General features: G+C 45.9%; 1 protein-coding gene across 5 annotated transcripts; it reads left to right on the top strand.

The window, feature by feature from the left end:
* The first annotated feature begins 53,898 nt into the window (after positions 1-53,898).
* Positions 53,899-138,183, top strand: dab2 (DAB adaptor protein 2). Of its 5 annotated transcripts, none has more exons than XM_073047977.1 (16): positions 53,899-54,073; positions 57,901-58,004; positions 92,133-92,297; positions 101,467-101,606; positions 103,479-103,577; positions 108,602-108,733; positions 115,273-115,359; positions 115,935-115,955; positions 116,559-116,609; positions 118,206-118,268; positions 124,941-125,498; positions 126,608-126,725; positions 127,823-128,446; positions 129,833-129,918; positions 131,719-131,802; positions 136,869-138,183. In XM_073047977.1, exons 3-15 carry the CDS (start codon positions 92,219-92,221, stop codon positions 131,794-131,796), a joined length of 2,136 nt encoding a protein of 711 aa, XP_072904078.1. In that variant the 5' UTR covers positions 53,899-54,073; positions 57,901-58,004; positions 92,133-92,218; the 3' UTR covers positions 131,797-131,802; positions 136,869-138,183. The 5 variants fall into 5 exon arrangements, with proteins under 5 accessions (XP_072904078.1, XP_072904076.1, XP_072904077.1 ...); XM_073047975.1 differs by having other exon boundaries at positions 57,901-58,113; XM_073047976.1 differs by lacking the exon at positions 57,901-58,004.
* The last annotated feature ends 5,996 nt before the right edge of the window (positions 138,184-144,179 follow it).

The following is a 144,179-nucleotide window of genomic DNA, read 5'->3' as shown; positions in this document are numbered from 1 at the left end:
ACTGTGCTGTACTGGAGATCAGTACTGATCTGTGCTGTACTGGAGATCTGTACTGAACTGTGTTGTACTGGAGATCTGTACTGATATGTGCTGTACTGGAGATCTGTACTGAACTGTGTTGCACTGGAGATCTGTACTGTACTGTGCTGTACTGGAGATCTGTACTGAACTGTGTTGTACTGGAGATCTGTACTGAACTGTGTTGTACTGGAGATCTGTACTGATCTGTGCTGTACTGGAGATCTGTACTGAACTGTGTTGCACTGGAGATCTGTACTGAACTGTGCTGTACTGGAGAGCTGTACTGAACTGTGTTGTACTGGAGATCTGTACTGATCTGTGCTGTACTGGAGATCTGTACTGAGCTGTGTTGCACTGGAGATCTGTACTGTACTGTGCTGTACTGGAGATCTGTACTGAACTGTGCTGTACTGGAGATCTGTACTGAACTGTGTTGCACTGGAGATCTGTACTGTACTGTGTTGTACTGGAGATCTGTACTGATCTGTGCTGTACTGGAGATCTGTACTGTACTGTGCTGTACTGTAGATCTGTACTGAACTGTGTTGTACTGGAGATCTGTACTGTACTGTGCTGTACTGTAGATCTGTACTGTACTGTGTTGTACAGGAGATCTGTACTGTACTGTGCTGTACTGGAGATCTGTACTGAACTGTGTTGCACTGGAGATCTGTACTGTGCTGTACTGGAGATCTGTACTGAACTGTGTTGTACTGGAGATCTGTACTGTACTGTGCTGTACTGTAGATCTGTACTGAACTGTGTTGTACTGGAGATCAGTACTGAACTGTGTTGCACTGGAGATCTGTACTGAACTGTGCTGTACTGGAGATCTGTACTGAACTGTGTTGTACTGGAGATCTGTACTGCACTGTGATGTACTGGAGATCTGTACTGAACTGTGTTGTACTGGAGATCTGTACTGTACTGTGCTGTACTGTAGATCTGTACTGTACTGTGTTGTACTGGAGATCTGTACTGTACTGTGTTGTACTGGAGATCTGTACTGTACTGTGTTGTACTGGAGATCAGTACTGAACTGTGTTGCACTGGAGATCTGTACTGAACTGTGCTGTACTGGAGATCTGTACTGAACTGTGTTGTACTGGAGATCTGTATTGTGTTGTAATGGAGATCTGTACTGTGTTGTACTGGAGATATGTACTGGACTGTGTTGTACTGGAGATCTGTATTCTGTTGTACTGGTTATCTGTACAGTACTGTGTTGTACTGGAGATCTGTACTGAACTGTGTTGTACTGGAGATCTGTATTGTGTTGTACTGGAGATATGTATTGTGTTGTACTATAGATCTGTACTGTATTGTACTGGAGATCTGTACTGTGCTGTACTTTAGATCTGTACTGTACTGTGTTGTACTGGAGATCTGTACTGATATGTGCTGTACTGGAGATCTGTACTGAACTGTGTTGCACTGGAGATCTGTACTGTACTGTGCTGTACTGGAGATCTGTACTGAACTGTGTTGTACTGGAGATCTGTACTGATCTGTGCTGTACTGGAGATCTGTACTGAACTGTGTTGCACTGGAGATCTGTACTGTACTGTGCTGTACTGGAGATCTGTACTGATCTATGCTGTACTGGAGATCTGTACTGAACTGTGTTGCACTGGAGATCTGTACTGAACTGTGTTGTACTGGAGATCTGTACTGATCTGTGCTGTACTGGAGATCTGTACTGAACTGTGTTGCACTGGAGATCTGTACTGTACTGTGCTGTACTGGAGATCTGTACTGATCTATGCTGTACTGGAGATCTGTACTGAACTGTGTTGCACTGGAGATCTGTACTGAACTGTGTTGTACTGGAGATCTGTACTGATCTGTGCTGTACTGGAGATCTGTACTGAACTGTGTTGCACTGCAGATCTGTTCTGTACTGTGTTGTACTGGAGATCTGTACTGTGTTGTACTGGAGATCTGTACTGTGTTGTACTGGAGATCTGTACTGAACTGTGTTGCACTGGAGATCTGTACTGTACTGTGTTGTACTGGAGATCTGTACTGATCTGTGCTGTACTGGAGATCTGTACTGAACTGTGTTGCACTGGAGATCTGTACTGAACTGTGTTGTACTGGAGATCTGTACTGATCTGTGCTGTACTGGAGATCTGTACTGAACTGTGTTGCACTGGAGATCTGTACTGTACTGTGTTGTACTGGAGATCTGTATTCTGTTGTACTGGTTATCTGTACTGTACTGTGTTGTACTGGAGATCTGTACTGAACTGTGTTGTACTGGAGATCTGTATTGTGTTGTACTGGAGATATGTATTGTGTTGTACTATAGATCTGTACTGTATTGTACTGGAGATCTGTACTGTGCTGTACTTTAGATCTGTACTGTACTGTGTTGTACTGGAGATCTGTACTGTACTGCATTGTACTGGAGATCTGTACTGAACTGTGCTGTACTGGAGATCAGTACTGATCTGTGCTGTACTGGAGATCTGTACTGAACTGTGTTGTACTGGAGATCTGTACTGATATGTGCTGTACTGGAGATCTGTACTGAACTGTGTTGCACTGGAGATCTGTACTGTACTGTGCTGTACTGGAGATCTGTACTGAACTGTGTTGTACTGGAGATCTGTACTGAACTGTGTTGTACTGGAGATCTGTACTGATCTGTGCTGTACTGGAGATCTGTACTGAACTGTGTTGCACTGGAGATCTGTACTGAACTGTGCTGTACTGGAGAGCTGTACTGAACTGTGTTGTACTGGAGATCTGTACTGATCTGTGCTGTACTGGAGATCTGTACTGAGCTGTGTTGCACTGGAGATCTGTACTGTACTGTGCTGTACTGGAGATCTGTACTGAACTGTGCTGTACTGGAGATCTGTACTGAACTGTGTTGCACTGGAGATCTGTACTGTACTGTGTTGTACTGGAGATCTGTACTGATCTGTGCTGTACTGGAGATCTGTACTGTACTGTGCTGTACTGTAGATCTGTACTGAACTGTGTTGTACTGGAGATCTGTACTGTACTGTGCTGTACTGTAGATCTGTACTGTACTGTGTTGTACAGGAGATCTGTACTGTACTGTGCTGTACTGGAGATCTGTACTGAACTGTGTTGCACTGGAGATCTGTACTGTGCTGTACTGGAGATCTGTACTGAACTGTGTTGTACTGGAGATCTGTACTGTACTGTGCTGTACTGTAGATCTGTACTGAACTGTGTTGTACTGGAGATCAGTACTGAACTGTGTTGCACTGGAGATCTGTACTGAACTGTGCTGTACTGGAGATCTGTACTGAACTGTGTTGTACTGGAGATCTGTACTGCACTGTGATGTACTGGAGATCTGTACTGAACTGTGTTGTACTGGAGATCTGTACTGTACTGTGCTGTACTGTAGATCTGTACTGTACTGTGTTGTACTGGAGATCTGTACTGTACTGTGTTGTACTGGAGATCTGTACTGTACTGTGTTGTACTGGAGATCAGTACTGAACTGTGTTGCACTGGAGATCTGTACTGAACTGTGCTGTACTGGAGATCTGTACTGAACTGTGTTGTACTGGAGATCTGTATTGTGTTGTAATGGAGATCTGTACTGTGTTGTACTGGAGATATGTACTGGACTGTGTTGTACTGGAGATCTGTATTCTGTTGTACTGGTTATCTGTACAGTACTGTGTTGTACTGGAGATCTGTACTGAACTGTGTTGTACTGGAGATCTGTATTGTGTTGTACTGGAGATATGTATTGTGTTGTACTATAGATCTGTACTGTATTGTACTGGAGATCTGTACTGTGCTGTACTTTAGATCTGTACTGTACTGTGTTGTACTGGAGATCTGTACTGTACTGCATTGTACTGGAGATCTGTACTGAACTGTGCTGTACTGGAGATCAGTGCTGATCTGTGCTGTACTGGAGATCTGTACTGAACTGTGTTGTACTGGAGATCTGTACTGATCTGTGCTGTACTGGAGATCTGTACTGAACTGTGTTGCACTGGAGATCTGTACTGTACTGTGCTGTACTGGAGATCTGTACTGAACTGTGTTGTACTGGAGATCTGTACTGAACTGTGTTGTACTGGAGATCTGTACTGATCTGTGCTGTACTGGAGATCTGTACTGAACTGTGTTGCACTGGAGATCTGTACTGAACTGTGTTGTACTGGAGATCTGTACTGATCTGTGCTGTACTGGAGATCTGTACTGAACTGTGTTGCACTGGAGATCTGTACTGTACTGTGCTGTACTGGAGATCTGTACTGAACTGTGCTGTACTGGAGATCTGTACTGAACTGTGTTGCACTGGAGATCTGTACTGTACTGTGTTGTACTGGAGATCTGTACTGATCTGTGCTGTACTGGAGATCTGTACTGACCTGTGTTGTCCTGTAGATCTGTACTGAACTGTGTTGTACTGGAGATCTGTACTGAACTGTGTTGTACTGGAGATCAGTACTGAACTGTGTTGTACTGGAGATCTGTACTGAACTGTGTTGCACTGGAGATCTGTACTGTACTGTGTTGTACTGGAGATCTGTACTGAACTGTGCTGTACTGGTGATCTGTACTGTACTGTGTTGTACTGGAGATCTGTACTGTACTGTGCTGTACTGGAGATCTGTACTGAACTGTGTTGCACTGGAGATCTGTACTGTGCTGTACTGGAGATCTGTACTGAACTGTGCTGTACTGGAGATCAGTACTGATCTGTGCTGTACTGGAGATCTGTACTGAACTGTGTTGTACTGGAGATCTGTACTGTTCTGTGCTGTACTGGAGATCTGTACTGAACTGTGTTGCACTGGAGATCTGTACTGTGCTGTACTGGAGATCTGTACTGAACTGTGCTGTACTGGAGATCAGTACTGATCTGTGCTGTACTGGAGATCTGTACTGAACTGTGTTGTACTGGAGATCTGTACTAATCTGTGCTGTTCTGGAGATCTGTACTGAACTGTGTTGTACTGGAGATCTGTACTGAACTGTGTTGTACTGGAGATCTGTACTGATCTGTGCTGTACTGGAGATCTGTACTGAACTGTGTTGCACTGGAGATCTGTACTGAACTGTGCTGTACTGGAGATCTGTACTGAACTGTGTTGTACTGGAGATCTGTACTGATCTGTGCTGTACTGGAGATCTGTACTGAGCTGTGTTGCACTGGAGATCTGTACTGTACTGTGCTGTACTGGAGATCTGTACTGAACTGTGCTGTACTGGAGATCTGTACTGAACTGTGTTGCACTGGAGATCTGTACTGTCCTGTGTTGTACTGGAGATCTGTACTGATCTGTGCTGTACTGGAGATCTGTACTGTACTGTGCTGTACTGTAGATCTGTACTGAACTGTGTTGTACTGGAGATCTGTACTGATCTGTGCTGTACTGGAGATCTGTACTGAACTGTGTTGCACTGGAGATCTGTACTGAACTGTGCTGTACTGGAGATCTGTACTGAACTGTGTTGTACTGGAGATCTGTACTGATCTGTGCTGTACTGGAGATCTGTACTGAGCTGTGTTGCACTGGAGATCTGTACTGTACTGTGCTGTACTGGAGATCTGTACTGAACTGTGCTGTACTGGAGATCTGTACTGAACTGTGTTGCACTGGAGATCTGTACTGTCCTGTGTTGTACTGGAGATCTGTACTGATCTGTGCTGTACTGGAGATCTGTACTGTACTGTGCTGTACTGTAGATCTGTACTGAACTGTGTTGTACTGGAGATCTGTACTGTACTGTGCTGTACTGTAGATCTGTACTGTACTGTGTTGTACTGGAGATCTGTACTGTACTGTGCTGTACTGGAGATCTGTACTGAACTGTGTTGCACTGGAGATCTGTACTGTGCTGTACTGGAGATCTGTACTGAACTGTGCTGTACTGGAGATCAGTACTGATCTGTGCTGTACTGGAGATCTGTACTGAACTGTGTTGTACTGGAGATCTGTACTGTACTGTGCTGTACTGGAGATCTGTACTGAACTGTGTTGCACTGGAGATCTGTGCTGTGCTGTACTGGAGATCTGTACTGAACTGTGCTGTACTGGAGATCAGTACTGATCTGTGCTGTACTGGAGATCTGTACTGTACTGTGTTGTACTGGAGTTCTGTACTGAACTGTTTTGTACTGGAGATCTGTACTGAACTGTGTTGTACTGGAGATCTGTCCTGTACTGTGCTGTACTGGAGATCTGTACTGAACTGTGTTGTACTGGAGATCTGTACTGTACTGTGCTGTACTGGAGATCTGTACTGAAATGTGTTATACTGGAGATCTGTACTGTACTGTGTTGTACTGGAGATCTGTACTGACCTGTGTTGTACTGGAGATCTGTTTTGTACTGTGTTGTACTGGAGATCTGTACTGACCTGTGTTGTACTGTAGATCTGTACTGAACTGTGTTGTACTGGAGATCTGTACTGAACTGTGCTGTACTGGAGATCTGTACTGTACTGTGTTGTACTGGAGATCAGTACTGAACTGTGTTGTACTGGAGATCTGTACTGAACTGTGTTGCACTGGAGATCTGTACTGAACTGTGCTGTACTGGAGATCTGTACTGTACTGTGTTGTACTGGAGATCTGTACTGTACTGTGCTGTACTGGAGATCTGTACTGAACTGTGTTGCACTGGAGATCTGTACTGTGCTGTACTGGAGATCTGTACTGAACTGTGCTGTACTGGAGATCAGTACTGAACTGTGCTGTACTGGAGATCAGTACTGATCTGTGCTGTACTGGAGATCTGCACTGAACTGTGTTGTACTGGAGATCTGTACTGTACTGTGCTGTACTGGAGATCAGTACTGAACTGTGTTGCACTGGAGATCTGTAGTGTACTGTGCTGTACTGGAGATCTGTACTGAACTGTGTTGTACTGGAGATCTGTACTGAACTGTGTTGTACTGGAGATCTGTACTGATCTGTGCTGTACTGGAGATCTTTACTGAACTGTGTTGCACTGGAGATCTGTACTGAACTGTGCTGTACTGGAGATCTGTACTGAACTGTGTTGTACTGGAGATCTGTACTGTACTGTGTTGTACTGGAGATCTGTACTGAACTGTGTTGCACTGGAGATCTGTACTGTACTGTGCTGTACTGGAGATCTGTACTGATCTATGCTGTACTGGAGATCTGTACTGGACTGTGTTGCACTGGAGATCTGTACTGAACTGTGTTGTACTGGAGATCTGTACTGATCTGTGCTGTACTGGAGATCTGTACTGAACTGTGTTGCACTGCAGATCTGTTCTGTACTGTGTTGTACTGGAGATCTGTACTGTGTTGTACTGGAGATCTGTACTGTGTTGTACTGGAGATCTGTACTGAACTGTGTTGCACTGGAGATCTGTACTGTACTGTGTTGTACTGGAGATCTGTACTGATCTGTGCTGTACTGGAGATCTGTACTGAACTGTGTTGCACTGGAGATCTGTACTGAACTGTGTTGTACTGGAGATCTGTACTGATCTGTGCTGTACTGGAGATCTGTACTGAACTGTGTTGCACTGGAGATCTGTACTGTACTGTGTTGTACTGGAGATCTGTACTGTGTTGTACTGGAGATCTGTACTGAATTGTGTTGTACTGGAGATCTGTACTGTACTGTGCTGTACTGTAGATCTGTACTGAACTGTGTTGTACTGGAGATCTGTACTGTACTGTGCTGTACTGTAGATCTGTACTGAACTGTGTTGTACTGGAGATCTGTACTGTACTGTGCTGTACTGTAGATCTGTACTGTACTGTGTTGTACTGGAGATCTGTACTGTACTGTGTTGTACTGGAGATCTGTACTGAACTGTGTTGTACTGGAGATCTGTACTGTACTGTGTTGTACTGGAGATCTGTATTGTGTTGTACTGGAGATCTGTACTGTACTGTGTTGTACTGGAGATCTGTACTGATCTGTGCTGTACTGGAGATCTGTACTGAACTGTGTTGCACTGGAGATCTGTACTGTACTGTGTTGTACTGGAGATCTGTACTGTGTTGTACTGGAGATCTGTACTGAACTGTGTTGTACTGGAGATCTGTACTGTACTGTGTTGTACTGGAGATCTGTACTGAACTGTGCTGTACTGGAGATCTGTACTGTACTGTGCTGTACTGGAGATCTGTACTGAACTGTGTTGCACTGGAGATCTGTACTGTACTGTGTTGTACTGGAGATCTGTACTGATCTGTGCTGTACTGGAGATCTGTACTGAACTGTGTTGCACTGGAGATCTGTACTGTACTGTGCTGTACTGGAGATCTGTACTGAACTGTGCTGTACTGGAGATCTGTACTGAACTGTGTTGCACTGGAGATCTGTACTGTACTGTGTTGTACTGGAGATCTGTACTGATCTGTGCTGTACTGGAGATCTGTACTGAACTGTGTTGCACTGGAGATCTGTACTGATCTGTGCTGTACTGGAGATCTGTACTGAACTGTGTTGTACTGGAGATCTGTACTGTACTGTGCTATACTGTAGATCTGTACTGAACTGTGTTGTACTGGAGATCTGTACTGTACTGTGCTGTACTGTAGATCTGTACTGTACTGTGTTGTACTGGAGATCTGTACTGTACTGTGCTGTACTGGAGATCTGTACTGAACTGTGTTGCACTGGAGATCTGTACTGTGCTGTACTGGAGATCTGTACTGAACTGTGCTGTACTGGAGATCAGTACTGATCTGTGCTGTACTGGAGATCTGTACTGAACTGTGTTGTACTGGAGATCTGTACTGTACTGTGCTGTACTGGAGATCTGTACTGAACTGTGTTGCACTGGAGATCTGTACTGAACTGTGCTGTACTGGAGATCTTTACTGTACTGTGTTGTACTCAAGATCTGTACTAGACTGTGCTGTACTGGAGATCTGTACTATACTGTGTTGTACAGGAGATCTGTACTGTACTGCATTGTACTGGAGATCTGTACTGTACTGTGTTGTACTGGAGATCTGTACAGTACTGTGTTGTACTGGAGATCTGTACTGTGCTGTACTGCAGATCTGTACTGAACTGTGCTGTACTGGATATCTGTATTGTGTTGTACTGGAGATCTGTACTGTGTTGTACTGGAGATCTGTACTGAACTGTGTTGCACTGGAGATCTGTACTGTACTGTGCTGTACTGGAGATCTGTACTGAACTGTGCTGTACTGGAGATCTGTACTGAACTGTGTTGCACTGGAGATCTGTACTGTACTGTGTTGTACTGGAGATCTGTACTGAAGTGTGCTGTACTGGAGATCAGTACTGATCTGTGCTGTACTGGAGATCTGTACTGAACTGTGTTGTACTGGAGATCTATACTGATCTGTGCTGTTCTGGAGATCTGTACTGAACTGTGTTGTACTGGAGATCTGTACTGAACTGTGTTGCACTGGAGATCTGTACTGAACTGTGCTGTACTGGAGATCTGTACGGAACTGTGTTGTACTGGAGATCTGTACTGATCTGTGCTGTACTGGAGATCTGTACGGAGCTGTGTTGCACTGGAGATCTGTACTGTACTGTGCTGTACTGGAGATCTGTACTGAACTGTGCTGTACTGGAGATCTGTACTGAACTGTGTTGCACTGGAGATCTGTACTGTACTGTGTTGTACTGGAGATCTGTACTGATCTGTGCTGTACTGGAGATCTGTACTGAACTGTGTTGCACTGGAGATCTGTACTGAACTGTGTTGTACTGGAGATCTGTACTGATCTGTGCTGTACTGGAGATCTGTACTGAACTGTGTTGCACTGGAGATCTGTACTGTACTGTGTTGTACTGGAGATCTGTACTGTGTTGTACTGGAGATCTGTACTGAACTGTGTTGTACTGGAGATCTGTACTGTGTTGTACTGGAGATCTGTACTGAACTGTGTTGTACTGGAGATCTGTACTGTACTGTGCTGTACTGTAGATCTGTACTGAACTGTGTTGTACTGGAGATCTGTACCGTACTGTGCTGTACTGTAGATCTGTACTGAACTGTGTTGTACTGGAGATCTGTACTGTACTGTGCTGTACTGTAGATCTGTACTGTACTGTGTTGTACTGGAGATCTGTACTGTACTGTGTTGTACTGGAGATCTGTATTGTGTTGTACTGGAGATCTGTACTGTACTGTGTTGTACTGGAGATCTGTATTGTGTTGTACTGGAGATCTGTACTGTACTGTGTTGTACTGGAGATCTGTACTGATCTGTGCTGTACTGGAGATCTGTACTGAACTGTGTTGCACTGGAGATCTGTACTGTACTGTGTTGTACTGGAGATCTGTACTGTGTTGTACTGGAGATCTGTACTGAACTGTGTTGTACTGGAGATCTGTACTGTACTGTGCTGTACTGGAGATCTGTACTGAACTGTGTTGTACTGGAGATCTGTACTGACCTGTGTTGTACTGTAGATCTGTACTGAACTGAGTTGTACTGGAGATCTGTACTGAACTGTGCTGTACTGGAGATCTGTACTGTACTGTGTTGTACTGGAGATCTGTACTGAACTTTGTTGCACTGGTGATCTGTACTGAACTGTGCTGTACTGGAGATCTGTACTGTACTGTGTTGTACTGGAGATCTGTACTGTACTGTGCTGTACTAGAGATCTGTACTGAACTGTGTTGCACTGGAGATCTGTACTGATCTGTGCTGTTCTGGAGATCTGTACTGAACTGTGTTGCACTGGAGATCTGTACTGTACTGTGCTGTACTGGAGATCTGTACTGAACTGTGTTGTACTGGAGATCTGTACTGTACTGTGCTGTACTGTAGATCTGTACTGTACTGTGTTGTACTGGAGATCTGTACTGTACCGTGTTGTACTGGAGATCTGTACTGAACTGTGCTGTACTGGAGATCTGTACTGTACTGTGCTGTACTGGAGATCTGTACTGAACTGTGTTGCACTGGAGATCTGTACTGAACTGTGTTGTACTGGAGATCTGTACTGATCTGTGCTGTACTGGAGATCTGTACTGATCTGTGCTGTACTGTAGATCTGTACTGAACTGTTTTGTACTGGAGATCTGTACTGAACTGTGCTGTACTGGAGATCTGTACTGAACTGTGTTGCACTGGAGATCTGTACTGTACTGTGTTGTACTGGAGATCTGTACTGATCTGTGCTGTACTGGAGATCTGTACTGAACTGTGTTGTACTGGAGATCTGTACTGAACTGTGTTGCACTGGAGATCTGTACTGTACTGTGCTGTACTGGAGATCTGTACTGATCTATGCTGTACTGGAGATCTGTACTGAACTGTGTTGCACTGGAGATCTGTACTGAACTGTGTTGTACTGGAGATCTGTACTGATCTGTGCTGTACTGGAGATCTGTACTGAACTGTGTTGCACTGCAGATCTGTTCTGTACTGTGTTGTACTGGAGATCTGTACTGTGTTGTACTGGAGATCTGTACTGTGTTGTACTGGAGATCTGTACTGAACTGTGTTGCACTGGAGATCTGTACTGTACTGTGTTGTACTGGAGATCTGTACTGATCTGTGCTGTACTGGAGATCTGTACTGAACTGTGTTGCACTGGAGATCTGTACTGAACTGTGTTGTACTGGAGATCTGTACTGATCTGTGCTGTACTGGAGATCTGTACTGAACTGTGTTGCACTGGAGATCTGTACTGTACTGTGTTGTACTGGAGATCTGTACTGTGTTGTACTGGAGATCTGTACTGAATTGTGTTGTACTGGAGATCTGTACTGTACTGTGCTGTACTGTAGATCTGTACTGAACTGTGTTGTACTGGAGATCTGTACTGTACTGTGCTGTACTGTAGATCTGTACTGAACTGTGTTGTACTGGAGATCTGTACTGTACTGTGCTGTACTGTAGATCTGTACTGTACTGTGTTGTACTGGAGATCTGTACTGAACTGTGTTGTACTGGAGATCTGTACTGTACTGTGTTGTACTGGAGATCTGTATTGTGTTGTACTGGAGATCTGTACTGTACTGTGTTGTACTGGAGATCTGTACTGATCTGTGCTGTACTGGAGATCTGTACTGAACTGTGTTGCACTGGAGATCTGTACTGTACTGTGTTGTACTGGAGATCTGTACTGTGTTGTACTGGAGATCTGTACTGAACTGTGTTGTACTGGAGATCTGTACTGTACTGTGTTGTACTGGAGATCTGTACTGAACTGTGCTGTACTGGAGATCTGTACTGTACTGTGCTGTACTGGAGATCTGTACTGAACTGTGTTGCACTGGAGATCTGTACTGTACTGTGTTGTACTGGAGATCTGTACTGATCTGTGCTGTACTGGAGATCTGTACTGAACTGTGTTGCACTGGAGATCTGTACTGTACTGTGCTGTACTGGAGATCTGTACTGAACTGTGCTGTACTGGAGATCTGTACTGAACTGTGTTGCACTGGAGATCTGTACTGTACTGTGTTGTACTGGAGATCTGTACTGATCTGTGCTGTACTGGAGATCTGTACTGAACTGTGTTGCACTGGAGATCTGTACTGATCTGTGCTGTACTGGAGATCTGTACTGAACTGTGTTGTACTGGAGATCTGTACTGTACTGTGCTATACTGTAGATCTGTACTGAACTGTGTTGTACTGGAGATCTGTACTGTACTGTGCTGTACTGTAGATCTGTACTGTACTGTGTTGTACTGGAGATCTGTACTGTACTGTGCTGTACTGGAGATCTGTACTGAACTGTGTTGCACTGGAGATCTGTACTGTGCTGTACTGGAGATCTGTACTGAACTGTGCTGTACTGGAGATCAGTACTGATCTGTGCTGTACTGGAGATCTGTACTGAACTGTGTTGTACTGGAGATCTGTACTGTACTGTGCTGTACTGGAGATCTGTACTGAACTGTGTTGCACTGGAGATCTGTACTGAACTGTGCTGTACTGGAGATCTTTACTGTACTGTGTTGTACTCAAGATCTGTACTAGACTGTGCTGTACTGGAGATCTGTACTATACTGTGTTGTACAGGAGATCTGTACTGTACTGCATTGTACTGGAGATCTGTACTGTACTGTGTTGTACTGGAGATCTGTACAGTACTGTGTTGTACTGGAGATCTGTACTGTGCTGTACTGCAGATCTGTACTGAACTGTGCTGTACTGGAGATCTGTACTGTGTTGTACTGGAGATCTGTACTGTGTTGTACTGGAGATCTGTACTGAACTGTGTTGCACTGGAGATCTGTACTGTACTGTGCTGTACTGGAGATCTGTACTGAACTGTGCTGTACTGGAGATCTGTACTGAACTGTGTTGCACTGGAGATCTGTACTGTACTGTGTTGTACTGGAGATCTGTACTGAAGTGTGCTGTACTGGAGATCAGTACTGATCTGTGCTGTACTGGAGATCTGTACTGAACTGTGTTGTACTGGAGATCTATACTGATCTGTGCTGTTCTGGAGATCTGTACTGAACTGTGTTGTACTGGAGATCTGTACTGAACTGTGTTGCACTGGAGATCTGTACTGAACTGTGCTGTACTGGAGATCTGTACGGAACTGTGTTGTACTGGAGATCTGTACTGATCTGTGCTGTACTGGAGATCTGTACGGAGCTGTGTTGCACTGGAGATCTGTACTGTACTGTGCTGTACTGGAGATCTGTACTGAACTGTGCTGTACTGGAGATCTGTACTGAACTGTGTTGCACTGGAGATCTGTACTGTACTGTGTTGTACTGGAGATCTGTACTGATCTGTGCTGTACTGGAGATCTGTACTGAACTGTGTTGCACTGGAGATCTGTACTGAACTGTGTTGTACTGGAGATCTGTACTGATCTGTGCTGTACTGGAGATCTGTACTGAACTGTGTTGCACTGGAGATCTGTACTGTACTGTGTTGTACTGGAGATCTGTACTGTGTTGTACTGGAGATCTGTACTGAACTGTGTTGTACTGGAGATCTGTACTGTGTTGTACTGGAGATCTGTACTGAACTGTGTTGTACTGGAGATCTGTACTGTACTGTGCTGTACTGTAGATCTGTACTGAACTGTGTTGTACTGGAGATCTGTACCGTACTGTGCTGTACTGTAGATCTGTACTGAACTGTGTTGTACTGGAGATCTGTACTGTACTGTGCTGTACTGTAGATCTGTACTGTACTGTGTTGTACTGGAGATCTGTACTGTACTGTGTTGTACTGGAGATCTGTACTGAACTGTGTTGTACTGGAGATCTGTACTGTACTGTGTTGTACTGGAGATCTGTATTGTGTTGTACTGGAGATCTGTACTGTACTGTGTTGTACTGGAGATCTGTACTGATCTGTGCTGTACTGGAGATCTGTACTGAACTGTGTTGCACTGGAGATCTGTACTGTACTGTGTTGTACTGGAGATCTGTACTGTGTTGTACTGGAGATCTGTACTGAACTGTGTTGTACTGGAGATCTGTACTGTACTGTGCTGTACTGGAGATCTGTACTGAACTGTGTTGTACTGGAGATCTGTACTGACCTGTGTTGTACTGTAGATCTGTACTGAACTGAGTTGTACTGGAGATCTGTACTGAACTGTGCTGTACTGGAGATCTGTACTGTACTGTGTTGTACTGGAGATCTGTACTGAACTTTGTTGCACTGGTGATCTGTACTGAACTGTGCTGTACTGGAGATCTGTACTGTACTGTGTTGTACTGGAGATCTGTACTGTACTGTGCTGTACTAGAGATCTGTACTGAACTGTGTTGCACTGGAGATCTGTACTGATCTGTGCTGTTCTGGAGATCTGTACTGAACTGTGTTGCACTGGAGATCTGTACTGTACTGTGCTGTACTGGAGATCTGTACTGAACTGTGTTGTACTGGAGATCTGTACTGTACTGTGCTGTACTGTAGATCTGTACTGTACTGTGTTGTACTGGAGATCTGTACTGTACCGTGTTGTACTGGAGATCTGTACTGAACTGTGCTGTACTGGAGATCTGTACTGTACTGTGCTGTACTGGAGATCTGTACTGAACTGTGTTGCACTGGAGATCTGTACTGAACTGTGTTGTACTGGAGATCTGTACTGATCTGTGCTGTACTGGAGATCTGTACTGATCTGTGCTGTACTGTAGATCTGTACTGAACTGTTTTGTACTGGAGATCTGTACTGAACTGTGCCGTACTGAAGATCTTTACTGTACTGTGTTGTACTGGAGATCTGTACTGTACTGTGCTGTACTGGAGATCTGTACTGAACTGTATTGTACTGGAGATCTGTACTGTACTGTGCTGTACTGTAGATCTGTACTGTACTGTGTTGTACTGGAGATCTGTACTGTACTGTGTTGTACTGGAGATCTGCACTGAACTGTGCTGTACTGGAGATCTGTACTGTACTGTGTTGTACTGGAGATCTGTACTGTACTGTGTTGTACTGTAGATCTGTACTGAACTGTGCTGTACTGGAGATCTGTACTGTACTGTGTTGTACTGGAGATCTGTACTGTACTGTGTTGTACTGGAGATCTGTACTGTACTGTGTTGTACTGGAGACACAAGTTCCGGATCAGGTTTGTCACCTGCCCCCAGCAGCTTACAGAGTGATGCATCGATTTACATCAAATCAATTCAGCGGAGTTTGTGCTGGGGGCAGCCCGAAAGTGTTTGCTCACTTACATATTGTTGCAGCCCTAACCCATTCGTCTTTGGACTTTGGAAGGAAACCGGAGCAACTGGAGGAAACACATGTGGTTCTGGGGAGAGCGTACAAACTCCTTAGACAGCGGCAGGAACTGAATCCCAAGCACTGTAAACCAATGCTCCCTCTAGTGTTTTTACAGCTGCACGGACCCACCTCTACCCTGAGCAGGAAATTTTTACAAGGCCCATTGTATTAACATTACAGAAAAGAACATTCGAGATGTACGACAGCAAAGATTAGTGCGCAGGAGGATTTTAGATCCTGCGCGGGAGCGCACCCGTGCAGCAGGGGACAGTGGGTAGTAACTGCAGGCACTGGGATCTGGAACATCACGACAAACAAAACGCTGGAACAACTCAACGTGTCAGGCAGCATCTGTGGAAGGACACGGAGAGTTAACGGTTTGGGTCAAGACCAGTTGAAGGGTGTCAGTCTGAAACATCCACTGTCCATGTGTGTCTGTCTTTCTGTGTGTCTGAGTGTGTGTGTCTGTGTGTCAGTGTCTGTGTGTGTGTGTGTATGTGATTGTGTGTGTGTGTGTGTGTGTGTGTGTGTGTGTGTCTGTCTGTCTGCCTGTATATCTGTCTGTGTCTGTATATGTGTGTGTATGTGTGTGTGTCTGAGTGTGTGTGTGTTTGTGTGTGTGTGTGTGTGATAGACTGTGTGATAGACTGTGTGTTTGTGTATTTGTGTGATGGTCTGTGTGTATGTAATTATGTGCGTGTGTGTAACTGTGTGTGTGTGTGTGACTGTGCATGTGTTTGTGTGTGTGAATGTGTGTGTGTTTGTTGGTATTTTTTTTAAATCACAGCAAGAGGCGGAGAGGGAAGAGGTAAAAGAGGCTCGGAGAGAAGCTGTTTTTTTAACTGATCACGGCAAAAGGCTAGATTACGCAGGCACGTGACGTAGCACGCCAAAGGTTTAAAAAGAAAGACTGCCATATACAGTGGCCATCGTCGGAGTGGATTGAGGCAGAGTGGGTCGGCTTTGGCTCAATCAGGCTTCGGTGAGAACAGGCAGAGGCAAAGTTTGAACAGGGCACGACTGCGCAATCGCGTGAAAGTCGGCCTGTGAGATCAGCAGGGGAGTTTAAAAAGCAAGCAGAGGCTGAGTACGAGCTTCACTCCAGGTGAGGTAAGGCCGGGTAAGTTCCTTTAATTAATCTAATTAGATTAGGAGTAGGTAATGGAGGCTGCAGTTAGGGCAGTTGAGCGCTCCGTTTGCAGTATGTGGGAAGTCAGGGTGAGCACTGTTGTCCCTGATGACTACACCTGCAAAAGGTGCATCCAGCTGCAGCTCCTGACAAACCGTGTTAGGGGACTGGAGCTGGAGCTGGATGAACTTTGGATCATTCGGGAGGCAGAGGCAGAAATAGACAGGAGTTTCAGGGAGATAGTCACCCCTAGGAGTCAGGAGACAGGTAGTTGGGTGACTGTCAGGAGAGGGAAGGGGAATAGACAGGAAGAGCAGAGCACCCCTTGGCCGTTCCCACATACCGTTTTGGATACTGTTGGTGGGGACGACCTACCAGGGACAAGTTGCAGTGGTTGCGTCTCTGGCACCGAGACTGGACCCTCAGCTCTGAAGGGAAAGAGGGAAAAGAGGAGAGCTGTAGTGATAGGGGATTCAATAGTTAGGGGGACAGATAGGACGTTCTGTGGAAGAGATCGAGAATCCCGGATGGTCTGTTGCCTCCCTGGTGCCAGGGTTCGCGATATCTCGGATCGAGTTCTCCGTATTCTCAAGAGGGAGGGTGAGCAGCCAGATGTCGTGGTCCATGTAGGGACCAAAGACGTGGGTAGGAAGAGTGAGGAGGTCCTGAAAGGTGAGTTTAGGGAGTTAGGTGCCAAGTTAAAGGACAGGACCTCCAGGATAGCAAACTCAGGATTGCTACCAGTGCCACGTGCAGGTGGGTTTAGAAATAGTAAGATAGTGCAGATCAACACGTGGCTGAAGACATGGTGCAGGAGGGAGGGCTTCAGATTTATAGATAATTGGGCAGTTTTCCAGGGAAGGTGGGGCCTGTTCCGATGGAACAGTTTACATCTGAACTGGAGGGGGGCAAATATTCTTTCAGGTAGGTTTGCTAGAGAGGCTCCAGTGGATTTAAACTAGATACGAGGGGGGAGGGAAACCAGAGTGTAGGAACAGATGTATGGGAGAAGGAAGAAAAAGAAGATAGTAAAATTCTTTGTACAGTTAGAGATAAACAGAGAGGAAGAGGTGGAGAATTTCTTAAATGCATTTATTTTAATGCTAGGAGCATTATAAGAAAGGTAGATGAGCTTAGAGCATGAATTAGTACCTGGAAATATATTGTAGATATTAGTGAAACATGGTTGCAGGAGGGGTGTGATTGGCAACTAAATATTCCTGGATTTCGTTGCTTCAGGTGTGATAGAATTGGAGGGGCAAAAGGGGGAGGGGTTGCGTTGCTTGTCAGAGAAAATATTACAGCGGTGCTTTGGCAGGATGGATTAGAGGGCTCGTCTAGGGAGACTATTTGGGTGGAATTGAGGAATGGGAAAGGTGTAGTAACACTTATAGGAGTGTATTATAGACCACCTAATGGGAGCGAGAATTGGAGGAGCAAATTTGCAAAGAGATAGCAGATATCTCAGATGTGAGTGTAAGCATTGGCACAGACTAGAAGGGCCGAGATGGCCTGTTTCCGTGCTGTAATTGTTATATGGTTATATTTGTAGTAAGCACAGAGTTGTGATTATGGGAGATTTTAATTTCCCACACATAGACTAGGAAGCCCATTCTGTAAAAGGGATGGATGGTTTGGAGTTTGTAAAATGTGTGCAGGATATTTTTTTGCAGCAATACATTCATAGCAAGAGGATTCGAGTACAGGAGCAGGGAGGTTCTACTGCAGTTGTACAAGGCCTTGGTGAGACCACAGCTGGAGTATTGTGTGCAGTTTTGGTCCCTAATCTGAGGAAAGACATTCTTGCCATAGCGGGAGTACACAGAAGGTTAACCAGATTGATTCCTGGGATGGCAGGACTTTCATATGAAGAAAGACTGGATCGACTAGGCTTATACTCGCTGGAATTTAGAAGATTGAGGGCGGATCTTATTGAAACATATAAAATTCTAAAGGGATTGGACAGGCTAGATGCAGGAAGATTGTTTCCGATGTTGGGGAAGTCCATAACGAGGGGGTCACAGTTTAAGGATAAGGGGGAAGCCTTTTAGGACCGAGATGAGGAAAAACTTCTTCACACAGAGAGTGGTGAATCTGTGGAATTCTCTGCCACAGGAAACAGTTGAGGCCAGTTCATTGGCAATATTTAAGAGGAAGTTAGATATGGCCCTTGTGGCTAAAGGGATCAGAAGGTATGGAGATAAAGCAGGTACAAGGTTCTGAGTTGGATGATCAGCCATGATCATACTGAATGGCAGTGCAGGCTTGAAGGGCCAAATGGCCTACTCCTGCACCTATTTTCTATGTTTCTATGTTTCTACATTGAGGTACTAACTAGAGAAGGGGCAGTGTTGGATCTCCTGTCAGGGAATGAAATAGGTCAGGTGACGGAGGTATGTGTTGGGGAGCACTTCGGGTCCAGTGATCACAATGCCATTAGTTTCAATATAATTATGGAGAAGGATAGGACTGGACCCAGGGTTGAGATTTTTGATTGGAGAAAGGCTGACTTTGAAGAGATGCGAAAGGATTTAGAAGGAGTGGATTGGGACAATTTGTTTTATGGGAAGGATGTAGTAGAGAAATGGAGGTCATTTAAAGGTGAAATTTTGAGGGTACAGAATCTTTATGTCCCTGTTAGGTTTAAAGGAAAGGTTAAAAGTTTGAGAGAGCCATGATTTTCAAGGGATATTGGAAAATTGGTTAAGAAAAAGAGAGATATCTGCAATAAATATAGGCAGCATGGAGTAAATGAGATGCTCGAGGAATATAAAGAATGTAAGAAGAATCTTAAGAAAGAAATTAGAAAAGCTGGAAGAAGATACGAGGTTGCTTTGGCAAGTAAGGTGAAAATAAATCCAAAGGGTTTCTACAGTTATATTAATAGCAAAAGGATAGTGAGGGATAAAATTGGTCCCTTAGAGAATCAGAGTGGACAGCTATGTGTGGAGCTGAAAGAGATGGGGGAGATTTTGAACAATTTCTTTTCATTGGTATTCACTAAGGAGAAGGATATTGAATTGTGTAAGGTAAGGGAAACACGTAGGGAAGTTATGGAAACTATGATGATTAAAGAGGAGGAAGTACTAGCGCTTTTAAGGAATATAAAACTGGATAAATCTCCAGATCCTGACAGGATATTCCCTAGGACCTTGAGGGAGGTTAGTGTAGAAATAGCAGGGGCTCTGACAGAAATATTTCAAATGTCATTAGAAACCAGGATGGTGTCGGAGGATTGGTGTATTGCTCATGTGGTTCCATTGTTTAAAAAGGGTTCTAAGAGTAAACCTAGCAATTATCGTCCTGTAAGTTTGACGTCAGTGGTGGGTAAATTAATGGAAAGTATTCTTAGAGATGGTATATATAATTATCTGGATAGACAGGGTCTGATTAGGAGCAGTCAACAAGGATTTGTGCATGGGAGATCATGTTTGACAAATCTTATTGAATTTTTTGAAGAGGTTACAAGGAAAGTTGATGAGGGTAAAGCAGTGGATGTTGTCTATATGGACTTCAGTAAGGCCTTTGACAAGGTTCCACACGGAAGGTTAGTTAGGAAGGTTCAGTCGTTAGGTATTAATATTGAAGTAGTGAAATGGATTCAACAGTGGCTGGATGGGAGATGCCAGAAAGTAGTGGTGGATAACTGTTTGTCAGGTTGGAGGCCGGTGACTAGTGGTGTGCCTCAGGGATCTGTACTGGGTCCAATGTTGTTTGTCATATACATTAATGATCTGGATGATGGGGTGGTAAATTGGATTAGTAAGTATGCAGATGATACTATGGTAGGTGGCGTTGTGGATAATGAAGTAGGTTTTCAAAGCTTGCAGAGAGATTTAGGCCAGTTAGAAGAGTGGGCTGAAAGATGCCAGATGGAGTTTAATGCTGATAAGTGTGACGTGCTACATTTTGGTAGGAATAATCCAAATAGGACATACATGGTAAATAGTAGGGCATTGAAGAATGCAGTAGAACAGAGTGATCTAGGAATAATGGTGCATAGTTCCCTGAAGGTGGAATCTCATGTGGATAGGGTAGTGAAGAAAGCTTTTGGTATGCTGGCCTTTATAAATCAGAGCATTGAGTATAGGAGTTGGGATGTAATGTTAAAATTGTACAAGGTATTGGTGAGGCCAAATTTGGAGTATGAACACTCACACACACACACTCACACATATACTCACACACACACTCACACACACAGATACTCTCACACTCACACACACACACTCACACACTCTCACATATACTCAGACACTCACACACACTCTCTCACACTCACACACACACTCTCACACACACACACTCACACACACACTCTCTCTCACACACACACTCACACATATACTCAGACACTCACACACACGCACTCACACACACAGATACTCACACACTCACACAGATACTCATACACACTCACAAACACACTCTCACATACACACACATATACTCACACACTCACACACGCACACTCACACACACACTCTGTCACACACACTCTCTCACACACACACATACACCCAGTGGAACTCAGACATCTAGCTAAACTGGATTGGATGTTATGTAATGAACCGGAGGTAATTAGGGAGCCTAGGGTAAAAGAACCCTTAGGAGACAGTGATCACAATATGACTGAGTTCAACTTGAAATTTGATAGGGAGAGTGTAAAGTCTGATGTAGCAATGTTTCAGTGGAGTAAGGGAAATTACAGTGGTATGAGAACAGAGTTGACTAAAGTAAATTGGAAGGAGCTGCTGACAGGAATGACAGCAGAGCAGCAATGGCGTGTGTTTCTGTGAAAAATGAGGAAGGTGCAGGATTCCAAAAACGGAGAAATACTCAAATGACAAAATAGTACAACCGTGGCTGACAAGGGAAGTCAAAGCTAATGTAAAAGCAAAAGAGAGGACATACAACAAAGCAAAAATTAGTGAGAAGACAGAGTATTGGGAAGCTTTTAAAAAAAATACAGAGAGCAACTAAAAGAATCGTTAGAAAGGAAAGATTAAATATGAAAGCAAGCTAGTAAACAATATCAAAGTGGATAATAAAACTTTTTCGAGTATGTAAAAAATAAAAGTGAGATGACAGTGGATATAGGACCGCTAGAAAATGAAGCCTGAGAAATAATAATGGGGGAAAATGAGTTCTGGGTGACACAGGACAAGATAGTACATAGTCAGCATGGTTTCCTTAAGGGGAAAACTTGCCTGACAAACCTGCTGGAATTCTCTGAGGAGATTAAAGGGGATGCGGTGGATGTTGTATATTTGGACTTTCAGACGGCCTTTGACAAGGTGTCACACATGAGGCTGCTTACCGAGTTTAGAGCCTATGGTATTACAGGAAAGTTACTGGCATGGTTAGAGCATTGGCTGATTGGTAGGAGGCAGCGAGTGGGAATAAAAGGATCCTTTTCTGTTTGGCTGCCAGTGACTAGTGGTGTTCCTCAGGGGTTGGTGTTGGGACCACTTCTTTTTATGCTGAATATAAATTATTTAGATGATGGAATAGATGGCTTTTTTGCCAAGTTTGCAAATGATACAAAGATTGGTGGAGGGGCAGGTAGTGTTGAGGAAACAGGGAGGATGCAGAAGGACTTAGACAGATTAGGAGAATGGGCAAGAAAGTGGCAAATGAAATACAAAGTTGGAAAATGCACAGTCTTGCACTTTGGTAGTAGAAATAAATGTGCGGACTATTCCCTAAACGGGGAGAAAATCCAAAAATCTGAGGTGCAGAGGGACTTGAGAGTCCTTGCACAGAGCTCCCTAAAGATTAATTTCAAGGCAGAGTCAGTGCTGAGGAAGACAAATGCAATGTTAGCATTCATTTCAAGACGTCTGGAATACAAGAGCAGGGATGTGATGCTGAGGCTTTATAAGGCACTGATGAGACCTCACCTGGAGTATTGTGAACAGTTCTGGTCTCCTCATCTAAGAAAGATGTGCTGGCAGAGGAGGTTCACAAGAATGATTCCGGAACGAAAGGGTTATCATTTGATGACTCTGGGTCTGTACTCACTGGAATTTAGAAGGATTGGGGGAGCTTACTGAAATCTTTTGAATGTTGAAAACCCTAGGCAGAGTAAATGTGGAACGGATGTTTCTTTAGCCGAGGGTGGTGAATTTGTGGAATTTATTACCACAGGCAGCTGTGGTGATCAGGTCGTTGGGTGTATTTAAGCAGAGCTTGATAGATTCCTGACTGGAGACGGCATCAAAGGTTACGGGGAGAAGGCTGGGGAGTGGGGCTGAGGAGGGGAAGAAAGGATCAGCCATGATTGAGTGGCAGATACTAGAGGGAGAGTGCAGAGGAGATTTACGAGGATGTTGCCTGGATTGGAGAGGTTGCTTTATGAAAATAGTTTCAAAATGGCCTTTTCGCGTCAGAGCAACGGAGGATGCGAGGTAACCTGATAGAGGTGACAGTGGTGGAGGTGGATACAATAGGGTCTTTTAAGAGACTCTTAGACAGGTACATGGAGCTTAGAAAAATAGAGGGCTATGCTGTAGAGAAATTCTAGGCAGTTTCTAGAGCAGGTTACATGGTCAGCACAACATTATGGGCTGAAGGGCCTGTAATGTGCTGTAGATTTTTGTACGATTCTATGTTTGAAGACTTTATGGACCAAATGGCCTAATTCTGCTCCCTAGACTTATGGTCAATGGTCTTAGTACGGAGGGAAATGGACAGTGGACATTTCAGACTGGGACACTCACACACACACACACACACACACACACAGACATACACATATAGACACAAAGACACACACGCAGACACACACGCACATATACACACACAGTCACAGATGCAAACACACACACACACACACACACCAACACACATGTATAGAAATACATACACAGGCATACAGTCAAAGACAGACAGACACACACACACACAGACAGACACAGACACTCACATATATACACACACATGCACACACACAGACACACATTCTCTCACACACACACTGACACATACACTCACAATAACATATCCACAGACACACATACACAAGCTCACACACACACATTGCTACATACACTCATACACACTCTCTCTCACACACCCTCACTCACTAACAATCACACTAACAAGCACACAGACACACAAACATGCACGTTCACACACAGATACACACCAATATACACACATACACACACTCTCAAACACACTCACACTCACTGAGACACACACAAGGACACTCTAACACACTGTCTCTCTCACACACACAAACACACACACACACACACACACACACACACACACACACACACACACACACACACACACACACACACACACACACACACACTAGAACTCAGCAATTCAGACACCAACTGTGGAGGGAAAAGGACAGTTGATACGTAGGACTGGGACACTTCAGTTGGTCGGAACACACACATGTACACACGCTCTCTCACAAACACACACACACATACACTCACACATATGTGCAAACACACACAAGCACACACACACATAAAGAACGCACACATACAAACACTCTTTCTCACACAGACGGAGTACACATACACACACACTTCACTCTCATACACACAGAATACACATACATACAGACACTCACACACTTATATACAGACACAGACACACAAAAGCACAGATGATTACACTCACACACAGATACTCACACACACAGAAATACACACAAACATACACAGACACAGAGTGGAACTCAACCATTCAGACACTATCTGTGGAGGGAAATGGACTGTGGACATTTCAGACTGGAACACTTCAAGTGGCCTTTACACGCTCACACACACACACACTTACTTAGTGGAGCTCAACAATTCATATGCCATCTACAGACGGAAAGGGACAGTGTTTTGTATAGCGAGTCTTTGCAGTTACCCCCCACCCCCACTACACACTCACACACACAGACACACACACACACACTCACACACACAGACACACACACACACACACACAGACACACACACACACACTCACACACACACTCACACACACAGACACACACACACACACACACACACACTCACTCACTCACACACACAGACACACACACAGACACACACACACACACACACACACACACACACACACACACACACTTAGTGGAACTCAACAATTCATATGCCATCTACAGATGGAAAGGGACAGTGGTTGTTTTGTACTTGGACATTTCAACTGGTCTTGGCACACGCGCACATATGCACACACAGACACATAAGTGTACAGACACACACACAACAAGCGCATAGACAGACACACACATATGCACACACTCACATACGCACACACACGCACACACACTCACACATACTCCAACACACATGACCACACATAATCACACACACTCACACATACACACAGCCACACACAGACCCTCTCTCACAAACACTCAGAGTCACACGCACATGCGCTCACATCAGCAGCGAAGAAATGCTTTGAGAGGTTGGACATGACTAGACCGAACTCCTGCCTCAGCAAGGACCTGGACCCATTGCAATTTGCCTATCGCCACAATAGGTCAACGACAGACGCAATCTCAATGGCTCTCCACACAGCTTTAGACCACCTGGACAACACAAACACCTACGTCAGGATGCTGTTCATCGACTATAGCTCAGCATTCAATACCATCATTCCCACAATCCTGATTGAGAAGTTACAGAACCTGGGCCTCTGTACCTCACTCTGCAATTGGATCCTCGACCTCCTAACCAGAAGACCACAATCCGTGCGGATTGGTGATAACATTTCCTCCTCACTGACGATCAACACTGGTGCACCTCAGGGGTGTGTGCTTAGCCCACTGCTCTACTCTCTCTACATCCATGACTGTGTAGCTAGGCATAGCTCAGATACCATTTATAAACTTGCTGATAATACAACCATTGTTGGTAGAATCTCAGGTGGTGATGAGAGGGCGTACAGGAGTGAGATATGCCAACTAGTGGAGTGGTGTCACAGCAACAACCTGGCACTCAACGTCAGTAAGACGAAAGAGCTGATTGTGGACTTCAGGAAGGGTAAGATGAAGGAACACACACCAATCTTCACAGAGGGATCAGAAGTGGAGAGAGTGAACAGTTTCAGGCTCCTGGGTGTCAAGATCTCTGAGGATCTAACCTGGTCCCAACATATTGATGCAGTTATAAAGAAGGCAAGACAGTGACTATACTTTATTAGGAGTTTGAAGAGATTTGGTATGTCAACAAATACACTCAAAAACCTCTATAGTTGTACCATGGAGAGCATTCTGACAGGCTGCATCACTGTCTGGTATGGAGGGGCTACTGCACAGGACTGAAAGAAGCTGCAGAGGGTTGTAAATCTAGTCAGCTCCATCTTGGGTACTAGCCTACAAAGTACCCTGGACATCTTTAGGGAGCGGTGTCTCAGAAAGGCAGCTTCCATTATTAAGGACCCCCAGCACCCAGGACATGCACTTTTCTCACTGTTACCATCAGGTAGAAGACACACACTCAGCAATTCAGGAACAGCTTCTTCCCCTCTGCCATCCGATTCCTAAATGGTCATTGAAGACACTACCTCACTCTTTTTTAAAATATACAGTATTCCTGCTTTTGCACTTTAAAAAAATCTATGCAATATACATAATTGATTTACTTGTTCATTTTAAAATTTTTATTGATTATTATTATTTTCTCTGCTAGATTATGTATTGCATTGAACTGCTGCTGCTAAGTTAACAAATTTCACGTTACATGCCGGTGATAATAAACCTGATTCTGATTCTGTCTCATTCTTGTAAACCCCAGTGAGTACAGGCCCTGCACCATCAAATACTCCTCAAAAATCAAACCTTTCGTTCGCAGAATCATTCTCGTGAACCTCCTCTGGACCCTGTCCAAAACCAGCATATCCTTTCTTAGAAAAGGGACCCGAAACGGCTCAAAATACTCCAAGTGCGGTCTGACCAGAGCCTTATAAACCTTGCGCTGCACTTTCTCAGAAACTGTAACACTTCATACTGTTAATACTCGATTATTTTAATAATCAATTCAATATATGTAATTGATTTATGTAATTCAATATGTAATTGAATTCAATATGAAAATTGATTTACTTGTTTATTATTATGTTTTATTTATTTATTTATTTTCCTTTTTTTTTTTTTTCCCCCCCCCCCCCCCTCTCTCTCTCTCTCTCTCTGCTAGATTATGTATTGCATTGAACTGCTGCTGCTAAGTTAACAAATTTCACATCACATGCTGGTGATAATAATTTTGATTCTGATTCAGATACAGTTGCACAAACACACACAGACACACACTAACACTCACATACACACTCTGTCACACACAGACATGCATACACACTCAGACACACACTCACATATGTACATATACAGACACAAACACATACACACACATGCTCACACTCACACTCTCACAGTCATACACACTCACACACATATTCTGACACACACATACACACTCACGCACATGCACTCACTCACAATCACACTCACACAGACCTGCCAACAGACACACACATACACGCCAACACACACAAAGGCATACACACACCAATAAACAAACATGCACAGACACCAACACACATGAAAGCACAGAGACACTCATGCTCACCCACAGACACAAACACCCAAGCATGCACACACTCACACACACACACACACACATATACACACAAAAATACACCAACACATACGAAAGCACACACACATTCATGCAGACGGACACACACAAGCACATACATACTCACACACACACACACACACACACTTACAAACAGACACACGGACACACAGACCCACGATCAGACACAGATACACTCACAAACACTCGCATACACAGACGCAAACCCACACTCACACTCAAACACAGACTCACACTCACACACATGCAGACATATACACACGCACTCATACACACACAGGGTCAAACACACACACACAAACACATATACTCACACACACTCACAGTCACATACACAAACGCACTCACACATACACTCAGACACACACACATTCACACATACACACACAGATGCAAATCCATGCACACACTCAAACACAGGTGCATACTTACACACACTCACACACACGCACTTGCAAACTTACACTCATACTCATACACAGACACGCACCCACACATGCAGACAGACACACACACACCCAGACAAAAACTCACACTCAGACATACACAATCATATTAATTCAAACTGGCTCATAGCTTACAAGTAACACTGGAAACTCAAAAGTGACAGCTCTCACCCTCTTATAAGACTAAGACATTGGAGCAGAATCAGGCCATTCAGCCCATCAAGTCTGCTCTGTCATTCCATCATGGCCGAGCCCTCTCACCCCCATTCTCCTGCCTTCTCCCCATAACCTTTGACAGCCTGACAAATCAAGAACCTATCAACCTCTGCCTTAAATATAGCCAATGACTTGGCCTCTGGTGGCAGTGAATTCCACAGAGAATCTAACCACCTCCCACTGAAGGCACACCAAAGGCTGTACTTTGCTCTGAGTTTGAGGAGGACGTGTCACCAAAGACTCTTGCAGGTTTCTACATTGAGAGAATTGCGACTGGTTGCCTGAAATGGACAGGAATGGGAAAAGCAGCAGAGGGTTGCACTAACCTCCACACTCCTCCTTCAAAAGGTGATGCCTCAAGAAGACAGCATCCATTATGAAGGCCCCTCACCATCTGGGACATGCCCCCTACTCATTGCTTCCATCGGGGGGGGGGGGGGGGAGTACAGCAGCCTGAAGACACACACTCAGTGTTTCAGGAACAGTTTCTTCCCCTCCGCCATCAGATTTCTGAATGGACACTGAACCCACGAACATCACCTCACTATCTTGCTCTCTTTTCACATCATTTATTTATTTATTTATTTAGAGTCATAGAACCCTACAGCACAGAAACAGGCCCTTCAGCCCATCTAGTCCATGCCAAACCGTCAATCTGCCTCATCCCATCAAACTGCATCTGGACCATAGCCCTCCATACCTTTCCCATCCAAGTTTCTCTTAATGCTGATTATATTTTTATTGTATTTTTATATTTATTATGGTAACCTATAGTGATATTATTCAGTATTGCAGAACAAGAGATTTCACAACATATGGCAGTGACATTAAAGCTGACTGTGATTCTGATTCACCTGAGCCCAAGCAGATACCTTTCCAGCCTATCCCACCTTGTGTCCCTTAGTTCCAGCTGATTCTGACACTCAATCCCCCAGCATCAGGGTCCGGGGCAGAGTCGCCACTGAGCAGTATCCCAGTTGGACTAGCCCCATTAAACTGTGCCCGGCTCAATCGCTGGGAATGACGAGGAAGTCACTCCCCTCCAGACACCCCAGGGTACTTCCCTCTTCTATAAGGCACATGTCAGGAGTGGGATTGGGACATGCTGAACTTGTCCAGGTGAGTGCAGTTCCTTGGTTGTTGCACGGACCAGGCCCTCAGGCCTCAGGCTTGTCTGTTCCGGCCTCCGGGGAACGAGATGCCGGAGCCGGCTGTATTCCCCGTGTCAGAGGCTGACCCCTCCTCTCAGTGCTGCTCTCCAGTGTTCGCTCCTGGGAAGAGAGGCTGATTTGCCTTTGCTTGCAGCTCCCCCTAGTGGAGATGAGGAACTGCTGCGTACTCAGTCTTGCAGAAATGCGTTCCTTGCACGGTCAAACAACAGGCTGTGACAATCAATTACTTGGGTTGTGTTTGTTTTTGTGACTGTATGCATTTCTGCTGGCGTGATTATATGTGCTGTGTGTGGTGTGTGACTGTTGCTTCTGTATTTTGCACCTCGGACCCAAAGGAACGTTGTATTCATGCATACGTGTGAATAACAGTTAAACTTGGACTTCAACTTGAATTCTCAAGAAACTCTGGGACAGAGGAGCCTGCTCGATCTGCTCACTATCCACCTCCACCCCCTCCCTCCCTCCATCACCGGCACACAGTGGCTGCATCGTGCACTGTCTACAAGACATGTTGCGGTTAAGGACAACACACACAAAATGCTGCAGAAACTCAGTCCTGCCGAAGGGTTTCAGCCCGAAACGTTGACTGTACTTTTTCTTATAGATACCCGCTGGCCTGCTGAGTTCCTCCAGCACTTTGTGTGTGTTACTCGGATTTCCAGCATCTGCAGGTTTTCTCCCTTTTGCAGATAAAAGAAAATGAAAGATTAAAGATTATTAAAGACCAAGGATGTACGGAGAGCAGCCCACAAGTGTCACCACGCTTCCAGCACCAACATAGCACGGCCACAGCTCGCTAACCCTCACCTGTACGTTTTGGACTGTGGGAGGAAACCAGGGCAACTGGAGGAAACTCATGAGGTCACGGGGAGAACATATAAACTCCTTATAGACAGTGGTGGGAATTAAATCTGTGTCACTGGTGCTTTTTAGTGCTACTCCGAATGCCCCTCTTGTGCCTGTGACCCTGACAATTGGTGTTGGCCCTGGAGTTTCTACTTTGATAATGCTGGAGATTTTAAAGAGAAAATTCATGTCGGGCTAGAGGAAGTTGTGAGCCTGAACAATTAGACCCAGGGAATGAGAAGGCGACGTGGCGTCCTGGTGCCGCGAGGATAAGATTGGACTGGCAGTGTAGATAACACCGGAGGGTCCTACTGTGCAGGATGTGCCTCATTGGCCAACAGGATGTGCTACTTGCTGACATTGGAGTCATGTGACCCTCACAGGAAGTGGAGTTGATTGGTCACCTGACAAGCTAGGGTCAGCAGGCCATTTAGTGGCTGTATTGGAAAGGGTAGGTGAATGGTGGAGAGGGTCTGTATTCTTGTTCTGGTAAGATGAGGGTTACTTGTGGTGGATGGGTGGGTTGAAGTTTGAAATGTTATTGACATGGTTTATATTTAATGTTTTTGTTGATATTTTCCCTTTATCTAATCCATTAATTTGGAAACTTTGTGATAAAGTGGGCTTAGTTTAATTTGATGAGTTCTGATTAGATTGTTGCCTGGAATGTTCATCTGCTGGGATAAAATTCAGTCTGTTCTCCTCCTGAAATCTGTCTTCAGTGTAATCATTCCTTAATGGATATATTTGCAGGGCTAAATAACTGTTTCACAGTGAAGAATTTAGTTTTGATTTCTTCTTTCCTTTAGCTCTGACAAGTTTAAACCTAAAACAAGCTTTTCTTGATGAGTTAAGAAGGGTGTGATTGTGTTGGTGAAAAGTGCAGAGGAGATTTATGAGGATTGGTAATTTTATTGAGGCTAATTAAATAAAACTTACAAAGTGTGGTGCAGGTGGTCAGAATCTTGGATTCTCTACAGTTGGGATGTAAAATAAAGAACATAGGCTTAATGTGAGAGGGGTGCTGTCTTAAAAGGGGCTTGGGTGTGTGTTGGGAGGGGGATAATGAATGAGGTTTCATAACAGCTGAAAAATCCAATGGCTGTACCCAGAGATAACTGGGTGTGGAGCTTGGCTGTTTGGAGTTGAAGCCACCATGGATCTGTCATGATTATATCAGCTTGTGAGACAGTTTTGATGGGCCGAATGGCCTAGCCCTCTGTTACCTTGCACCATCCAGCTGATGGTTTTGGATGTAATTGCAATGTTTAAGAGACTGAGAAGAAACTGGGCTAAACAAAGGCATGAGAGAGAGAGAAGTGCTGGGACAGGAATGAACACTTTCCAATTTCCTGTGAAGGTGTCACCTCACCCGCTGAGATCCTCCGCCAGCTTGTTTCTTGCCCTCAGTCAGCATGGGTGAGTCGGGCTGAAGGACCCTTTTCTGTGCTGTAGGGACTCCTGAATTCCTGACCTTGTACACCAGGTCTAATTGACAATTCAATCTCCTGTTGTCTAACCTGAGATGTTCCAAAGATCAGGAATTGATTGAAAGTTAACTGACCACTTCATATCTTTATTGAGATGTTTGCCTGGTACTGCAAGGGTTAACTGACCATCTTGGCACTTGGCCTGAAGGTAGTTTAGCTGTGAATTCTGTAACAAGCGGCTGATTAGCAACTTGTACAATGTTTGGTCTGCTGGGTGAGATGTTTCTGTTACTGAAACAGATGGGACAAGGCCTGAAAATATGGCAGCTTCTAATGAGCCTGCTGTTTTGCCGTCTTCCTATCTAAACTATAATCTGTCCCTGTACTCTTTGGTGAATCTTTTCCTTCTGCGTCTTCTCTTTAATCAGCTCTTATCTCACTGAACAGTGATGTGAGATTAGTCTGTTTAGACCAGCTTTAGGAAAAATTCAAGGGCAATGTCTGAACAGGGGCTGGGGGGTGCATTAACCCTTGCTTTTCCAGAGCCAGTATTGTATAAGTATTTTTTTGCCTTGAATGTTCCAGTCCTTTCTGGGCAACTTTCCTCATTAATGGGAGGTCTAGTAAGTACCCCGTCTCGAACTCCACTTCTCATTCATGTCTGGTCTGTGAACACTCTGCCCTGTATTCCAGGAAACAGGCAGTCTAGCAGATAGCCTTTTATTCTTGGTTTGGTCAGCTCGTGTCCAAGCTAATGTCCCTTCCAGAAACGGGGATAATTGGGAGAAGGGCTTGAACTGGAATGTTACTGTGTCGTTATCACTCCTCAATGGACTCCAACAGAGAATATTACAGTACAGTACTGGCCCTTCAGCCCACAATATTCTGCTGACCTTTTAACCCACTCCAAGATCAACCTAGCTCTTCCCTCTGACGTAACCCTCCAAATTTCCTTCAGTAACATGCCTACCTAAGTCTCTTAAATGTCCCTGATGGGGCATTGCACATGCCCACAACTTTTTTATAAACACTTACCCCTTACCCCCCCCCCCCCATACTTTGCTCCAAGCTCCTTAATATCACACCCCCTCATACTATCCTTTTCCAGCCAGGGAAAAAGTTTCTAACTGTCCACTCAATCTCTGCCTCTTATCTTATGTACCTCCATCAAATCACCTCTTATCCTCCTTTGCTCCAGGGAGAAAAGAGTTACTGGAGCTTGGTCAGCCTCTCCTCATAAGACATGCTCTCTAATCCAGGCAGCATCCTGGTGAAACTCCTCCGTACCCTCCCTAAAGCTTCCACATCCTTTCTATAATGAGGCAACCAGAGCTGAACGCTGGATTCCAAGTGTGGTCTAACAGGAGTTTTGTAGACCTGCAACATTGCCTCACAGTTCTTGAACTCAAGAAGCACTTGGGATTCATAGAAACATAGAAAATAGGTGCAGGAGTAGGCCATTTGGCCCTTCAAGCCTGCACCGCTATTCAGAATGATCATGGCTGATCATCCAACTCAAAACCCTGTACCTGCTTTCTCTCCATACCCCCTGAACCCTTTAGCCACGAGGGCCATATCTAACTCCCTCTTAAAGATAGCCAATGAACTGGCCTCAACTGTTTCCTGTGGCAGAAAGAAGAGATTCTTGTAAGGTTAACTTGCAGGGTGAGTTGGCAATAAAGGAGGCAAATGCAATGGTCTAGAATACAAGAGCAAGGATGTTTTGCTGAGGCTTTAAGGTGTTGGCCGGACTGTATTTGGAATATTTTAAGCAATTTTGGGCCCTGTATCTAAGGAAAGGTGTGCTGGCCATGGACCACATCCAGAAGATCACAAGAATGATCCCAGGAATGAAAGGCTTCACATATGAGGGGTGTTTCTCTCTGGGCCTGTGTTTGATGGAGTACAAAAGAATGGGGGGAAGAGGTAAAATCTCATGGAAATGTCCCAGAAACTGAAAGGCTTGGATAAAGTGGATATGGAGAGAATGTTTCTGCCAGTATATGAGCCTCGGAGCTAAAGGCACAGCCCTGGACATCTCTTTGAAACTGAGATGAGGAATTTTCTCTTTGGAAGGTGGTGAGTCAGTGGATTCATTACAGACAGCCAAGTGTTTGAAACAGCCATTGATCAGCTCTTAGTTGGTAAAGAGGTTAAGGTAGGAGAAAGGGGTTGAAATAAAAATTGGTCATGATTAAATGGAGAGTGGATTTAAGGAGCCAAATAGCCCAATTCTACTCCATACCTTGTGGTGTAGATCTGAGACATGGAGACGGGCCCTGTGATACCAAGGGAAGTGTGGTGTACATGGAGACGGGCCCTGTGATACCAAGGGAAGTGTGGTGTACATGGAGACGGGCCCTGTGATACCAAGGGAAGTGTGGTGTACATGGAGACGGGCCCTGTGATACCAAGGGAAGTGTGGTGTACATGGAGACGGGCCCTGTGATACCAAGGGAAGTGTGGTGTACATGGAGACGGGCCCTGTGATACCAAGGGAAGTGTGGTGTACATGGAGACGGGCCCTGTGATACCAAGGGAAGTGTGGTGTACATGGAGACGGGCCCTGTGATACCAAGAGAAGTGTGGTGTACATGGAGACGGGCCCTGTGATACCAAGGGAAGTGTGGTGTACATGGAGACAGGCCTGTCAAGTCAAGTCGCTTTTTATTGTCATTTTGACCATAATTGCTGATACAGTACACAGTAAAAGCAAGATGTTTTTCAGAACCACGGTGCTACATGAAACAGTACAAAAACTACACTGAACTACATAAAAACAACACAGACAAAAAGTGCACAAAACAGTGCAGGCATTACAATAGATAATAAACAAGACAATAGGCAGAGTAGAGGGCAGTAAATTGGTGTCAGTCCAGACTCTGGGTATTGAGGAGTCTGATGGCCTGGGGGAAGAAACTGTTACATAGTCTGGTCGTGAGAGCCCGAATGCTTCGATGCCTTTTCCAAGATGACAGGAGGGAGAAGAGTTTGTATGAGGGGTGCGTGGGGTCCTTCATAAAGCTGTTTGCTTTGCGGATGCAGCGTGTGGTGTAAATGTCTGTAATGGCAGGAAGAGAGACCCCGATGAAGTTCTCAGCTGACCTCACTATCCGCTGCAGGGTCTTGCAGGACGGTAATCATTGAGGCAGGACACTGAAGACTTCTTCGGCACGGGGACGATGGTGGTGGCCCTGAAGCACGTTGGAACGGTGGTGCTGCTCAGGGAGATGTTGAAGATGTCAGTGAGAACATCTGCTAGCTGATCTGCACATCCTCTGAGCACTCTACCAGGAATGTTGTCTGGTCCAGCAGCTTTCCGTGGGTTGACCCTGCACAGGGTTCTTCTCACGTCGGCCACAGAGAGACACAGCACCTAGTCATTTGGAGGAGGGGTGGACTTCCTTGCCGCCATGTCATTTTCCGCCTCAAAATGAGCGTAGGAGTTGTTCAGCGCATCTAGGAGGGAGGCATCACCCGCACAGTCAGGTGATGTCCTGAATGCCCTTCCACACGGGCCACACGTCGCCACTGACCTGGAAGTGGCTGTGGATTTGTTGGGTGTTGGGTGCAGGCTTTGCCTCTCTGATGCCATGTACTCACAAGATCACAAGACAAAGGAGCAGAAGTAGGCCATTCGGCCCAAAGAGTCTGCTCCGCCACTCCCCCATGAGCTAAACTATTCTCCTGTCTAGTTCCAATTTCTGGCTTTTAACCCATATCCCTTGATACCCTGACTAATTAGATACCTATCAATCTCCTTAAACACCCTCAATGATCGAGCCTCCACAGCTGTATGTGGCAACGAATTCCATAAATCCACCACCCTCTGGCTAAAAAAAAACTCTACCAACTCCTCTAAGTTGGTAGAGTCGCCATCGGTTGCAGCCTCCCTGAACACGTGCCAGTCAGTGTTCTCAAAGCAGTCTTGAAGAGCAGAGATGGCTCCTGCTGGCCAGGTTTTCACCTGCTTCTGAACTGGTCTGGAGCGCCTGATGAGCGGTCTGTATGCTGGGATTAGCATAACAGAGATGTGGTCTGAGTATCTGAGGCGGGGGCGGGGCTCTGCCGGTACGCGTCGGGGATGTTTGTGTAAACAAGGTCCAATGCCCCCTCGTTGCAAAGTCCACATACTGATGGAATTTGGGGAGCACTGACTTGAGATTCGTGTGGTTAAAATCTCCGGCGACAATAAACAGTCCATCAGGGTGTGCGTTCTGCAGTTCGCTAATGGCCCCGTACAGTTCACAGAGCGCCTCCTTAGCATTAGCGCTGGGGAGAACGTAGACACCAGAGGGAGTGTGGTGTAGATCTGAGTCATGGAGACAGGCTGTCTGATCGATGCCACCTTGGATACCTCCTACACGAACCTCACTTGCTTGCAATAGTCCGAATCTTGCACCTTATCTGGCCAAATGCCACTTTGATGGTTCATTGTGTCCAACAATGACAGGGGACCTGTCTGGGGGAGTTTTCAAAGTGGAAAAGCTGCTGCACTGGGGCATTTCCACTCTGTACCTTGGAATTCCAGGTCCAGTGAGCACGCCTTTGAAGGTGTGTGCACACACACCTCATTGGCTACTAGCTCACAAAAGGTTGTCACCCTCTACCCCACTGGCATGTTAAGTGTATTCCACTATCGTACACAATCACAGTGATGCGGACGGTGTTGACAACGTGGGGTTTGCGATGATTTGTCTGCAGGTTCTAGAACTGGCTTATTTATACTGTTTTTATTGAAGAAATTGTCCAGTGTGTGCATGTTGTTGTCACTGGGCAAAGCATTGCACAGCACAGGATTTTAGTGCACACTGGTCATTACAAATGTGAGGCTGGTCATTTTGAATTGTCCCGTGATCGGGCTAGGGTTAGATTGGCGCTCGCTGGGCGGCACGGCTCAGAGGGCCAGTCAGGTGTATTCCGCGCACTAGCTCAATGAATAAAATCCAAAACCTGTCTCAAAAAACCTTGAAGTCCCATCTCTTCCCCTCCCCCACCCCCACGCATCTACTCTACCTATGGCTCTCGTAATTTTAAAAACTTCTGTTTACCTCTCTCCAGAGAGGACAACCCCAAAAGTTTGACTCCTCATTATAGGTAGTACTCTCTAATCCAGGCAGCATCCCAGTGAACCTCTTCTGCAGCCTCTCCAAGCTGCCACCCCTTCCTGTAATGGACTGACATTACAATGCTCGGTGTCGGGGTGGGGGGCAGATCTTTGGTGATACCGCGTAGATGGGATGTTTGTTATCTGCAGAATCTTGTGGCTGTTACAGAATCTCATTTCTAATGTCTAACCCGCTGTATTCCTTTAGCGTTGCAATGTGGAACAGTGCCCATTGGTAGTTCTAGTCAGTGTTACTATTCCTGTTTAAATTTCAATTCCACAATCTCATGATCAATCAGTTCATTACTAAAACGCTTTTGTCTGTTTGCATACTATCTGTACAAATCCTGAGTGTGCCTGGTATTACGAAAGGAAAACAGTACAGAGTACTGCTACTTAGAAAATGCAGTGCGGGTGGACAGTACAAGGGTCCCAGTGGAGTTTATCTTTAGGGCACGAGAAATGTGTAACAGTGGGATAGAATCTCGCCTTAAGCCTGGTGGTATGAGCTTACAGGCTTCTGTCTCTCCTGACTGACTGGGGGGGGGGGGGTAGACTGTGACCAGTGTGGGAGGGGGCCCTTGGTTATGTTGGCTGTTTCCCTGAGACAGTGGGAAGTGTGGTGGGTGGAGGCGAGGCTGGTTGGTGTGCGTTCACAACTCTCTGCCATTACTCGCAGTTGCCCTCTGAAGCTGTGAAGCATCTGGGTAGGACGGTTTAGTAGAGACCAGGACCTCCGGCCTGCTGCGTCCTTTTAACCTACTCTCAGATCAATCTAACTCTGGTTTAGGAAATTCCTCCTCATCTCTGTTCTGAAGGGACGTCCTTGTATTCTGAATCTCTGCCCTCCCACTATCACTGTATCTGAGCCCTCTGGTCCTAGACTCCCCCACGACTGGAAACATCCTCTCTGTCTGGGGAAGTCAGTATTTGATAGGTTTCAATGTGATACACCTTCATTCTTAACTCCAGCGCATACAGAACCAGAGCCATCAAATGCTCACCATAAGTTAACCCTTTCATTCCTGAGATAATTCTTGTGAACCTCCTCTGGACCCTCTCCAATGCCAGAACACCCTTTCTTGGATTGGGGCCCAAAGCTGCTCATAATCCTCCAAATGAAATCTGACCAATGCCTTATAAACCCTCAGTGTTACATCCTTGCTTTTATATTCTAGTCCTCTCAAAATGAATGCTAACATTGCATTTCCTTCCTCACCTACTCAGCCTACAAGTTAACCTTTGTGGATTCCTGCACGAAGATCCCAAGTCCCTTTTCACGTCATTTCTAAATTTACTCCCTGTTAAGAAAATAATCTGTCTTCTTTCCTTCTACCAAAGTAAATGATCATACACTTCCCTACACTTGCCACTTCTTTGCCTGTTCTAATCCATCTAAGCTCTTCTGCAGACTCGTTGCTTCCTCAACACTCCCTGGCCCTCCACCTATCTTCGTTGTATTCACAAACTTGGCCATGAAGCCATCAATTCCGTCCTCAAACCACGACATACGTGGCGGCTGGAGAAACGGTATCCTGCGCAGACTTTCAACGTTGAAGTGCCGCCCTCGATCAGACTGCTACAATTGCAGGAACCATTAGTTTGTATTTGATCCATTTCTGCTTTTCCTACAGCATTGAATGATACTTGCTCAGCAAGTAGGCTTGTGGGTGAAAAGTTCTTGTAAACGCTTCAAAAAAAAAATCCTGCACTGACAGGAAACCCTCTCTCAGGAATGCCACAGCTAAGAGAGAAAGCTGGAGAATTTCCTGTTCTTATTGACAGATAGTCAAACCCTTCAGTCTCCAACAGGGAGCTGAGTGACTCGGCCGATGCTGAGTAGCTTAGCCCTTTTGTGCTTGCACTGGCCCCTTGTCCTTAATATACCCTCTCCCCGATGAAACCGGGAGGCCCCCACGTCAAGTGGAGTTTATTATCATTTACCCATGTATGGTGAGGTACAGGTATACTGGAAAAACTTGCAGCATTACTAGAGAAATGCAGAACATACACTCAGTGGCCACTTTATTAGGTACAGGAGGTGGTTCATAGTGGTCTCTGTAAGTCGTACATTATATCAAACAGTGGAAAAACGATGGCAAAAGCAACACCTTTATTCAGAAAAAGGCAGAGTAGAAGAGGTGGCCTGCAGTGTTCTTTTACTGAGGAAGTGATTAGGGTTGTTCAACAACCAAATGGTTGAAAGCTGTTCCTGAACCTGGTGTGCGGGACTTCAGGCTTCTGTACCTCAAAGTACATGAAAACATAGTGAAATGTTGAGTTGGCAATCTGCACAATCTGTGGAAGTGCTAGGGCAGCTCCCGAGTTTCGCTGCACATTCTGACACCACAACGCTTGTCAGAACAACAGAATGCAACAAAACCACAGCAAAACAAGCCCCAGTCCCCCCACTGATGCACCTGGCCTCCATTTTCCATGTGATGGCCCATTGGGTTTCAACTTCTGATTGGCCTTTCAGCTTCATTGCTTGCTTCATCCCTTCTGCCCAATTTCGGCAACCAGAAGGCAGCATGGCTTGGCTGGCGGGATTCCTGGACTGATGCTGCCAACTGTAGATGCCATCGAAGCCGAGCTTTGGGTAACGATTACATGGGCAGACTTCAGCTGAGTCCTGAGAGTCTCTAGGCTTTGTTATATTTATTTTGGAGACACAGCACACTAACAGGTCACTCCAGCCCGAAGAGCTCACACTGCCCAATCACGCCCATGACCAATCAACCTATCAACCAGTGGGTCTTTGGACTGCGAGAGGAACCCGGGGGAAACGCACAGGCATGGAGAGAGACTCCTTAGCGGTGGGAATTATGCTCGTGCTGCTGGCACTGTAACAGCGTTACACCGACCGCTACCCTTCCATGCGGCCACTTTGTGGAATCTTGCTGTGCAGATTAGCCTCATATCCTACAACGATGGCCGTGTTTGGCTGGGGCAGTACATCGCGACAGGGTATCTTGGACCCAGTGCCATTTGTACAGTGATTCTGACTACAAATGGTGACACAGTATCATAGAGATCGTGTTACACTACCATGCCAGCGGTAAGGGTTCGATTCCCGCTGCTCTCTGTAAGGCGTTTGTACGTTCTTCCCGTGACCACGTGAATTTCCTCTGGGTGCTCCAGTCTCCTCCCGCAGTCCAAAGACGTATGAGTTAGGGTTATTGAGTTGTGGGCACGCTACGTTTGCAACAGAGGCATGGTGGGACTTGTGCGCTGCCCCCAGTACATCCGCGGACTGTGTTAGACATTGAGCAGTACAGTACAGTTTGGCCCATCTAGTTCATGCCGAGCTATTAACCTGCCTAGACCCCTCAGCCTGCATTGCACTGGGACCGTACGCTCCCATCCATACACCTTCCCATATTAAACTTCCCTTAAATGTTGCGATCAAACCCGGATCCGCCACTTCCACTGGCAGCTCATTCCAGGCTCTCACCACCCTCTGAGTGAAGACGTTCCGTGTCAGGTTCCCCTCAAACTTTTCACCTTTCACCCTTAACCCCTGACCTCTAGTTCTAGTCGTTCAAATAACGTCGTTGAACTGCTTCAGCAGTACACGTGATATTTTTGTCTGTGTGTTCCTGGCACGTGTAGAGTTAATACGCCTGGCAGCAATTAATGTTCCATTGCAACTGACCCCATGTCAAGGAATTTGGGGTGGTGGGGACGGGGAAGGTAGCAAATCAGAAACGCGTCACTGATTCTTGAGCAAGGGCTATTTATCCTGCAGTAGACCTGCTAACCCCACCTAATTAGATAATAAATTCCATCTGTGCACTGGAGTCCTTGTGTTCTGGTCATGCCGCCTGTGGTGGGGAGGGCTCTACAAGGCTGCACTGTGTGCCTGTGGCAGCCCTCCAAGCACCTACCTATTCTCCACTCTCACCACAAAACCTGCTTTGTGCTCGGCATTCAGCTGAACCTGCCTGTTGCTGACGTAACACCAGGTCGGGCAGCGTCTGTGGAGGGAAATGGACAGTTGATGTTTCAGGCAGAGACCCTTCATTCGGATGGGAAAGGAAGCCGGAATAAGCATGTGGAGAGAGGGGGAGGAGTACAAGCAGGCAGGAGAGGAGGGATGAAGTACAGAGCTGCAAGGTGATTGCTGGAAGAAGGAATCTGACGGAGGAGAGTGGACCATGGGAGTGATGGGGGGGGAGGGGCACCACAGGCAGGTGAGGAGAAGGGGTGAAAGGGTAGAAATTACCTGGATGAGACCAATGTCGGAACTGCAGGAGGTGAGGGGTCTGATTGGCTTTTAACTGGCTGGAGCATGTCAGTAATTCCAACAGATGCTAGAAATCTTGAGCAATGCAAAATGCTGGAGGAACTCAACAGCTCAGGCAGCACCTATGGGAGGGAATAACTAGTCGCCATTTTGGCCTGAGACCCTTCATCAGTACTGGAAAGAAAGGGGGCAGAAGCCAGTATAACTCGAGGGGAGTGGAGGCATATAAGCTGGCAATTGATATGTGCTGGGAGGGCACATGGTCAAAGAGTCAGAGAGCAGTGGGATGTGGCTGTGGACTGCTTCCACACGATGGACACTGGTGAAGAGGGGTGAGACACAAAATGCTGGAGGAACTGAGCAGGTCTTTGCTCAATAAATCCGTGAGGATGTGAGGAAACAATTAGTGTGTCTGGAATCATCTTTGGGATACAGAGTAAAAACGTCTTTTTCCTTTGTACCAGATGGGTTTTTATGATGACTTGGATGTGTCATAGCTGCCATTACTAAGACGAGCTCTGTTGGTAAGAGATAGAATTGCATCTTTAGAAAGAGGTGGCATAGGGTCAGAGAATGTTGAATCTTTGTGGGTGGAGTTAAGAAACTGCAGGGGTAAAAAAAATATTATTGGAATCATATATAGGCCTCCAAATAGTAGCCAAGATGTGGGGTTGAGATTGCAAAGAGAGCTGGAAAAAGGATGTAATAAAGGTAATGACACAGTTGTAATGGGGGACTTCAACATGCAAGGAGACTGGGGAAAATCAGGTTGGTGTCTGATCATGAGGGAATTTGAACGTCTAGGAGATGACTTTTTGGAGCAGTTTGTGCTTGAGCCTACTTGGGGAAAGACTATCTTAGACTGTGTGTTGTGTAATAATCCAGATTTTATTAGGGAACTTAATGTAAATGAACTCTTAGGAGACAGTGATCATAGTATGATTGGAATTTGAGAGGGAGGAGCATAAATCACTTGTATCAGTATCGCAGTGGATTAGAGGGAATTACAGAGGCAGGAGAGAGGAGCTTGTCCAGGCGGATTGGAGGAGGATACTGGCTGGGATGATGGGAGAGCAGAGATGGCTGAAGTTTGTAGGAATAGTTCACAAGGCGCAGGGTAGATGTTGTTCTCAAATGGCAGGGGTAGGCAACTGTGACTGACAAAGGAAGTCAAGGACTGCATAAAAACCAAAGAAAATTTATGTATGGTAGCAAAAGTGAGTGGATGGAGGAATGGCTAAGAGGCAGGAGGTAGTGCGTGGGGATAAAAGGGGCTTTTCTTGTTGGCTGCCAGTGACTAGTGGTGGTCCTCAGGAGTCAGTATTGGGACCGCTATTTTTCAGATAATGGAATTATCTAAATCTTGTCAGTGATTTAGATAATGTTAGTGATTTAGATAATGGAATTGATGGCTTTATGGCAAAGTTTGTGGATGATATGAAGGTAGGTGGAGGAGTAGGAATGCTGAGGAAACATTGTGATTGTAGAAAGACTTGGACAAATTGGAAAAATGGGTTTTAAAAAAAGGTGTCAGATGGAATACAGTGTTGGGAAACATATGATAATGCATTTTGGTAAAAGGAACAATAGTGCACACTATTATCTAAATGGGGGGAAGGTTCAAACATCAGAGGTGCAGAGGGACTTGGGAGCCCTTGTGCAAGGCTCCCAGAAGGTTAATTTACAGGTTGAGTCTGTGCTAAAGAAGGCAAATACAATGTTTGCATTTATTTCAAGAAGAATAGAATATAAAAGCAAGGAGATAATGCTGAGGCTTTATAAGCCACTAGTCAGGCTGCACTTGGAGTATTGTCAACAGTTTTAGGACCCATATCTCAGAAAGGATGTATTGTCATTGGAGAGAGTCCAGGTGAAGTTCATTAAGATGATTCCAGGAAAGATGGGGTTAACATACGAGGAGTGTTTGGCAGCTTTGGGCCTGTACTCACTGGAATTTAGAAGAATGTGAGGGGATCTCATTGAAACCTACAGAATGTAGAAAGGACTAGACAGGGTGGATGTGGAGAGAATTATGGTGGGGGTATCCAGAGCTAGAGGGCACAACCTCAAAATTGAGGGGAAACCCTTTAGAACAGAGGCAAGGAGGAATATTTTTAGCCAGAAAGTAGTGATTCAGTGGAATGCTTTGCCACAGACCACTGTGGAGGCCAAGTCTGTAGGTACATTTAAAGCAAAAATTGATAGTTTCCTGATTGGTCAGGGCACCAGAAGTTATGGCAAGAAGCTGTATGGGGTTGAGTGGGGTCTGGGATCAGCCATGATGAAATGGCAGAGCAGACTTGATGGGCTGAATGGCCTAATTCTGCTCCTTTGTCTTGTGGTCTAAGCTTGTATTTAAGCCACGGGTACAAAAAGCTGGAGGAACTCAGCATGTCAGGCAGCGTCCGTGGAGGGGAATAAACAGATCCTGTTTCAGTCTGAAATCAAGACAGGCCATGGATAGGCTTGGAAGGAGAGCCCTGATGCAGGCTCTCTGCCTGCAACGTTGGCAGTTCATTCCTCCTCATGGAGGCAAGCTGATCTGCTGAGTTCCTCTGGATTTGCAGCATCCATTGAATCTCTCTTGTTTAAGAAAAGTGAGACAAATCTCGGGTGTGCTTGCTTTAGTTTGGGATAATCCTGATTCCGTTAACATGAGATTCAATACAACACTTTTTTTTATCCAGGACCTCCAGAAGGTGACTAGAGGAGAACTGACTACGCCAGAACTGCTCTGTAGTGGGGCCAGAGTATCACTAGTGACACTCCAAGAACCTTTGTGGCCTGTTCATAGTCATAGAACACCACAGCACAGAAACAGGCCATTCGGTCCATCTCATCCATGCTGAACTGTCATTCTGCCTTGTCCCACTGACCCACACCTGGACCATAGCTCACCACACTCCCCCCCCCCCCCCCCACAACAACCAGGTACTTATCCAAACTCAAATGTTAACGTTGAACCTGCACCTGCCGCTTCACTGACAGCTCCTTTCTCACTCCCAGTGCCCTCTGTGTGAAGAAATTCCCCCTCAGGTTACCCTTAAACATTTCACCTTTCACTTTTAACCCATGACCTCTAGATCTGATCTCGCCCAACCCCTGGAAAAAGCCTGCTTGTATTTACCCTGTCTGTGTGAGGCGAGGGTGAGGGCCTCTGTCAGTCAGCGTTTGCCATGGATATTGTGTCCTTGCTGTCTAGCCTGGACAGTAGAATATGGAGGGCAGACTCCCCCTCCCAACACATCTGATGAACCCAAAGGAACGTCAGAGACCCATACAGTTGGGCACCAGCAGCATCGCCAAAGCTGCCATTCAGCATCGAACTCAATGTAGGACTGCCTTAGGGACTCCATCTCCAGATTTTTCCCTTGGGGGTTTACTCCCGAAGCCTTTCCCATGAGTGGGTATAGCCACAAGGCAACGGAGATTTGAGCTCAGAGTTTTCCTTCTCCAAGGTGAGCCGCCAACCACGGTTGATGAGCCCCTTCTGCCCGAAGTGACTCGTTTTGAGGCACCAGTAACCAGCCTTTGCCCCTTCTGTCAGTAGAAACGGTTCCACCGGGCTTCATATCTAAGCCACACGTGAAGGCCAGGAGCTGGACTTGGTTGTCAGTAGCTCTTTGAGGCGCGTGCCATTGGGAGCATTTAATAGGTAGTGGGAGCTCGTCCTCATTACCAACCCCGGCTGTGACAATCTTAAGGAACTACCCTATCTATTCCCTCATAATTCTGTTCCCTTTCACTGAATAACTACAGTGTTCTATCTGTATACTGACCCTGTTGCCTTTTGTAGGGCTTTGAGTGGGATTTGCACATTGGGCAGGTTGCTTGGTGGGAGGCAAGGAGTTAATAAGGACTCCTGTTACCATGGAGATCTCCAGCTGGGAATCTGCAGGAAGTGCAGTTTACAGCTCTACACACTGCATCAGGCCAGGAGCTGGACAGGCCGGGCTCCCACAGCACACATTCAGATGTTGGCGTAGAGAAAACTCAACTCAAAAGTATCCATGGCGACTGTACGGGCAGTCTGAAAGGCTTCTAGGCCTTCTGTTGGTTTCTTTAATTCTTGGAGCCTAACTTCCATTCTGTGTTCTGGGCACCTTCCAAACAGTGTGCTCTGTTCCTGAGCAACTTCCTGTGGGTCCCTCCCCTGTTTCGTCAATAGTTTAAGCATAAATATTCTGGGGTCTGGTTTTATTGTGGTGGAGCCCCCCCCCCACCCCCCCGAGATTCAGGAACAGTTAGAACCCTGCAAACATCAGGCTCCTGAACCAGTGTGGGTAACTTCACGCACCACTACTCTGGACGGATCCCACAACCCGTGCACGCGCTTTCAAAAACTCCTTATAGCACATGTTCTCAGTATTATTATTTTTTTTAATTGTCTTTCTTTCTTCACACCGACCTCTGCATAACTGTCCCTAGAGTTTACAGAGAGTGGTGCAAAAAAACATCCAGAGAGCGGCAGTTCTGTGGGCGAAAACACATTATTGAGAGAGGTCAGAGGAGAACGGCCAGATGGGTACAAGCTGACATGAGTTACAGTGGTGGTGTGCAGAAGAGCATCTCTGAACACACAACACGTTGAACCTTGACGTGGATGGGCTACAGCAGCTGAAGACGACAGGAGGTACCTAATTGCAAAGTGGCCACAGAGTGTATATGCACTTTGATAATAGATTTTCTTTGACGGAGTTCCAGCCAATGCCCTGCACATGAAGTTCCGTAATGCTGTTGGGAGAGTCGATGTAAAGGCACCATAATTAGGCTATTCTGGCCATCAAGGGAAATCTTGTCTGACAAATCTGCTGGGATTTGAGGAAGTAAGAGGCAAGATAAACAAAGGGGAATCGGTGGATGTTTATTTGGATTTTCAGAAGGCCTTTGACAAGGTGCCACACACTTAACAAGATAAAGGCCCATGGTATTTTAGGAAAGATTCTGGCATAGATAGAAGATTGGCTAACTGGCAGAGGCAAAGTGGGGATAAAGGGGCCATTTCTGATTGGTTGCTGGTGATTAGTGGTGTTCTACAGGGGTTGCTATTGGGTCCACTACTTTCCACGTTGTATGTTAATGATCTGGATGATGGAATGGATGGCTTTGTGGCCAGGTTTACTGATGTTACTGAGAAAGCTGGAAGAGCAGGTAGTGTTGGGAAAGCAGGGAGTCTACAGAAGGACTTGGACAAAAATGGCAGATCGAAAACCGTGTAGGGTGATGAACTTTGTAAGAAGGAATAAAGGCTTAGATTATTTTCTAAATGGGAAGAAAATTCAGAAATCCTTACTACCAACTCAACCTGCAAGTTAACCTTTAGGATTAGGACTCCCAGGTCCCTTTGCACCTCTAGCAGCTGAATTCACTCCCCGTTAGTGAATAATGTATCACTGTATTCTTCCTGTCAGGGTGCATGATCATACACTTCCCTGCACTGAATCCCAGCTTTGCCCATTCTCCTAACCTTCTGCAGGTACTCTACTCCCTCAACACTACCTGCCCCCTCCACCCGTCTTTTTCATGGGTTTGTCCAGATGGAACTAACACTCAAACTAGGGCCCAGTGACTTTAAACCACCATTTGGAGGAATTTGCAAACTTGGCTCATAAGTGTACAGAGAGACTGGATAGAGTAATAAACACTTTGTGTACAGTTCCAACCATGCCCACACCCCCTCCCCAAGTTATGAATGCTCAACTTATGGACACCCACATGAAGAAGCGTTTAAGATTGTTTACCGTCAATTACTGATACTGAATTTATTTTCTTATTTATTGAGATGCAGCATAAAATCAGCCCTTGGAGTCGCCTGCCCAGAAACTCCATGATTTAACCCTAGCCTACTCATGACACAACTTACAATGACCTGCTGACCTACTAACAGGTACATCTTTGTACCGTGGGAGGGAGCCAGAGGATGCATTCCACTGGGAGGACATACAAACTTCTTGGAGAATGCTGGCATTGAACTCCAAACTTTGCCCTCGGCTGTAATAGTGTTGTGCTAACGCTGCAGTGACAAGCTTATCTTCCACACTGGATCATTGCACGTTGCATTGGGGTTGAACAGGGTAACACAATAATAGTGACAAGCTTGTCTTCCACACTGTTCATACAGACCAGGTCGTTACACAGTGCATTGAGGTAGAACAAGGTAAAACAATAACAATGCAGAATGAAGTGTAACAGCGACGGGGAAAGAACAGTGCACAATGTGCAAGGTTATAATGAGGTGGATTGAGCTCAAAAGTTCATTAGATCATACAATCCCTTCTTAAGATTATCTGTTCAAGGGTCTTAAACATGTATTAGTAGGGTAGAAACTGTCCTTGAACCTGGTGGATTTTGTAACTTCTGCCCAGTGGGAGAGGGGAGAAGACAGAATGCATTAGCTCTTTGAATGTGCAGGCTTCTCCACTGGGGCAGTGGGAGGTGTAGACAGTCCATGGAGGGGAAACTGGTTCCTCTGCAGATCTGTGGCTGGGGACAAGAAACCCTCTGCCCCTAGTCTCCATCCCTCTCCCCAAGTCCAATATTCAGGGGCTGGATCCATCAGAACTGGGGCAGAATCGGGCCATTTGACCCATCGAGTGTTCTCCGCCCTTCTATCATGGTTGATTTATTACCCCTCGCAACCACATTCTCCTGCCTTCTCCCTGTAACCTTTGGTTCTTGACTAATCAAGAACCTACTAACCTCCGCTTTAACTATACTCAGCAGCTGGTCTACACAGCCATCTGTGGCAATGAACTCCACAGGTACACCACCCTCTAGATGAAGAAATTCTTCCTCATCTCTGTTGTAAGGGAGAGGCCCTTGTATTCTGAGGCTGTGCCTTCTGGTCCTAGACTTCCCCTTCCCCCCTGCCACTACTACAGGAAACATGCTCTCCACATCCACTCTTTCTAGGCCTTTCAATATTCAATAGATTTCAGTGAGACCCCTCCCTCCCTCCTTTCCCCTCCCCCACCTTGTTCCACTAAATTACAAGTACAGACCCTAAGCAATCAAATGTTCCTCCTAAGCTAACCCTTTCATTCTTGTACAACTGAGCTGGGGCAATACTGTGGGTTCTGAAGATCTTTGTCCTAGTTGGGGGGGGGGGGGGTTTAATCTAGAGAAAGAGTGTATTGTAGAATCAGCATGGACTGGATGGGCCGAATTGCCTGTTTCTGTACTGTAATGCTCTGTTCACTGAATTCATGTTCAAGTGGAGATTTTTGACAGGTAGGTCGGGTAATTAGGGTGGAAAGTGTTGTATCATTGTGGGATCCAGCTCAAACTGTCCTCGCATTGGAATCCTGGCCCCTGTGCAAATGAGCCAAGTATCACTAAACTTGCATCTTTTTAAGCCTTCAATTCAGATCTAATCCTTCAACCTGTAATCTCCCCACAATAATAAGAGTCATGGATGTGTCCCAAGTTTAATTCGGCCTGAACTATTTGTGTTTGTCTCAGTTGTTGGTCATTAGTTCACAATACCCTCCCTCTGTTCAATTGAGCTTCAGCACTTAAGCTCACGTTTGGCAGGAATTTATCTGCCTGCATTATATCGAGCTGCTCTAAACTTCCAGCTTCAGGTGTACTAGAGGCCCTTCGCTGGTCGGGGTCAGCCATGGGTATCGTGTCCTAGCTGCCTACGTTGTCGCCGACAGGTCAGTATGGTATGGAGAGCTGGCTGTTGCCCGTGTAGCAGGCTCCCACAGCAGATAAATCTAAAGGATTGGCAGGGACCCATACAGTTTGGCCCCAGTGACATCACAGGAGTTGTCAGGGTTGAACTCAACCCAGGACTGCCTTAGGGACTCCAGCTCCAGAATTTTCCTCAGGGGGGGGGGGGGTGGGGGTGGTTTACTCTCAAAGCCTTCCCCATGAGTGGGTATAGCCACACAGCTTTGAGATCTGAGTTTTCCTTCTCTTAAATGAGCTGCCGACTATAGCTGATGAGCCCCTTCTGCCCAAAGCAACTGGTTTTAAGGCACCAGTAACCCACCTTTTCTATTTCTCAGTAGAAACACCGGGCTTAGTAGCTAAGCCACATGTGAAGGCCAGGAGCTGGTCTTGATTCTCAGAGGCTATTTGAGATGCACGTTGTTGGGAGCACTTAATAGGTAGTGGAAATGTATCTCCACTAACCCCTATCCCAGCTGTGACCACCTTAAGAATACATCGGGTATATTGTCACTGACATATTATGAAATTTGTTTTCCGGCAGGAGTACAGTGCAAAGACACAATAATTCCATTTAATTTGCAATAAATAATGCAAAAGAGAGTTTAGTAGTGTTCACTGGTTCATGAACCATTCTCAAATCTGATGGCGGAGGGGAAGGAGCTGTTTCTGAGTGTGGGTCTTCAGGCTCCTGTACCTTCTCCCTGATGATAGTAATGAGAAGAGGCATGCCTCAGTTGGTGAAGGTCCTCAGTGATGGATGCCGTTCCTTCGAGGCACTGCCTCGATAGCCTCCCCACCATTGAGGGTAGTGTCCATGATGGAGCTATCTGTAGCCTCCTGCGATCCTGTGCATTGGTGTCTCTATACTTGGCTGTAATGCGACCGGTCAGAAAGTTCTCCAGTATACATCTGCAGAGATTTGCTGAAGACTTTTACACGCCAAATCTCTTCAAACTCTTAATGAAATATAGCTGCTGGCATGTCTTCATATTTGCATCAATATGTTGGGACCAGGATAGAGCTTCTGAGATCCTTTGACACCCAGGAACTTGAAGCTGCTCACCCTTTCTACTGCTGATCCCTCTGAAGATGGATGTGTGTTCCTTCTACTTCCCTTTCCAGAAGTCCACATCATTTCCTTGGTATTACTGACATTGTATACATGGTTGTTGTGACACCACTCAACCAGCCAATCTATCTCACTCCATTACACTTCCTCGTCACCTTCTGAGATTCCGCTGACAATGGTGGTATCGTCAGCAAGTTAGATGGTGCACGATCTAACTGTTCTTGTACCCTCCCCACTCGCTGCGCTTCAAGTCAGAGCGGCAAAAGAAAATTCTTCCTTGTTGAAATCTGCAAGCAAATTGGCTGTTTGTTGGTCAGCTGGGCCTGATGTGCGGTGTCTCCAGGTTTCCACAGGCCACTAATTACAGCAGGGATAATGTTATATGGTCATGCTGCACAATAAACCTCTTCTGCCCATCTTGTCCTTTCTGACCAAATTGCCTTTGAGCTAATCTAATTTGGCTGCATTTTGCCCAATCCCTTGAAACCAGGAGATTTAAAAAAAAAAAAAATTATTTAATGAGATGCAGTGTGGAATAGACCCCTCCAGCCCTGATCGATGACTCTTATCTATGATGCCACCTCTCATCCTCCTTTGCTCCTCATTCAACCTACCCTCATAAGACATGCTCTCTAGTCCTGGCAGCTTCCTGTTAAATCTCCTCTGCCCACAAAGCTGTGCTGAACATGGCCTTACTATAGAAATTACCTAGGGTTGCACATAGTCCTCTATTTTTCTAAGCTCCATGTATCTATCCAGGGGTCTCTGAAAAGACCCTATTGTATCCCATTCCACACACTCACCACTCTCTGCATTTAAAAAAAAAAACACAAACAAACTTGCCCCTGACATCTCCTCTGTACCTGCTTCCAAGCACCTTAAACCTGCGTCCTCTCGTGTTAGCCATTTCAGCCCCGGGAAAAGCCTCTGACTATCCACATGATAAATGTCTCTCATCATCTTATACACCTCTATCAGGTCACCTCTCATCCTCCGTCGCTCCAAGGAGAAAAGGCCAAGTTCACTTGACCTATTCTCATAAGGCATGCTCCCCAATCCAGGCAACATCCTTGTAAATCTCCTCTGCACTCTTTCTATGGTTTCCACATCCTTCCTGTAGTGAGGTGACCAGAACTGAGCACAATACTCCAAGTGGGGTCCGACCAGGGTCCTATATAGCTGCAACATTACCTCTCAGCTCCTAAACTCAATCCACGATTGATGAAGGCCAATGCACCGTATGCCTTCTTAACCACAGAGTCAACCTGCGCAGCTGCTTTCAGTGTCCTATGGACACAGACCCCAAGATCCCTCTGATCCTCCACACTGCCAAGAGTCTTGCCATTAATACTATATTCTGCCATCATATTTGACCTACCAAAATGAATTACTTCACACTTATCTGGGCTGAACTCCATCTGCCACTTCTCAGCCCAGTTTTGCATCCTATCAGTGTCCCGCTGTAACCTCTGACAGCCCTCCACACTATCCACAACACCCCCAACCTTTGTATCATCAGCAAATTTACTAATCCATCCCTCCAGTTCCTCATCCAGGTCATTCATAAAAATCACAAACAGAAGCGGTCCCAGAACAGATCCCTGAGGCACACAACTAGTCATCGACCTCCGTGCAGAATATGACCCATTTACAACCACACTTTGCCTTCTGTGGGCAAGCCAATTCTGGATCCACAAAGCAATATCCCCTTGGATCCCATGCCTCCTTACTTTCTCAATAAGCCTTGCATGGGGTACCTTATCAAATGCTTTGCTAAAATCCATATACGCTACATCTACAACTCTACCTTCATCAATGTGTTTAGTCACATCCTCAAAAAATTCAATCAGGCTCGTAAGGCACAACCTGCCTTTGACAAAGCCATGTTGACTATTTCTAATCATATTATGCCTCTCCAAATGTTCATAAATTTTGCCTCTCAGGATCTTTTCCATCAACTTACCATCCACTGAATTATAGTCACTGGTCTATAATTTCCTGGACTATCTCTACTCCCCTTCTTGAATAAGGCAGATAAGGTAGAAAGCTTATGGGGTGTTATCTTTCATAAGTCGAGGGATAGAGTTTGAGTCGCGAGGTAATGATGCAGCTCTATAAAACTCTGGTTAGACCACACTTGGAGTACTGTGTTCAGTTCTGGTTGCCTCACTATAGGAAGGATGTGGAAGCATTGGAAAGGGTACAGAGGAGATTTACCAGGATGCTGCCTGGTTTAGAGAGTATGCATTATGATCAGAGGTTAAGGGAACTAGGACTTTACTCTTTGGAGAGAAGGAGGATGAGAGGAGACATGATAGAGGTGTATAAGATATTAAGAGGAATAGACAGAGTGGACAGCCATTGCCTCTTCCCCAGGGCAACACTGCTCAGTACAAGAGGACATGGCTTTAATGTAACAGGTGGGAAGTTCAAGGGGGATATTAGAGGAAGGTTTTTCACTCAGTGGTTGGTGTGTGGAATGCACTGCCTGAGTCAGTGGTGGAGGCAGATACACTAGTGAAATTTAAGAGACTACTAGACAGGTATATGGAAGAATTTAAGGTGGGGGGGATATATGGGAGGCAGGGTTTAAGGGTTGGAACAAACATTGTGGGCCGAAGGGCCTGTACTGTGCTGTACTATTCTATGTTCTATAAGGGAACAACATCTGCAACCCTCCAATCCTCCGGAACCTCTCTCATCCCCATTGATGACGCAAAGGTCATCACCAGAGGCTCAGCAGTCTCCTCCCTCACCTTCCACAGTAGCCTGGGGTACATCTTATCTGCTCCCAGTGATTTATCCAACTTGATGCTTTCCAAAAGCTCCAGCACATCCTCTTTCTTAATATCTACATGCTCAAAATTTTCATTCCAATGTAAGTCATCCCTACAATTGCCGAGATCCTTTTCTGTAGTGAATACAGAAGCAAAGTATTCATTAAGTACCTCCACAATCTCCTCCGGTTCCATACACACTTTTCCACTGTCACACTTGATTGGTCCTCTAGTGATCCCCTGACTAATGAAGACCAGCACCATATGCCTTCTCAGCTGCCCCATCAAATTGCACAGCAGCTTTGGCCAAGTTTCTGATTTGTTTAATGAAGTTGTAGAGAAGTTTATGAAGTTTTAAACCATGAAACCACCCTTTGGGAGGTGTGAATCTGTTCTCTTTCTGGGGAAATAGCCCAGGAGTTTCCTCGCTATTGAGCCTAGACCCCAACTGGTTAGTGAAGGGCAGAGGATGTGTGAGTGCCTCAAAGTAAATTTAATATCAAAATGTGTATGTTACTGTACGCTACCTTGAGATTCATTTTCTTGCAGGCATTTCACAGGAAAATAAAGAAGTGCAAGAGTTTATGAAAAGCTTCACTGAACTCCACTCAACCCATCACTGAACTGTCCCCACAGCCGATGGACACTTCATCTCAGTTTCTCAATATTTATTGCTTATTTATTTTTTTGTATTTGCACAGTTTGTTGTCTGTTTGAACACAAGTTGGTGTGGTCTTCCACTGATCCCGTTATGGTTATTCTATAGGTTTATTGAGTATGCCCACAAGTAAAAGAACCTCAGGATCTTGTCTGGTGACATGTATGTATTTTGAACTTTGATAAAGACTGACAAACAACTAACGTGAAAAGACAAATTGTACAAATAAACTGTAGTACTGAGAAGGTGAGTTGTAAGAGTTTGGAATCGGTTTGGTGTTGAGCTGGGTGGTTCAGGAGCCTGATTGTTGAAGGGTAACAACTGTTCCTGGACCCGGGGGTGTGGAACCTAAGGTTTCCGCACCCACTTCAGGCTGCCGGCAGCCAGAAGAGAGCATGGTTTTGGTGCTGGGGGGTCCTTGATGACGAATTCTGCTTTCCTGTGGCTCAGTGGTGGGGAGTGCTTTGCCTGTGACGGACTGGGCTGTATCCTTCACTTTTCGCACCCTTTTCCCTTCCTGAAATTTGGTGCTTCCATACCAAGCCGCGATGCAACCAATCAGAAAACTCTCCACTTTCATCTATAGAAGTTTGTCAGCATTTTAAAAAAACAAAACTTTGCCTCCCCATAAGCCGTTTTGGGGTTCCTATAGGGGAGATACAGTGACCACTGCGAGCCGTGTCGCTCTAGCCGAGGGGTAGCTGGTGTGTACACGGTGAAGAGGTGTACGGGGGAATGGGAGGCGCGCAGAGGGTTAACCCTGACCGCCGGGGGGTGGGGAAAGGGGCTGTCCCTTCCACTCTCCGGCGCATTCCTTCCCCGTCTCCGGCCGCCAGCATCTGATCAGAACCTTCTCCGAGACAACGGTCCTCTTTCCCCTGTCCAGCCTCCGGGAACGGCACTCGCAGCGGGCGCCCTCGAGGTCCCAACCCGGGACATGTGGACTGGAAGCGGTTCGCACAGCCGGCCAGGGTCCCCGTAAGTCGCTGAAACTTTTGAAAGCTCCGGCCGCTGTTTTCGACGCGAGTAGCGGTTCGGTGTGGGGAGGCCAGGGGTTAACGCAGGCATCAGCCGTGTGTCGGACGTGGGATGACCGCCGTGCGCTCCTTCCTCGGGCAGAGAGCGGCTCCGTGCACCCTCTCTCCGCGGACAACTCGCTGCTGGGCAGGTACGATCCGCCCCAGGAGGCAAATACCCATGAGGATTCTCCGTGTAGATCACCCACCTGAATTCCCCAGTCAGTTGGGTTGGCAATGCATTCGGCCATTCGGCCCTCTGTTAGCCGGCTGTTGCAGAATAACCCTTACCAATCCCTCAGTTTTCTGCCTTGCACAGACATTCCTGCTGTTACACAACGGGGAAGAGACCGTTCGGCCCTTGACTAGAGTGCCTTCCTGGGCTAGTCCCATATTTCTGTATTTGACCCGTATCCGTACTTTTCCTGTCCAAGTGTAATTTCATTGTTCCGTTTGTACCTACCTCAGCCACTTCCCTTGGCAGCTTGTTCAGTGTACTGACCACCCTTGGTGAAAATTGCCCTTGTGCCCCCCTTTGACCTTTCCCTCTCCTGAAACCCACGCACTCTAGTTTTAAACTATAGCAAAAGGCTGACAGTCCACCTTGTAGTGGGAGAGTCACACAGCCTCTGAGTAGAGCAGGAGCTCCCAACCTTGTTTTATGCCATGGACCCATACCATTAACCAAAGGGTCTGTGGACCCCAGGTTGGGAGGCCCATTCAGAATGGCCATGAAGTGGAACTTTTTGCCCAGAGGCTGGCGAATCTGTGGAATTCATTGTCACATCCGGCCGTGGAGGCCAAGTCACTAAAGCGGAGGTTGATAGGTTCTTGATTAGTCAGGGTGGAGAGGGATAATAAATCAGCCGCGATGGAATGGTGACTCAGTGGGCTGAGTGGCCCAGTTTTGCTCCTGTATCTTATGGTGTCATGATTTTATAAACCTGTGATATAACCTGTCAGCCTCCTGACAAAAGCCCCAGCCTCTCTGCTCTCAAATTCATCTTTCTCAATCTCCTCTATTTTCTAGGGGCACCTCGTGCATCCGGTAGTGTGGTGACCAGAACTGCACTCAGTACTCCAAATGTGGCCTATCTAATGTCTTGTTCTGTTCTCTGTGCCCGCCATCAAGGACGTGCATACAGAAAGGTGTTGGAAAAGAGCCAGTAACATGAAGGATCCCACCCATCCCGCTCATGGACTGTCCCACTCCCATTAGGGAGGAGGCTATCCACACCAGGACCACCAGACTCAAAGACAGTTACTTTCCCCAAGCAGTGAGGCTCGTCAACACCTCCACCTACTGACCCTCCCCCCCCCCCCCCACTCCAACCCACATTCCAAAGTCCTGGGAATTGGTAGGTTAATTGGTCATTGTAAATTGTCCTATGATTGGCTAGGGTTTAACTGGGGGATGGCACAGCTCAAAGCCCCAGCAGGGCCTACTCCACACTGCATTTCAGTACATAAATAAACCACCACTACTTTATAATTTCCTGTCGGAGTCACCTTGTGTACAGACCTGTGTTCTGTGTGACTCTATGGACAGACAATCGATCTATGTATATTATTCTGCTCTTCATTTTGTGCTGTTTCAGATCCAGAGTAACGATTATTTTGTTCTCCTTTACACTTGTGTACTGGAATTAACATTAACCAATCTTGAATACCTGAAGGAACAGCAAGGTTCAATCACTGGCATTCAAGATGAGGTAGTAAACTGGTTTTGTGGGAGAAGCCAGAGAGTGGTAGCAGATGGTTGACTCTCTGACTGGTGGCCTGTGACCAGTGGAGTGTCACAGGGAGCGGTGCTGGGTCTGTTGTCGTTTGTCATCTACATCAAGGATCTGGATAAAAATGTGGTAAACTAGATAAGCAAATTTGCAGATGACACCACAATTTTGGGTGTAGTGGACAGCGAGGAAGGTTATCATGGCTTGCAGAGGGATGAGAAAATGGCTGGTGCAGACAAGTGTGAGGTTGTAGGACCAACCAGTGTTGGTCTTACACAGTGAATGGTAGGGCACTAAGGAGTGTGGTAGAACAAAGAGTTCTGGGAATACAGGTACATAATTCGTACAGGTAAATCCCCAGGGCCTGACAGGGTCTTCCCTCAGACCCTGCAGGAGAAAAGTCCAGAAATTGCTGTGGTCCTAGCAGAGATATTTAAATCATCCTTAGCGACAGGCGAGGTACCAAAGGACTGCAGGATAGCCAATGATGTTCAGCTGTTTAAAAAAAGGCTTTAAACATAAACCAGGAAATTACAGGCCAGTGAGTCTGACACCAGTTGTGGGGAAGTTATTGGAAGGTATTCTAAGGGACTGGATTACATGTATGATTCAGGATAATTGGCATGGCTTCATTTACAGTAGGTCATGTCTAACCAATCTTGTAGCTTTTCGAGGAAGTTACCTGGAAGGTGGATGAAGTTAAGGCAGTAGATCTGGTCTATGTGGACTTTAGCAAGGCATTTGACAAGGTCGCCTGGCATTTAGGCTAAGGTAGTAAATTGAATTAGGCATTGGCTTTGTGGGAGAAGCCAGAGAGTGATACTAGATGGTTGCCTGTGACAAGTGGTGTGCTGTGGGATCAGTGCTGGGTCTGTTGTTGTTGGTCATCTATAAGAAAGATCTGGATGATAATGTGGCTAACTAGATCAGCAAATTTGCAGGTGACACCAAGATTGTGGTGTAGTGAACAGCGAGGAAGGCTATCAGATATGGGTACAATAGATGGGATATTAAGTTGTATAAGATGTTGGTGAGGCCTAATTTGGAGTATCATGTGCTGTTTTAGTCACCTACCTACAGGAAAGATGTGAGTGAATAAGGTTGAAAGAGTACAGAGAAAATTTGCAAGGATGTTGCCGGGTTGAGAAGACCTGAATTGTACGGAAGGTTGAATCGGTTAGGACTTTATTCCTTGGAACATAAAAGATTGAGAGGAAATTTGATTGAGGTACACAAAATTGAGTATAGGTAGACTAAATGCAAGCAGGCTTTTTCCACTGAGGTTGGGTGGGACTGCAACTGGAGGTCATGGGTTAAGGGTGAAAGGTGAGAATTTTGAGGGGAACCTAAGGGGAAACTTCTTCACTCAGAGGGTGGTGAGAGTGTGGAATGAGCAGCCAGCACAAGTGTGGTGCATGCAAGCTCGATTTCAACATTTAAGAGAAGTTTGGATGGGCACATGAATGGTAGGATATGGAGGGCAATGGTCGTGGTGCAGACTGATGGGAATCAACAATTTAAATGGTTTCAGCATGGATTAGATAGGCTGAAGGGCCTGTATCTGTTGTTTTATTTCTCTGACTCTAACCAGGCCCTTCAGCCTTGGTTTTTGTACCAACCACTCAATAAATCTGATCTATTTCCACCAGCCTATACTCGGTCCATATCCTTCCATTCCCCGTGTGCCTGTGTCTGCCTACCTACATCAAATGCCCCTATGGCATTTGCTTCCACCACCAGCCCTAGCACCTCATTACAGGCACCTGCCAGTATGTATGTAAGTATGGCAGAGTAGCAGATAGCACAATGCCATTAGTGCCAGTGATATGGGTTCAATTCCCGCGGCTGACTTTAAGGAATTGTTATGTTTTTTTGCCGTGACTGTGTGAGTTTCCTCCAGTGCTCAGGTTTCCTTGCACATTCCAAAGACGTGTGGGTTAGTAGGTTTACTGGACAGTGTGGGCTCATTTGTCTAGATTGGCCTGTTACCGTGCTGTATCTCTGAGTTTTAAAAACTTGCCTTGTCTGTCCTCCCTCTCCTTAATGCCTTTTATAGATGATCCTTCTACTCGGGAGGGGCAGATGCCAGACGCTAAATGCTCTACCCCATCTATGCCTGGTGTTCCTGACCAGTTTGTGCCCATCGTCAGGACTGTGAAGGTGAATGTCACCATGGTTTACTGTCAGGGTAGGGGCAGATGCTAACTGCTCTACCCCATCTATGCCTGGTGTTCCTGACCGGTTTGTGCCTGTCGTCGGCACAGTCAAGGTGAATATCGCCATGGTTTTCAGGATTTGCACCCGCTGCTGGAATACTGGGAACTCCACTGGGGCCTCCTGACAATCTTTGTGTGTCTCCCACTCCAGTTTTAGATTTGATCTGCCCCTTCTCTGCGTAGAGAATTACAGCACAAACACAGGCTCTTCAGCCCATCTAGTCTGTGCTGAACTAATAATCTGCCTAGCCCCATCAACCTGCACCCGGACCACAGCCTTTTGTACCCGTCCCCATCCAAACTTCTCCAATGTTCAAATCGAACCCACATCCACACTTCCACCAACAACTCACTCCAAACTCTCACCTCCCTCATTGCTACCATCAAGGAGGCGGTACAGGACACAACCCCGTGTTTTAGGAACGGTTTCTTCCCTTCCATCAGATTTCTGAGGACGTGTACATGAGTTCATTCTCCATTCGCTTGTTTTTTTTCTTTTTTATTCTATTTACGTTAGTTATTTAATTTAAGATCCTCATTGTGTTCCCCTTAAACAGTTCACCTTTCACCCTTAACCAGTCACCTTTAGTTGTCTCACCCAAACTCAGTGGAAAAAAAACCTGCTGTGGTTACCCTGGCTGTGGGACGGTTCAGGGAGGGTGGTTACCCTGGCTGTGGGACGGTTCAGGGAGGGTGATTACCCTGGCTGTGGGACGGTTCAGGGAGGGTGGTTACCCTGGCTGTGGGACGGTTCAGGGAGGGTGATTAGCCTGGCTGTGGGACGGTTCAGGGAGGGTGATTACCCTGGCTGTGGGACGGTTCAGGGAGGGTGGTTACCCTGGCTGTGGGACGGTTCAGGGAGGGTGGTTACCCTGGCTGTGGGACGGTTCAGGGAGGGTGATTACCCTGGCTGAGACGGCTGTGGGACGGTTCAGGGAGGGTGATTACCCTGGCTGCGGGACGGTTCAGGGAGGGTGATTACCCTGGCTGTGGGATGGTTCAGGGAGGGTGATTACCCTGGCTGTGGGATGGTTCAGGGAGGGTGATTACCCTGGCTGCGGGACGGTTCAGGGAGGGTGGTTACCCTGGCTGCGGGACGGTTCAGGGAGGGTGATTACCCTGACTGCGGGACGGTTCAGGGAGGGTGATTACCCTGGCTGCGGGACGGTTCAGGGAGGGTGATTACCCTGACTGCGGGACGGTTCAGGGAGGGTGATTACCCTGGCTGTGACGGCTTTGGAGAAGGTTCAGGGAGGGTGGTTACCCTGGCTGTGGGACGGTTCAGGGAGGGTGGTTACCCTGGCTGTGGGACGGTTCAGGGAGGGTGATTACCCTGGCTGAGACGGCTGTGGGACGGTTCAGGGAGGGTGATTACCCTGGCTGCGGGACGGTTCAGGGAGGGTGGTTACCCTGGCTGCGGGACGGTTCAGGGAGGGTGATTACCCTGGCTGCGGGACGGTTCAGGGAGGGTGATTACCCTGGCTGCGGGACGGTTCAGGGAGGGTGGTTACCCTGGCTGCGGGACAGTTCAGGGAGGGTGATTAGCCTGGCTGTGGGACGGTTCAGGGAGGGTGGTTACCCTGGCTGTGGGACGGTTCAGGGAGGGTGATTACCCTGGCTGTGACGGCTGTGGGACGGTTCAGGGAGGGTGGTTACCCTGGCTGTGGGACGGTTCAGGGAGGGTGGTTACCCTGGCTGTGGGACGGTTCAGGGAGGGTGATTACCCTGGCTGAGACGGCTGTGGGACGGTTCAGGGAGGGTGATTACCCTGGCTGCGGGACGGTTCAGGGAGGGTGGTTACCCTGGCTGCGGGACGGTTCAGGGAGGGTGATTACCCTGGCTGCGGGACGGTTCAGGGAGGGTGGTTACCCTGGCTGCGGGACGGTTCAGGGAGGGTGGTTACCCTGGCTGTGGGACGGTTCAGGGAGGGTGATTACCCTGGCTGAGACGGCTGTGGGACGGTTCAGGGAGGGTGATTACCCTGGCTGTGGGACGGTTCAGGGAGGGTGGTTACCCTGGCTGTGGGACGGTTCAGGGAGGGTGGTTACCCTGGCTGCGGACCAGTTTTGGAGAGGGTGCCGACCATTGTGTTTGCAGGCTGCAGAGTCTCCCAGTCTGTTCAGATGGTAACTGCCCAGTTATACCAATGTGTCCAACTAACCTATATCTTTGGAATGTGGCAGAAACTGGATGACCCAGAGGAAACCCAGGCAATCACGGAGAAAATATTCAGCCCCCTCACAGACAGGGCCAGGAATTGAACCCGGGTCTCAGGCCCTGTGTCACGTTATACTAACCATGCTGCTCAAAGGTGGTGCAGATGGATTTCAGCCACAATCTGAATTCCTCTGGAATCTTGTGTATGTTACCCCTCTGGTCTTAGGCCCCACGTCTGGAAGCCACCTCTCCACCTAGGCCACATTTTCACAAACTCGGGTCCACAGAGCCCTGGGTTAATGGTAGGAATCCAAAAGGTTGTGAACTCCGGAGGTAGGATTCAGTGTGATCTCCTGCCGCTCCTTACTGCACTGCTCACTCGGTACAGCCTGAGCACCTGCCATTGGTACATTTCCCAGACCAGATGAGAGGGTGCTTTTGGAGCCCACTTCATGCACCCCCAAACATTCAATGTAGAGTGCAGGAACAGGCCCTTCAACCCATCTTATCTGTGCTAACCATGATGCCAATCCAAACTCACGCCATGTGCCCGGATACAGTCCATCTTCCTTCATACCCTGCTGACTTTATCACAAAGACTTCAGCGCCCTGCAACAGGGTGTGTTTAAGATCACCCTGCCATTCAAGATCGTGGCTGCAATCCATCGGCACCACTTTTGGACAGCATTCTGATGAAGGGCCTCGGCCTGACACATTGAGCGTTTATTTCCTCTCCATAGACGCTGCCTGACCTGCTGAGTTCCTCCAACACTTTGTGTGTTTCTCTGGATTTCCAGCATCTGCAGAATCCCTTGTGCTCAGAACAGGATGCCCCTTTACAAGAGCAATGAGGAGGAATTTCTTTAGCCAGCAAGTGGTGAATCTGTGGAATTCATTGCCATGGGTAGCTGTGGATATTTAAAGCAGAGGCTGATAGATTCTTGATTCAGGGTACCAAAGGTTGCAGGGGAAGGCAGGAGAATGTGATTGGGGGGTGGGGAATAAATCAGCCATGGTTGAATGGTGGAGCAAGTGGTCTAGTTCTGCTCCTACATCTTATGGTCTTTGGGGTTTCCTGTGAAAGGTCACTGGGCTTTTTGTTGGTCTTCTGCCACTTGGTCATCTTCCCCCAGTTTGTGGCTGTGTTTAGTGAGATGGATTTATCAGCACTGACTGTGGTCAGACACTCTCGGCTCTGGCAAAAGCTTTCTAGTCTGGGGCAGGAGAGGGCAGAATCTTGATCATCCTCTCTGTACCTAGTTGCTGCGGATTGGATGTGATGATGTTTTGTCTTTGAGGGTGAGTGAGGAGGAGTATAAATAGACTCCAGGATTAAACTGGTCAAGTTCAAAGTAAATTTACTGTCAAAGTACATGTACGTCACCATATACAACCAGTTCATTTTCTTGCAGGCATTCACATGAAGTACAATGAAACACAATAGAATCAATGAAAGACCACACACAACAGGACAAACAGTGTGCGAAAGATGACAAACTGCAAATAAAAATAAGCAATAAATATTGAGAACATGAGATGAAGAGTCAATAGGTTGTGGGAACATTTCAGTGATGGGGCAAGTGAAATTATCCCCTGTGGTTATGGTTGAGGAGTAATAACTGTTCCTGTGTTGGCACATGGCCAAGTGGTTAAGGTGTTGGTCTAGTGATCTGAAGGTCCCTAGTTCGAGCCTCAGCTAAGGCAGTGTGTTGTGTCCTTGAGCAAGGCACTTTACCACACATTGCTCTGTGACGGCACCAGTGCCAAGCTGTATCGGTCCTTGCCCTTCCCTTGGACAACAATGGTGTTGTGGAGAGGAGATGGACAACAGTTGCAGCATGGGCAACTGCCAGTCTCCCATACAAGCCTGCGCTGTGGAAACTTTCCAAGGCGCAAATCCATGGTCTCTTGAGACTAGCGGATGCCTATTATTAATAACTGTTCTGTTCTCTCCAGGCCAGAAGTGTCAAATATTAGAAAACACCTCGGGTGAGAGGGGATGGTTAAAGGTGATGCACAGGTTAAGCTGAGGTTAGTGTCTGGAATTGGTTCCAAGGGTGGTAGAAGCAGATGATGTTGGGTTTGGAGAGATGTCGGTCTTGGGGTTGATGGGGATAATAAATCAACCATGATAGAATGGCAGAACAGACTTGATGGGCTGAGTGGCCTAACTCTGATCATGTGTCTTGTACGCAGACAAAAAGAACTGGTTTAATTTGGCGTGATGGTCAGGATAGACATAATGGGTCGAAAAGCCTGTGACTGTGCTGTTCCATTGATGAACAGTGCTGGTGGCATCAAGACAAGTCTCCAAGCGATCTGAAAAAGCAATAGCAGAGTATCTGAGGTCCAACCCAGTGAGGATGAGAGGAAGATCTTGTCAGGTGAAACGAGGTGTAAATGGAATGGTGAAGAGTCCCAAAGGGCACGGATTGGATCCCTCCCACTCCAGTGAAGTGCAACGGGTTAGGGTGAAGGAGTTCAGACTACCCTCTGAAATATCAGGAGGCACAGAAACAGGCCATTCGGCCCATCTAGTCCCTGCTAAACTGTAGTTTTGCCTAGACTCATCAACCTGCACCTAGAGCAGGGGTTTCCAGCCTGGGATCCACGGACCCCTTGCTTAATGGTATAAGAATGGTTGGGAACTCCTGAAGAGCTGTAACACACGACTACACAAAACAGGCTCTTCTGCCCATCTAATCTGAACTGTTCTTCTGTCTGGTCCCATTGACCTGCAGCAGGACCAAAGCCCAACATACCCCTCCCATCCGTGTACCTATGCAAACTTCTCTTAAACATCGTATTCGAACCGGCATCCACCACTTCCACCAGAAGCTCGCTCCACACTCTCACCACCCTCTGAGTGAAGAAGCTTGAGTTCCCCTTAAATATTTGACCTTTCACCCCAACCTATGACCTCCAGTTCTAAACTGAGGTGTGTGGTGAAGAAGCAATAGATAGATAGATACTTTATTCATCCCCATGGGGAAATTCAACTTTTTTGAATGTGTGTCACTGTTGAAGGTTAAAGTGTCAGCTGTCCAAGTTGGCCTGACTCCCTCCTGTTTAATCCGTCCTTTCTGCACAGTTGCCTGTTGAATAACTAACCGGCATGTAGCAACATGACTGAGTTCGGTGCATTGTGGGAAGCTTTGAACTCCTGCCCCACTTTATCTTCCATAGAGCTTGGAGATTTGATCTCAATTGCAGCAACAAATGAACATCCAGACCTGGTGACCCTCTGTTGGCATTGACCTCAGCAGCAAACATTCAACCATTTATCTTGTAATGCATTCTTCCCATAGTGTTTTGACTTCAGGCATTGCTCGCTAGCTTCCTGCGTTTGGATAAATCAAGGCATTGTTTCAGACTGTTTGTTTAATCCTCCGGATCCCCACCTCTGTACAGTATTCATCTGTGTTCTCTCCTTACAGTGCATTCCTGGCAAAAAAAAATGGAAGTATTGAGCACAAGAGTTGAAGTTGCATAAGACACTGGTGAGGCCCAATTTGGAATATTGTGTGAAGCTTTGGTCACCCTACTACAGGAATGATATCAGTAAGACTGGAAAAAATACAGAGAAAATTTGCAAGGACATTGCCGGGACTTGGGCACCTGAGTTGCAGGGGAAGTTTGAATAGGTTCGGACTTTATTTCCTGGAGCGTAGGAGAATGAGGGGAGATTTGATAGAGGTATTGAAGATTATGAGTGGTTATAGGTGAGGTTAATGTAAGCAGGCTTTTTCCAGTGAGGTTGGGTGAGACAACTGGAGGTTAAAGGTGAAGGGTGAGGAACCTGAGAGGGAACTTCCTCACTCAGAGGGTGGTGAGAGTGTGGCACGAGCTGTCAGTGGAAGTGGTGGATGCTGGTTCAGTTCCATTAAGATAAAGGAGCAGAGGCAGACTTCTCGGCCCATCGAGTCTGCTCCGTACAACACACTAGATATTTAGAACACAATACTTAAGAGAACTACTTGGATGGGAGGGTTATGGTCCAGGTGTGGATTGATGGGACTAGGCAAAACAAGAGTCTGGTATGGACTTGATGGTCTGAAGGTCTTGTTTCTGTGCTGTGGCACTCTATGACCTTGACACATCTTAACCTGAAATCTGCAATCTCTTGTGTTTCTGAAGATGTCCTACACAATGAAATGTGACCCAAATTCTTCACCTAAAATCCACTGATACCGTACCAGCCTAGGGAAACATTCCCATCACTTTAGATTCAAGAACAGGAGCTCCTGATAACAGCATAAGACACAGGAGCAGAATCAGGCCATTCAACCCATCAAGTCTGCTCCACCATTCCATCAATGCTGATTTGTTATCCCTCTCAACCCCATTCACCTGGTTTCTCCCCGTAAACTTTGACACCTTTACTGAACGAGAATCTATCAATCTCCGCTTTAAATATTCCCAGTGACTTGGCTGCCACAGCTGTCTGTGGCAATGAATTCCACAGATTCACCAGCCTCTGGCTGAAGAAATTCCTCCTCATCTCTGTTTTAAAGGGACGCTCCTTTATTCTGAGGCTGCTAGACTCCCCCACTATAGGAATCATCATCTTCTCCACATCTACTCTATCTAAGCCTTTCAATATTCAGTAGATTTCAATGAGATCTTCTCTTCCCCCCCCCCCCCATTCTTTTATTCTCCAACAAGTAGAAGCCCAGATCCATCACACTTTTCATATGTTGACCCTATTAATCCCAGTATAATCCTCGTGTGCCTCTTCTGAACCTTGGTACACACTCCACTCCCTCCCTGCCCCCCACACCCTGGAATCCAAAGCCTATGCATTTCACTCTGAGTAGGCAGCGCATGTTAATGGGTCTTGGGTAGATCTTTGCTTACATAGGAATTCTCAAAGGAAAGGTGGCATTCTAACCATCCTGAGGAAGGATCTCTGCCTGACTGTTTATTCATTTCCATGGAAGCTGCCTGACCTGCTGAGTTCCTCCAGCATTTTGAGTGTGTTGCTCTGGATTTCCAGCATCTGCAGAGTCTCTGATGTCTCTGACTGTGTTGTACTTGTGCTTACTGTTGGTTCATGTGCAAGAACGTCTAAGAACGTCAATGTTTTCAGATTTAAAAAAAGAACATTTATAAAATAAATCACTTGGTGTACCACCAGCCATATCTTTGGCTGTTCTCACAGCCCATACAGATTAGATTAGCTCTATTTCTTGCATGTACATCAAAACATAGTGAAATACACCATTTGATGTGGTGGGGGCAGCCTGCATGTACTGCCAGCGCAACATGCCTACAACTTCATGACCCTAACCCATACCTCTCACCTTTGGAATATGAGAGGAAACCCATACGGTTAAGAGGAGAACGTACAAACTCCTTACAGGCAGCGATGGGAATCGAACCCTGATCACTGGCACTGTAAACGTGCTAACCACTATGCTGCTGTTCCAGGTGCAGAGGTTTCAACCTGCAATAGCAAGTGGATCTGCCTGCCTGCAGTGTTTCCTCCACCTCTTGTTCCAGATTCCAATGTCTGCAGTCTCTTCTGTCTCCTTTAATTTTCTAGACCTGTAATCCTCTATGGTGTAAAGTCTTGTCTTAGCAAGACAAGCATGGAGCACAGTCGCAGGAAAGCAGTATCCATCATCAAGGACCCCCTCATCACCCAGGCTATGCTCTCTTCTCGCTGTTGCTGTCAGGAAGAAGGAACAGGAGCCTCAGGACCCACACCACCAGGTTCAGGAGCAGTTATTACCCGTCAACCATCAGGGTCTTGAACTAGAGGGGATAACTTCACTCATCCAAACACTGAATTGATCCCACAACCTGGTCTCACTTTCAATGATTCTTCATCTCATTCACAGTATTTATTTCTCATTATTTTATTTTCCTTTTGTATTTGCACAGTTGTCGTTTTGTTTGTCCATCCTGTTAGGGCAGTCTTTCATTGTTTCTTGTATTTATTATGAATGCCTGCAAGAAAATGAGACTTGGGGTTGTACATGGTGACTTGTGTCTACTATGGTAATTTACTTAGAACTTTTTGAGTTTTGACACACATCTCCTTCCCTGATAACTTTTCGCAACTCACTTTTAGATAGATAGATAGACAGATACTTTATTCATCCCCATGGGGAAATTCAACTTTTTTCCAATGTCCCATACACTTGTTGTAGCAAAACTAATTACATACAATAAACTCAGTAAAAAAATATGATATGCATCTAAATCACTATCTCAAAAAGCATTAATAATAGCTTTTAAAAAGTTCTTAAGTCCTGGCGGTAGAATTGTAAAGCCTAATGGCATTGGGGAGTATTGACCTCTTCATCCTGTCTGAGGAGCATTGCATCGATAGTAACCTGTCGCTGAAACTGCTTCTCTGTCTCTGGATGGTGCTATGTAGAGGATGTTCAGAGTTATCCATAATTGACCGTAGCCTACTCAGCGCCCTTCGCTCAGCTACTGATGTTAAACTCTCCAGTACTTTGCCCACGACAGAGCCCGCCTTCCTTACCAGCTTATTAAGACGTGAGGCGTCCCTCTTCTTAAGGAACAAGAAGTTCTTTAGACACTGGAAATCCAGAGCAAAGCACATAAGATGCTGGAGGAACTGAGCAGGTCTGGAGGAGAATAAACAGTCGATGTTTCAGGCCGAATCTCTTCAGGAACTTGGTGCTGTGGCTGTGGCCAGATTGTTTTTTTACTTCAAGGAAACTATAAATAAGCCATGGTCTGATGGCATGCTTGTGTTTCCTGATCCACCAGATTACCTCTGCCTTTTAATAGCTTTATTTTGTTCCAGTTTTAAAAACCTTGGCTTCACATTAAACTAAATCTCTTGTGCAATTTGTCATTAATCCTCTTGCTACCAATCAAAACTTGCCCTTTGAGCAAAATGCTGGATTAGCTCAGTAGGACAGGGAGCGTCTATGGAGGGGAGTAAACAGTCAACGTTCCCAGATCCTTTCATCAGGATGCAAGTCCAGGATCTTAAGTTCGTTATGGTCATCTCCTCTTAAGAATGATGTGACTCTTTTTAAGAATGATATGGAAGCTTTAGAGAGTGCAAAGGAGATTTACCAGGATGCTGAAGGTCCAGATAAAGAGTTTCTGCCTCTTTATTCATCTCCACAGGCACTGCCTGACCTGCTGAACTCCTCCAGTATTTTGTGTGTTGCCCTGGATTTCCAGAATGCTGCCTGGATTAGAGAACATCTCTTTTGAGGATTGGCTGACCGATCTAGGGCTTTTCTCCTTAGAGTGAAGGAGAGTGAGAAATGACGTGGTAAAGGGGTATAAGATCATAAGACACAGATAGTGGACAACCAGGGACTTTTCCCAGGGTGGAAATGGCTAATATGCGGAGGTATAATTTTAAGGTGATTGGAGGAAAGTATCGGGGATGTCAGAGGTCGTTTTCTGCAGTTTGATGGTGAATGTGTGGAACACCCTCCCCTGGGTGGTGGTAAAGGCAGATATGTTAGGGATATTTAAAAAAAAAAAACTCTTAGATAGGCACATGGATGATAGAAAAATTGATTGTGATAAGACCAAAAAAAGAGCAGAATTAGGCCATTCAGTCCATCAAGTCCACACAGCCATTTCATCATGGCTGAACCCCATACACCTGCCTTCTCACCATATCCTTTGGTGCCCTAAACAATCAGGAATCTATCAACTTCCACCTTAAATATACCCATGGACTTGGCCTCCACTTACTACTCTCTGGCTAAAAGAAAATCCTCCTTCCTTCTGTTCTAAAAGGTCACCCCTCAGTTTTGAGGCTGTGCCCTCTAGTTCCGGATGCCCTCACCAAAGGAAACATCCTCTCCACATCCACCCTGTCAGCATTCTTCTAAATTCCAGTGAATTCAGGCCCAAAGTTGCCAAACACTCATGTATTAACCCCATTCATTCCTGGAAACATCTTCACGACTCAAGAGATGCCCACAACATCATACCAACCAATCTCTAATTGTGTCACGAGTTCATCCACCTTATCTCGAATGCGACGTGCACTTAAATACAACACCTTCAGTCCTGCATTCTTCACCCTTTTGAATTTTGCCTCTGTGGTACAATTTAACTCTTTGCTTTGTCTGCATTTGTACCCAGTCGTTGGCTTGTCATTCCTTACATTCATGTTACGTCCATCATCTACTGGTAAACCTGCTGTCTGATCCTCAGCTCTATCTTACTGGTTCCCATCCCCCTGCCATATTAGTTTAAACCACTCCCAATAGCTCTAGTAAATCTGCCCGCAAGAATATTGGTTCTTCCCCCCCCCCCCCCCCCCCACAGGTCCCACCTGCCCCAGAAGAGGTGGGAGGAAAGAGTTACAATAATTTTAGAATAGGTTTAAAAAGTCAGTACAGCATTGTGGGCCGAAGGGCCTGTACTGCTCTACATTTTGAGCTATAAGGAAAGATTTCTTGTGGGTGTTGGAGACTGAAAGGAGAGCTGATGGTAGTTGAGTAGCACAGGTATGTAGGCAACATTTCTGTCAGGATACAAATATTAAATACTAGAGCACGTGCAGTCGTGGTGAGAGGGTGAAGTCGGGGCAAGGCTTTTGGAGTGGTGGGTGCCTGGAGATGGTAGAAGCAGATGTGGTAGCGGTGAGTGGATGTGCAGGGATTGAAGATATTAAGAGTCATAATCATGGACAAGTACAGCTGAGAAACAGGCCCTTCAGCCCATCTAGTCCATGCCAAACTACTGTGTATGGATTTGGATGAATTTTGCATGTTCTGTGTAGACATCATGGGCTAGGGTGTTGTTCCTGTTTTATTGAGGATCCTGAAGATACACACTCAATGTTTTAAAACAGCTTCTTTCCTCTGCCCTCAGATTTCAGAGCAGCCCATGACAGTGCAGGCTCGAAGGGCCGAATGGTCTACTTCTGCACCTATTGTCTATAACACTCCCTCACTAGTGTATTAATTTCTATCTGCCCTGTTGTAAACTGTAACTTTATGCATTGCACTGTTCTGCTACCACAAAACAATAGTTTGGATAGGTACAGGAATGGGAGGGGCAATGGAGGGCTATTGCCCAGGAGCAGCTGAGCATGAACGAGATGGGCCAATCGGCCAGTTTCTGTGCTGTAGTGCTCTACGACTCTGCAAATGTTAGGGATCATAAATCTGAATCTGATACTACTTTTGATGTACCTGTCTCATTCCGTCCACCCAACAGAGGTTGCCCCTTGCGTCTCTCTTAAATCTTCACACCCTCCTCCTTGGATTCAGGCTTTTAACCACGACCCATTAGTCTTAAATTTGCGGAGTCATAGAGCACTACAGCACAGGAACACACTACAGCATTGGCCCATCTCGTCCATGCTCAACTGCACCTGGACAATAGCCCTCCACTGCACCCCCCCCCCCCCCCCCATTCCTGTACCTATCCAAACTTCTCTAAATTACTTGCCAGACAATGGGTAGTCAGAGCTGCCCAATGCATCACCAGCACCGGCCTAGGTCAACGACATATCAAAGCTCAACATAAAATTTATTAGAGCACATGTATGGCACCACGGACAATCCTCCAGATTCTTCCCTTTTCCCTGCAGGCATACATAGCAAATCTATAGAATAGTAACTGTAAACGGGATCCCTGAACAACAAACTATGCAAGTGCAGATAACAAATAGAGTAAACGGTGAGAGCATTGAGAATCCTTAAAGTGAGACCATCTGGTGTGGGAACTCCGGAAATAGAATGAGTGTAGTTATCCCTTTAGTTCAAGATCCTGATGGTTGAGGGGTAGTAACTGCTCTTGAAGCTGGTGGTGTGAGTCCTGAGGCACCTGTACCTTCTACCCGATGGCAGCAGTGAGAAAAGAGCACGGCCTGGGCGGTGAGGATCTTTGATGGATGCTGCTTTTCTATGGCAACATTTTATGAAGATGTGCTCAATATTTACACACACACACACAGACACACAGTCACACACACACACACACACACACACACACACACACACACACAGGCACACACACACGTGAAAAGAGCCAGTAACATCATGAAGGATCCCACTCCCCCTTCTCATGGACTGTTTGTCCCACTCCCTTCAGAGAGGAGGCTACGTAGCATCCACACCAGGACCACCAGACTCAAAAACAGTTACTTTCTCCAAGCAGTGAGGCTGATCAACACCTCCACCCACTGGCCCACCTCTCCACACCCAAACCACCACTACCTTATCATTTCCTGTCAGTCACCTTATGTGCACACACGCCTGTGCCTAGTGTCACTTTATGGACATGCAGTCAGTCTATCTATATGAGCTATCTTGTGTATTTATATTGATTGCATTTTATTAATGTGTACTTTATCATATTGTGTTTATTTTTGTGGGCATCAGATCCGGATAACAATTACTTCATTCTCCTTGACGCTGTACACTGGGGATGACATTAAACAATCTTGAATCTTGAATTTCCTCTCTCCGCAAACCAGCCTGCAGCCCTGGGTCAGTTCCACTTGGATTGTTGGGGTGGGACTTCTCCCGAGGAAGTATTGGAGAGTAGGGAGTTTGCTGCTGTGTCTGGACACTGCCTGACCTGTCCTGACGTATCCCTCCTGCGGGGTTTCTGCCTGAGCAGTACAGTTGGTCTTTGTTAATGTACAACCAGGTGAGCTGAGCAGTTACTGGGGTAACTTGGCAGTGGACTTGTACCTGAAGTGTTCTCTTGTTTATGGGTGATTAAGGCTTCTCATTTGCTAATGATTGGATTGTGTTGTTCAGATTTCTGCCTTGATATGCTTGTGCAAAGTGACTGGGCTATTCATCGACCTGTTGGTTCACTCTCCACTGGCACCTATAACCATATAACAATTACAGCACAGAAACAGGCCATCTCGGCCCTTCTAGTCTGTGCTGAACACTTACTCTCACCTAGTCCCACTGACCTGCAGTCAGCTCATAACCCTCCATTCCTTTCCTGTCCATATACCTATCCAATTTTACTTTAAATGACAATACCGAACCTGCCTCTACCACTTCTACTGGAAGCTAGTTCCACACAGCTACCACTCTGAGTAAAGAAATTCCCCCTCGTGTTACCCTTAAACTTTAGCCCCCTAACTCTCAACTCAAGTCCTCTTGTTTGAATCTCCCCTACTCTCAATCGAAAAAGCCTATCCACGTCAACTCTATCTATCCCCCTCACTATTTTAAATACCTCTATCAAGTCCCCCCTCAACCTTCTACGCTCCAAAGAATAAAGACCTAATTTGTTCAACCTTTCCCTGTAACTTAGGTGCTGAAACCCAGGTAACATTCTAGTAAACCTTCTCTGTACTCTCTCTATTTTGTTGACATCTTTTCTATAATTTAGTGACCAAAACTGTACACAATACTCCAAATTTGGCCTTACCAATGCCTCGTACAATTCTAACATTACATCCCAACTCCTATACTCAATGCTTTGATTTATAAAGACCAGCATACCAAAAGCTTTCTTCACCACCCTATCCACATGAGATTCCACCTTCAGGGAACTATGCACCATTATTCTAGATCACTCTGTTCTACTGCATTCTTCAATGCCCTACCATTTACCATGTATGTCCTATTTGGATTATTCCTACCAAAATGTAGCACCTCACATTTATCAGCATTAAATTCCATCTGCCATCTTTCAGCCCACTCTTTTAACTGGCCTAAATTTCTCCGCAAGCTTTGAAAACCTACTTCATTATCCACAACGCCACCTACCTTAGTATCATCTGCATACTTACTAATCCAATTCAGCACCCCATCATCCAGATCATTAATATATATGACAAACAACACTGGACCCAGTACAGATCCCTGAGGCACACCACTAGTCACCGGCCTCCAACCTGACAAACAGTTATCCACCACTACTGTCTGGCATCTCCCATCCAGCCACTGTTGAATCCATTTTACTACTTCACTGGTAATACCTAACGATTGAACCTTCCTAACTAACCTTCCATGCGGAACCTTGTCAAAGACCTTACTGAAGTCCATATAGACAACATTCACTGCTTTATCCTCATCAACTTTCCTTGTAACCTCTTCAAAAAATTCAATAAGATTTGTCAAACATGACCTTCCACGCACAAATTCATGTTGACTGTTCCTAATCAGACCCTGTCTATCCAGATATTTATATATATACCATCTCTAAGAATACTTTCCATTAATTTACCCACCACTGACATCAAACTTACAGGCCTATAATTGCTAGGTTTACTCTTAGAACCCTTTTTAAACAATGGAACAACATGAGCAATATGCCAATCCTCCGGCACCCTCCCCGTTTCTAATGACATTTGAAATACTTCTGTCAGAGCCCCTGCTATTTCTACACTAACTTCCATTAAGGTCCTAGGGAATATCCTGTCAGGACCTGGATATATTCCTTTTATATTCCTTAAAAGCACCAGTACTTCCTCCTCATTAATCGTCATAGTTTCCATAACGTCTCTACTCGTTTCCCTTACCTTACACAATTCAATATCCTTCTCCTTAGTGAATACCGATGAAAAGAAATTGTTCAAAATCTCCCCCATCTCTTTTGGCTCCACACATAGCTGTCCACTCTGATTCTCTAAGGGACCAATTTTATCCCTCACTATCCTTTTGCTATTTATATAACTGTAGGAACCCTTTGAATTTATTTTCACCTTACTTGCCAAAGCAACCGCGTATCTTCTTTTAGATTTTCTAATTTCTTTCTTAAGATTCTTTTTACATTCTTTATATTCCTCAAGCACCTCATATACTCCATGCTGCCTATATTTGTTGTAGATCTCTCTCTTTTTCCAAACCAAGTTTCCAATATCCCTTGAAAACCATGACTCTCTTAAACTTTTAACCTTTCCTTTCAACCTAACAGGAACATAAAGATTCTGTACCCTCAAAATTTCACCTTTAAATGACCTCCATTTCTCTATTACATCCTTCCCATAAAACAAATTGTCCCAATCCACTCCTTCTAAATCCTTTTGCATCTCCTCAATGTCAGCCTTTCTCCAATCAAAAATCTCAACCCTGGGTCCAGTCCTATCCTTCTCCATAATTATATTGAAACTAATGGTATTGTGATCACTGGACCCGAAGTGCTCCCCAACACATACCTCAGTCACCTGACCTATCTCATTCCCTAACAGGAGATCCAACACTGCCCCTTCCCTAGTTGGTACCTCTATATATTGCTGCAAAAAAACTATCCTCCACACATTTTACAAACTCCAAACCATCCAGCCCTTTTACAGAATGGGCTTCCCAGTCTATGCGTGGAAAATTAAAATCTCCCACAATCACAACCTTGTGCTTACTACAAATATCTGCTATCTTCTTACAAATTTGCTCCTCCAATTTTTGCTCCCCATTAGGTGGTCTATAATACACCCCTGTAAGTGTTACGACACCTTTCCCATTCCTCAATTCCACCCAAATAGTCTCCCTAGACGAGCCCTCTAATCCATCCTGCCAGAGCACCTCTGTAATATTTTCTCTGACAAGCAACGCAACCCCTCCCCCTCTTGTCCCTCCGATTCTATCACACCTGAAGCAATGATATCCAGGAATATTTAGTTGCCAATCACACCCCTCCTGCAACCATGTTTCACTAATAGCTACAACATCATATTTCCAGGTATCAATCCATGCTCTAAGCTCGTCCACCTTTCTTACAATGCTCCTAGCATTAAAATAAATACATTTAAGAAATTCTCCACCTCTTCTTCTCTGTTTATCTCTAACAGTACAAAGTACTTTACTGTCTTTTTCTTCCTTCTCCCATACATCTGTTCCTACACTCTGGTTCCCCTCCCCCCTCATATCTAGTTTAAATCCATTAGAGCCTCTCTAGCAAACCTACCTGCAAGAATATTTGTCCCCCTCCAGTTCCCTGGAAAACTGCCCAATTATCTATAAATCTGAAGCCCTTTCTCCTGCACCATGTCTTCAGCCACGTGTTGATCTGCGCTATCTTACTATTTCTAAACCCGCCTGCACGTGGCACTGGTAGCAATCCTGAGTTTGCTATCCTGGAGGTCCTGTCCTTTAACTTGGCACCTAACTCCCTAAACTCACCTTTCAGGACCTGCTCACTCTTCCTACCCACATCATTGGTCCCTACATGGACCACGACATCCGGCTGCTCACCCTCCCTCTTGAGAATACTGAGAACTCAATCCAAAATATCGCGGACCCTGGCACCAGGGAGGCAACAGACCATCCGGGATTCTCAATCTCTTCCACAGAACCTCCTATCTGTCCCCCTAACTATTGAATCCCCTATCACTACAGCTCTCCTCTTTTCCCTCCTTCCCTTCAGAGCTGAGGGTCCAGTCTCGGTGCCAGAGACGCAACCACTGCAACTTGTCCCTGGTAGGTCGTCCCCACCAACAGTATCCAAAACGGTATACTTACTATTGATGGGAACGGCCACAGGGGTGCTCTGCTCTTCCTGTCTATTCCCCTTCCCTCTCCTGACAGTCACCCAGCTACCTGTCTCTTGACTCTGAGGGGTGACTATATTCCTGTAATTTCTGTTTATTTCTGCCTCTGCCTCCCGAATGATCCAAAGTTCATCCAGCTCCAGCTCCAGTTCCCTAACACGGTTTGTCAGGAACTGCAGCTGGATGCACCTTTTGCAGGTGTAGTCATCAGGGACAGCTGTGCTCTCCCTGACTTCCCACTTACTGCAAACAGAGCACTCAACAGCCCTAACTGCAGCCTCCATTACCTACTCCTAAGCTAACTAGATTAATTAAAGGAACTTACCCGGCCTTACCTCACTTAGAGTGAAGCTCGTACTCAGCCTCTGCTCACTTTTTAAATTCTCCTGCTGATCTCAGAGGCCGACTTTCACGCGCTTGAGCAGTTGTGCCCCGTTCAACCTCGCCTCTGCCTGTTCTTGTCGAAGCCTGATTGAGCCAAAGCCGTCCCACTCTGCCTCAGTCCACTCCGATGGCCGCTGTATATGGAGGTCTTTTTTTAAACCTTTGGCGCACTCATCACACGCCTGCGCAGTCTAGCCTGTTTTCCCCGATCAGTTAAAAAAAAACAGCTTCTGTCCCTCTCCGCCTCTTGTTTGTTCCTCTTGGTATAAATTGGACAATTAGATCATGATACAGGCCCTTCAGCCCATAATGTTGTGCTGTCTATTAGCTCTTTGCCTCTCTTGGGCAAGAAGACCATAAGACATAGGAGCAGAATTAGGCCATCTGGCCCATTGAGTCTGCTCCGCCATTCAATCATGGCTGGTCCTTTTATTTTCTCCTACACCGTAACTTGTTATGACAGCTGCTCTAGATAGAACAGTACAGGCCCTTCAGCCCACAATGTTATGCTGATGACCAACTCTAAGATCAATCTAATCCTTCCGTCCTACATAGCCCCTCCATTTTCCAGTCGTCCATGTGCCTACCTATGAGTCTCTTAAATGTTTCTAATGAATCTGCCTCTACCACCATCTCTGGCAGCACATTGCACACTCACTTTATTAAAAAAAAATACCCTCCTGTACTTTCCTCCAATCACCTTAAAATTAGGCCCCACTGTATTATTCAGTTTTGGCCTTAGAAAAGTCTCTGGCTGTCCAGTCAACTATCAAGTCACCTCTCATCCTCCGTCACTCCAAAGAGGACGAATCCTAACTCACTCAACCTATCCTGATAAGAGATGCTGTCTAATCCAGGCAGCGTCCTGGTAAACCTCCTCTGCATCCTCTCTAAAGCTTTCACATCCTTCCTATAATAGTGGATAACAACAATCAAACTCTGCAGCCCTTTCACCATTCACTTGGAACAGAACATGCAGCCAAACAGGCCCTTCAGCCCATCAACTTGATACTGTCAGTACCAACCACAGTGGCAAATTGAACTAGTCTCTTCTGCCTGCATGTTATCCATATCCTCTGTTCTCTGTTGTCTTATCTGTATTCATAGTTTAAAAAAAAACTTTTTAAACTCCCCTACCATATCTGCTTCTACCCCCACAGGCTGCATGTTGCAGGCCCCATGGCTGTGGAGGGTAAACAGAACTTTCCCTGCACGGAAGGGTTAATGAGTGCAGCCTTTTATCTAGTCTTGGGCAATCAAGAACTAGAGGGCATAGGTTTAAAGTAGCGTGGGGGGAGAAGAGATTTATTAGAACTCGAGGGTTAAACTTCTGTCACCTCGAGGGTGGTCCACATACGAATGATCTGCCAGAGAAAATGATGAACAACGGGGGGGTTACAGCTCAGGGCGATGGAATTCAATCCCAGCATCCTCGACGCAGCTCAAAGGGCTGGAGTGGCCTGAGGCCTGTTCCCTGTTGTATCCCTAATAAGCAGTTAAAAATTGCTTGGGGAGGTGCATGCCAGTTTAAATCGGGCGTTCCCACCCTGCAGTCCAGGGACCCCTCGGTTAATGGTAGGAGTCCATGGCATAAAAAAGGCTGGAAATTTTGGTCAGCATGGACCAGTTGGGCTGAAGGGCTTGTTTTTGTATTAAACCTGTCCTCTTCTCACTTTAAATGCATGTCCTCTAATATTAGCCATTTGAGCCTCTAAAGTTAGCCTGTTGCTAGTGAATGCTGCTTAATGTACAAGCTGCTGATTGGCTGAGAAACCCAGGGGTTCTGATGTACAGCTTCTTCCTAACCCCACTGCTGTCTAATCCTGTGTTCCTGCCACGGTGTTGGAATGCAATTCCAAGAACTCAGACAGCCTGGTGAGGACGGGGCTCCGAGCTGCTCTGGTGGGAGAAGGGCTGGGTTTGGAATTCCCCCCCCCCCCCCCCCCCCCCCCCCGGTTAGTTTTGCTTGTCACACACACACACATCGAAATGCAGTGAAGTGAAATTCATTGTTTGCACCATTGTGCCACACCCTCTGAGGATTGTGCTGAGCAGCTTCAGCACCAACATATCACGCTGACAGCTCACCAACCTGTACGTCTTTGCAATGTGGGAGGACATGGAACACCGAGGGAACCCACCTGGTCACGGGAAGAGTGTGCAAACTCCTGACAGGCAGTGGGAATTGAACCTGGGGCACTGGTACTGTGATAACATTACACTACAGTGCCACCACCCCAATACTGAGGAATAAACCGTTTCCAAGCCTGGACTTGCTTGGCCAAGACAATGTGCAGTTAACCATGGCACTCAATGTCAAATCAACAAACCCTTTGGATGTTGGCTTCCCTAGAGTCTGACTATGTCTGCATCCCTGACCCGTAACTGATCCCATGGACTGTAAATAGCTTGCAAAATTACTCGCTTGAGCTTTACAGACAGACAATAATAGTGCTCCTCGTCACTGGTCTCCAACCTCTAATTTGAGACAATTCTTCTCGGACTATTTTAAGAATGACTCTTCATTATGGCTTTTCCCTGATTGACATAGGGGTTTGTCAACAGAATGTAAGATCTCAGGATCCTTTGAGGAGGGTTTAGAAATTAGGCTGGCTTGGAGTTAATATCACACATAAAATGGGTAATGTACAAGGAGCAAAATTTAATTAGGCATTTTTTTCAGTGCTACCATTGTGGGCTAACAGTCTGTTTCCATACTTCAGGTTGTTGAATGGCTTTAAATTTCATACAACAATAAGACATGGGAGCAGAATTAATATTTGGATTTCCAGCATCTGCAGAATTTAGGAGCAGCATTAGGCCGTTTGTCATATCGAGCCTGCTCTGCCATCCATCGTGGTGATCTATTATCCCCCTCAACCCCATTCCCCGGCCTTCTCCCCATAGCCTTCGATCCTCTGGCCAATCAACCTCCACTTTAAACATGCCCGATTACTTGTCCCTCACAGTCATCTGTGGCAATGATTTCCACAGTTTCACCACCATCTAGTTAAAGAAATTCCTTCTCGTCTCTGTACTCAAGGGATGTCCTTCTGTTCTGAGACCGAGCTCTGGTTCTATACTCTCCCACTATTATAAACATCCTCTCTATGGTAACTTCTACCTTACAAAAGGACCACGCGACAATTTTATGGCCAAAAGAACATCTCTATCTGGGACGGTAAATGATATTTACAATACAGAGGCTTCCAGGTACCTCGTGCAGCATGGGTGGTGGAACTACATACAATGCATACCGGGAGTAAAAGAGCGGAAGTAAAGACCCCGCCAACCCGGGATCCCGCCTCTTGCTACCAACAGCTTCCGATTAGTATTAACTGGCTTTTAATAATACTCACATTACAACACTTCTCCCCCTTTAAAATCCAACATTCCCTAAATATAGAAGAACTGGGAAATAAAAACAGTGGTATCGTTAGCAACAGGTTACCAATACAAAACACCAAAAAAAAAACGTGGCAAATTCAACGTTCAATCTAACAACAAAGGAAACTATCCAATCAAAGATTCAGTCTGTCAGGAGGTTTGCGAGAGCGCTGCGATCTACGCACTACCCCCGGTGACCCAGCAGGCACCTCTGGTGAGGATGTTTTGGGTGGATCTGGTGTTGGGGACATGAGAGGGGTCTGTGTGTCCGCGTGAGAATGTCCATCCTCTTCAGGGGACTCTGCCCCCTCTGCCAACGTCTCTCCCTCTGGCAAAGTCACTGGTGGACATGCTTTCCTGGTATGCATTAAGCAGTCATTGCTCCTTAACTGTTTTGGACAACTGAGCTTCTTTGAAATCGGTGGTGAGCTATTCTCAGCATTATTGGGATAAACGGCATCTGCAGGTTTGCCGCTTGGCTTGAAACGCACTGAAGAAGGATCTTTGGTTTCTGAATCATCGTCACGTCCATGGCTCAGAATAGACCCAATTGCAAATTTTTCATAGAGTTCCTTGTTATAACTTGGAACTATCTGGAGTTCAACAGCAGGAAATCGCAATGCGTTTTGGAAAACCTCTTGTGCTTGAACAAAGATCTTGTCTGTTAAATCACAGTCACTGATTTTGATGATACATTCATTCTCCTGGAGCAGGTTCTCTTTTCTTGAACGGCTGTTCTCTTCAATACCACGAATACTCAGGCCAAGGAATCTTCCACTCAGTGTAGAGTTAAAGGGCACCACCTGGATTCCCAGGGGGCCGCCGTCTACAGAAAGTTCTACCTTCTTTGTCAAATCACTTAGAGTGCTTTCGGAATGCTTGTCTGGTGGTCCTGGGGGCTCTGTTCTTACATTGTCTATGGGTGCCCCGTTTGCTACTGTTACAATTGCCTTCATATGCAGGTTCCTGTTAGTGGGATCATCAGGCTGAGATGCACCTTGCTGTAACTGGGCAATTGGTACAAGAGCTGGGTCACTGCTTCACCGTACTAGAAGTGGCGTGCTGGCTTCCAGCGTCGAGGAGGTAACTTCGATTTCTCCTGTAATAGACTGAAAAGCCGCAAGCTGTACTGCGAGCTCACTCTCAAATGTGTCTGGACTATGTCTGTCACTCACATTGCCATCGGTGACTTCAACTGCACGCTGCAGAATGTCCTCCATCGTGTGTGTAAACTTAATTTCATACCCAGTTGAGCCGGATTTTGCAAAGCCACTCGCGGCCCAAAAGACTGGGCCCACTGTCCTTAGCTAACACTAGCCTGGCTTCAGCCTTCTGACCCCTGGCTGAAATATCCACATATAACACCCCTAGATGAGGTATGGGCTGCCCCATATAGGTCCTGAGTTTGAGCTTAGATGGTCTGATGGGAGGCATGTTGGATCCCCCATGTCCTCCTGTAGGTCTCCTCACTAATGACTGATGCAGTAGCCCCTGAATCAATCTCAGACTTAATGTCCTTTCCCCTGACAGTAACTGTGACATAATATGGTTCAGGTAGTTCCTCATCCGTTTCCACACCAAACACGTTGTAGGCACACGCTGCCTCTTCGTCTGCTTCTGCTAGGTGGTGCGTGGCTGCCTGAGTCTGTTGAGCTTTCCCCTGCCCAGGCTTAACCTTACCCTTTATGCTCCTGCACGTTTTAGCTAAATGTCCCTTTTTGCTACAAGCATGGCAGACAGTATCTTTGAATTTGCAAACATTTGCATAGCGTGTCCCTCCACACCGAAAACATTCTACCCACTTTGCCTGTTTACCAGTCTCCCTCCTGACTTGGTGCCCTGCTGCTGACTGCGACCCCCCATGTCCTTTCTGGATATCCTTGGCATTATTAGCAGCATCTCCATGCCTTGGGCAATCTCTTCTTGAAAGTCAATGGTGGGGTTTGCCCCAACAAGCGGCATTGTGTGGCATCATTATTAATGTCGCATACTAATCAATCACGGAGCATGTCATCCAACCCTGCTCCGAAATCACAATGCTCCAACAGCTGCTGAAGCTCGGCCACTAAATTAGACACAGACTGACCTGGCTTCCGGACATGGCTGTGAAACTTGAATCGTTGGATTATCACCGAATGTGTCAGATTGTGGTGGTTCCCCACGAGCTTGACCAGTTCATCATATGGAATTTCTCCCGGTTTCTGCGGTGTAGCTAAGTTCCTTATCAGCTTGTACGTCTTTGCCCCACACACCCTCAGGAGAATAGAGCGCTTCTTAGCCTCCTCAGTAATTCCATTAGCACAGAAAAAGTGTCCCAACCTTTCCTCATACTCCTCGGTCCACTCCTCGAACTCACTAATATTTCCGAACGTAGCCATCTGAACGCGAGGCTCCTCATCCTCTCACAGCTCCTGATCGAAAACAGGGCCGACCCATCCACAAAACCAGTTTACCTCGTTGCCAAAAATATGTGGAAACTTCTACTTTACAAAACGACCACTCAACAACTTGATGGCCAAAAAAGCATCTTTATCTGGGATGGCAAATGATATTTACAATACAGAGGCTTCCAGGTACCTCGTGTGGCATGGGTGGAGGAACTATATACAATGCACACTGGGAGTAAAACAAGCGGAAGTAACCCGGGATCCCGCCTCTTGCTACCAACAGCTTCCCGATTAGTATTAACTTACTCTTAATAATACTCACATTACAACACTCTCCACATCCACTCTATCAAGGCCTTTCAATATTTGATAGGTTACAATAAGATAACCCCCCCCCCCCCCCCCCATTCTTCTAAAATGCACAAGAACAGGCCCAGAGCCATCAGATGTTCACTTTGAACACAGATGCTGTTAAGTTTTGTAACTTCAGAACATTAAACTAATTCAAAGTAAGACACAGGAGTCTGAAATGCAGGCCTAACCTCGTGTTTACTTTAAGTGAGGCACATGATAATGTATGCAGTTCATGTATTTGTACGTGATTTATTTAAATGAAGAATGATACAATATACTCAAATATTACGAAATATTAAGTACAACACACTCCTCCCTGTTTAGCTATAAACCTGTAAATCTCAAGGCTACACAGTCCTCATCAGATTTTTCATTAACAATGTGCAAACTAGTGCTCTTTTTGACTTATGTTTCTCTTCCCTGTGCAGTCTATTTATTTTTCTGCTTGACATGCCCTTGCATGTGTCCTACTTTGTTGCATTTTCTATAAGTTTTACCTTGACATCTGTATTTGTTTGGTATATGTGAGCCCCTGCCACAACGATAACACAATTTGTTCGGCCAGGACGTTTTCTGTTTGGCCATTGCAATTTTGTATATGCTCACTTCCATTGCCTATTGCATCTCCGTCTGTGATTTCCGTTGAAACAGTGATTTCAACTGCTCTTTCACCCTGTTCCATTAGGAGCTGTTTTTGAATGCTTTCTTAAGATTCCAAAATCTAAACGATCTCTCAGTCCATGTGTAAGCCCATCATTGAACTGAAAATACTCAGTCAATTCAGCCACGCACGCTGAAGTGGTCTCCCCTTTTTGATTCCGCTTATGAAACCAAAAGCGGTTTCATTCAACAATGGCTTTGGATCTAAATGTTCCTGCAGTACTTTGACAGTGTTAGCATAGCTCATTTCTGATTGTTTGGCTGGAGTTCAAAGTAAACTATTATCTTTCAACCCAATACACGTAGCCAATAAAAAGTGAGTAACAATTTTGCTATTCCATTTGCTTCAAAATTCTGTTCAAACAGCTTAGTGTACACGAGCCAATTACCCGATGTGTAATCAAGCTCATTAATCTTTCCAGCGTAGCCAGCCATTTCTGATTATATTTTTGATTATCACCCTTCACCACTCACTCTTTATGAACCCATGAAATTTTCCATTTTCTGTCTTTTTAAAGTCAATCGTGTCTTTCCTTCCGAAGGACCTGTGCAGCGCTGTTTTTTGTAAGTTGACCATCTGCACGTGCCGGGCTGCGCTGTTTTACTTGCCGTTCCTCGCTGCGTTTTTCTTAGATCGAACATCTCACTGCACTTTAACAGTGAGATGTTGCAGTGGTAGCTGTATCAGGTTCGTTTTTGGAAAAGAAACCTCTTCACCAATGTTATGTTTTGTAACTTCAAAACATTAAACTAGTTCAAAGGAAGACACGGGGGTCTGAAATACAGGCCGAACTTTGTGTTTACTTTAAGCGAGGAGCACACACGTCACGTGGTAGTGTGCAATTCACATATTTGTGCATATGACCTGTAATGGACCCTCGGAATTTTATTAGAATCGAAATCACTGAGCACTACAGAACAGAGATAGGCCCTTTGTCCCATCTGGTCCACACCAAACTGTTGTTCTCCTTACCCCTCCTATCCACGTACCTATCCAAATTTCTCTAAATGTTGAAATCAAACCCACATCTGCCACTTCTGCTGGCAGCTCATTCCACACTCTCACCATTCTGAGTGAAGACATCCCCCGACCATTGACCTACTGCATCGCTCTCTATTTTTCTAAGCACCAGGTACCTAAAAGACCCTATTGTATCCACTTCCACCACCGTCGCCGGCAGTGCATTCCACCCACCCACTCTCTGTGTGAAAAACTTACCCCAACATCCTCCTTGTACCTACTCCCAAGCACCTTAAAACTGTGCCCCTCGTGTTGGCCCTTTCAGCCCTGGGAAAAAGCCTCTGACTATCCACACGATCAATGCCTCTCATTACCTTATACACCTCTATCAGGTCACCTCTCATCCTCCAAGGAGAAAAGGCCAAATTCCCACTCAACCTATTCTCATAAGGCATGCCCTCCAATCCAGGCAACAATCTTGGTAAATCTCCTCTGCCCCCTTTCTATGGTATCCACATTCGCCATTTCTCTCTGAAGAGTTGCTGCCTGATGTGAGAGTGATTTCAGTTTCATTAGATATTTAGTCAGAGCTTGTTATAAATGTGATCTATTCACATGTTGCTAAAGAAACATGCTATATAAGAATATAATAGTCCGGTCAATGCTTTGGGCTGAGACCCTTCATCTGGCCACAAAACATGAATTGTTTCTCCTCTGCATAGGAAGCTACCTGGAGCTTAGAGGGCTATGCAGTGGGCAGTTTCTAGAGTAGTTACATGGTTGTCACAACATAGTGGGCTGAAGGGCCTGTAAAATGATATCTATGTTCTCTCATTCTCCCTAAAACATTTCACCTCTCACCCTTAATTGTGAAGCACTCTGTCTTCTCTAGACTTGCACAGCAGGCGGATCCAGTCTCTGGCCCCAGCAGATGCGGGACATTGCAAGCCCCGGAATCCCCCTGTTTGTGTGGATGCTGCGTGATTCGTTACCCTGTTACAAATAAGTACCACGAAGTAACAGATAGTACACTGTATGCAATAAAAGCGTCAGTAAAGAAAAAGCAAAAAAGAAAAGGGAGCACTTTAATGAAACAGTCGAATGTGCACAAGTTGGAGCTCACGGTTTCCCCTTCGCCGATCCTCCTTCGATCTCCCCGGGTTACATCGGATCACAGCCCCGCTCCGGGTCAACTCCTCCGGCCTCTCTCTCTCTCTTCCCTTCACAGATGCCCCAGCCCAACCTAAGCGTCCCTCACCAGAGAAACCTCCCCTAAACCCGGCCACCCTAACTGGGTGGTGCACAATTCTCCTATCTCATATCTTCAACAGTAACCCAAACGAACAGCTTGCGCGGAACAGAAAAGCATGCCAGAGAAAGATATGAACCATGTGAACCAAGGCATTACAATTGAATCATTGTGGGTTGAGCTAAGGAACTGCAAGGGTAAAAGCTCCCTGATGGAAGTTGTGTACAGACCCCCAAACAGTAGTAAGGATGTGTTTTACAATTTACGAAGATGTATGCCAAAAGGGCCATGTTACAATAGTCATGGGGGATTTCAGTATGCAAGTAGATTGGGAAAATCGAGATCCCAGGAGGGGGAATTTTTAGAATGCCTTTGAGATGGCTTTTTAGAGCAGCTCGTGTTGGAGCCCACTAAAGCATCAGCTATTCTGGATTAGATATTGTGCAATGAACCAGAACTGATTAGAGAGCTTAAGGTAAAAGGAACCTTAGGTGAAAATGATCATAATATAATCAAATTCACCCTGAAGAAGCTAAAGTAAGACTTATCGTTATTACGCAGGAGTAAAGGGAATTACAGAGACATGAGTGAGGACATGGCCAGATTTAATCAGGAAAGAACACTGGCAGGGATGACGGCAGGGCAGCAATGGCTGCAATTTCTGGAACCAATTCAGAAAGCACAGGATGTATACATCCCAAACAGGAAGTAGTATTCTAAAGGAAAGATGTCATAAATGTGGCTAGCGAGAAGTCAAAACCAACATAAAAGCCGAAGAGAAGGCATGTAATTCAGAAGACACAGGATATAAACATCCAAAGAGAAAACGTATTCTGAAAGAAAGATGACACAACCATGGCTAACAAGGTTCCTTGGAAACTCAGAAGGTCTGAAGATAGATAAGTCACCTGGAGCCGAGGATGTGTACTCCAGGGTTCTGAAAGAGGTGGCTGAAGAGATTGGGGACATTTGTAATGATCTTTCAGGAATCATTGGATTCTGGATTGGTTTCAGAAGACTGGAAAATTGCAAATGTCACTTTACTCTTCACGAAGGGAGGAAGGCAGAAAAAAGAAAACTATAGGCCAGTTAGACTTTCCTCAGTGGTTGGGAAGATGTTGGAGTTGATTATTAAGGATGAGGTTTCGAGGTACTTGGAGGCACATGATAAAATAGGCCTTAGTCAACACGGTTTCCTCATGGGAAAGTCTTGCCTGACAAATCTGTGGGAATTCTTAGAAGAAATAACGAGCAGGATAGACGAAGGAGAATCGTATGATGTTGTGTACTTGGATTTTTCAGAAGGCCTTCGACAAGGTGTAGCTTATAATGCTTCTTAACAAGCAGCTGGTATTATTACAGGGAAGATTCCAGCATGGATAAAGCATAGCTGATTGGCAGGAGGCAAAGAATGGGAATAAAGGAAGCCTTTCGGGTTGGCTAATGGTGTTCCCCAGGGGCCTGTGTTGGGACCGATTCTTTTTACGTTATACATCAATGATTTGGATGATGGGATTGATGGCTTTGTTAAAAAGTTTGCAGACAATATGAAGATGGTTGGAGGGGCAGGTAGTCTTGAGAAGGGACGCTACAGAACGCTACAGAAGGAATTAGACAGATTAGGAGAATGGACAAAGTGAAGAGGCAAATGTAATGTTAGCATTCAAACCAAGAGGACTAGAATATAAAAGCAAGGATGTAATGATGAGACTTTATAAAGCATTGGTGAGGCCTCACTTGGAGTATTGAGAGCAGTTTTGGGCCTTAATCTAAGAAATGATGTGCTGAAACTGGAGAAGGTTCAAAGGAGGTTCATGAAAATCATTCTAGGATTGAATGGCTGGTCATATAAAGAGCATTTGATGTCACTGGGCTTATATTCACTAGAATTCAGAAAAATTAGTGATTACGTCTTTGCAACCTATCGAACTTTGAAGGGCCTCTAGAGGGGATGTGAAGAGAATGTTTCCTATGGTGGGAGAGTCTAAGACCAGAGGACACAGCTTCAGAATAGAAGGGTGTCCTTTTAGAATGGAGATGAGGAGGAATTTCTTTATGAATGAGAATGGTGAATCTGTGGAATTCTTTGCCACAGACAGCTGTAGAGCAGGTTTTTATGCATATTTAAGGCAGAGGTTAATTGATTGTTTGGGGCTGAGAGGAAAATTGGATCAGCCGTGATGACATGGTGGAATAGACTTGATAGGCCAAATGGCCTAATTCTGCTCTGATGTCTTGTGGTCTTAACCCATGATCCCTAGTTCTAGTTTCCCCCAACTTCAGTGGTTAAAAAAGTCTGCTTGCATTTGCCCTACGTACATGCTAGGAAATGAAGTCCTAACCTATTCAACCTTTTTCTAAGTAAGCAGGGGAACAGGTAGGAGATTCTGTGGATTTGAACAGGATGCCCAGAGGGCACATCGCCTCCCTGATGCCAGGGTCATGGATGTCTCGGATCGTGCCCACAACATTTTGGAGAGGAGGGAGAGCAGCCAGATGTCTTGGTACATATCGGTACCAATGACAAAGGAAGGAAAAGCAAAGAGGTCCTGAAGAGAGAATTTAGAGAGCTAGGTAGAAAACTGAGAAGCAGGATGTCCTGGGTAGTAATTTCTGGATTGCTGCCTGTGCCACGTGTCAGTAAGGGTAGAAACAGGATGATTTGGCAGATTAATGTGTGGCTGAGAAGCTGGTGCAGGAGGCAGGGCTTCAGGTTCTTGGATCATTGGGATCTCTTCTGGGGAAGGTATGACCTGTTCAAAAGTGACCTGGACCCGTGGGGGACCAATATCCTTGTGGACAGGTTTGTTAGAGCTGTTGGGATTTGGCAGGGGGATGAGAACTGAGTGAAGGGCCTCAGGATAGGATGCATGGTAAAAAAGCAAAGATAGCGTACAGTCTGACTGTCAGGAAGGGCAGGCAGATGACAGGACATAATTGCACCAGCAGGGTGAGTATCAGTGCTTCAGGGATGCAAAATCGAAAAGGGTAGCAAGCACAGTACTCAAGGTGTTGTATCTCAATGCGCGGAGTACAAGAAATAAGGTGGAGGAGTTTGTTGCACGTTTACAGATTGTCAGGTATGATGTTGTGGTCATCACTGAATCGTGGCTGAAGGATGGTTGTAGTTGGGAGCTGAATGTCCAAGGTTTCACATTGTATCAGAGAGTTAGGAAGGTAGACAGAGGGGGTAGTAAAGTCTGAGGTAGTAGTGTTGCACTGGAATAAAGGAAATTAGTGGTATTAGAGAGAAGTTGGCCAGAGTAAATTGGAAGGTGATGCTGGCAGGGATAACAGCAGAACAGCAAAGGCGTGCGTTTCTAGGGAAAATGAAGAAGGCATTGATAGATGTATTCCCAAAACAACAAAATACTCAGATGGTAAAATAGTAGAACTGTGGCTGACAAGGGAGCTGTTGTAAAAGCAAAAGAGAGGGCATACAACAAAGCAGAAGTTAGTGGGAAGACAAAGGATTGGGAAGCTTTTTTAAAAAACTACAGAGGACAACTAAAAGAGTCATTAGGAGGGAAAAGATGAAATATGAAAGCAAGTTACCAAACACTATCAAAGTGGATAGTAAAAGCTTTTACAAGTATAATAAATAATAAGATATGAGTGGATATAGGACCACTAGAAAATGACACCAGAGAAATAATAATGGGACACAAGGAGATGGTAGGTGAACTAAATGAGTATTTTGCATCAATCTTCATTGTGGAAGACACTGGCAGTGTGCCAGATGTTGAAGGGTGTGAGGGAAGAGAAGTGAGTGCAGTCACTGTTACAAGAGAGAAGATGCTCAAAAAGCTGAAAGACCTAAAGGTACAGAAGTCACACGGACCAGATGAACTGCACCCTAGGGTTCTGAAAGAGGTAGCGGTAGAGATTGTGGAGGCATTAGTAATGATCTTTCTAAAATCATTGAACCCTGGCATGGTGCCAGAGGACTGGAAAATTGCAATTGTCACTCCACTCTTTAAGAAAAGAGGAAGGTAGCAGGAGGGAAATCATAGACCAGTTAGCCTGACCTCAGTGATTGGGAAGATATTGGAGTCAATTGTTAAGAATAAGATAATGGAGTACTTGGTGACACAGGACAAGATAGAACAAAGTCAGCATGGTTTTGTTCAGGGAAAATCTTTCCTGAAGAACCTGTTGGAATTCTTTGAGATTACAAGTAGGATAGGTAAAGGGGAGTCAGTGGATGTTGTCTATTTGGACTTTCAGAAAGTCTTTGACAAAGTGCCACACATGAGGCTGCTTACCAAGTTAAGAGCTCATGGTATCAAAGGAAAGTTACTGGCATGATTAGAGCATTGGCTGATTGGTAGGAGGCACGAGTGGGAACAAAAGAATCCTTTTCTGGTTGGCTGCCAGTGACTAGTGGTGTTCCACGGGAGTCGGTGTTGGGACCACTTCTTTTTATGCTGTACATTAATGATTTAGATGATGGAATAGATGGCTTTGTCGCCATGTTTGCAGATGATATGAAGATTGGTGGAGGGGCAGATAGTGTTGAGGAAACAGGCAGGCTGCAGAAGGACTTAGACAGATTAGGAGAATGGGCAAGAAAGTGACAAATGAAATACAATGTTGGAAAATGCATGGTCATGCACTTTGGTAGCAGAAATAAATGTGCGGACTATTTTCTAACTGGGAAGAAAGTCCAAAACTCTGTGATGCAGCGGGACTTGGGAGTTGTTGTGCAGAACACCCTAAAGGTTAACTTGCAGTTAGAGTCGGTGGTGAGGAAGGCAAATGCAATGGTAGCATTCATTTCAAGAGGTCTAGAATACAAGAGCAGGGATGTGATGCTGAGGCTTTATAAGGCTCTGGTGAGGCCTCACTTTGAGTATTGTGAACAGTTTTGGGCTCCTCATCTAAGAAAAGATGTGCTGACATTGGAGAGGGTCCAGAGGAGATTCACAAGGATGATTCCAGGAATGAAAGGGTTCTCATACGAGGAACATTTGATGGCTCTTGGTCTGTACTCGCTGAAATTCAGAAGGATGGGGGGGGGGGGGGGATCTCATTGAAACCTTTTGAATGTTGAAAGGCCTAGACAGAGTAGATGGGGAAAGGATGTTTCCCATGGTGGGGAGTCTAGGATAAGAGGGCACAGCCTTAGGACAGAGGGGCGTCCATCTAAAACAGGTGCAGAGAAATTTTAGCCAAAGGGTTGTGAATTTGTGGAACTTGTTACCACAGGCATCTGTGGACGCCAGGTCGTTGGGTGTTTTAAGGCAAAGATTGATAGGTTCTTGATTGGACATGGCATTAAAGGTTATGGGGAGAAGGCTAAGGAGGGGAGAAAGTTGATCAGCCATGATTGAATGGTGGAGTAGACTTGATGGGCCAAATGGCCTAATTCTGCTCCTATGCCTTATGGTCTTATAAACATACTCTGTCTAGGCCTTTCAGTATTTGGAAGATTTCATTGGGATTTCCCCCACCCTCTTTCATTATTCTAAACTCCAGTAACTACAGTCCTCGAGCCATCAAACTCTTGCTTTTAATGAAGATGGACTCTAGGAATTCTTTTAGTTCAGGTGGATTTGGAAGGTATCTTGGAGACCGCACTAATTCCAGGTTTGTTCGTCTATTGGGTTCAATGCCCTGGTGTGGACTGGGTGTGCACTCTGACACATCCCATAATCTGCCTGCCCCTCTGATCTCTTCACTAATAGATGTCCTGGGTTAATGTTTCTTCAGTTTACCAGCTGATCTTTTAACTCTTCGGTGGGTTAACCTTTGGACACCGCCCCGGCTCTCTCTGCCCCTTAGTCATCTGTCTTTTTCGTGGCAGTAGTAGTCAGCAGCCGGATCCCAGCTGGTAAGAACTGTCAGTTTCTGAGTCTTGTTGCCTTGCTGTTCTCAATTTTCAGGATCCCTGTGGGCCAAGCCTCTGTGCTGTCACTCTGCAAGTGTCCTCGGCACAAGAATCAGTCCTGGATTACAATCTGGACTCCTTTGATTCCACAGAGTGAACTGGAGCAGGACTCCAGTAGCTTTACCATGATGTTGCTGGGACTTCAGGGCCTGAGTTGTAGGGAAAGTTGTAGGGAATAGAGGGACTTTATTCCCCGAAGTGTAGGAGAATGAGGGGAGATTTGATAGAGGTATACAAAATCATGCGGGGTATAGATGGGGTAAATGCAGGCTTCTGCTGAGGTTGGGTGAGACTAGAACTAGAGATCATGGGTTAAGGGTGAAAGGTGAAATGTTTCAGGGGAACCTGAGGGGAGGGGAGTCCTCACTCAGGAGGTGGAGAGAGTATATAATGAGCTGCCACTGGAAGTGATGGATGTGATTTTGATTTCAATGTTTAAGAGAAATTTGGATTGGTACATGGATGATAGGGGCAAGGAGGGCTATGGTCAGAGTGCGGGTCGATGGGACTGGTAGAATAACAGTTCAGCATGGACTAGATGGGCTGAAAGGCCTGTTTCTGTGCTGTCCTCTCTGTTAGATTCCTGAAGTGCTTGTATCCTCAAGGTTGAGCACTGACACTGCTTTGACCCCTGGTGTTAATTCTTCCATGTGAACTGTTTAAACCTGAGCCAGAGCAGCAGCTTGTACTGACAGGACTGTACCGTTAAGCAGTTTCAGAATCCGGTCCGTGTTATGTGGCGTGAAATCTGCGGTAGCAGTAATATTAGAAATGAGATTAGCTTTGTTTGTCACGTGTACACAGAAACTTACAGTAGAATGCATTACCTGTGTCAACGACCTTAACAGTCTGAGGTTTTGCTGGGGGCAGCCTGCAAGTGTTGCCACGCTTCCAGCACCAACACGGCGTTCCCACAACTTACTGAACTCTCTTCCGTGTTCGGTACGTGAAGGGAGACCGGGGCACCCAGAGGAAACCCACGTACAAACTCCTTACAGACAGCAGTGGGAAGTGCCGGCGCTACAAAGCGTTACATTAACCACTGCACCACCATGCCCCACTCAGTTTGTATTAAAAAACACTGACTTCTGGCATCTCTGCCACACTCAACATTTCAGAAACAGCTTCTTCCCCTCCACCTGAATGAACAATCAACCCATGAGCACTACCTCCTGATGAAGGGTTTCGGCCCGAAACGTCGTCACTACCTCCTCCCATAGATGCTGTCTGGCCTGCTGAGTTCTGCCAGCATTTTGTGTTTTTTTTAGGTTTTTTTTAGCACTACCTCACTCTTTTTGCACTATTTAATTTAATGTATTTATTGTAATTTATATTTTTTAATTGTGCATTAAACTGTACAGCTACCACAAAACAACAAATTTCATGACATATATCAGTGATTCTGACATACTTTCCTACAATCAACTTGTAATGATTCCACCCCACCTGCCCCCCCCCACCCCCACCCTCTGTCATTTGAAACTCAGGGCAAACAGTAATAAAGAGGGCAAACAAGATAATGGTTCAAAACTAAATGCTGAAGAGGCAAGAGGTAGAGTTATAGGTTGGAAAATGTGGCATCTCCACTGGGAAGGGGATGCGAGAAAGGTTATCGGTTCAGAAGTTTGACACCAGTGATTGTGATCAGCTTAGACTGCAAGGAAACAGTCTGTCTCTTCCCCCTGGAGTTTGTAAGTGTTAAAAACTATTACAAGTTACAATAAGAATATTATGTATTGCTCTATGCCACTACTGCAAAACTGTGAATTTCACGACGAATGTCAGAGATAACCAGGATTCTGACGTTGAATGGACTTCGAGTCGACTGTTGCTCAGACCCAGTGGTGAAGGGTGACGCTGTTACAGCTCAGTGCTGGAGTTCATTTCTGGTGTTCTCTGTTAGAAAGTTGGTATGTTCTTCCCATGTGCGTGTGGGTTTCCTCCTACAGTCCACAGACATGGTAGTTAGTAGTTTAACTGGTCATTGCCCTGTGGTTAGGCTCGGGTGAAATGGGTGAGTGGCTGGACAGGTCAGTTCCACGTTTTATCTCTACGTAAAATAAAATAAAATATACCCAGGTGTCCGATGGCGCCGTAGCTGGACCTGCAGTGTCTGTGCCCAGGTGTTATGGGTGCCTTTTGACACCACCTAACTTGGCCCAGCTCCCTGCCAGCCCTTGAACAAACTGAGCTCCTTTCTTCGTCCTTCCTTCCACAGGTTGGAGGGCATGTCCTAAGGTTCTCTCCTAGGCACAGATCCGGTCTCTTCCTGCACTCCTTGGGGTTTGAATCCAGATAGCAGCCATGTCTGACGCTGTTGAGATCAGTCCCAGTCAGCCGGAGACGTCACCTACAAAAGCGTCTAAAAAGGAGAAAAAACGAGGTAAGATAATTCAGGATTGTTCAATGTCATTTCCTGTATACAAGGGTAAAGAACAGAATAATTTTTGTTCCAGATCTGATGCAGCACAAAAAAACAAAGTACACAATAATAAAAATACGCACATAGATAGGAATGGGTTGGCTTATATACATCACAAACGAGAGAAAATCTGCAGATGCTGGAAATCCGAGCAGCACGCACATACTGCAGGAAGCCAGCAGGCCAGGCAGCGTCAATGGGAAAGAGTGTAATCGACGTTTTGGGCTGAGACCCTTCGTCAGGACTGGAGCAAAAAAGATGAAGACTTGAGAGTTAGAAGGGAAGCCCCCACATCTGCTCTCCGGATGAAGCTTTTTATTCCCGAACAAAGGAGATGTCGTTCTTCTTCAAAGGAAGGAGCTTCCCTTCCTCCACCATCTATGCTGCCCTTAGCCACATCTCTTCCATTTCACACATGTCTTCCCTTGTCCCATCTTCCCATCCATTCGTCCCTCCTGGCACTTATGCTTCACCTGCCCCTACACCTCATCCCTCACTACCATTCAGGTCTCCAAACAGTCCTCCCAGGTGAGGTGACACTTCACACTTCATATAATGCATGTTCGGAAAGTGACACTAGTCTGTACATAAGGTGACTGATGGGGAAATAATAAAACAGTGGTGGATTTGGTAGGTGGAGCTGTTGATCAGCCTTACTGCTTGGGGAAAGTAACTTTTTGAGTCTGGTGGTTCTGGCGTGGATGCTCTGGAGGATGCTCCTCCCCGATGGGAGTGAGTCGAACAGTCCATGAGCAGGGTGGGTGGAATCCTTCACGTTACTGGCCCTTTTCCAGCACCTTTCTGTATATTTGTCCTTGAGACTTTCCACTGAGGACCTGCTGTTGATCAGTCACCCTCACAGCATGGAAAAAGACAGTCGGGTTGACTTGTCCACACTGACTTCAACTTCTCTTGCCCCATCACAACAGTGCCCACAACCTTTAGACTCCCTTTCAGGTCTCCTCATCTTATGTTCTTGATGTTTATCGCTTATTTATTATTATTTTGTTGCTTTTTGTATTTGCACAGTTCATCGATTCTCTTGTGTGTGTTTGCATTTACTGTGAATGCCTGCAAGAAAGTGAATTATGGTGATCTATACTGTATGTACTTTGATAAAGTTACTTCGAAGATGCCCACGTTACTCAGCCCATTGTGTCTGTATTTTCTTTCTGAGCTAAGGGTTCCCAACCTTTTCTATGTCATGGCCCCTTACCAATAACTGAGGGGTGGTGGGGGGGAGGTCTGTGGACACCAGGTTGGGAAACCCTGTTCTAAACCCTTCCTATTCCTATACAGTACCTGTATTCATCTATATCTACATTTATATTTCTATACATGTACATCATTTAACTAGTGCAATTATACTTGTGTCTACCACTTCCTGTAACCTCATCGTGTGCTGACTGCTCTCTGGGTGAAGATATTTGTCCCAGGGTGGGGCGAGGGATTTAATTGGAAAGCCTCATTTTTAAACCCATACACTCCAGTTCTCAATTCTCCATCTCTTGGGGGGGGGGGGGGGGGGTGGAATACTGAGTTCATTCACCCAATCTGCACCCCTCATGTTTTTGTACACTCTACTGGGTCACCTTCTGCAATCCAAGGAATAAAGTCTGAGCCCAACCGACCTCTCCCGTGGCCCTCAAATGCACCCTCAAATCTTTCTGCGCTCTCAGAAGCTCAGTAGTATCTTGAGCAACATGCTGGAGGAACTCAGCAGGTCAGGCAGCGTCAATGGAAATAAATAAACAGTTAATGTTTCTGGCCAAGACCCTTCGTCAGGACTGGTATCTTTCCTGGAACAAAGTGACCAAAACGGGTTACAATATTCCATATGTGGCCTCACCAGCATCTTGTACAACTGTAACACCCCAACCTCAGCACTTGATGCCCTGGTGAAGATCAGCATGTCGAAAGCCACCTGTCTATCTGTGACACCACAACCAGGGAAACTTCAATGAACTTGCAAGGTCCTTGTAAATCCCTCGGGTCAAACGTTACTTGACAGAATATCCTGTTCCCTTTTACCTCCTCCTGTCATCTCCTGCCCCAGCTCTCGGGGACCACGTGCAAATTTTCTCTGGCAAGTTCTGAATTTAGGAGAAGGGTGTTGCTGGGGCTTGGGGAGATTTGATTGAGGTATACAAAATTATGAGGGTTAAATGCAAGAAGTCTTTTTCAATGAGGTTAGCTGAGACTAGAACTAGAGGTCATGGGTTAAGAGTGAAGAGGATCATGTGGGAGATCTTCCCCACTCAGTGAGAGTTTGGATGAATTTTTGCATAGTAGGGAATTAAGGGTTATGGGGAAAAGACAGGCAGGTGGAGATGAGTCCTTGGCCAGATCAGCCATGATCTTATTGAATGGTGGAGCAGGCTCCACAGGGCAGATGGCCGAATCCTCCTCCTATTTCTTATGTTCTTATGAGAGTGTAGAATGAGCTGCCAGCAGAAGTGATGGAAGTGGGTTTGATTAAAACGTTTAGGAGAAATTTTGTAGGTACGTGGATGGAACAGGTGTGGAGGGCTATGGTCCAGCTGCAAGTCGATGGGACTGGTAGCATAACAGTTTGGCACAGATTAGATGGGCTGAAAGGCCTGTTTCTGTGCTGTAGTGGTCTCACTCTTATGACCTGTGCACTCTCAGTTGTGTGATTCCCATCTAGCTAAAGATGGCGAGTTGCTGACCGTCTCAAATGCCCCTGAGCTTGAGTCGGCCACATCTGTGGGTCCAGAGTCCAAGGCTGGATAGGTCAAGGACAGACTTCCTCTTGAGGGACTTCCGAATCAAGTTGGGAATCGATGATGGTGCTGTCAATTACGAACTGCCATCCCGGTGAAGGGTGTTGGCTTGATGTTTGATCTGTTCTGCTGCCCAGCCTGCAGAGCTCCTCAGAACTTTCTGATTGTCAGTCAGTGTTGGAGCAGTCCAGGCTGCATTGCCTACAGGATCTGCTAGGGTTATAACAGTTAGAAACGAGTATTGGTTTATTATTATTACATGTACTGAGATAGTTACAAAGAGTTTGTTTTGTGGGCCACCTACACAGATCATCCCATACATTGAGGTGGTTTAAAAAAAGTCAGATATAACACTGTTACAGAAATTGCAATGCAGGTGGACAAAGTGCAAGGACCACAGGAGGCTGATTGGGAGGACAGCAGTTCATCTCTTGGCAAATGAGGTCTGTTCACGAGTCTGATAACAGCAGAGTCCTTGAGCCCGGCGTTAAGTGCTTTCAGGCTCTTGTACCTTCTGCCCGGTGGAATGGAGAGTGACAGGATGGGAGGGGTCAGGTCCAAAGGCAGCAGGAAGTGCACGTGGGCTCAGTGGAGGGGTGGCTCCATTTTGTGATGGACTATGTCCACAACTCAATACTCCAAAAGAGCTCTGCCCAAGGTTGCACAAAATTATGTTCAGTTCTGGTGCCTGGAAAGGAGATCTTTAGAAACATAGAACAGAAACGTAGAAAACCTACAGCACAATACAGGCTCTTCAGCCCACGGTCCTGTGCTGAATATGTGCTTTAGAAATTACCTAGGGTTACCCATGGCCCTCTATTTTTCTAAGCTCCATGTACCTGTCCAGGAGTCTCTTAAAAGACCCTATTGTATCCGCCTCCACCGCTGTTTCCAGCAGCCCATTCCACGCACTCACCACTCTCTGCATAAAAAAAACTTACCCCTGGCATCTCTTCTGTATCTACTCCCCAGCACCTTAAACCTGTGTCCTCTCATGTTATCCATTTCAGCCCTGAGAAAAAGCCTCTGACTATCCACATGATCAATGCCTCACATTATCTTATACACCTCTATCAGGTCACCTCTCATCCTCCGTCGCTCCAAGGAGAAAAGGTCAAGTTCACTCCACCTATTCTTATAAGGCATGCTCCCCAGTCTAGGCAACATCCTTGTAAATCTCCTCTGCACCCTTTCTATAGTTTCCACATCCTTCCTGTAGTGAGGCGACCAGAACTGAGCACAGTACTCCAAGTGGGGCCTAACCAGGGTCCTATATAGCTGCAACATTACCTCTCAGCTCTTAAACTCAATCCCATGCACCAATGTACCATACGCCTTCTTAACCACAGAGTCAACCTGCGCAGCTGCTTTGAGTGTTCTATGGACTCGGACCCCAAGATCCCTCTGATCCTCCACACTGCCAAGAGTCTTACCATTAATACTATATTCTGCCAACATATTTGACCTACCAAAATGACCCACTTCACACTTACCTGGGTTCAACTCCATCTGCCACTTCTTAGCCCAGTTTTGCATCCTATCAATGTCCTGCTGTAACCCCTGACAGCCCTCCATACTATCCACAACACCTCCAACCTTTGTGTCATCAGCAAATTTACTAACCCATCCCTCCACTTCCTCATCCAGGTCATTTATAAAAATCACTAAGGTCCCAGAACAGATCCCTGAGGCACACCACTGGTTATCGACCTCCATGCAGAATATGACCCGTCTCGTTGCCTTCTGTGGGCATGCCGGTTCTGGATCCACAAATCAATGTCCCCTTGGATCCCATGCCTCCTCACTTTCTCAATAAGCCTTGCAAGGGTTACCTTATCAAATGCCTTGCTGAAATCCATATACACTACATCTACTGCTCTACCTTCATCAATGTGTTTAGTCACATCCTGAAAAGCTCTTACTTGGCTAAGCCCCAGATAAAGTTAACCCATTCATACTCACCTCAAAGTCATCAGTTTTAAACCGGAGCCACGGATGAAAATCAGGACTGCCACATAAGGTCTGGGAGTGTTCCTAATTATCAGCATGAGTCTGTTAACACTTATGCATTGAGACAGTTCCATCTACCTTAACCCAATCACATCTTGCTACATCTTGTTCTGCCAGGAGTGGTGATAAAGAACTTTCCTCTGACAATCCCTCTACGTCATCCTCCAATCACCTTAGAATCGCACCCTCTCATATTAAGCTTCTCGCTCAGGTCTGGCTGTGCCTCTTGTTGTCACACACACCTCTATCAAATCACCCCTCATCCTCCTTCGCTCCAAAGAGAGAAGCCCCAGCTCGCTCAGCCTATCCTCAAACATGCTTTCCCAGCCCCGATGAGTGGGTCTCGGCCTGAAACACCGACTGTTCACTCTGTTCCTGGTCTGCAGAGTTCCTCTGGCATCTTGTGTGCTTTGCTTTGCATTTCCAGCATCAGATTTTCTCGTGTTTGAGCATCTACACCCTCTCTGAAGATTCAACATCCTTCCTATAATGAAATCAGAACTGAGCACATATCCCAAGTGTGGTCTAACCAGAGCGTTATAATTATCTGCCAAGCTAAGCAAGTTCCCGAATTCAGTGCCTTGTACATCTTGGAATTGTCCAGAATTTAACCCGAGAGGGTTATGGGCAGATGTGACAGGATGGCTACAGTAAACCCAAGTATTACTGAAAGTTTACAAATGGAACTTGGTCCAAAAGTCACTGATTTACCAGCTGACACGTGAACACCCAAAACCTCTAATGTCAAAGAACAGCCAGGACCTGCAATTTACACATTGCAACACCAGCTCGAGAGAGCAGCACCACAACAGCTGACGCAACAGAACTCATTGCAAGCAGTTTAACTACAGGACAAACACAAGATCTTGCAGAGGCTGAAAATCCAGCAAAACACACACAAGATGTGATCTCTCATTTTAGACCCCCCTCCTCTCCGGGAGATGACGTCCCCACCTCCAACCTATCAGGGTTCAGGACATTTCTCAGAAAGCTCTCCCTCATCCTTCCACACGAGAGAATACTTGCCTAGCTGACGTGATCTCTCCTTGTACAACTGTCCCCTGCCATCCCTGGAAGGAGAGACAAGAGATTCTGCAGATGCTGGAAATCCAGAGCAACACATTCAAAATGCTGGAGGAACCCAGCAGATCAGGCAGCGTCTATGGAGGGGAATGAAGATTCGATGTTTTGGGCCGAGACCCAGCCTAACAGGGTTCAGGACATTTCTCAGAAATCTCTCCCTCAGGAGAGAATACTTGCCGAGCTGACATCTTTCTTTTGTGGATGGGTTGAGGGAAGGCAGATGAGAGGTGACTTGATAAAGGTGTGTAACGGAACATGACAAAGGGCGCCATGGTAACGTCGCCATTAGTGCGATGCTGTTGTAGCTTGGGGCATTTCAGAGCTCAATTCCCGAGCTTGTACGTTCTCCCTGTGAACTGTGTAGATTCCTCTGGCTGCCCTGCTTTCCTCTAAAGACGTATCGGTTAATCGGCCACTGTAAATTCTCCTGTGATTAGGCCGTAGTTAAATCGGTGGGTTGCTGGGCAGTGCGGGATCATCAGGCCAGAAGGGTCTGTTCTGTGCAGTGTCTCTAAATTTTAAAAACTGATACGCAAGCATTAGGGAAATTTAAGAGACTCGTAAGATGGCCCTTCTATCATCCATGTGCATATATGGGAGGGAAGGGTTAGACTGAATTTAGAATAGATTAGCATTTAGTACAGGGTACACACTGTGGGCCGAAGGGCCTATACTGTTGTATGTAGAACAGCTGCCATAGCAAGATGTGATTGGGTTAAGGTAGAGGTAACTATCTCAATGCACAAGTGTTAATAGACCCGTGCTGATAACTAGGAACTCTCTCAGACCTTTTGTGGCAGTCCTGATTGTTCATCCGTGGTTCTGGTTTAAAATTGACAACTCTGGGGTGAGTATAACTTTACCTGGGGCTTAGCTGAGGAAGGGTTTTTTTAATGAACTGTAATATCATTCCAGTATCCAAGGCGTTTTGTTTGTGGTCAGCGGAATTTCTGGGCTTTGCCACAGCAGAGCGAGGCTGTGTCTGACCATGGTGAACTCCCCAGGTAATGCAGAGATGGAGCTGCTTTCAGTAACTCTACCACTGGGTGGCACCTCGCAACCTTGCCACATTGTTCAATTGTCTTTTGGCAAACTGGCCCATCTTTACATGGTCCAAGTCACAAGGATTTAAATTAAAAAGTAAAATTTAAGCTCCAAATTTTTCTTTTTGAAATATAACAGTTCAGCACATTACAGGCCCTTTGGCCCAAAATGTGTTGATCTTTAACCTACTCTGAGATCAATCTCACCTTTACCTCTAACATAACCCTCCATTTTTCAATTTCATTTGTGCTGTCGTCAATTGCTATTTCAGTCCTGGCAAAGTGTCTCGGCCCAAAACATCGAATCTTCATTCCCCTCCATAGACGCTGCCTGATCTGCTGGGTTCCTCCAGCATTTTGAGTGTGTTGCTCTGGATTTCCAGCATCTGCAGAATCTCTTGTCTCTCCTTCCAGGGATGGCAGGGGACAGTTGTACAAGGAGAGATCACGTCAGCTAGGCAAGTATTCTCTCGTGTGGAAGGATGAGGGAGAGCTTTCTGAGAAATGTCCTGAACCCTGATAGGTTGGAGGTGGGGACGTCATCTCCCGGAGAGGAGGGGGGTCTAAAATGAGAGATCACATCTTGTGTGTGTTTTGCTGGATTTTCAGCCTCTGCAAGATCTTGTGTTTGTCCTGTAGTTAAACTGCTTGCAATGAGTTCTGTTGCGTCAGCTGTTGTGGTGCTGCTCTCTCGAGCTGGTGTTGCAATGTGTAAATTGCAGGTCCTGGCTGTTCTTTGACATTAGAGGTTTTGGGTGTTCACGTGTCAGCTGGTAAATCAGTGACTTTTGGACCAAGTTCCATTTGTAAACTTTCAGTAATACTTGGGTTTACTGTAGCCATCCAGTCACATCTGCCGATAACCCTCTCGGGTTAAATTCTGGACAATTCCAAGATGTACAAGGCACTGAATTCGGGAACTTGCTTAGCTTGGCAGATAATTATAACGCTCTGGTTAGACCACACTTGGGATATGTGCTCAGTTCTGATTTCATTATAGGAAGGATGTTGAATCTTCAGAGAGGGTGTAGATGCTCAAACACGAGAAAATCTGATGCTGGAAATGCAAAGCAAAGCACACAAGATGCCAGAGGAACTCTGCAGACCAGGAACAGAGTGAACAGTCGGTGTTTCAGGCCGAGACCCACTCGTCGGGGCTGGGAAAGCATGTTTGAGGATAGGCTGAGCGAGCTGGGGCTTCTCTCTTTGGAGTGAAGGAGGATGAGGAGTGATTTGATAGAGGTGTATGTGACAACAAGAGGCATAGATAGAGTGAACAGCCAGAGACCTGGTGAGAAGCTTAATATGAGAGGGTGCGATTCTAAGGTGATTGGAGGACAATGTAGACGAACTGTCAGAGGAAAGTTCTTTATCACCACTCCTGGTGGAACAGTTCATGCATCTGCCACTCTTTCTAGAGGCAGATACTTTAAGAGCATTTTTTAAAGAAAATTATGACAGAAAAATGGAGAGCTATACAGAATAAAATAGCAATTACAATAAAATTTTTAAAAACAATGAGACTTGGTGCTTCTCCTGTCTGTGCAAAACAAATATCTACAATGCATGTGGTATTGCTTAATCAAAAAAAGATATTTAATTACAAAGTGACTGATAGTCCAGAACACTCAAAGGCCATCGGAAAGCCTGGGTGTAGCGTTATTCAGCTGCACAACAGCCGTCGTGAAGAAGCTGTTTTACAGTCTTGCTGTCCAGGGGAAGGAGTGTCTGTATCTCCTAGCAGATGGCAAGAGATTGAACAGGCAGTGTCCGTGATGGGGTGGGTTTTAATAAGTGTGCCGTTGACATCGAGAGTTGTAGATTGCCTCCAGGTCCAGTACCTGAGTCCCTATGATGTGCTGAGCCATCCTAATCACCCACTGGAGTGCTCTGTGATCTGTCTTGTTGTGGCTAGAGTACCACATTCATTCCGTATGCCAGTGTGCTCTCTGTCACACATCGATAACGTTTGTAGGCCGGAAGGACTAGTTTGCACCTGGAGTAGGTTAAAAGGTGAGCACGGGGTCATGGACTGGAGGTCCTGCACTGAACATTCTCCATTTCTTTTAAAGCAAGACATCTTGAGTTTAATGCAGTCGTTTTTGATCCTCCCCTCACCCACCCTTTGGTAAAACTTTAGACAGGGCAAGGGTTCGGGGGGGGAGGGGTGCCAAAAACAGCTGAGCGTTCAGCCTACGGGACGATCCACCCCATGGCAGTGTTGGGCTCACATCTGGCTCTTTCTCCCAGGTCCAGAGAAGACGGAGGAGTTCCTTTTGGCGAGGTTCAAAGGTGATGGGATCCGCTACAAAGCCAAGATAATCGGTATTGATGATGTGACTGATGCCCGAGGGGATCAAATGTGTCAGGATTCAATGATGAAATTGAAGGTAATGTTAGTGCCTTTTACTCCAGGGTTGAAGGGATCAGTGTGATTAATTGTTAAGTGGTGGTGGGGGGAGGTGGGAATAAGGTGCCGTGAGTCCCATCCATGTCTCAGTGCTGGGACAACTCTCCCGAGAGAGGCAGGAACTTGGTTTAACATGTAATCGGGCACATTTCTTCCAAAGCCAAGGTCATTGTCAACCTTGGGTCATCCGCCATCAGGTTTAGGACTATCAGGCTCCTGATCGATTGTGGCTAACCTCCCTCACCTCAACTCCGAACTGATTCCATGACGTACAGACTCACTTCACAGCTCGTGGTTTCAGTATTACTTTTTACTTGCACAATTTGTCGTCTTTCGCACATTGGTTGTTTGTCAGTCTTTATGTATCGTTTTTCATAAACTCTATTGCATTTATTTCAAGAATCAGAATCTGGTTTATTATAACTGGCGTGTATCGTGAAGTTCGCTAACTTAGCAGCAGCAGTTCAATGCAATACGTAATATAGAAGAGGAAAAAATAATAAATCAATTACAGTATAGGTATATTGAATAGATTAAAAATCATGCAAAAAATCAGAAATAATGTATATTAAAAATGGATTTCAAAGTGGTGGTTATGCTTCTTTGAGATGCATAAGTTCACGTGTGCATCATAGGCAGGCAGCTACAGATGAGCAGCTTTCACAGCAAAGCATACCTATTTCCCAGAAACAGAACAAAGAAAGAGTCCACTTGGAGTCTCATGTACTGAGAAACAGTGAAAAGCTTGTCATGCATCCTGTTCCTACAGATCAAATCATTACACAGTGCATTGAGGTAGAAAAAGGGAAAACGGTAATTCAGAATCGGGTTCAATATCACTGGCGTATGTCGTGAAATTTGTTGTTTTGCAGCAGCAGTACATTGTAATTTATGTATTGCAATAAGTACATACGGTATTTGTTCATTTACAGTGTGGGTGATCATGGTCTTCCATCTGTTGACCATGTTTGTTCCTGGCAGATTTTTCTACAGAAGCGGTGTGCCATTGCCGTCTTCTGGGCAGTGTCTTTACAAGACAGGTGACCTCAGCCATTATCAATGCATTTCAGAGACTGGCTGCCTGGCGTCAGTGGTTGCATAACCAGGAGTTGTGATATGCAGCAGCTGCTCATGCGACCATCCACCGTCGGTTCCCATGGCTTCACTTGACCATCAGCCGGGGGGGGGGGGGGGGGGGTTGCTAAGCACCTTGCCCAAGGGTGACCTGCAGGTTAGCGGAGGGAAGGAGCCCAAGGGTGACCTGCAGATTAGCGGAGGGAAGGAGTGCCTTACATAGAAACCCTACAGGACAATACAGGCCCTTTGGCCCACAATGCTGTGCCAAACATGTGCTTTAGGAATTACCTAGGGTTACCCTCTATTTTTCTGAGCTCCATTACACCTGCTTTGGTAGAAACGTATTTCCACCCTGTCACCTTGTATGCATGCTTTAGTATGCTGAACTAAATAAACTGTAAAAAGAGCAGAATAAAGTGTTGCAGGAAGTGCAGACAGCAACAGTGCAAGGAGATCCATGGCTTTTTGCCAGTTGGTTCAAGAGCCAAGTGGTTAAAGGGAAGTAGTTGTTCCTGAACCTGGTGGTATGGGACTCAGGATTCCGTATCTCGTGTCCAGTGGGAGCTGTGAGAAGATGGCGTGGCCCGGATATTGCTGTGAGGCAGTACGTCCTACGGACGATGGGGAGGGATGCGTTGGGCAGAGTCCAGCGCTCTCTGCAGCTTGCCTTCCTCCACATTCGAGCTGCCGTACCGGACCGTGACGCAGCCAGCTAAGATATTTCAACAGTACGTACATCTGTGACCCTGGCTAACTCTGCAATTGTAATCTGCAGGGCATAGCAATAGCTGCTCGGGCTCAAGGACAACACAAGCAGAGGATCTGGTTGACCATCTCCCTGTCTGGGATAAAACTGATCGATGAGAAAACGGGCGTGAGTATCATTCTACACTCATCTGACTGTACATGTGTGTAACCAAACGAAACATCGTTCCTCCAGACCACAGTGCACCTACAAAACGTGCATCACACAGCACAAGAACAATATTACCAGAATTGTTAACAAAATATAATTCACAATGCATGCAAACAGTAAACAGCTCACTGTTCGAGTGACGAGATCTCCGTGGTGACAGGGTGTTCATCAGTCTCACAGCCTGGGGGAAGAAGCTGTTCCCAGTCTGGCAGTCCTTGTCCTGATACTCCTGTGCCTCCTTCCCACCAGCAGATAGTGGGATCCTCAACAACAGTCCTGGTAAATGTCACAGAGGGTGGGGAGACCCCAGTGATCCTCTCGGCAGGTTTTGCTGTAAAGACCTCGCGGCTTCCACACGATGATGCAGCCAGACTCTTGATCATGCTCCATCATAAGTGACAGTTGTTAGAGTGGGGATGGGGAGCCTTGCGAGGCTCAATCTCCTCAAAGCGTAGCTGCTGATGTGTGTTGTGGGTCCAGGTTAGATCGTCCATTATGTGCACACCAAGAAACTTTGTGCTCTTCACTCAGAGTCGTTGATGTGCAGTGGAGAGTGGTCGACCTACGCCTCCCTAAAGTCCACAGTCCTCTCTTTTGTAAATGTTGAGACTCTGCACACAAATTCTGATCGATTCTCCAAGTTCACTCTGGTCCAGTCTGTGGTTGGAGAAAACCCCGTAGCATTCAACCGTTGCCAGCACCTTGTGCTACCAAACCCTGCCCAACAGAACAGGAATGAGGAGGAATTTCTTTAGCGAGTCTGAGGAATTCATTGCCACAGACAGCTGCTAAATACACGGGTTTCTGGCTAGTGTGGCTCACTGGGCCAGACGGGCTTGTTCTGCACTGTATCCCTGACTACATGAAAGTAAAAAGATGACCATGGGGGTGATCTGTAAATAGGATTTACCCCATCAGAGAGGCCTGGTCTTTGCAGTTTGACCAGAACAGCCAAGGAGATGGGGGTGTGCAAACTGAAACGATGGTTTCCAGTATATTTCCAGTACCTTTTTGATTTCTAACCGATGTGAAAAGATTGCCTCCCACTCTAGCAGCCAGTTACATGAGTGAACTTGCTCCTGCCCATGACATGTTGACGACAGGAAAAAGCCTCTGACTATCCACACGATGAATGCCTCTCATCATCTTATACACCTCTATCAGGTCACCTCTCACCCTCCGTCACTCCAAGGAGAAAAGGCCAAGTTTACTCAATCTATTCTCATAAGGCATGCTCCCCAATCCAGGCAACATCCTTGTAAATCTCTGCACTCTCTCTATAGTACCCGTATCCTTCCTGTAGTGAGGTGACTAGAACTGACCACAGTACTCCAAGAGGGGTCTGACCAAGGTCTCGCTTGTAGAATACATAGAAATTTGCAGAAGCTTTTGGCATACAAAATCTCCGCAGATTCCTAATGAAGTAATGGACCCAAAAAGCAGCTGTTGTTACGGTAGTGGGCAGAGCTGACCAGAGTTAAAAGTTGAAGCAGAATTGGACAGCTGTCTCAAAATATCAAGGAAAGGATATGCTGGTGTCAGAGAGGGTCCTGAGGAGGTGTAAAAGAATGATCATGGAAGAGTTAACGTATGAGGATGGCTCTGGGCCTGCACCCTCGGGAATGTAGAAGCATAAAGAGTATCTCTTCAAAACCTGTATATTGAGTGGCCTCGGTGGAGTGGATGTGGAGAGGCTGTTTCCAATAGTGGGAAAGTTCAGGACCAGGGGGTAGAGCCTCAGAGTATAAGGACATTCCTTTAGGACAGATAAGGTGAAATTCCTTTGGCCAAAAGGTGGTGAATCCGAGGCTGCAGGAGTTGGATAAGTGGGTGACGGCCAGGGAAATGAAGGGAACAGCTCAGATAGTAGAGGGCTCCACTGTGGTTAACTTGCTTTGGATGCGGTTGAGGGGGGTGACCCGACAGAGGACGACCACGGCAACCGGGTCTCTGGCACTGAGCCTGGTTCCGTGGTGCAGAAGGGAGAGAAGAAGATGAGGAATGAACAGACAGGAGGTTCTGTCAGCCTGATAGGGATACCCGCATGGTGTGTTGCCTCCCAGGTGCCAGGGTCACGTCTCAGATCGGGTGCAGAGTATTCTGAAGGGAGAGGGTGAACAGCCAGAAGTCTTGGTACACGTTCGTACAAATGACATAGATAGAAAAAGGGAGGAGGTCCTGAAGAGAGAATTCAGGGAGTTGGGTAGGAAGCTGAAAAGCAGGACCAGGGTAGTAATCTCAGGATTGCTGCCTGTGCGATATGCTAACAAGTGCAAGAGTAGCATGATCAGGCATATTAATGTGTGGCTGAGAGACTGGTGTAGGGGGCAGGAATTCAGATTCCTGGATCACTGAGGCCTCTTCTGGGGGAGGTACGACCTGTACAAAAAGGACGGGTTACACCTGAACCCAAAGGGGTCCAATATCCTAGCGGGCACGTTTAATTGAGCTGTTAGGGAGGGTTTAAACTAATTTGGCAGGGGGATGGGAACCAAAGTGAAAGGGTTGGGGAAGGGGAAAAGAAATAAATCAAAGATAGCGTGCAACAGAGATTATAGAAAGAACAGGCAGGAGATGAGGCTTAATCAAGGCCAGTGGCATGAGTTACAGGGTAATAGAGGCATGGTGCAGTTAAAACAGAAAGCACCAAATACTGGTCTGAGCGTTGTATTTGAATGCACGCAGCATAAGAAATAAAATGGACAATTTTGAAATTCAGCTGCAGATTGGCAAGTATGATGTTGTGGCCATCTCTGAAACTTGGCTAAAGGATGGCTGCCATTGGGAGCTGAACGTTCCAGGATATACGATGTATCGGAAAGATAGGTTAGTAGGCAGAGAGGGTGGTGTGGCCCTGTGTATAAGAAATAATATTAAATCATTTGAAAGGGATGACATAGGATCGGAAGGTGTAGAGTCTCTATGGGTTGAGTTAAGAAATGGCAAGGGTAAAAGGACCCTAATAACAGTTGTATACAGGCCTCCAAACAGCAGCCAGAATGTGGATTACAAATTACAGCAGGAGATGGAAAAGGTGTGTCAGAAAGGCAATGTCATGATAATCGTTGGGGATTTTAACATGAAAGTAGATTGGGAAAACCAGGTCAGTACTGGACCTCGAGAGAATTTGTAGAATGTCTAAGGGATGACTTTTTAGAAAAGCTTGTTGTCGAGCCCATTAGAGGATTGGCTGTTGTGCAATGATCCGGAGGTGACAAGAGAACTTAAGGTTAAGGAACCCTTGGGGAACAGTGATCACAATATGATCGAGTTCACATTGAAATTTGAGAAGGAAAAATAAAATCCAATGTGTCGGTATTTCAGTGGAATAAAGGAAATTACAATGGCATGAGAGGAACTGGCCGAAGTTGACTGGAAAGGGACACTGGCAGGAAGGACAGCAGAGCAGCAATGGCTGGAGTTTCTGTGAAAGATGAGGGGAGTGCAAGACAGATGTATTCCAAATAAGAGGAAATTTTCAAAGGGAAGGAGGACACTACCGTGGCTGACAAGTGAAGTCAGAGCCAACATAAAATCAAAAGAGAGAGTATACAAGGAATCCAGAGCTTGAGGGAAGATAGAGGATTGGGAGGCTTTTAAAAACTTGCAGAAGGAAACTAAGAAGGTTATTAGAAGGAAAAGATGGATTTTGAAAAGAAGCTGGCGACTAATATCAGAGGAAGATACTAAAAGCTTTTTTAAGTATCTAAAGGGTAAAAGAGAGTCAAGGGGATATTTGTCAAGATGACACTGGGGATATTGTAATGAGAGATGCAGAAGAATTTTACATCAGTTTTCACAGTGGAAGACATCTGCAGTATACCGGAGTGTCAGGGAAGTGAAGTTTGTGCAGTGAAAGTTACGACTGAGAAGGTGCTCAGGAAGCTTAATGGTCTGAGGGTGGATAAATCACCTGGACCTGATGGAATGCACCTTTGGGTTCTGAAGGAAGTAGCTGGAGAGATTGCGGAGGCTTTAACGATGATCTTTCAAGGATTGATAAACCTGTATTCTGGCATTGTACTGGATGACTGGAAAATTGCAAATGTTACTCCGCTATTTAAGAAGGGTGGGAGGCAGCAGAAAGGAAACTATAGGCCTGTTAGCCTCACATCAGTGGTTTGGAAGTAGTTGGAATCGATTGTTAGGGATGAGATTACAGCGTACCTGGAGGCACATGACAAGATAGGCCAAAGCCAGCATGATTTCCTGAAAGGAAAATCCTGCTTGACAAACCTACTGCAATTCTTTGAGGAAATTACAAGCAGGGTAGACAAAGGAGATGCAGTAGACATGGTGCACTTGAATTTTCAGAAGGCCTTTGAGGGTGCATAGCAAGATAAGAGCCCATGGAATTACAGGGAAGTTACTAGCATGGGTGGAGTATTGGCTGGTCAGCAGAAAACAGAGTGGGAATAAGAGGGGGCACGACTTCAGGATTGAAGGACGTCCATTTAGAACTGAGATGCGGAGAAATTACTTTAATCAGAGGGTGGTAAATCTGTGGAATTTCTTGTCATGAGCGGTTGTCGAGGCCAAGTCATTGGGTGCATTTAAGGCAGAGATGGATCGGTTCTTGATTAGCCAGGACATCAAAGGGTATGGGGAGGAGGCAGGGGAGTGGGGATGACTAGAAGAATTGGATCAGCCCATGATTGAATGGTGGAGTAGACTCGATGGGCCGAATGGCATACTTCTGCTCCTATATCTCATGGTCTTACGAATTCATTTCCATAGACGGATATGGAAGCCAAGTCATTGGGAATATATAAAATGCAGGTGGATAGGTTCTTAATTAATAAGTGTCAAAGATGATGGGAATGGGGTTGAGGGGTAATATAAATCAGCCATGGTGGAATGGCAGAGCAGAATCAATGGGCCAAATGGCCTAATTCTGCCCCTGTGTCTTATGGAAATGGGGTTCACTGACAAGTTTCTATTACATGATTTGTGAATGGCCTTGAACCACCTTTTCTCTGCAGGTGATTGAACATGAACACACTGTCAACAGGATCTCGTTCATCGCCCGTGATGTCACGGACAATCGTGCCTTCGGTTACGTGTGTGGCGCAGAGGGTCAGCACCAATTCTTCGCCATCAAGACTGCCCAACAGGTACTGGAGGGTGGGGAAGGGCAGTGAGTGCCCTGGGCCAGTGCGCTGTGGTAGACAATGCGTGCTTCAGTCTGTACTCTTCAAAGTGATGGTCACAGGTTTATTCTCCCCATCCTGGTGGTAATTACCTCCTCAAGATGGTATCCAGTTGCCGCTTCTAAGACCACTTGGCCCAGAATAGTCCTTGCTATGGTGGCAGATGGAGTTCATTTGGGAAAAGTGAAGTGATACACTTTGGAAGGTCAAATTTGAAGTTCAAAGTACATGTATGTCACCATATGGAACCCTGAGATTCATTTTCTTGTGGGCATTCACAGTAAGTACAAAGAATCAATGGAAGAGCGCACCCAACAGTATAGACAAATAGCCAGTGTGCAAAAGATGACAAACTGCAAATATAAAAATAAAAAATGTATAAATAAGCAATAAGTATTGAGAACATGAGGTAGAGTCCTTTAAAGTACGGGAACAGTTCAGTGAGGGGCGAGCCAATTCTTAACAACTCTTTCATTTTAGTGTTTTATATTCTGTTTTGGCTCATTCCTCTTTTAGTTGCCACGTGCACGATTTGGTTTTTTTGCATGTGAGGTGGTTTGATGTTGATGTTTTCCTTTGAACAGGTTCCACGGCTTCCTTTGTTTCGTGGCTGTTTATGGGAAATCGAACCTTAGGGTTGTATACTGCATACATACTTTGATAATAAATGTACTTCAAATTTTTGTATTTTAAGTAAAGTTATCCCATTTTTTTTTACTACTTTGGGCTCCTAATCTAAGATGTGCTTGTGTTGCAGAGGGTCCAGAGGAGATTTGCGAGAATGATTTTGGTAATGAAAGGGTTAACGGTGCAAAATAAGTCAAACTGTGCAGATACCCAATAAATAAATAAATAAATAATACTGAAAACTTGAGTTGTAGAGTCCTTGAAAGTGAATCTATAGGTTGCGGAATCAGTTCAGTGTTGAGGTGAGTGAAATTATTCCCTCTGGGTCATGAGCCTGTTGGTTTGTGAACCTGGTGGTGTGGGTCCTGAGGCTCCTGTAACTCCTTCCTGATGGCAGTAGTGAGAAGAGAGCATGACCTGGGTGGTTGGGGTCCCTGATGATGGATGCTGCTTCCTTGCATCAGTCCTCCATGTAGATGTGCTCAGTGTGGGGAGGGCTTTACCCATGATGGGTTAAAGGCAGGATTCCTGGCAGAGTGGAGGAACAGAGGGAGCTTGTGGTCCATGTCCATAGGTCCCAAAAAGTCACTACACGTGTTGTTAAGAAGACATATTGTTTTGGCCTTAAGTTGGGGGATTAACTTCAAAAGCCAAAAGGTAATGTTGCTGCTCTATAAAACCCTGGTTAGACCCTGCCTGGAATATTGTGTTCAGTTCTGCAAGTTCTGGTCGCCTCATTATAGGAAGGATGTGGAAGCTTTAGAGAGGGTGCAGAGGAGATTTCAGGATGCTGCCTGGATCAGAGAGTATGTCTCATGAGGGTAAGTTGAGTGAGCTTGAGCTTCTCTCTGGAGCAAAGCTGACTTGATAGAGGTGTACAAGATGATAAGAGGCATAGATCAAGTAGACAGTCAGACATTTTTCCAGAGTCAACGATTTAGATGAAGGCATTGAGAATAACATCAGCAAGTTTGCTGATGATACTAAGCTGGGTGGCAGTGTGACATGTGATGAGGATGTTAGGAGAATTCAAGGTGACTTGGATAGGCTGGGTGAGTGGGCAGATACTTGGCAGATGATGTTTAATGTGAATAAGTGTGAGGTTATCCACTTTGGGAGTAAGAACAGGAAGGCAGATTATTAACTGAACAGTGTAAAGTTAGGTAAGGGAGAAATACAAAGAGATCTAGGAGTCCTTGTTCATCAGTCACTGAAGGTGAATGAGCAAGTGCAGCAGGCAGTGAAGAAGGCTAATGGAATGTTGGCCTTTATTACAAAGGGAATTGAGTACAAGAGCAAGGAAATCCTCTTGCATTTGTACAGGGCCCTGGTGAGAACACACCTGGAGTATTGTGTACAGTTTTGGTCTCCAGGGTTAAGGAAGGACATCCTGGCTGTAGAGGAAGTGCAGTGTAGATTCACCAGGTTAATTCCTGGGATGTCCAGACTGTCTTACGCAGAGAGGTTAGAGAGACTGGGCTTGTACACGCTGGAATTAAGGAGATTGAGAGGGGATCTGATTGCAACATATAAGATTATTAAGGGATTGGACAAGATAGAGGCAGGAAATATGTTCCAGATGCTGGGAGAGTCCAGTATCAGAGGGCATGGTTTGAGAATAAGGGGTAGGTCATTTTGGACAGAGTTAAGGAAAAACTTCTCCCAGAGAGTTGTGGGGGTCTGGAATGCACTGCCTCAGAAGGCAGTGGAGGCCAATTCTCTGGAAGCTTTCAAGAAGGAGCTGGATAGGTATCTTATGGATAAGGGAATCAAGGGATATGGGGACAAGGCAGGAACCGGGTATTGATAGTAGATGATCAGCCATGATCTCAAAATGGTGGTGCAGGCTCGAAGGGCCGAATGGTCTACTTCTGCACCTATTGTCTATTGTCTAAATACGAGGGGTATCATTTTAAGGTGATTTATGGGAAGAATGGAGGGGTGTCAGAGGGAGTTGTTTTACAGAGAATGGTGGGGGTGTGGAGTTCCCTGCCAGGGTTGGTGGTGGAGGCAGATGCATTGCAGATGTTTAAGAGACTCTTGGAAAGGCACTTGGATGATAGAAAAATGGAGGATGATGTGGGAGGGAAGGGTTAGATGGATCTTGAGAGTTAAAAGGTCAGCACAACATCGTGGGCTGAAGGGCCTGTACTGTGCTGTATTCAAGTTCCATTGCTCCAGCCTCTCAGTAGATGAGCCCTATTGAGTATGCATTGTGTCCCAGGTAAATCTGACACTTCCACCGACGTAGAAGCAGCTTGCCCAGCCGTCTTGCAGGCTAATGGCTCCTCTAGCCTGTGTCCAGTTCTCAGTCTGTTTGCTGTATGGAATGACCTCCGAGGATGTTAGGGTGGGGGTGTGCAGATAGTGAGCTTCCTGTCCCTGCACTGGTCTGAATTGAGGGCTTGGGCTGTCCTCTGAACCTCTGGTTACAGGCCCAGACAGACCCTGCCGACTGACCAGGAACCCTGACTTTGAAAGTCAGGGACCAGAGCAAAACTACTTGGGGTGGGGGGGGGGGGGGGGGAGCCCTTCAGCCCATCAGCCCATCAGCCCATCTGGTACAAGATGTCCAATCTAAGCTGGTCTATTTGCCTGCATTTGGCCCGCATCCTCTAACCCTTTCCTATCAGTACCTGTCCATATTAATGAGCTACCACCACCCCCGAAGGCATTTCCCTTCGGGTCCCTTCTTAAATCTTTCCCTTCGCACTAAACCATAAGACCATAAGACAAAGGAGCAGAAGTCGGCCATTCAGCCCATCGAGTCTGCTCCACCATTTCATCACGAGCTGATCCAATCTGCTCTTTAGTTCCATTCCCCCGCCTTCTTACCATAACCTTTGATGCCCTGACTACTCAGATACCTATCAATCTCTGCCTTAAATACACCCAATGACTTGGCCTCCACTGCCGCCCGTGGCAACAAATTCCACAGATTCACCATCCTCTGGCTAATAAAAAATAAATAAAAATTTTTGCATCTCTGTTCTGAATGGGCGCCCTGCAATCCTCAAGTCATGTCCTCTTGTACTAGACTCCCCCACCATGGGAAACAACTTTGCCACATCCACTCTGTCCATGCCTTTCAACATTCAAAATGTTTCTGAGGTCCCCCCTCATTCTTCTAAACTCCAAGGAGTACAGTCCAAGAGCGGTCAAACGTTCCTCATATGTTAACCCTCTCATTCCTGGAATCATTCTAGTGAATCTTCTCTGAACCCTCTCCAGCGTCAGCACATCCTTTATTAAATAAGGAGCCCAAAACTGCACACAGTATTCCAAGTGAGGTCTTACCAGTGCCTTATAGAGCCTCAACATCACATCCCTGTTCCTATACTCTATTCCTCTAGAAATGAATGCCAACATTGCATTCACCTTCTTCACCACCAACTCAACCTGGAGGTTAACCTTAAGGGTATCCTGCACGAGGACTCCCAAGTCCCGTTGCATCTCAGAACTTTGAATTCTCTCCCCATTTAAATAATTGTCTGCCCGTTTATTTCTTCTACCAAAGTGCATGACCGTACACTTTTCGACATTGTAAGTCATTTGCCACTTCTTTGCCCATTCCCCCAATCTATCCAAGTCTCTGTGCAGACTCTCTGTTTCCTCAGCACTACCGGCCCCTCCACCTATCTTTGTATCATCAGCAAACTTAGCCACAAAGCCATCTATTCCATAATCCAAATCGTTGATATACAATGTAAAAAGAAGCAGCCCCAGCACGTAACTTTCCCGTAATTCCATGGGCTTTTATCTTGTTTAGCAGCCTCATGTGCGGCACCTTGTCAAAGGCCTTTTGAAAATCCAAATACACAACATCCACTGCATCTCCCTTGTAATTTCCTCAGGCAGGATTTTCCTTTAAGGAAACCATGCTGAGTTCTGCCAATCTTGTCATATGCCTCCAGGTACTCCATAACCTCATCCTTGACAATTGACTCCAACAACTTCCCAACCACTGATGTCAAGCTAACAGGTCTATAATTTCCTTTTTGCTTCCTTGCCCCCTTCTTAAACAGCGGAGTGACATTTGCAATCTTCCAGTCCTCCGGAACCAGGCCAGAATCTATCGACTTTTGAAAGATCATTGCTAATGCCTCCACAATCTCCACTGCTTCTTCCCTCAGAACACGAGGGTGCATTCCATTCTGGTCCAGGAGATTTATCTACCCTTAGACTATTCAGCTTCCTGAGTACTTTCTCTGTCGTAATTGTGACTGCGCATATTTCTCTTCCTTGACACCCTTGAATGTCCGGTATATTGCTGATGTCTTCCTCAGTGAAGACTGATGCAAAATACTCGTTCAGTTCCTCCGCCATCTCCTTATCTCCCATTACAATTTCTCCAGCATCATTTTCTATCGGTCCTATATCTACTCTCACCTGTCTTTTACTCTTTATATACTTGAAAAAGCTTTTAGTATCCTCTTTGATATTATTTACTAGCTTCCTTTCATAGTTCATCTTTTCCCTCTTAATGACCTTCTTAGTTTCCTTTTGTAAGCTTTTAAAAACTTCCCAATCCTCTGTCTTCCTACTAATTTTTGCTTCCTTGTATGCCCTACCCGCTCTGGTCGTGGGGAAAAGAGCATTCACCCTATGCCACTCGTTTTGTACACACCCCCACCCCCATCCTTTGCCTTGAAGGTGGGAAGCTGAGCCTGTACCTGGATGTCTCAGGGTCTCGGATCTGGCAGCCTCAAACTTTCCCCACTCTTTCTAGCAAAGCAGAGGCTGATAGGTTCTTGAATTGTCAGGGCATCAAAGGATATGGGAGAAGATAGGAGAATAGGGTTGAGAGGGGTAATAAATCAGCCATGATGGAATAGCAGAGCAGACTCAATGGGGCAAATGGCCTAATTCTGCCCCTGTGGTGTTATGGTCTTAATGTCTTTCCTATAGCAGAACAATAAAAGCTGTACACAATTCCCCAAATGCATAGTACTCCTAACCTTGCTATCAAACCCACAGACAAAGGGGGTGACCTCTGCATGGCTGAGGTGTGGCAGCAACTCTTGGACACCTCCTCTTCCCTACCCTTTGAAGAGGACCTCACTCCAGACCATCAGAAAATTGTCTCCGGCACCATCGCTGACCTCACCAGCTCTGGAGAGCATCCGGCCACTGCCACCAAGCTCATAGCTCCCTTGCTCCCTCCCATTGTTGGCGGCCTTCTACCGGGATGCTACACTGGAAAATGGGAGCCCCACTGCTTGAAGGTCATCAAATGGTGTACAGATGGTCAGCATTGCAAAAATCAACTCCATTGGCTACCTGTGGGCAGAGCTTATTGGACTGACTAGCCAGGTGTGGCTCATAAACATGTGGTTTTGCAGTTGTTTGAAATCCAGAGCAACACACACACAATGCTGGAGGAGCTCGGTAGGTCAGGTAGCACCTACGGAGTGGAATAAAGTCTAGTTTGGGGCTGGAAAGGAAGGAAGAAGAATCTAGGGTATGAATGTGTGGGGATGGAGATGGAGCAGAAGCTGGAGGGTGATGGGTGAAGTAGACTTGGACAGCAGCATGGGGGGGAGCAGTGAGAGAGGGTCTCACTGAACTCCTGTCGAAGAGAGGGTTAAAATTCAGTGTAGCCATCTCTCAAAGTGAACCCAAATGTTTCAGAATGCCAGTCTGGTGTTGGAGGCATTGCTTTGTGCCCAGTGGGTTCCTGACAGAGAAGGCTCCGGTCACTGATTAAAGCTCCAGGAATGAGAATCCATTCCCAGAGCTGTAAGAGCTGAGGAGTAACAGTGTGGGTGATGGTTCCAACTTCACCCTGAGGGGAGACCTACGCCTCGCTATCCTGTGCAATTTCTAATCGGAGCCTTCAGTTCCCCCTCGTCTGATGGTATTCTTTTGCTCTCCAGGCCGAGCCTCTGGTGGTGGACCTGAAGGATCTCTTCCAACTGGTGTACAACCTGAAAAAGAAGGAGGAAGCTGAAAATCAGGCCAAGGTCAGGGAAATATTTTGGGCATGGTAACATGGTGTTGAGTGATGGGCAGGAAGCACTGGGAATGGAGTTGGTTGTTCACACCTACAAAGGTCCCAATTAAGCCAGTTCCATTTGCCCAGGTTTGGCCCATATCCCTCTAAACCAGGGGTTCCCAAACTGGGGTCCATGGACCCCTTGCTTGATGGTGTTGGTCCGTGGCATAAAGGTTGGGAACCCCTGCTCTAGACCATCCACCAGCTGAAGTACCTTTTAAATGTCACGGTACCTGCTTCAGACATTTCCTGCCACAGCTTGTTTCATATACTGACCACCCTCTGGGCACAAACGAGGCCCCTTAAGGTGCAAGGGCAGAGAGTTACTGTCCTCTTGATTTCTCCAAACCTGGGGAGAAACTGTACCTTCACTCATGTGGTTTTATGCAGCATGTTTTAGTGAAGTTGAGCTCATTCCGCATGATCAATTAATTGGCCTGGTATGTCTTTGGACAGTTCAATTCCCTCCACAGACAGTGGTGGGATCTTAATGTACTTGGTCTCAGTACATGCTGTGCTAACTGATCTCTCTTTCCCCCCTAGGATGACAGCAAGCCCATTAAGGTAAGGTGTTTAATGTTTCTGCAGTAGAATTGGTTAGATTGTGGTTGGAGAGAGTTGGGAGCATTCCCTCCCAGTACAGTGTCAGTGGGATTACAGCCCAGTCGATGGCCTGCTCCAACACCACACTCCATATGAATCCAGATCAGATCTATTATCATCGTAAATATTACAGTGAAAATGAAGATTTGGAGGTTGCAGTCATTGAAAGCATTGTATGAAAGCAGTCCATTATCTACACCAGGTGTCGGCATTGATTTTGTTCATTTACAGTCAATTAAAAGAACACAGCAGAGTACACTGAATGAATTCCTCTGTCGATAACTATTAACAGCAAATACAGTTTTATAGTACCATATTGGTAGAGTTCCAATTTGTTCTGTATTTCTTTTAAATACATACCATTTTAACTGTGAAACTTCAGCTAATTAGGGCAACCACTCAGCTGGACTGAAGCGTACAGGTGCTGATGTGTTCTAATTCCTGGAATCTACTATTCAATTCCATGTGCTTTCCACCCTGATATGTTGTCACAAAGCATCATTAGAACATGGCAATGATACTGCTGTGCCTCTGTCTCACACTGGTTTCTCCCCTCTCCCACAGAATGGAAGTCCACTATTGAACTTTGACGATGAGGTATCCTGTGTTAAGAATGTGAGTGAGTTTTTTGGATTGGGCTGAAAGTGTGGATCTTGTGCACTCTTAAATTCTCGATGGTCTTGCGGCGGTACAGACCCTCTGGTACAACTCCTGTGTATTTGATGTCCGTTCTGACTCTGGTAGAGCAAGTGGGAAGTGAGTTGATATCAGATGTGGGTGCTGAATATTCAGCGAGGACCAGGCTGTTCAGCCCATCGCTTCGAATCAAAACTAGCCCCATCTGCCTGCACTATATCCCTCCATTTCCTGTCGTTCGTGTTTAGATGCCTTTAAAGATAAACATTTTAAAAGATTAGCTTTCTGTCACAAGTACATCAAATCACACAGTGAAATGCATTATTTGCATCAATGACCAAGACAGTCGGGATGTGCTGGGGGCAGTCTGCGAGTGTCCATGCTTCTAGTGCCAACATAGCATGCCCACAACTTACTAACCCTGACCCACACATCTCTGGAATGGCGGAGGAAACCGGAGTACTCCGAGGAAACTCGCATAGACGCAGGGAGAATGGACATACTCCTTACAGACAGCAGCAGGAATTAATCTCGGTCTTCCAGTTGGCACTGTTAAGTGTTACCGAGTTATTTAGCTACACTGCCATGCCTTTGAAACAAATCTGCTTCCACCACTTCTCCTAGTAGCCTGTTCCAGCACCTCCCATAGTTTAACCCCCACCCCCACCGCCATAAACCTTAAAACTGCTCTGTACTATTTGCTATTTCCACCAGTGTAGGGAAAAGTGTCTACTTGATCTATGCCTCGATAATTTACTTGGGTTGTTCCTCACTGTCTGATGCTGAAGATCCCGGATTGTTGGGTAGTAATTTGTGAATTCTGCATGTAATGTCAGGGTTGCCTGTACAAGAGGATTGGGAGCATGGGGTCAGTGTGGGGCAGTAATGCAGAGACCTGCTATATCAAAAGATAAAGGGGACCAGGACAAAGGTCCTACCAGGACGTTGGCCACTAAGACCATCGATATAGAAGGAGAATTAGGCCATTGGGCCAACCGAGTCTGTTCTGCCATTCCATCATGGCTGATTTATTATTCCTCTCAACCCATTCACCTACCTTCTCTCCATAACCTTTGATACCCCGACTAATCAAGAACCTATCAACCTTCACTTTAAATGCACCCAATGACTTGGCCTCCATGGCTGTCTGTTGCAATGAATTCCACAGATTCACCACCCTCTGATTAAATAAATTCCTCCTCATCTCTGTTGTAAATGGATCCCTCTCGATTCTGAGGCTGTGCCCTCTGGTCCTAGACTCGCGCACTAATAGAAAACATCCTCTCCACATCCACGCTGTTTAGGCCTTTTAACGTTCAATAGATTTTTGAGATTCCCCCTGCCCCCTCATTCTTCTAAAATCCTCAGTGGGTGATCTCTGCTACCTTGTGCTCTGTACCTTTCTGTAAACATAATGCCTTCAACATGAACCGATCTCCAGGATAAACTGATTTTTTTTGGGTGTTAATTCCACAAGAGTTGGGAAATGAGGTGATGGCCATAAACTCCTCGACCTTGTTTCATTCACAATTGAAGCTGAGACTAGTTCTGACCACCTTTTTGTTGCTTTAACAGGGCATCGATCAGCTGCAGCTATTTGGAGACATGTCGACTCCCCCTGATATCCACTCGCCCTCGGTAAGCAAAGCCTCAACGACCTTGGGTTGTGCTGAGACCAGCACTGAGAGTCTGGCACCTTCTGACCAGTTCAGGTGGAGGTGGGATCCCCAGGTCAGCCAGTTCTCTCTGACACAGAAGGTGTGGTATGAAACTCTGGCATTTCATTTTGGGGATTTGCTTTCAAGGACGCTACAGCTTGTATTCTCTATTATTATTATTTTCCTTTTAGTATTGGCACAGTCTGTCTCTGGCACGTATAAACAAGCTGGATCAACTCAGCAGGTCGGGCAGCATCCGTTGAAACGTTGACTGCTCCTTTTATATTTTTATACACTTTTATATTCTTTAAAAGCGCCAGTATGTCCTCTTCTTTAATCATCATAGTTTCCATAACTACCCTACTTGTTTCCCTTACCTTATTCAATTCAATATCCTTCTCCTTAGTGAATACCATTAAAAAGAAATTGTTCAAAATCTCCCCCATCTCTTTTGGCTCCACACATAGATGTCCACTCTGATTTTCTAAGGGACCAATTTTATCCCTCACTATCCTTTTGCTATTAATATAACTGTAGAAACCCTTTGGATTTATTTTCACCTTACTTGTCAAAGCAACCTCATATCATCTTTTAGCATTTCTAATTTCTTTCTTAAGATTCTTTTTACATTCTTTATATTCCTCGAGCACCTCATTTACTCCATGCTGCCTATATTTATTGTAGATCTCTCTCCTTTTCTGAACCAAGTTTCCAATATCCCTTGAAAACCATGGCTCTCTCAAACTTTTAACCTTTCCTTTCAACCTAACAGGAACATAAAGATTCTGTACCCTCAAAATTTCACCTTTAAATGACCTCCATTTCTCTATTACATACTTCCCGTAAAACAAATTGTCCCAATACACTCCTTCTAAATCCTTTTGCATCTCCTCAAAGTCAGCCTTTCTCCAATCAAAAATCTCAACCCTGGTTCCAGTCCTATCCTTCTCCATAATTATATTGAAACTAATGGCATTGTGATCACTGGACCCAAAATGCTCCCCAACACATACCTCTGTCACCTGACCTACCTCATTCCCTAACAGGAGATCAAACACTGCCCCTTCTCTAGTTGGTACCTCTATGTATTGCAAAAAACTATCCTGCACACATTTTACAAACTCCAAACCATTCAGCCGTTTTACAGAATGGGCTTCCTAGTCTATGTGTGGGCAATTAAAATCTCCCACAATCACAACTCTGTGCTTACTACAAATATCTGCTATCTCCTTACAGATTTGCTCCTCCAATTCTCGCTCCCCATTAGGTAGTCTGTAATACACCCCTATAAGTGTTACTACACCTTTCCCATTCCTCAATTCCTCCCAAATAGTCTCCCTAGACAAGCCCTCTAATCTATCCTGCCAAAGCACAGTGTAATATTTTCTCTGACAAGCAATGCAACCCCTCCCCCTCTTGCCCCTCTGATTCTATCACACCTGAAGCAATGAAATCCAGGAATATTTAGTTGCCAATCACACCCCTCCTGCAACCATGTTTCACTAATAGCTACAACATCATATTTCCAGGTATCAATCCATGCTCTAAGCTCATCCACCTTTCTTACAATGCTCCTGGCATTAAAATAGATGCATTTAAGAAACTCTCCACCTCTTCCTCTCTGTTTATCCCTAACGATGTGATCAACTTTATTATCTTTTTCTTCCCTCTTCCCTACATCTTTGGTCTGAGCACTCCCCTTCTCTATCACCTGCCTATCCTCCCTCACACACTGTCTACTAGCTTTCTCTATTTGTGAACTAACCTCCTCTCCCCTAGTCTCTTCAATTTGATTCCCACCCCCCAACCATTCTAGTTTAAAGTCTCCCCAGTAGCCTTAGCAAATCCCCCCGCCAGGATATTGGCCCCCCTAGGATTCAAGTGCAACCCATCTTTTTTGTACAGGTCACACTGTAACAAAAGAGTTCCCAGTGATCCAGAAACTTGAATCCCTGCCCCCTGCTCCAATCCCTCAGCCACGCATTTATCCTCCACCTCATTCCATTCCTACTCTCACTGTCACGTGGCACAGGCAGTAATCCTGAGATTACTACCTTTGAGGTCCTTCTTTTCAACTCCCTTCCTAACTCCCTATATTCTTCTTTCAGGACCTCTTCCCTTTTCCTACCTATGTCATTGGTACCTATATGTACCACGACCTGTGGCTCCTCACCCTCCCACTTCAGCATATCTTGGATGCGATTGGAAACATCCCGGACCCTGGCACCAGGGAGGCAAACTACCATCCGGGTCTCCTGACTGCGTCCACAGAATCGCCTATCTGACCCCCTAACTATCGAGTCCCCTATTACTACTGCCTTCCTCTTCCTTTTCCTACCCTTCTGAGCCACAGGGCTGGACTCTGTGCTGGAGGCACGGTCACTGTTGCTTCCCTCATGTAGGCCGACCCCCCCAACAGAACTCAAACAGGAGTAATTGTCAAGGGGTACAGCCACTGGGGTACTCTCTAGTACCCAACTCTTCCCCTTCCCCCTCCTAATCGTGACCCACCTGTCTGCCTCCTGTGGCCCTGTTGTGACCACCTGCCTGTAACTCCTCTTTATCAACTCCTCACTCTCTCTGACCAGACGGAGGTCATCGAGCTGTAGCTCCAGTTCCCTAACACGGTCCCTTAGGAGCTGCAGCTCGGCGCACCTGGTGCAGATGTGGACGTCCGGGAGGCTAGGAGACTCCAGGACCTCCCATGTCCGACACCGAGAACAACAAGCTGCCCTCACACTCATACTTCCCCCTTTCCTCAAATAACAGGAAAAACTGAAGCCTAAACCTACCCTGCCTTGCTTGTTTCCACCTAAGCCTTTTAAGCCAAAGCCCTTAAGCCTTCACTCTGCTCCCGGCTCACTCCGCTGCCCGCTGTATAAGGCTGTGTCCTTTTTAAATCTTCCGCACTTCACTGCCCGACGTCACACGACTGCGCAGTCCCACCTCTCTTAACTCCGATGAGAAGAAGAAAAATTCAAAATGGCTCCCGCCGCTCTCCCATTCTGATCCTCCGACTTCCTTCTCCAAATTCTCCAATGACCAACTAACTCACTAAACGGTATGTCGTTGGACTGTGGGAGGAAACCCGAGCACCCAGAGGAAACCTGTGTTGACGGACATACAAACTCCTTACAGATGTCATCGGAATTAAACTCCAAACTATGAGCTGTAACAGAGATGTGATAACTGTTACGCTACCGTGGTGCCTATGATTCTATTGTTTCTTTGTTACTGTGAACGCCTGCAGGAAAACAAATCTCAGGATTGTATATGGTGACATATAAATACTTTGATAAACTTACTTTGAACTGGTACTTGTAGATGCAGACGTGTACTTGTAAAACCGGACTTTGAGCTACTCTCAAAGATTGGACTACTTAAAGTGGAAATCTCTCAATGGAGCACACCCACCCTCTGTTATTGTTTACAGTAGACATGTGTTGCTGCTGGTTCATGCCCAGCTGCAGAAAGACCAGGTTTCTGCCTCTGTTTGTGATTAAAACTTCCACTGGCTCCTTGGCACGTGGCTCACTCCCAGTGTTTTACACGTCAGTCCTACACAAGGCCCCTCAACTGAACTTAGTCGACTTGCAATTTAATCCACCCTTTCCTTCATCTCTAACCCCTCCACTTAAAGGAAGTTTTCCAATTCCCTCGATATGAAATTGTGCAAGTTTCTGTTACTTTTTTTTAATAAATTTACTTTGAAAACAAAGTACATGTATGTCACAACATACTAGCTTGAGATTCTTTTTCTTGCAAGCATTGACAGGGAAAAATACAACAGAGTTTGCGAAAGATGTGTACATAAAGACTGTGTAAAGAAACAAAGAGAGAATATTAGGTATAAAGAGTCCTTGGAAGTGAATCTGTAATTTGTGGGAATCATTTCAGAGTTGTGGTGAGTGAAATTGTCCGTGCTTGTTCAGGAGCCTGATGGTTGTAGGGTAATTACTGTTACTGATCTTAGTGGTGTTGGACCTCCTGCCCGATGGTAGTAGTGAGAAGAGAGCATGTCCTGCAGCTGGGCTTTGCAGACTCAACTGGCATTTAATTGCCCTTCCCTCGTTACCCTTGAGTAACAGTGAGCGGTCACCTTGAACTGCTGCCGTTTTTGACCTGTGGGTACACAGACCTAACTTAAGGAGCTGATCCTCCCTTAAGACCATAACACATGTTTAGGAGTGAAAGTAGGCCATTTGGCCCATCTTCTCTGCCATTCCATCTTGGCTGATTTATTATCCCTCTCAGCCCATTCTTCTGCCTTCTCCCCATGACCTTTGACACCCTGACTAATCAAGAGCCTATCAAACACCACTTTAAATATACCCAGTGACATGGCCTTCACAGCTGTCTATGGCAAAGAATTCCACAGATTCACTATCCTTTGGCTAACCTCATCTCTGTTCTAAAGGGACTTTAATATAGGCTGGTATCCCAGGAGACTGGAACCGGGCTTCCAATGCAGTCAGAATCTGCATCTAGGACACCGTTGTCCAAATCCTAGAACATTAGATGTTTCACAAAGAAGAGAAAGTCTGCAGATGCTGACAATCTAAGCAACACACACAAACTGCTGGAGGAACTCAGCAGGCCAGGCAGCTCCTACGGAAAAGAGTATTGCTGATGTTTCGGGCCGAGACCCTTCATCAGGGTCAATAGATGTATTCAGCGGAGTGCACACAGAATATCCAGAGAATGTTGTTAGGCGTACGTTGGGTTACCTCAGTCCAGAATAGTGTTTTCAAATCCGTTACTTAGAAACATAGAAAACCTGCAGCACAGTACAGGCCCTTCGACCCACAAAGCTGGGCTGAGCATGTCCTTACCTTGGAAATTATGTAGGGTTACCCATAGCCCTCTATTTTTCTAAGTTCCATGTACCTGTCCAGGAGTCTCTTAAAAGACCCTGTCGTATCCACCTCTACCACTGTCGCTGGCAGCCCGTTCTACGCACTCACCACTCTCTGAGTAAAAACAACTTAACCCGACATCTCCTCTGTACCTACTCCCAAGCACCTTAAACCTGTGCCCTCTTGTGTAAGCCATTTCAGCCCTGGGAAAAAGCCTCTGACTATCCACACGGTCAATGCCTGTTTTTCTTTTAGGGGAATGTCAGTTCATTCAGTCTGTCCAGGGAATGTCGCTGGGTCTGTGTGTATTTGGGTTATTTAAGTCCATAAAATAATCTGATTCTTGAGGGGGAGTGATTGGGATCATGTGTATTGGCCTATGGCCAGAAGTGTATTTTTACAGATCATTACAGTATGGAATTCTTTGACCATGTGGTTGTTGGAAGCAATTTTCATTCCAAAGGAATTAGAGTGTTAGAATTCAACAACCTAATTCTGTTTTAGCCATGTCTTCCATTGAAATCTTTGTTAGATTAATACCAGCTGGTTAAGTAACATCGTACACAGGAGATTTTGCAGATGCTGAAAATCCAGAGCAACGCACACAAAATGCCGGAGGAACTCAGCAGGTCTGGCAGCATCTATGGAGAGAAATAAACAGTCAGTGTTTTGGGACTGGAAAGGAAGGGAGCAGAAGCCAGCCTTGTAAGGAGAGGGGAGGGGAAGAAGTACAAGCTGCTGAGATCAGATGAGGAAGGTTGGCGGGTGAAGTAAGAAGCTGGGAGGTGATAGGTGGAAAAGGTAAAGGGCTAAGGGCTTAAGGAATCTAATGGGAGAAGAGGGTGAACCATGGGAGAAAGGGAAGGGGGCAGCAGAGGGACGTGATATGCAGGTGAGGAGAAGAGGAGGGATAAGAGAGGAACAGAGAAAGAAAGAAGTGACAGGGAGAAATCCCTGGAAGCGAGGACCCGATTGTACCTGATGATGGGTCTTGGTCCACAATATCAACTATTTATTCCCCACCATAGATGCTGCCTGACTTGCTGAGTTCCTCCAACATCTTGTGTGTTACTTGGGCAGAGGGTTTGACATGACCAGAGAACCAGGTTTTTCCTGATTGGGCAACACGAGTGAATCTGCAGATGCTGGAAATAAATAAAAACACAAAATGCTGACAGAACTCAGCAGGCCAGACAGCATCTATGGGAGGAGGTAGTGACGACTTTTCGGGCCAAAGCGTCGTCACTACCTCCTCCCATAGATGCTGTCTGGCCTGCTGAGTTCTGTCCGCATTTTGAGTTTTTATTTTTTTCCTGATTGGGTCCTCACCTATGCCAGCTAAATATACCAGCAAGGAAGTTTGTCTAAAGTGAAGCTTCTATACAATTCATAGGTGAATGAAATGTGAGTAAATTAAGCCCCAGAATAGTGTTGAACAAAGGCATGTCCCAGTAACCAGAGAAAGTCTGCTTCTGCCCCATCTACCAATGGCGTTGGGATCACTGCCACATGCTGCTCTGCTATTGGCCCACAAACAGGCCAATTGGCACCAAGCTTGTTCTCACCCGTTGAGACCAAATTGCCCTGATGGTTTGCTTGCCTTGGTTACACACTCTCCTTTAACCACTCCAGACTGTAGATAACATTCACAGGAGGGTTGGGGGGGTGGGGGGGGGGTGGAGGAGGACTGCACTGACTGTTGCTAACTTCAGAAGAAATCTTGCCCTTCGGATGCAACCTTTTTTAGCTTTTGTTGATCCTGTGATTGAAATTTCCTTCTCTCTGTCAATGATCAGGAAAACAATGACAGCTCTTCGGGTTGCTTGTTGGACTTGTCCTCTCCTGAAATGGACCCCCTGAACACCTGTATGAAAGACAATCCCTTCCGAGATGAGACCACCTCTTCCTCGCTCAACTTCTTCCCCACGCCTGACCCCAACCCCTTTGGAAATGATCCTTTCTCTCAACATAACCAATCAGTACCTCAGGCTGTTGATTCTGCAAATTTCTCCAATCAGAAAGACGGAGCACTTGCTTTCCTAGATGCTGCCAGCAGTTTGAACTTTGACCACCTGTCTAGTCCAGCTGTCACTGGCTCTAAGGTTGACTCATCACCATGGCCACTGAATGGATTGCCAGGCCAAGAACCAAGTGATTCAGTTAGCAAGCCAGCACCCAATCCTTTTGCTAAAATCTCTGGCCCTGCACTAGCCACACACAATGGCTTAAAACCAGACACTCAAAGTGCTTCGACCAAGCAGATGGATTCCCTCCTGGGACAAGGTCTCAACTCCATCACCCTGTCCCCTCCGCCGCAGAGCGCCAAAGGAGGACGAGGCAGGCGAGCTATCCAGGTGAAAAATCCTCTATCCACCTTTAATTAACTAACCACCTAGTAACTAACCAGTGGCCAATCCCAACATAACTCTGTGCATCTCCCAGTAACCTGGAGTTGCGTTAGTTTTCTTGAATGTGTGTTTTTTGCTTCCACTCGGTCACTTTCTGAACTAACACTGAGTCGACTAAACTTAGTAAGAGTGACGTGCTGGAGATCGCGAATCTCAATTAACATTCTTGGGATGATTTGGTATCTTTCTTGCTAGTCCCACTAGATTGCGTGAGCACTTGGTCTAACCTTGTTGGCAAATGCATGCTCTCAGCCCCTCTAGCACTGTCTTCTCTCTTCAGCGAGTACAGAGCCCGCGTCTTCCCTCTGTAGGAGGGGCTCGCAGTCCTTCATGCTAATTCCAGGCCAGTAATGTGTAAATTCAAGTTTAACCTGACAGGCCATAAAAGTCAGGAGCAGAATTATGAAACTCAGCCCATTGAGTCTGCTCCACTGTTCAATCATAGCTGATTTATTATCCCTCTCAACCCCATTCTCCTGCCTTCTCCCTGTAATCGTTGGCACCCTTATTAATCAAGAACTTGTCAAACTCTGCTTTAAATATACCCAGTGACTTGGCCTCTACAGCAATTTATGGCAATAAATTCCACAAATTCATCACCCCCTAGCTGAAGAAATTGCTCTTCATCTCTGTTCTAAAGGGATGTCCTTCTATTCTAAGGCTATTCCCTCTGATTCTAGACTCCCTGCACTCCCCCATTACTGGAACCATCCTCTCTACATCCATTCTATTTAGGCCTTTCACTATTCAATAGGTTTCAATGAGATCCCCCCTCATTCTTCTGAACTCCAGGGAGCCTAAAGCCATCAAATACTACAGACATTGACCCTTTTATTCCCAGGAATTTTCTCCTGAACCTCCAGACCCTCTCCAGAGGGATTTGGGTGGCTTTGTGCTGTGGCCAATTTCTACACTGGGTTGTTGAATAATTGAATTACAGGAGGCCATTTCTGACCCCACAGACCACTCCAGTTCCCATTTCCTTCACTTTTCCTGTATCTCTGCTCAGGACGTTTCCTTCAGCCTCTGAAAGGCTTGCTTGCCATCTCTTGCAGACCACTAGTGACAGCGTTGTGTCCAGTACCACTGCAGTTCAGCCCCCAGCACCATCCGGTCTTGGTGCTTTGGACCTGTTCAGCATCACGGCCTCGACATCTTCTCTGGCCGGTCCAGGTAAGACCTTGAGCAACACATACATGCACAAAGTGCTGGAGAAACTCCGTAAGTCAGACAGCATCTTGTCAATTGAGTTTTATTGAGCCAAGTCTTTATAAGTCATGGGTCAGACCACATGGAGTTGTGTAACCAGGGATGACTTGTGCCTAACAGCAAGACTTTCATGTTTTGCTTCCGCTGCCCCTGCTCCCAAGAGCCCCTGTTAGAGATCTGTATGACCCTTGACCTTGAGAACTCGCATAGGCTGGGCCAGTGAGCTGGGAGCTTTTGTATGGCAGAATGTTTCAACCAGGCTGTGCATGGTGACAGGAGAGACTACAGGTGTATATTAACTACGGGAGAATGAGGGGAGATTTGATAGAGGTGAAAAGTTCTGAGGCACATCCATATCACTAGGGTGCCTAAGACTTTTGCACAGTACTGTATCTACTAAATGTTTTCTAATATTAACAAAAAACTTTAAAACTCACAGATATTGCTTTTTCAAGAACGAATAAAGAGGATGGAGATGGATGTCTTTCCACCATGTGCTTCAAATCAAATCAGTATTAACCCACGCAGCGGTTGAGGGTTATGGGCCAACCGTGAGCAGATGGGGGTAACTTGCTGTGCAACAATTGGCATGGGCAAGTTGACTGCAGGGCCCGTTTTCACGCTGACTGACTATGACCTCTGTCTGTTGTAGCGGTCCTCCCGTGATGGTGCACAATTCAGATGGAGTGGGTGTGAGATAAAAGCTATTGATTACTTATTTAGAGATACAATGCAGATCAGGCCCTTCCAGCCCAACAAACCGCATCACCCAGCAACCCACCTAGCCTAATGACAGGACAATTTCCAATGACCAATTAACCTGCTAACCGGTACGTCATTAAACTGTGGGAGGAAACCCACGAGGTTAGGGGGGGGAGTGTGCTGAACTCCTTGAGATAGTGCCAAAATTCGAAACACTGCTCGCCCCAAGATGGAAGAGTGTCATGCTAAGAGTTCTCCAAACCTCCATGCTGCCCAGAATCATGTAGGAATGCCCAATAGGTAGTGTCTGAGTGGTTCCTAGTCCACAGGATGACTAAATTGTGCTCTGCTCTCTCTAGGTTTGACAGGACCCACCCAGAGCACGTGGGGGCAGCCACTCGCTCAGCCTGGCCCACTGCCTCCAATGCCTGTTCCTGGTGGTTCTGCCCCCTTCGTGCAGCCGGGTGTATTCGGAGGGTGCCCTGCTGTGGTTTGGAGCCAACCGCCTTCCTTTGGTGCCACGCCAACTCCTTCCACCTGGGCTCAGCTCTCCCTGCCGACTCCATCACCCCCGCCCGTGTGGGCTCAGCCACTCCCCCAAGCCCACCCGTTTGGGTCCAATCCCTTTGCGCCCTCCCTTCCGATGATGCAAGCTCCAGCGATGGTCTCGGGGCTTCCGCCTACCCCACCTCCACGGCCCGTTCCTCAGGCCGGACCGCAGGACTCGACCAAGCAGCCTACCAGTGCCTTCACTGCCTTGGACCCCCTGGGAGACAAGGAGAAGAAGAACATCAAGGAGATGTTCAAGGACTTCCAGATCGCCAAGCCGCCCGCCATCCCGGCGCGGAGAGGGGAGCAGCCGGCCGTTACCGGGGCCTCCGGGGCCTTCGGTCAATATTTCGGCACCAAAGTGGGTGTGGCGCAGGAAATAGCCGATCACGATGACTTCGACATCAGTCAGATCTCTCCAGCTGAACCCAATGGTAATGGGCTTTGTCACCTGAGGCAGTGTTTGTGTAGGTTGTACAGATAGCTGAGAGTTGGTGGGGTCTAGGAAGGGCTGGCATCAGTGCTGAATTATGGGTGAAGGTGGCAAGGCTGGGGTGCCAGCAGGGGGGCAAGAAATGGGTCATCCTTCCTGATGGGTATGCAATAGAGATTCGATTGTTTAATGTCATTTCCAGTACACAGCTGTAAAGGAGAGCCATATAACTGGTCCTCGGGATCTGATGCAGCACAAAAAATCTATGCTAAAGAACACAATAGTTAAAACAAACACAACAAATATAAATACTTAAGATAGCTTATATCTATAGATCGAATGTATGTCCATAAGGTGATGCTGGGTACAGGAGTGTCTGTACATAAGGGGACTGACTGGAAGTGATAGAGTAGTGGTGGTTGGGGGTGTGGGGGTGGAGGTGTTGATCAGACTTACTACTTGGGAAAATGAGAGTTTGAGTCTGGAGGTCCTGGTGTGGATGCAACATGGGCTCCTCCCTGATGGGAGTGGGACAGACTGTCCATGAGCAGGATGGAACATAAGGGACTGCAGATCCTAGCGTCCAGAGCAACAATCTGCTGGAGGAGCTCAGCGGGTCAAGTAGATTCTGTGGAGGGAAATGGATGGATGATTGATGTTTTGGGTCAACCCTTCAAGTGGACTGGAGGAAGGAAGATCCCCAGAGTAAAAGGTGAAGGGGCAGTGTAGTGCAAGAGCTGGTCAGGAAAGGGTGGATCCAGTCAGCAGATGTAGAGGGAGTATGGAGACTTGTACTGGCATTAGAGAGGGTCCAGAAGGTGTTCACAAGAATGATCCTGTGGATGAAATGGTTAATGAGGAGTGTTTGACTTTGGGCCTGTAGTCGCTGGAGTTTAGAAGAATGAGGGGGATCTCATTGAAACCTATTGAATATTGAGAGGAGTGGATTAAGCGATAAGCTTTCCAATCATGGGTAATCTAGGACCAGATGGCATAGCCTCGGAAGAGAGGGACATCCATTAAGGAGAGATTTCTTTAGCCAGAGGGTGGTAAATCTGCGGAATTCATTGCCATAGACGGTTGGGGAGGGCAAGTCATTGGGTATATTTAAAGTGGAGGTTGATAAGGTTCTCGATTAGACAGGGTGTCAAAGGTTACAGAGAGCAGGCAGGAGAAAGGCGTTGCGAGGGAAAAATAAATCCACCATGATGAAATGGAGGAGCAGACTCGATGGGCCAAATGGCCTCATTCTGCTGCGATATCTTATGGACCTGGTGCTGAGGGTGGGACAGTTTGCTGGGAGTAGAGGGTCTGGTGTAAGAAAGAACAAGTATGACCTGTAGTTCACTTTACCAATGTCTGTGCTTGCTGTCTCGTTTTCTTGTAGAATTACCAGAAGCCACTGTGAGACTGAGTGCTCTGGCGCCAAATCCCTTTGATTCAATGGGAGATCCATTTGCTGCCCCTCCCACAGTGAGTACAAGCTATTAACTGATTCTGCCTTCTCCCTCCTTCCAGTTCTGATGATGGGTCTCAGCCCAAACCACCCTCTCCATCGATGCTGCCCGACCTGCCAAGTTCCTCCAGCATTTAGTGTGTTGCCCTGTGCAAGTGCTGTGTGCACAATTTGATGGTTCGATAGGTTTAACGTTGGTGTAGGCCACCCAAACACCAGGAGAGGTGCTTCTTCATCCTGAGAGATCTTTACCTGAGGTGAATGTTAGCATTAATCTGGAGCCTCAGGTCTAGTCAGCAGAGACCCCTCCCTTCCCTGGACACCAAATACGAGCCTGGTGCCCAGAAGTCCGAGACTGTTGGTCACTTGTTGATAAATACTGACCCCAGCAACCCAATCTTGCTGGTGTCCAGCTGCCACCTACCAAACCTTGGATCTGACACTTGCAACTGACCAGTCTCCTTCCACAGACCTGGTATTAACTGCTCTTGAACTCTTTGACCAGCCCTGGACCACAGATTATAATTGCTTGAAGACCTTTTTATTTCAACGGGCGGTGTTTCTCTTCCATCACTGTTGATGGTGTCCTCACCTGCATCTCCATTTCCCATGTATCTGCCTTCATTCCATCCTCCCATCATAACAGAGTTCTGCTTGTTCTGAGCTACCACCCCCATGAGCCTCTGTAGCCAGCATGTCATCCTCTGTAACTTTTGGCATCTCCACTGGGATCTTAACCACTAAACAACTCTTTCCCTTCCCAACCCCCCGTCCACTTTCTGTAGAAATGACTCTACAACCTGATTCTCTAGTCCATTCATCCCTCCTCACTGATCTCCCTCCTGGCACTTACCCCTGCAAGTGGCCAAAGTACTACTCCTGCCCATTCAGCTCCTCCCTCACCTCCATTCAGGACCCCAAACAGACCTTGAAAGTGAGTTGAGTAAGCACTTCACCTGACATCTATTGTATCTACCACTCCCAGTGCAGCCTCCTCCACATCAATGACTGGCCTTGGCCTTGTGCTTGTGTGAGGGTTCTGGAAGCTAGATCTTCCTACTACCATCAGCTAGAAGGTACAGAAGGTCAGGTTCAGGAACAGGTATACCCCTACAACCATCAGGCTCCTGAACCACCATGGATAATTTCACTCACCTCAACACTGAACTGATTGCATAACCTACAGACTCACTTCCAACTCTTCATAATTCCTCCTATTCTCAGCATCTTTTGTATTTGCACAGTTTGTCTTTTGCATGGTGGTTGTCAGTCAGTCTGTCTCTGTAGATTCTATCACATGTGTTTTTCCTGTGAGTGCACAAAAATGAATCTCAAGGTAGTATATGGTACCATGTATCTACTTTGGTAATAAATTTGACTTGATATACGAGGGTGATTGATATGTTCGTGGCCTAAGGTAGAAGGAGATGAGTTATACAGCTCCCGTTACATGCACATGCAGTTCAACTCTTTGAGTGATTGTGCAGAAAGTTTGAAGTTAATAACTCATCAGGGGTGATTGATAAGTTTGTGGCTTAAGGTAGCAGTAGATGAATTAAAATGTAGGAGGGAACTATGTTGAAAAATAAATGTGCTTGGTTTTCTAAAATTGATTCCTTCTAGCTTAGGCCACGAATTTATCAATCGTGCCTTGTACATGAGTACATGGAGGCATAGGTGCAATGGAAAAACTGACAACAACTTCAAGAAAAATAAACTAATTGTCAGTTTTGAATAAGGAAACCAGACCACTTTGATAATAACTTTTCATTTGTACTTTAACCCAGGTGTAAAAGTGTCTTTTCTTTGCTTTCTAGTCTGATTCTGCACCTGCTACCACTCCACAGTCATCCTCTGACCCATTTGGAGATCACTTCAGAAACCCATTTCTTTAACACCCGGTAAGTATGTAACTGTGCCTGTGCGTCTATGAGCAGGGACCTCCTGCATGTCCTGTATTTGAGCAGGGTGACCAAGCTCTCCAGTTATTACTAAGTCCAGTGCCAACTTCAGACTCCATCTCAGGTCAGAGTCATTTTTGTACGGTGAAATGTTATTTGCATTAACAAACACAGTGGCAAAAATGCTATTGCAGCATTTAATTCCAACCACTGTCTGGAAGGAGTTTGTATGTTCTCCCTGTGACCATGTGGGTTTCCTCCCACAGTCCAAAGACCTACAGGTTGGTCACATGGGTGTAAATGGGTGGGGTAGTCTCGTTGGGCCAGAAGGGCCTGTTATTGTGCTGTATCTCTACATAAAAATAAAAAAAATACCGAAGTGGCCCACAAGTGTCGCCACACGTCCCAGCACCAGCGTAGCTCAGCAGAACAACAGCAAAAGAAGCCCCTTTCCTCTCTCCCTCCCAGCCAATGGACCTTCTCCCTCATGCGCACACGCACGCACAAACCCCGGGATAGGCTGTCTCCAGATCTCCAACCTTCAGTGGAGTCTTAGACTTTGGGCCTCTGATTCCCGGATATGCCAACCCAAGGACTTCAGACGTCAGACACCGAACTAACATCAACACTAACTTGTCTGTCCTGTGTCCACGAGCTGCTTTGAATTCCCATCAAAACCTAATGTGTTAATTTGTATAAGCAGATTCCTAAAAGATGCCACTTTATGAAGCTCTGGTCTATTTTGTGAAGATCTTGTCAGAACATAGTCAGTGATGATGGCAGAGCAGCAATGGCTGGAATTTCTCAAAGCAATTCAGAAGGCTCAGGATGTATACAACCCAAAGACAAAGTATTCTAAAGGAAAGGTGACACAACCGGGGCTAACGAGAAGTCAAAGCCAACATAAAAGCAAAGATTAGTGGGAAGTTAGAGTACTGGGAAGCTTTTAAAAACCAACAGAAGGCAACTTAAAAAAAAAAGTCTTAGAGATGGTTAAGAAGGAATACAAAAGTAAGCTCGCCAATAAGACCATAAGACATAGATGCAGTTAGTCCATTCAGCCCATCGAGTCTGCTCTGCCGTTCCATCATGTCTGATCCTGGATCCACTCAACCCCATACAACTGCCTTCTCGCCAAATTCTTTGATGCCCTGACCAATCAGGAGACAATCAATTTCCACCTTAAATATACCCACGGACTTGGCCTCCGGCAGCCTGTGGCAGAGCATTCCACAGATTCACCTCTCTCTGGATTAAAAAAAGTTCCTTCTTACCTCTGTTCTAAAGGGTCACCCCTCAGTTTTGAGGCTGGGCCCTCTAGTTCTGGATACACCCACTACAGGAAACATCCTCTCCACATCCACCCTATCTAGTCCTTCCAACATTCAGTAAGTTTCAATGAGATCTCCCAGCATTCTTCTAAATTCCAGTGAGTACAGGCCCAAAGCTGCCAAATGCTTCTCGTATGTTAACCTCTTCATTCCCAGAATCATCCTCCTGAACCTCCTCTGGACTCTCTCCAATGACAACACATCCTTTCTGAGATATGGGGCCCAGAACTGTTGACAATACTCCAAGTGCAGCCTGACTGGTGTCTTTATAAAGCCTCAGCATTATCTCCTTGTTTTTATATTCTATTCCCCTTGAAATAAATGGCAACATTGCATTTGCCTTCTTTACCACAGACTCAACCTGTAAATTAACTTTCTGGGAGTCTTGCCAGAGGACTCCCAAATCCCTCTGCACCTCTGATGTTTGAACCTTCTCCCCATTTAGATAATAGTCCCCACTATTGTTCCTTTTACCAAAATGCATTATCATACATTTCCCAACACTGTATTCCATCTGCCACTTTTTTTGCCCATTCTTCCAATTTGTTTAAATCCTGCTGCAATTGCATTGCTTCCTCAGCACTACCTACCCCTCCACCTATCTTCGTATCATCCGCAAACTTTGCCACAAAGCCATCAATTCCATTATCCGAACCATTGACAAACAATGTGAAAAGTAGCGGTTCCAATACTGACCCCTGAGGAACACAAGTCACTGACAGCCAACCAGAAAAGGCCCCTTGTTTTCCTATTCACTACCTCCTGCCTGTATTCCTCTATCTATGCCAGTATCTTTCCTGTAATGCCATAGGATTTTTATCTTGCTAAGCAGCCTCGTGTGTGCACCTTATCAAATGCCTTCTGAAAATCAAAGTAAATGACATCCACTGCCTCTCCTTTGTCCACCCTGTTTGTTACTTCCTTGAAGAACTCTAACAGATTTGTCAGGCAAGATTTCCCTTTACAGAAACCATGCTGACTTTGACTTAGTTTATCATTAGTCTCCAAGTACCTCAACCTTATCCTTGATAATAGACTCCAACACTTTCCCAACCACTGAGATTAGGCTAACTGGCCTATATTCTCCTTTCTTTTGCCATCCTCCCTTCTTAAAGAGTGGAATGACATTTGCAATCTTCCAGTCCTTCAGGACCATGCCAGAATCGAGTGATTCTTGAAAGATCATGACCAATGTATCTGCTCTCTCTTCAGCAACCATTTTAGAACTCTGGGATGTAGTCCATCTGGTCCAGGTGACCTACCCACCTTAAGACCTTTCAGTTTGACTGGCACTTTTTCCTTTGTAAAAGCAATGGCACTCACTCCTGCATCCCGACATTCACAGATCTCTGGCACACTGCTAGTATCTTCTAAAGTGAAGACTGGTGTAAAGCCAACATCAGCGTGCTAAATGAAGCAAAAACAACAAGGATTGAAGCCTACGTCTTCAAGAACCAACTAAGATGGAACGGTCATGTTGTTCGGATGAAAGAATTTGTCTGCCGAAACAAATCTTCTACTCCCAGCTTACGTTGTTCAGTGTAGTTTTTGTATTGTTCATGTAGCACCATGGTCCTGAAAAACATTGTCTTATTTTTACTGTGTACCAGTAGTTATGGTCAAAATGACAATAAAAGCATCTTGACTTGAAGAAGGCAAACATAAAAGAGGCGGACAACAGAAGAGATTCAAAGACGTCTTAAAAGCCAACATGAAGAAATGTAACATCGACAGCAACAACTGGGAAACCAATGCCAGGGACAGGAAACTCTGGCAAGCCATCATCCAAGAAGGAACAGCAACTTTCGAAGCCAACAGATGTGCAGAATTAGAAGAAAAGAGAAGAAAATGGAAAGAGAGGCAGCAACAACCAAAGCCCGATCTGCCATCTGGAACTAGCTGTGTTGAATGCAGAAGAACTTTCAAAGCCAAGGTTGGACTCATAAGCCACTTGAGAACCCATAAATAGATCAACAGAACAAAGACCGTCATCCTCGACCTCGAGGGATAGCCACGACGACGACCCATTAAGTTCATCTGCCATTTCTTTGTCCCCATTACAACCTCAACTGCATCATTTTCCAGTGTCCTATCAACTCGCACCTCCCTTTCACTCTTTATATAACTGAAAAAAAATTAATATCCTGCTTTATATTATTGACTAGTCTGTCCTCGTATTTAATCTTTTCCCTTCTTATAACTTTTTTAGTTGCCTTTTGTTGGATTTTAAAAGCTTATCAATCATCCAACTTCCCACTCACTTTTGCTACCTAATATGCCTTTTCCTTGGCTTTTAGGTTGACGTGCAGGTTGAGTCTGTGGTGAGGAAGGTGAATTATATGTTGGCATTCATTTCTAGAGGACTGGAATTTAGAAGCAAGAATGTAACGTTGAGACTTTATAAAGCACTGGTGAGGCCTCACTTTGAGAACTGTGAGCAGGTTTGGGTTCCTTACCTTAGAAAGGATGTGCTGAAACTGGAGGGCGTTCACAGGAGGTTCAAGAAAATGATTCCAGGATTGAATAGCTTGTCATACGAAGAGTGTTTGATGACCCTGGGCCGGTATTCACTGGAATTTAGAAGAATGAGGGGTGACCTCATTGAAACCGATTAAATGGTGAAAGGCTTTGATGGAGTGGATGTGGAGAGGATGTTGCCTGTGGTGGGAGAGTCTAAGACCAGAGGACACAGCCTCAGAATAGAGGGGTGTCCTTGTAGGATGGAGATGAAGAACCATTTCTTTTGCCAGAGAGTGGTGAATCTGTGAAATTCTTTGCCAGAACTCTGTGGAGGCCAAGTCTTTACATATGTTTGAGGCAGAGGTTGATAGATTGCTGGTTACAGGGCAAAGGCAGGAGATTGGGGCTGACAGGAAAATTGGATCAGCCATGATGAAAATGTGGAGCAGACTTGATGGCCAATATCTGCTCCGATATTTTATGGTCTTATTTAATCACGTTGCTCTGAGTCCAACAGTCGGATAGAGTTGTACTGGGGTATTTAATCATGTTGCTCTGAGTCCAACAGTCGGATAGAGTTGTACTGGGGTATTTAATCACGTTGCTCTGAGTCCAACAGTCGGATAGAGTTGTACTGGGGTATTTAATCACGTTGCTCTGAGTCCAACAGTCGGATAGAGTTGTACTGGGGTATTTATTCACGTTGCTCTGAGTCCAACAGTCGGATAGAGTTGTACTGGGGTATTTAATCACGTTGCTCTGAGTCCAACAGTCGGATAGAGTTGTACTGGGGTATTTAATCATGTTGCTCTGAGTCCAACAGTCGGATAGAGTTGTACTGGGGTATTTAATCACGTTGCTCTGAGTCCAACAGTCGGATAGAGTTGTACTGGGGTATTTAATCACGTTGCTCTGAGTCCAACAGTCGGATGGAGTTGTACTGGGGTATTTAATCACGTTGCTCTGAGTCCAACAGTCGGATAGAGTTGTACTGGGGTATTTAATCACGTTGCTCTGAGTCCAACAGTCGGATAGAGTTGTACTGGGGTATTTAATCACGTTGCTCTGAGTCCAACAGTCGGATAGAGTTGTACTGGGGTATTTAATCACGTTGCTCTGAGTCCAACAGTCGGATAGAGTTGTACTGGGGTATTTAATCATGTTGCTCTGAGTCCAACAGTCGGATGGAGTTGTACTGGGGTGACCATTCCCATTAATCAGCTAGGGACATTTTGTGATATCTACATTTTTAACAAGCTCTCTTTTTCTTCTCAGCCTCCCCATATTTGACCTGGACTCTCAACTGGTTTTTGCACACAATGGAAGGGTTGACGAATGGAACTGGTTTCTTGTGGCATACACACCTGTGGACTTCAAGCCTTGTAGACCATCGGTTGGCCAAAACTGGTTCGCAGCAGCTGGACAGATCTACAGTCAAGTTAACTCCAATTGATGGAGCCGATTTTCAAACCAGAATGTTTTGTCTCTGGGGAATGGAAGCCAGCCCAAGCCGCCTCTGGGTTTTGGTCTGCTGGAGAGTTTAAGCTCCTGTTTTCCACTTGGTCCTTCAGTGGTCCTGTTGTACTGAGCACCTTTGACTTGTCTGTGGAACTGCCTGGTTTGTTTCATGTGCCTTGTGTTGATCTCGATCTCCTGCGCTTTTTTGTGGTGTTTGCTGTCCCTGCAATGGAGGATGTGTAGGTCCATTGTAAAGTGGGAGGAGAGAACCCAGTATGGGAAGTGCATCTCCATGGTAACCCCTCTGGAGGTTGATCTCCACACTACGTGCCTAGCCCTTGTCCCTTTCTTTACGTCATGTGTCTGGCCTGGATTATAGATGTGGTGAGGTATTTAGAAATGCAACAGGCAAAGAGTTAGGAATCAGGGAGCCTAGCCCAAAATGAGGGAATGCTAATTTTGCACATTTTTTAATGTATTTTAAACTTCCTCTTCAATTTGTAGCTTTAGCACTAAGGTTAACAAAAGCCTGATTTAAACCAAATGAAACTCCCCTTGGACCTCCTAGGTCCAACTGTTAGCGTTCCCACTGGAATAACCCTATAGCCCTTACATGACATGAATGCTATTTGAGTGAGACCAATATTGCTGCTGCTACACCATCTCTACATCCTCACAAGTGGTTCACCTGCATACACCATACTAACAGATCAGTGGACACTGCTCCTGAATCAGTATGACACTCTTAAACCTTCCCAAACAACGCCAGGATCAACCCAGTGCAAGGCTTTGGATCCTGTCATGGTGAGTCTTGGACATTTAAAGCCAGTGTACGTGTCACTGCAATTTATCTGCTCACCTGATTGTAAGGTAACATAACTAGAAGTTCCACTGTAAGGGTAGCCTCTGAACAGTGTAAAGGTGTAGATTTGATGCCAAGCCCAGGGTGATCTTTGTTTGTATGAGCACCTGCCAGCACTCCACCTGCCAGTTCCTCGACAGCCCTAGTCCGTGTCCTTCCAACATCTTAAATTCTTCAATAAACTGGATCTATCAGTAGTTAGTTTAAGCTTTAACTATTACAGCTGTAACCAATCTAATGTGATCTTTTATTAAATGTATTAATGCAGCATTTAAGCTATGTGTTTGTCTTATTCAGTCACCGCTCACTGACACCCTGGAAACGCGTCAGAAGAGCGAAGCCTAGACTCCGCACACAAAATGCTGGAAGAACTGCTGTGCTGGCTGGGCTGTATTCACTAGGCTTTTCCGTTTAAGGGCTTTTAGGACATTAAACTCAAAGCCAGACATAATGAATGGCAGGACAAAATGCTGGTGGAATTTAGCCGCTCAGGCCATATCAAAGGAAAGGAATAAGCATCGATGTTTTGAGCCGAGACCTACATCAGGACTATAGGAAGCACGTGATTCTGGCAATGTTTCCAGGTAGTGACCAACCATAACCACTGTAGTCCTAATGTGGGGTACTCACCTGAAACCATGACTGTGCATTCAAATTCAAAGTACATTTATTATCAAAGAATTCATCTCCATGGATACCGCCTGACTGGAGTTGCTCCAGCATTTAGTGTGTGTTCCTCTGGTTTGGTGGGTTATGGGCTAGCAGGACTAGGTTTGAAGAGACATTTAGGTCAGCATAGGCTAGATGGGCCAAAGGGCCTGTTTCAGTGCTGTTTTATCTTTTAATTCAAGTTGGTCTGTTTTCTATCTAGTCCTGGGGGGTCACTAACCTAGAGTACTTCCCTCTTTTCCCTACCCCCCGCTGAGTCATCACTTAAGCTTCACAGGACACAGTGTGGGGTGGAGGGTCTGCAGATAACTCGAGTGAACGTTACAGTGTACTGTAGTTGAAACATCAGTAAATGTCAGTCCAGGAATGAGTTGGTATGCCATGAGTTATGAAGGTCCTGGACAGTGAAGTCCCAATTGGCAAAGTCCTTTACTTAACATTTATCCTTCACCAAATCAATCTAACCCTTCCCTCTCCTACAAAGCCCTCCATGTTTCTATCATCCATGTGCCTGTGTGCTTCTTAAATGTGTCTATCTGTACTCCAGCAGGGACTCCATGTCCTTGCTTCTGGCATTCTCCCCCCCCCCCCCCCCCACCCTCCATACTTTCCTCCAATCACCTTAAAAAATGATATCCCATTGTATTAGCCATTCCCATCCTGTGGAAAAAGTCTCTGGCTATCTACCCAATCCAAGCCTCTTATCTTGAGTCACTCCTTATCCTCCTTCATTCCAAAGAGAAAACCCCAATTCGCTCAACCAATCCTCATAAGACATGCTCTCTAATCCAGGCAGCATCGGGAGGGTTTAAACTAATTTGCAAGGGGGATGGGACCCAAAACGATAGAGCAGTGAAAGAAGTGCATGGAGTAAAGCCAGATCTAACATATAGAGAGGCTTTGAGGAAAGAGAAGCAGAATAAAGGGTGTAAAGGTAGTAAGGTAGAAGGGCTAAAGTGTGTGTACTTCAATGCAAGAAGCATCAGGAACAAAGGTGATGAACTGAGAGCTTGGATACATACATGGAATTATGATGATGTGGCCATTACAGAGACTTGGCTGGCACCAGGGCAGGAATGGATACTCAATATTCCTGGATTTCAGTGCTTTAAAAGGGATGGGGGGGGGGGAGGAGAGGAGGGGTGACATTACTGGTCAGGGGTGCTATTTCAGCTACAGAAAGGGTGGGTAATGTAGCAGGATCCTCTTTTGAGTCAGTATGGGTGGAAGTCAGGAAGAGGAAGGGAGCAGTTACTCTACTGGGGGTATTCTATAGACCACCTGGTAGCAGCAGAGATACCGAGGAGCAGATTGGGAGGCAGATTTTGGAAAAGTGTAAAAATACAGGGTTGTTATCATGGGTAACTTTAACTTCCCTAATATTGATTGGCACCTGATTAGTTCCAAGGGTTTAGATGGGGCAGAGTTTGTTAAGTGTGTCCAGGATGGATTCCTGTCACAGTATGTTGACAGGCCGACTAGGGGGAATGCCATACTAGACAACGAATAGATAACGAATTGGGTCAGGTCACAGATCTGTCAGTGGATGAGCATCTGGGGGACAGTGATCACCGCTCCCTGACCTTTAGCATTATCATAGAAAAGGATAGAATCAGAGAGAACAGGAAAATTTTTAATTGGGGAAGGGCAAATTATGAGGCTAGAACTAGAGGGTGTGAATTGGGATGATGTTTTTGCAGGGAAATGTACTATGGACATGTGGTCGATGTTTAAGGATCTCTTGCAGGATGTTAGGGATAAATTTGTCCCGGTGAGGAAGATAAAGAATGGTAGGGTGAAGGAACCATAGGTGAGAAGTGAGGTGGAAAATCTAGATAGGTGGAAGAAGGCAGCGTACATGAGGTTTAGGAAGCAAGGATCAGATGGGTCTATTGAGGAATATAGGGTAGCAAGAAAGGAGCTTAAGAAGGGGCTGAGAAGAGCAAGAAGGAGGCATGAGAAGTCCTTGGTGAGTAGGGTAAAGGAAAACCTCAAGACATTCTTCAATTATGTGAAGAACAAAAGGATGACAGGAGTGAAGGTAGGAGCGATTAGAGATAAAAGTGGGAAGATGTGTCTGGAGGCTGTGGAAGTGAGCGAGGTCCTCAATGAATACTTCTCTTTGGTATTCACCAATGAGAGGGAAGTTGATGACGGTGAGGACAATGTGAGTGAGGTTGCTGTTCTGGAGCATGTTGATATTAAGGGAGAGGAGGTGTTGGAGTTGTTAAAATACATTAGGACAGATAAGTCCCCGGGGCCTGACAGAATATTCCCCAGGCTGCTCCACAAGGTGAGGGAAGAGATTGCTGAGCCTCTGGCTAGGATCTTTATGTCCTCGTTGTCCACGGGAATGGTACCGGAGGATTGGAGGGAGGTGAATGTTGTCCCCTTGTTCAAAAAAGGTAGCAGTTATAGTCTGGGTAATTATAGACCAGTGAGCCTTATGTCTGTGGTGGGAAAGCTGTTGGAAAAGATTCTTAGAGATAGGATCTATGGGCATTTAGAGAATCATGTTCTGATCAGGGACAGTCAGCATGGCTTTGTGAAGGGCAGATCGTGCCTAACAAGCCTGATAGAGTTCTTTGAGGAGGTGACCAGGCATATAGATGAAGGTAGTGCAGTGGATGTGATCTACATGGATTTTAGTAAGGCATTTGACAAGGTTCCACACAGTAGGCTTATTCAGAAAGTCAGAAGGCATGGGATCCAGGGAAGTTTGGCCAGGTGGATTCAGAATTGGCTTGCCTGCAGAAGGCAGAGGGTCGTGGTGGAGGGAGTACATTCAGATTGGAGGGTTGTGACTAGTGGTGTCCCACAAGGATCTGTTCTGGGACCTCTACTTTTCGTGATTTTTATTAACGACCTGGATGTGGGGGTAGAAGGGTGGGTTGGCAAGTTTGCAGACGACACGAAGGTTGGTGGTGTTGTAGATAGTGTAGAGGATTGTCAAAGATTGCAGAAAGACATTGATAGGATGCAGAAGTGGGCTGAGAAGTGGCAGATGGAGTTCAACCCAGAGAAGTGTGAGGTGGTACACTTTGGAAGGACAAACTCCAAGGCAGAGTACAAAGTAAATGGCAGGATACTTGGAAGTGTGGAGGAGCAGAGGGATCTGGGGGTACGGTGTCCACAGATCCCTGAAAGTTGCCTCACAGGTAGATAGGGTAATTAAGAAAGTTTATGGGGTGTTAGCTTTCATAAGTCGAGGGATAGAATTTAAGAGAGGCGATGTAATGATGCAGCTCTATAAAACTCTGGTTAGACCACACTTGGAGTACTGTGTTCATTTCTGGTCGCCTCACTATAGGAAGGATGTGGAAGCATCAGAAAGGGTACAGAGGAGATTTACCAGGATGCTGCCTGGTTTACAGAGTATGGATTATAATCAGAGATTAAGGGAGCTAGGGCTTTACTCTCTGGAGAGAAGGAGGATGAGAGGAGACATGATAGAGGTGTACAAGATATTAAGAGGAATAGACAGAGTGGACAGCCAGCGCCTCTTCCCCAGGCCACCACTGCTCAGTACAAGAGGACATGGCTTTAAGGTAAGGGGAGGGAGTTCAAGGGGGATATTAGAGAAGGGTTTTTCACTCAGAGAGTGGTTGGTGCATGGAATGCACTGCCTGAGTCAGTGGTGGAGGCAGATACACTAGTGAAGTTTAAGAGATGACTAGACAGGTATATGGAGGAATTTAAGGTGGGGGGTTTATATGGTAGGCAGGGTTTGAGGGTTGGCACAAGATTGTGGGCTGAAGGGCCTGTAACGTGCTGTTCTATGTTCAATGTTAGCATTCATTTCAGGAGGACTGGAATATAAGAGCAAAGGTGTAATGCTGAGGTTTTATAAGGCACTGGGCACACTGCACTCAGAGTATTGTGAGCAGTTTTGGGTCCCTTATCTCAGACAAGATGCGCTGGCATTGGAGAGGCTCCAGAGGAGATTCAGAAGCATGATTCTGGAAATTAAAGGCCTGACGTATGAGGACCATTTCATGGCTCTGGGCCCATACTCACTGGAATTCAGAAGAATGAGGGACATTCTCGTAGAAACCTTTGGAACATTATAAGGCCGAGATTGAGTTGCTGTGAAGAGGATGTTTCCTATAGTGGGGGAGTTTAGTACCGGAGGGCTCAGCCTCAGAATGGAGGTTCCATTTAGAAGGTTCAAAGCTTCATTTTATTATCAAAGTATGTGCAAGAAATACAACTCTGAGATTTGTCTTGTCCGGAAAGCCATGGAATACAGAAAAACCATAGAAGTTGTTGAAAGAAAAGATATCAAACCCTCCCCCCCACAAACAAGAAAAAGAAACAGACATCTCACTCCCCAAATCCCACAACCCCTCCCTCAAACAAAAACTAACTAATCGCCCACCCAGATGCAGCGGCTAAAGCATCAGACCCCTCCCACGCTATGAGAACAGTGACAGTAACGTTGAACCCCCATCCACTCTCGCACACAAATATCTAACAGGTTGCTCAGACTGAAACATCGGACCCCACATTTCCACCCACATCGCCCACCCGCCGATCGGCAACAAGCGAGAGAACTGAAGGAGACCGATGTAAACTCCAGCCACACTGACACATCTCGGAATTTCTCTGTCTGCATCGAGGAGAGCGACAGCTCGAACTCAGTCCTTCTGTGCGGAGCGACACCAACTGTGTTCTTCGTTCGCCAACCCGTGACCTACTCATGGAGAGCAACTGCTGACCCAACACTGTCTCCTGACCTCTGGCCAGAGACGAGGAGGAATTTCCTTAACTCCAGGGTGGTGGATCGGTGGAATTCATTGCCACAGATGGCTGTGGATGGCAGGTCATTGGGTGTATTTAAAATGGAGTTTGATAGATTCTTGATTAGTCAGGGTGTCAAAAGTTACAGGAAAAGTCAGGACAATGGGGTTGAGAGGGATAGTAAATCAGCCATGATGGAATGGCAGAGAAGACTTGATAGGCAGAATGGCCTACATCTGCTCCTGTGTCTTATGGGCTGAGGGTTGGAGTCAGTGGCTTGGGAAATTGGGTGAGAGGTTTCTAGCTGATTGGAGAAGGAATCAGGAGTCCAGTGCCCAGAGATTCTCACAACATCCAGACCCGTAAACAAGACAGAGACTCACAGACCAATTATCATCACACAGTAGTAAAACAGACCCTTCAGCCCAACTTTTCAATTCTGTCCAAGATTTCCATTCATGTTAGTCCCATTGCCTCTGTGTGTCCCACTCCCATCAGGGAGGAGGCTATGTAGCATCCACACCAGGACCACCAGACTCAAACAGTTACCTACTTTCCCCAAGCAGTGAGGCTGATCAACATCTCCACCCACTAACCCACCCCTCCACACCCCCAACCACCATCATTTCCTGTCAGAGTCACCTTATGTACAGACACTCCTGTGCCTAGTGTCACTTTATGGACATACAGTCACTCTATGGATATAAGCAATCTTGTGTATTCATATTTATTGTGTTTTTTTATTATTGTGTTCTTTATCTTAGTGTGTTTGTTTGTGTTGCATTGAACCTGGAGTAACAACTATTTCATTTTCCTTTACATTTGCGTACTGGAAATGATATTCAACGATCTTGAAT

Source organism: Hemitrygon akajei, chromosome 6 (assembly GCF_048418815.1).
Source record: "Hemitrygon akajei chromosome 6, sHemAka1.3, whole genome shotgun sequence".
Lineage (NCBI taxonomy): Eukaryota > Metazoa > Chordata > Chondrichthyes > Myliobatiformes > Dasyatidae > Hemitrygon > Hemitrygon akajei.
Note: the sequence above shows the minus strand (reverse complement) of the source record. Positions and strands in the feature narration are given on the sequence as shown.

Coding starts and splice junctions, on each gene's coding strand:
- dab2 (XM_073047976.1), top strand. CDS start 92,219: ATGTCTGACGCTGTTGAGATCAGTCCCAGTCAGCCGGAGACGTCACCT. Junction 101,607..103,478: donor ATTCAATGATGAAATTGAAG/GTAATGTTAGTG, acceptor TGTAATCTGCAG/GGCATAGCAATAGCTGCTCG. Junction 118,269..124,940: donor CTGATATCCACTCGCCCTCG/GTAAGCAAAGCC, acceptor GTCAATGATCAG/GAAAACAATGACAGCTCTTC.